This window comes from Ovis canadensis, chromosome 14 (assembly GCF_042477335.2).
Source record: "Ovis canadensis isolate MfBH-ARS-UI-01 breed Bighorn chromosome 14, ARS-UI_OviCan_v2, whole genome shotgun sequence".
NCBI lineage: Eukaryota > Metazoa > Chordata > Mammalia > Artiodactyla > Bovidae > Ovis > Ovis canadensis.
Genome location: NC_091258.1, coordinates 24,977,123 through 25,099,018, shown reverse-complemented (window position 1 = coordinate 25,099,018; position 121,896 = coordinate 24,977,123). Strand labels below are relative to the sequence as shown.

The 121,896-nt window shown below is 50.9% G+C and overlaps 1 protein-coding gene and 3 long non-coding RNA genes across 10 annotated transcripts; 2 read left to right on the top strand and 2 right to left on the bottom strand.

Annotated features, from left to right (window-relative positions):
- The first annotated feature begins 7,831 nt into the window (after positions 1-7,831).
- LOC138419721 (uncharacterized) lies at positions 7,832-16,054 on the top strand. The gene is made up of 3 exons (XR_011249043.1): positions 7,832-7,996; positions 15,063-15,194; positions 15,772-16,054. It is a non-coding gene; the product is annotated as an uncharacterized lncRNA (long non-coding RNA).
- Positions 12,514-14,275, bottom strand: LOC138419722 (uncharacterized). Its single transcript, XR_011249044.1, has 3 exons — positions 14,078-14,275; positions 12,916-13,029; positions 12,514-12,790 (listed from the first exon to the last, which is right to left on the bottom strand). It is a non-coding gene; the product is annotated as an uncharacterized lncRNA (long non-coding RNA).
- Positions 16,055-38,605: 22,551 nt separating the features above from the next.
- IRF8 (interferon regulatory factor 8) lies at positions 38,606-87,598 on the bottom strand. 7 transcript variants are annotated; one of them, XM_069552616.1, is made up of 11 exons: positions 87,304-87,557; positions 71,249-71,390; positions 71,076-71,143; positions 55,997-56,171; positions 50,067-50,250; positions 46,896-46,984; positions 45,773-45,878; positions 44,707-44,754; positions 40,796-41,182; positions 40,032-40,147; positions 38,606-39,601 (listed from the first exon to the last, which is right to left on the bottom strand). In XM_069552616.1, the coding sequence occupies exons 4-11, from the start codon at positions 56,168-56,170 to the stop codon at positions 39,425-39,427; spliced, it is 1,281 nt and encodes a 426-aa protein (XP_069408717.1). In that variant the 5' UTR covers position 56,171; positions 71,076-71,143; positions 71,249-71,390; positions 87,304-87,557; the 3' UTR covers positions 38,606-39,424. The 7 variants fall into 7 exon arrangements, with proteins under 7 accessions (XP_069408717.1, XP_069408712.1, XP_069408714.1 ...); XM_069552611.1 differs by lacking the exon at positions 71,249-71,390 and adding an exon at positions 59,967-60,395 and having other exon boundaries at positions 87,304-87,390; XM_069552613.1 differs by lacking the exon at positions 71,249-71,390 and having other exon boundaries at positions 87,304-87,586.
- Positions 60,176-69,479, top strand: LOC138419718 (uncharacterized). Its single transcript, XR_011249039.1, has 2 exons — positions 60,176-60,313; positions 68,776-69,479. It is a non-coding gene; the product is annotated as an uncharacterized lncRNA (long non-coding RNA).
- Positions 87,599-121,896: the final 34,298 nt, after the last annotated feature.

Here is a 121,896-nt window from a genome sequence, read left to right as displayed (position 1 = left end):
AGACAGTTAAAGGAAACAAAGAGTTCCACTGAATATTGTTCAAGGCCCAGCTGGATGGGCTGGGGCACCATTTAAGGTTGAAAGGAAAACTTCAGAGACCAGAGGCTCCTAGGAACAAAGATATAAAATCTGGGCTTCTGGGGCAAGGAATAAAAGAAGGAGATGGGACAGGGAGAGGATGCAGTGGTGAGGGGCTTTCCTGGTGTAAGGACATTGGTGGAACCGAAGCCAGAGCACCAGTGGGGCGGTGGGGGACTGTGCAGCACTGGCAAATCGCTGGGTGCAGCTCAGTACATCAGACGCCAGCCAAGGACTGTGTTAAAGGTCAGTCAGTAGCAGGAAACGAGGTGGGTTCTGAGAGCCTGAAATGCAGCTGCTCTGAGTCTGCTGTGTTGGGGGAGTTTGCTCTGTCCCTTTTAACACAGAAGAAAGGGAGACCTGGATTTCCAGGGGGAGAGCTCCACAGGGATCCTGCAATCATGGGCTTTTAGGCTGTAGTAGACATTGAGGCTGACACACTCAGCCTTCCCCCCGCCCCCTCCCCACTCTCCATCTTTGCTGCTGCTGCTGCTGCTGCTGCTAAGTCGCTTCAGTCGTGTCCGACTCTGTGCGACCCCATAGACGGCAGCCCACCAGGCTTCGCCATCCCTGGGATTCTCCAGGCAAGAACACTGGATTGGGTTGCCATTTCCTTCTCCAATGCATGAAAATGAAAAGCGAAAGTGAGGTCGCTCAGTCTTTAGTCTAACCCAATCATCAGTCCCACTCCTCCAGAGTGATTGGCTCAGGATGGGACACGTGACTAGTTCTAGCCAATGAACTGGAAGACAGTGACAGCCAGGGGCCTTCTGGGAGAATCTCCTGACTTCCAGGAGAGCACCACGGAAGAGATGGTCCTTCGTCTTCCGTGATGCCTGGAACCATGGCCGCCATCTTGTAACCAGCATGAGGATAAAACCAACGTCATGGTGGGCAAGACAGGGTGACAGGAAGGACCTGGCTCCTTGAGGACACCTCTGGGCCATGGACCAGCCAAGCCTGAAGCCTCCCTGTAACTTCCTGTTATGTGACATCATACAAATCTTTATTCTAGAATTCTGTCAACTTCCATGCCTGTTCCTGATACAAGACCAGGAAGCTGAAGCTGTGCTGGTGTGCATGGTGCTTTTGCCCGAGTCAGGGAAGCCGCACCTTCCCCAGCCTGTGGAGTGGGCAACAGTTGGCTTTCAACCCAAACTGGCCCCCACCTCCAGGAACCCCCACACAGTGGACAGACCGCACATCGGTCACAGAGAACATTTGGCAAAGTCCCCAGGTCCCCCCTGCCAGACTGGTACACCTGCAGAGACCGAGAGCTCCCTCCCTCCACTCCAGATAATTCTGGCCTCAGAGGAGTTCAGGTGGGGGCGGGGGTGCCAAGGGCTGAATGCAACCCCCCTCCACCCCAGCTCAGTCTGCCCTTGTGTGTGCTTTGTTTTGAACAATTCACATTTCCTCGAGTCTTACAAAGTGCTATTTCAGTGCAACTTCAAGCCCCAACCCACTTCCTTTCCAACCAGAGTGACCCCTGCATAGCTCTGATGGAACCCTGGAGCCGAAGCCGACGAGGCTGGGGCCTGAGCACCTCTGACCGTGCTCCCCCTCGCGTCTGCCCCACCCGGCCCGGGGCCGCTGCCCGCTCTCGGCTCAGCTGCGGACCTGACGGTGGGCGGATACAAGTTTCCCACGAAAGGTCCTCAGCCCCGCGCAGATGTTTCCAGGGAGGATCCAAGCCTGCTCTGCTAGCCTCCCCCGGGATTCGGGCCCCCTGACCCCGGAAGTGAGAAGGAGAGGGTGGGGCGGGACCAGGGGAGGTGGGGCCAGATGGAGTTCAAGGGCCAGGATGGTACTTTGGTCTTGACTCCTGGGGTTTCAAGCGAGAGGTGGCCAGGCCCTTGACATCTGTTTCTCACTTGAAGAGGAGACGGTTCAGCCTCCTCTCTCGACACAGAGCGAATCCCCTGGTGGGGCACGCTGGGTCGGGAAGATCCTGCCCAGGCTTCTGGAAGATGCGGGTGTGGACGGGGCGGCAAGGGTAGGGTGGGGGCGCCAACTAGATCGATATGGCTGCTTCAGCAAGCACAGTCACCGGCCACCTTCTCCAGCCATAAACCTTTGCTGTCCTTTAACCCGTTCCAGGAGCCAGGACACCATAAAGATGCAGCTGTGTGCAGTAGTCAGATAGGAGTTTGGAGTCAGTTGGGTACAAGCTTGGCCTGTTGTCAGCTGTGTGACTTTCAGCAAGTGACTTCACCTCTCTGGTCCTGTCTACTAAACAGGGATACAGTAGCTCCCTCCCGGGGCTTTTGGCAGAACTTAATATGCACAGAGCATTTGACACACTCCCTGGCACATAGGAAGCATCAGTAAACATGTCTGGTTATTGGTATGAGTTCTCAGCACTTCACAGTTTGCAAAGAACTTTCATGGCTGTTCTCTCATCACCCTGAAGAACTGTTGCTTTGGCTCAAAAAGCAAAGTAACCCATCCTGAGCCAGGAGTTCAGCCAACTCCCAGCCCCATTTCCCTCGCCCACTCGTTTCTTGCAGCCTCCACAGCCGCTGACCCCGCAACACAGCACCCCCAGGTTGAGTTTCAGTGTTGATTCTAACTCGCCAGATGACTAGAGGCCAATTGCTTCTTCCCCTTTCTGTTCCCAGTTTCTCCATCTGCAAAGTCAAAAGCTGGATCAACCCCAGAGTCCCGTTTCCTTCCACCTACTGAGATATCTACTAGACATCTGCTCTAATTATGTTTTGAATATTTATTATATGCCCTTCTCTGTCCCAGACACTATTATTCCATCAACATATGATTTCTAACCCTCACAGCAAACCTTGGGAGGTGAGCCATTTTATCCTCATTGCACAGATGGGGAAACCGAGGCTCGAAGAGGGGAAAGGACTTCCCAGTGTGAGGGTAGAGATGGGATTTGAACCCAGGTTGGTCAGATTGCAAACTAAACCTTTAGTCATAAGATTGCCTCCAGTTCAATCCCTCCACAGACCCATGAGCTTCTTGGTAAATGACCAGACTTCCCCTTGGTTGACCACCTTGGAACTGGGCGGTACTGGTGAGATCAGGAAGACCAGAATCCTGGATGGGGGAGCCCTCTGGGTACCCAGCCCCTGACTGTGGCATGAACATCCCCAGTGCACCTGTGTGGTGCCCGTCCTGGGCCAGGTGTGCAATTATGAGCAGACCAGAGGTGCCGAAAGTCACCAGGCAGCGGCCAAGCCACGTAATCAGAGCCTGGGAAAGTCCAGCAGGCTCTAGCCGCATCTTACTTTCTATCACACCCTCCTTGAGTCCCTCCTCAAGGCCGTGAGCACACCAGAGCCCCATCCCAAACACACATAACCCCCCAGGAGCATCCACGAATGCCTCTCTCACTCCCGCAGTGCCTGGAGTAACCAGCAAGGAGTCTGTGTTCAGCAAATACTGTCTCTATTAACTCGTGAATAAATGAGTCTGCAGAGGAGGGAATTTGTGGGTCTCACGCTTGAATCTAGAGCTCGTTGTTTCTTGTACATGCTGTATAGTTGTAGAGCCCCTGGTGTCATTTTATTCACAACGTCTTTATTCACTGCTTAGATCCTGGGACTCTGTGTGTAGACAAAGAACTCACCTGCCTGCAGGTTGGGAGCTGGGTTCTATTGGTGGCTTCATTACTAATTCCCTGAGGGATGTGTAAACAATTTTCCCATCTCTCCAGCCTCTCTAGACCTAAGATTTTAGTATTCCACAGAGAAATCAGGGTTCTGACCCTCAAGGTCTTTAGGGAGCTGCTCCCACCAGCAGCTCCCACCCTGCCTGTGAGTGCCAACTGTGCGTGTCCCTCCCCAGCCCCGTGCTTAGAGACATCACACCAGGAGCTTAAGGGTTTACACCATGGACATTGACAAAGGCCCTGTATGCTTCCCTGAAGAACCTGTTAAATCTCTACCAGCTTGTCACTTTAAAGGCACAGATATCTGATAAGCATCTGGTCTGATCTTTAAAATTACTGTGCGTTTTGCAATAACGTCACAAAACATAATTTTTCATTTTAATGAATCATTTTTAAATGGTTTTTATTGGCTGTGTGAGTCTTAGTTGCGGCACCGAGGTTCTTCGATCTTTGTTGCATCATATGGGCTCTTTAGTCCCTATGCAAACTTGCGGCACACAGGATCTGGTTTTCTGACCAAGAATGGAACCCAGGCCCCCTGCATTGGGAGCAGTCTTAGCCACTGGACCACCAGGAAGTCCCCATGAATCATTTTGAATGACCGGTTATATTCCTGTATCCCCTCCCCCAAATAGTCTATTGAAACATAGTCTGTCATGTGTGTCCTGGGCCTTAATACATCTGCCAGCTACTGGGTTTTCCAGCTTAAAAAGCAGAGTACTGGGGAGGGGATGATGAGCGGGTGGGGCAAAGAGGATTTTTAGGGCAGTAGAACTGTATGTGATGCTCTGACGGTGGATACGTGTCAATGTGTGTTTGACCAAGCCCATGGAATATACGCGATCAAGATTGAACCCAAACTTAGACCATAGAATTTGGATGCCAACCGTGTGTCAGTTGAGGTTCATCAAGTGTACAGAATGCACCTCTCTGGTGGGACATGGGGATGGCTGGGGGTCACTGTGGGGGCCCTGGCAAGGCAGGGGTATGTGGGAACCCTCTGTACTTTCCACTCAATCTTGCTCTGAACCCGCTCAAAAAATAAAGCCAATTTTCTAAAAAATCAAAATTCAAAAGGAAAAAACCTCGGGGCATTGCCTGATTTCTAAGTGCCCTTCCAGATCTAAGAGTCCCTAGGGTCTTGTCTCCCTTCTTTAATGAGCACCAGTGAAAGTAGGATTTCCTCGTATCGGTTGTGGGGGATGCGCCGCGGTGCTCACAGGTGCCGACCCACCACCATCAGATGTCTCTCCCCGTGTGGTCAGAGTTTGGGGAAGATGAGCAAGGGGAGGCTCGCTTCTTCCAGGGCTGTGGTTTCTCCAAGTACCGTTAGCTGCCTGCCTGGGCATCACCTGCTGAGTTTATCAAAACGCAGATCCCCAGCCCGTGGTGGTGGTGGTTGTTTAGTCGCTGAGTCATGTCTGACTCTTTGCAACTCCCCGGACTGAAGTCCGCCAGACTCCTCTGTCCACAGAACTCTCCAGGCAAGAATACTGGAGTGGATTGCCATTTCCTTCTCCAGATCTTCCCCACCCAGGGATCAAACCCACAACTCCTGCATTGGCAGGCGGGTTCTTTTTATCACTGAGCCACCAGGGAAGCCTCTGCAGGCCCTACTGAGACCTGTTTTGAGAATAAGCCTGGGAATAAGCAGTCCTCTGCTTGCAGAGGACCAGTGCACAGGCTGGAGATCTAGGCAAGCCAGGCGGAGTCGTCCCAAGCATGGCAGGACAGCTGGGCTGTGTGCACCTCAGCTAACGGAGAAGGGCCGCCTGACCCCACACCCCCCTCCACCACCTACCTTGTAAATGTTCCTCTCTCTGAGCCCCTGTGTCCTTAGCTGAAAAATGGGGCTGGGGGACTCCCTCCCCAGAGTCGTGGGGAGAATTAAACTGGACACTCATGATCAGAAAGCACTTGGCACAGGTGAGCCCTCTGAATGCGGGTGTGCTCCTGGAGACACACCGTGCTGCCCCCCAGGATGGAGACAGGGCAATGCCCCAGACACCATCCTCATGACACGTGCCATTAGCGGGAGGGCACTAGCCGAGGTCATGTCGCATGGTGACTGGTGCCCCCAGGAAAATAAAGCCAGACAATGCCAGGGAAAGTGAGCCCCCTCTCAGAAGGTGACATCTGAGCAGACTCCAGGACAAAGGAAGGGAAAAGCCACATGAAGGACTTGGAGAAATGTCCAGGGAGCAGCCGTGCAAAGGTCCTGAGGCAGGACCACGAATAACATGTTTGGGGCCAGCAAGGAGCCACATGCGGCCACAGAGGGGTGGGGATGGTGAGGGGGCGACTTGGAGAAGTGACCGGGGACTGGATCACATCGGCCACACAGTAACGCCACTCCTGGACATCACCTAAGAGAACAATTAGCAAAACCACACACCCACGGGCATTTGAGGTGTCCTCCCTAAGGATCACAAGCTTTCAAACTACCTGTCTGGCCACCTACATGGGGACAGTTTCAGAGGGTGACCAGCCCAGCAGGTGCTCCCCAAACTCCCCAGACAGTTGTGAAGATCTGTAGCAACAAGGACAGTGTGCATGATATAATATGCTTTTAAAAAAAAATAATAACAGTTCAAAATACATACTTGCGCCAGAATGAGACCAGGGGCTGAGAGGTTAGTGGTGGGCATGTGGGGGGTGGAGTGGAAAACAGTTCTTTTCTCCTTTTTCAAATTTTATATAATGCGGTTGCTGTACTATTTTTATAAATAAGGGGGAAAATGTGTTCAAACCAAACCAGTGGTGGGGTGAGGAGAGGGAACGGAGAGGCTAGTTTCCCTTCCTCATGATACCAAACCCCTCCACCGATGTTTTGGGTTTTCTCATCTCCATCATGTCTGGGACCCAGCCAGCCCAGGGAGTGCAGTGCTCAGCCCCCAAAGGGCTGCATGGATTCTTAGGAGCAGGAGAATCCTGCCCTACACTCCAAGAAACCAAAGCATCCAAAGTGATGTCCAAAGCATCACTAGGTGTTATGTCCAGAGCAGGTGTAGGGGGGGCAGGGAGGGTGTTCTTACAGGACAGCTGGGAAAGCCTCTCCCCCAAATACCCCTTGGCTTCTGCCTTACGTCCTGCCATCTGAGATGCACGTGGTCGTCACCTGATGGAGGCTGACCTCCTCTCCCTCACGGCCGCGTTCAAGGCAAGGCCAGCCCCAGCTTCGGCTGAGCTCTGGACTCACTGCCTCTGGCCCAGGGAGTTTAACAGCCTGCCGGCCCTCTTGGGCCACCGGTCCCTGGGCTCGCAGGCAGACCAGAGGCGGCAATGCCCCGAGTGCCTGCGCGCTGCCCTCGCAAGGGCCGAGAGGCCCAGAAGGACTCAGAAAGCTGAGCCCTGCTCCTGCTGCTGCTTCCGTCCCCTCTCCCAGGCTGCACCCCTCAGGGGAAAGCCAACCTGCTGGCTGCTGTTTTTCAGATTCACAAATCCAGGGAGGCAGCGGGGGCACTGTTAACAGCCCCCAGGGTGGGTCAGTGTCTGGGAATCCTGAGCTTCCACCTTTGTTTGCTTTTCAGCTCCTGACAGAATCTTGCTTTGTGTTGCTTTTTATTTCTGGGTCTTTGTTGCCACGGGTGGACTCTAGGGTACTCGGGCTTCCACAGTTGCCCGAGTACAGTAGCTGTGCTCAGTAGCTGAGGCACGTGGGCTTAGTTGCTCCATGGCACATGGACCAGGGACCAAACTCATGTCCCCTGCACTGGCAGGTGGATTCTTAATCACTGGAACACCAAGGAGTGGGAACTCCTGCCAGAATATCTAGAGGGGAGGCAAGGCCGCAGGAGAGGAGTCCAGGGGAGCGAGTAGAGGGGAGGCGTGAGCGGGAATTTGTGAGATGGGTTGGGAGCCTGTGTGGCCCATGACGAGCGGCCCTGCCCCAGGAGTCGGGTCTCACTTCACCACTCCCTGTCCGGGTGGCCTGGGTGGGCAGGATTCCAGGGGACCCAGTGTCCTTACCAACACACAGAGGTCTGTCAGTCTGTCTTTAAAGGGCCTTCGGGCCCTGAGCTCCTGCCCCGCGTGGTGTTGTCCCAATTCCTTCCACGTCAGGCCAACACATCACCTTTGGCAGAATCACCGCCTCACTGTGGACCTTGTTTCTAATTCCAGCGGCTCCCTCCAGATCGCACCACCATCCTGATGACTATGGACTCCGTAGCTTTCACTCCCAAAACCACCCCAAGGGGACCCACAGACGGAAAACCCATCATCAAAGAGGCTTCTACTGCGTGATTCTCCAAAACTAAACCTGCAGGGCTCCGAGGACCACTCCAGGTGAGGTCCAGAGTCTGAATGGTTTCATATTTTTATCACGCTCCCAGCTGCTCCCGACTCAACATGCGATGGGTCCGATTCGATGAACAGAAACTGGTTGGGAAGGGTGTGGCAGGGTGTCTGGTTGAAGCTCGTCTGTGCGACGAGGAGCTGGGAGAGGGGTGGGGAGTGAGGGCCCCCCTCCATGTCGCCTGTGGCTTCTGCAGCTGCCCCAGCCGCGGGGTGGGATGAGCCTCAGTGTCTAGGGGACAGCGATGCGGAAGTCCATAGCCCAAGGCAGGCCTGCAGAGGCTGGAGAGGACACCAGGCCCTGGCCTCCGCACGAGGGGCCCAGAGGTCCCACGGGAGCCCTCACCTGCCATGTGGCCATGCAACCAATCTGAGCCTCAGGGTCCCCATCTCCATGATGAGGACAAGGTGAACAGGGAATGGCACCCAGTGGGTCCCCCAGGTGGGTCCCACCCTCGTTCCCAGTGCCTGGAATAACTGTTGACAACGAGTTAACACAAGTTAATCAGCTGACTTAAAGACAGAGAAATTATTCCAGAGTGACCAAGGGGGGTCCATTGTCACCGTAAGGGTCCTTAGACATGGAACAGGCAGGTCGAGGAGGGGGTCAAGGTGCGAGGAGGACTCCACAGGTGGAGGGAGCCGGGGCCTCTCAGATCTGGAACAGGCTAAAGGGGGCTCCTCCCCGGCACCTCTTTACCCCAAGAGCGTGTCAGTCTTCATCTTGTTCTGCTTGGAGCTGCGGGGCGTGGCCACCCTCCACATGGGAACACTAGGGCGGGAGGGTGCCAGAAAGAGCCTGCTATGGGAGAGGGCTTTGGGCAGGCGGTTTGGGGAGGGTCTGAGGATGGGGGTTCACCCTGGACTGGCACTGTGGGAGAGGGGGCTGGTCCTCTGATAGGGTCGGACTCATGTATGGGAGAGGGGGCTGTAATGGATAGAGAAGCAGCAACTCCTTGTTTGAGCCAAGCAGAGACAAGGTTTGCTGGTGCGGGGGTGACCTGCCTCACTTTATCAGGACCTTGTGTGAGGCTGGAGTGCTCTCAGGTGGCTTATGCCCATCAGGAGGGCAACACAGCCCGGCTGGGAGCCAGGCTAGGGCCTGGGCGTCAGGAGGGGCCTTTGCTTCCTCCAGAGTCCTTTGAGACCCCATGATCTGTAGCCAGCCATGTTTCTCTGTCCATGGGATTTCCCAAGCAAGAATACTGGAGTGGGTTGCCATTCCCTTCTCCAGGAGAAATCTCCCTGACCCAGGGATAGAAGCCGGATCTCCTGCATTGCAGGCAGATTCTCTACCATATGAGCCACCAGGGAAGCCTCAATAAGAGGGAACCTTTTTGAAATACTCTATGATTCTTACATTTCACATTGGCCTCTTGAACTCTTCCTGGCTCCACACCACAGCTGGTCCATCTGCAGAACTGAGCTCTGTTTCCCAAGGCATTTTCCACGTAACACTAGTTTTCAGAGTGGTGGAATAAAAGGGTTCCCAGGATTACTGAGTTTGGAAAGCACCAAGTTCCTTGCTGCAGGACTCCTCAGAGCCTTTAAGATGTGCCTATTTGTTGTGAGATGCCTGGAAAAAAATGGGTACTCTCAAAACTTGTTTGGATAGAAAACTCTTGGGGGTTTTGTTTGGGTTTTTTTTTTCAAGGTGCAGTGACCTATGGAATAGAGTTTATAAAGTGCTGAAATAAAGGCGGTCTAAAAGCTGATGTCCACCCGGGAGGCCGTGGGCTCCTGAGGAGCTGGGGACACCGACAAGGGGTCCCCATCCCGCTGTTTCTCACACATATATATGTGACCCCTGGTTAGATGGACCAGAAGCTGCTGTGATTAATTAAGGACAAATCTGTTGGCCAAAGCATGTAACAGAATTCAGCACCTCATTGGGTACTGGTGGGGGTTCCCAGTGTGTGGAGATTTAATGTGAAGCCCCCTATGAGCCCCTGGTGGTCTGCTCTCACCCCGATGTCCGCAGGCCTCGGGTGACTCTCCAGCCGAGCTTCTTCTCTATGCAGGCTTCACCCTTGCCACCCCCTCTGTGAGGACGCCCCCAGCTCCACCTTGCCCACAGCAGCTGCCCCCCCTGCCTCTTGGCACGGCCAGGGCCCTGCTGCATTCTCCGGCTTCCCTTCCCCCGTTCTTCTCCAGCATCTCCCACACTGCGACCTGCATGGACTCCTCTCGCCCCTGGTGGTGTCTGTTTTGTTCGGTCGCAGCCACCAGGCTTGGCCCACAGTAGATGCTCAGTAACCACGTGTTGAGTGGATAAATGAATGGCCTCTGCAAGGGGTTTTAACACCGAAAAGGCTCTCTGAGACTCAAAACCTGTGGACGCCACCGATCAAAAGGATGAATTCAAGTAGTAACGGTTGAAAAATACATATGTGTGCATGCTCAGACACTTCAGTAGTGTCCAGTTGTTTGTGACCCCATGGACTGTAGCCCACCAGGCTCCTCTGTCCGTGGGATTTCCCAGGCAAGAACACTGGAGTGGGTTGCCATGCCCTTCTCCAGGGGATTTCCTCACCCAGGGATTAAACCCGAGTCTCGCGTCTCCCACATTGGCAAGCAGGTTCTTTACCACTAGCGCCACCTGGGAAGCCCTAAATACATAGGTGAGGCGTGGCAGCCGAGGAGTGAGGGGCTGCCTGGGGGAGGGAGCAATGAACTTGCTCTAAAATGGACTGTGGCGACGGTTGCACAACCTGGGGTACTCAAGGCCATGAAACGGCGCACTTGGCGGTGAGTGGATTGTAGGCCAGTGACTCAGATCTCAAAGCTGTTACACAGAAGAGCTGAATCTGGGTGAGAAAGTAGTAGAGTGTTCTTTGCACTATACCTAAAGCTCTTCTATACACTTCAGATTGTTCCCCCCCCCCCCAAAAAAAAATAATCTTCTAAACGGCTGTATCACATTCCTCTGTCTGGAGAGAGCAGGGCTTTAGGGACACCCCCCACCCACCCCCTCACCGCCACCTCCTTCAACAGGCACTGACTCTGCATTCAGGCTGTGCCTCGCATGTCACTGTGAGGAGGACTCTACATGGGTTCATTTGCTCCATCCTCAGCACCTCCCTGGGACCTAGACCTTATTCGCCGACCCATCGTATGATGAGTAAACTGAGGCCCCTGAGGAGAATAGCTGGGGAAATTGTCAGCACCCAGTAATGAGAGGAGGAAGACCCTGACCCAGGACGTCTAACCAAAGAGTCTGGACTCCTGCCTCCTGAGCCCCTGAAAGCAGGGTGGGTGTCAGTTACAGGCTGTGGGCCCAGAGACCAGCCCTGTGAAACATTAGGCAGGCTGCTCTGTTTCCAAGAGGGTCTAATTCGGTCTCTGGCACATGTCTTGCCCACAGCACCTGGGCCGCCTCTGACCAGAGGGGCCACAGAAACCTCAGGAGCCCGTGTCGCAAGAGCGCAGCCCTGTCACACAGCCATGCCAGCAGCCGCCCAGGAAGACACCACCGCGAATGGCCAGGCACAGGTGTCGCCAGGGGTCGGGCCACCCCAGCAATGCCTGGTGGGGATGCCAGATCTCCCCCGGGGACCCTCCCTGACCCCCCACCAGCCGGGAGGTGAGGTCCTGAAACCAAACCTCCCCGACCAGTTCCCCTTCCAAGGGCCTCGAAACATGGGACTTCCACCCAGGGCTCCTTTCAGGGAGGCACTTGTTCCTTCGGGCAGGACGTGGAGCGCTGGATTCAGGAAGTCACAGGGCGCCTACTTCACGTTTTCGCTTTTCTTATCAGAAAGGTGCGTGACTAATCCCAGGAGCCAGGCACCTTGGTGCTGTGGAACTACCTTGGTGTTTGGGGTCCTTGAAACTCCATTTGTTTCTCATGTATGCATGTCAAGGTAGGGGCCTGAGCCGAAACGAAATTCAGAATGAGAAGAGCCGAAATAGAAAGGAGAAGAGCGGGAGACGCCCCTGGAGCCAGTCACACGCTCCAAGCCTAAGCCACCACCAGGGTCTCTGCACGGGTGGGCACCCCACTCCCAGTGGCCTGGCTGAAAATCAGCATCGTCCCAGCAATAGCCAGCTCCTGAGCCCCCAGAAATCTGGGCTCCACCAATGGGCTGCTGCCCAACACACATAATCACTCTTCTCCTCCAAGCCTCAGTCTCCACATCTGAAAAATGGGCAACAGTTACACCCACCCACTGGGTTGCAGATCAAATTGACATGCCCATAAATTGGTATTATTAATTCTAACTGCTTTTAATTGTGGTTTATTCTATCCGACAGTGTGATCCAGCTTCAACTGTTCCACCCCTCATGCTCTAGATATCATGCTGAGTTGTCCCCTGTCCTTACACGACCATTAAAGCGATCTGGTGAGGAGGGCTCATTATTCCTAATTTTAGCAACTTACAACCAGAGGCATATTAATACATCTTTCATTACCTGAACATTATTGACCAGAGTGTGTCAATATTCCCTTACATAACAAATTGCTGGTCACAGGCATAAAGTTTCTGCAAAATCTCCCTGGGCAATAATGTGTTAAAATGAGGGAAGTGAGTTTATTAGGACCACGTGGCCTGTCCAGAGTGGATTGAGATTTGGGGCCTTAAACAACTTGTTGTTCAGTCACTCAGTTGTGTCTGACTCTTTGCGACCCCATGGGCTGCAGCATACCAGGCTTCCGTGTTCTTCACCGTCTCCCGGAGCTTCATGTCCATTGAGTCAGTGATGCCATCCAACCATCTCATCCTCTGTCGCCTCCTTCTCCTCCTGCCCTCAATCTTGCCCAGCATCGGGGCAATTTAGGATCCTCTTTAAGAGAAAGAAAACAATAAACGAATTGAGTTTTTAAATTTTTAAATAAAAAGAATCCAAAATTCAGCACCCAGTCCAGTAAAGGACCCATGGGGGAAAAAAAAAAAATAAGGAGCACTAACATGTCAGCTTCATGAGTCCTTTGGCACTGAACCAGCATCCCCCAAGGCTGGGCAAGCACAGACCTGGGCCTCAACCTTCTCCTCATGCAAGGAAAGTGCATGTCATCCTGGGCCCTGCGGGAGGAATAAGGAAGGGGTGTGGATGGAAGGCTGGCATGGAGCCATGGAGGTGCTGAGGGAACCAGAGGGCAGGGAGAGGCTGAGAGTGAGACACGAGGGAGGGAGGTGGGGAGGAGGTGGCCAGACAGGTGGATGAGGGCAGCCAGGAGCGTGAGCCATAGAGTGTGCTGCTACCACTGACGGTTAAGCAGGGTGGGACCTGGCCACTGACCCCTTGAGAGCCCCTAGGTCATTCTCCTTAGCTTCTGTGTGGATGAGGAAGCAGAGCAGGCAACCTGGAGACCTTTTGGGAGGCTGTCATGATTCAATTATAACTAACATAAATAGCTGCCTGGACCAGGAGTCACCATACTGGACAGCACAGCACCAAGTCATCATGGGGTTCAGGCTAGGGACTTGAGATGGCATCAGATGTGTGTGCCTCATGGCCAGATGTTGGCAGGAAAACAGTTACCCCACTACGGTAGTGGTCCAGGCAAGAGATGGTGGGGGCCTAGAGGGAGCCAGGTGGGAAGGGTGGCTCTCAGGTTTTTAGACTCTGCAGCTGTCCTTAACTGAGAAGCCAGGAGGGGAAGCAAGCTTTGGGGGTAAGAGCAGTGGTTGACGGGCTTCCCAGATGGCTCAGCGGTGAAGAACCTGCCTGCCAGTGCAAGAGATGCCAAGAGTCACGAGTTTGACTCCTGGGTTGGGAAAAGCCCCTGGAGGAGGAAATGGTGACACAATCCAGTATTCTTGCCTGGGAAATCCCATGGACTGAGGAACTTGACAGGCTACAATCCATAGGTCTCAGAGTCAGACACAACTGAGCGAGCACACACAGCAGTGGTTGATATATTCAGGAACTCAGGTTAAGATAATTTGAGTTTGAGGTGATGGTGGGCCATCTTGGCAGAGAAATCAAGGAGGGGTTCATTAGACAGTTAGGGAATCTATCACACTGGTGCTAAAGATGTGGATTTGGAAGTCATCAGCCAAGGGTGGTATATGTGAGCCAGTGATGGTACAACCCTAAGAGGTGCCAGATGAAGTAACTAATACCCACCTGGACACTTCAGTTACGACAGCAGCCAAAGGGCTTGCGTTTCCTTGACGGACGCCCATCAAGATAGCAACAGCCATGTGTGTCAAGCTCTGTCACTACCAAGCAGGCACTCTGTGTGAATTACACATCCCTGCTGCCCCACTGTGCGTTCAGGGCTGAGGTTGCCACTACACGGGAGGAAGCTTCTCTCTTTGCACACTAGAATCAGGATTTAAAAATAAAGAAAAATAAACCTTGGTTCAAAATTAGCACAAGACTCGCTACAAAGAACACAAGACACGGCTTCCTGTATGTTTTTTTCTTCAGTTTTTTTTAAGACTTCCAGAAAAGTTTCCTCTGCAAAGCTGAGACCAAAAGGGTAAAAAATGCAAATGTGATGGTCCAACTTGAACCATCATCTGTATGCACCCGGCCCAGCACAGTCACATAGAGACTAAAGAGAGAGGTGTCTGAGTCCTAAAGTCTGCAAACAGGAGCTGCCTGGAATTATGTGGGGCTGTGGGAGGGCTTCCCTGGTGACTCACTGGTACAGAATCTGCCTGCCAAAGCAGGTGACATGGATTCAATCCCTAGGTCGGGAAGGAGAAGGAAATGGCAACTCACTCCAGTATTCTTGCCTGCGAAATCCCTTGGACAGAGGAGCCTGATGTGTTACAGACCACAGGATCTCAAAGAGTCAGATACATGACTTAGCGACTAAACAAAAACCAAGACTGTGGGCTCCTTTGGGGCAGAGGCAACTCCTTTAACTATGTGTCCCAAGTTTGTCCTCACGTTTGGCTCAGTAGATGGATAACAGATGGATGGAAGGTGGACAGGTCGGTGGTGACCCATTGAGTGAATGAACAAACTGTTAACTCCATTACTTGAAACTCCTGAAAACTCCCTTATTTGATGGCTAACAAGCCCCAGTCAATCCCCTTCCACCCTGCACTCTGACACTAGTCATCGGCACAGCTGAACCATCATCTCCCTTTTCTCGTAGCCAGTCAACACAGATGCAATATGGAAGGGACACCCGCCCACCAAGCTGAAGTGGATATTCATTCATCCCTGACTTGGGTCACTCTGCCTCCAAAGCCCGGCAGCTGCCAGAGGAGTAACCCATTCTGCAGAGGTGAGGAGAAAATGCTAGTCCTCAGTTCCCAGCCTCTCTTGCAGCTGGGCACAGCCACGTGACCCAGCCTCACCAATCAAAAGCTAGTCCTCACTTCCCAGCCTTCCTTGCCGGTGGGAGCGGGTGACAGACATGTGACCCAGGCTCACCAATCAGACACTAGTACCCACTTCCCAGCCTCCCTTGCCGGTGGGAGCGGGTGGCAGACATGTGACCCAGGCTGACCAATCAGACACTAGTACTCACTTCCCAGCCTCCCTTGCAGGTGGGGGTGGTGGGGGTAGTGGCAATCATGTGACCCAAGTTCACCTATCAGATGCTGTTCCTCACTTCCCAGTCTCCCTTGATTGGGTAGCCTGTGACACAGGCTCCACAGGCAGACGTTCCCACCAGGTGAGTCTTACTTGGCTACCTGGCTGTGAGAAGTGAAGCGGCGGCCAACTTCCTAGCCTCCTGCCACTTATTCCACCTGTCTGGTGTCCTCTCAGCAAACTCCTTTCTGGCATAACTAACCCTAACTCGACGACAGTTGGCATCTGCTGTTTACAACTAACATTGCCCTGATTCCCACCTGTAGGGACTCACACAAGGTGGCTCTGCCCTCAGAGAGCCAGGACCTGGACCCGAACGGCTGCAACGCCATCCTTGGAGGAGGAGAGGAGCGGCGCCGCCCCATGCGGCCTGCTCCAGCCGCCCCCAGGAGGACGGGGAAAGGAGAGCCTGGCTGTACTGCTGGCTGTAATCAGCCGCCATGAGACCCACCCCGAGCACCAAGGAGAACTGGAAAGGGAGGCCTGTCCACAGAGGTGTGACTGCCCAGGGGGTGAGCACGTGTGTCAGTGGCAGAGAAGGAGCTACAGGTAAGTGGAGTGAAGGCTGGCGGTGTTCTGTCACGATGAAGGTTCTGCCTGTGCCTTACTTTGCCAGTGAGGCTTCATTTATGTTGTGGTCTGTGCACAGGTCTGGCCCAGCTGATCACAAACTTGGTTAATCTCTGTTTTTATAGCAGGGGAGCAAAGGGATGGGGTAGACATCTCACTGTCATCTGCTGATTAGGTGTAGTGTGCCTACTTAAACGGAGAAGCAAAAGAACAGGATAACCTTGTATCAGACAAAAAGGGACAAGACACGCTGCCACGGAAGTCTCAAAAATTCTGCAACATTTGCACCATGGCAGGAAGGGTGATAGGGTCTGGTGTGATCTGCTCCTGCATTCTGAGGCCCTTCGGGCTTATCTTGTTCTTTTGTCCTCTGGGCATCACAGCTTACACTCTGTGAAGTGGGCAGCACAGTAGAGGCCATTCTTTCCACTGAGCCAGGGGAGGGAGGTCCAGAGTGGTGATTTCTGTGAATGACTAGGCGGCGCCAAGAGCAGGACGCCAGCAGAGTCCTTGTGCTTTTCTAACAGGTAAGGGAAGGGAGGTCAAGAAGAGATGAGGAAGAGGAACCATCATTGAGGAGCCGTCATTGAGGTCCTACAGTTTAGGAGGCTTTGGGCAGCACGGAGCAGAAAACTCCAGGTTCAAGGGACTATTCGCCCTTGAAAACAAAAAATAACTAGACTGAGGCAGCCTGAGGCTGGCACTCCTCTGCCACACCCCGTCCAGGTGTCAGCATCACCCAAAAGCTGGCAGTAAGGTGCAGCGGCAGTACCACCCGTGCCCAGCAGAGAGGGACCTGCCCTCTCGTAGGAGTGAGGAGACTGCCGAGAAGCCCCTGCAGGAATTGTGCTCATGGCCCACCACCGACACTCAGCCCCCAGCTCCTTCCTAAACCCTCACTGTCAGAACCACTGTCTTAGGAATCAGGAATTCCAGCTGGCTCTGAGAATGGGACCCCTCTCCCTGAATCAGGCAGAGGAGGAGATGCCTGGATAAAACCTGGGCTCAGTGAGCAGGGAGGATGTGGGGAGAGGGACATCAGCCCTCAGACAGCCATCACCCTCGAGGCACGCTCTGGTCTGTCAGCCAGACCTGGGCAGTTTCCTCAATCTGTTTCTTCATCTGGATATTGGGAACGATGCTCCTGTAAGGTTGCCCACAAGAGGACAGATTCTCGACAGCTGCGCATTGCTTTCACTATTATGAAGATGCTTTGTTGTCAGTCTCCTGGTTTCCCTACACTCTAAACCCTCCTCTGAGCCTCTGGTCACCGGTGTCCTTCGTGAGCCAAAGCCTGGCTGGCTGTTTCCTCCAGACTCAGGAAGCTTGCTTCCACCTGGGCCACAAGGAAGTGCACTTCAGTCCCCATTAAGCAAGACTCAGGAACATTGGCTCCACCTGATAAACAGTTCAAACAGAGGCAGCGCTTGAGGGTCAACTCTGGAACGTCTCAGTTGCTTCAGAACGTACTGCTCCCCAGCTCACACGTTCACTCATTTGGTTGTTCATTCAACAAACATGCCCTGAGCACTGACTACATGCTGGGGAGTAAACTGGACACCTTGAACACTCAGCTGCTAGGCTGAGTCTTTTTTTTCAATTGGTAAAAAATCGTTTTACAATGTTGTGTTGGTTTCTGCCATACAACAATGTGAATCAGTTTTATATACATATACATGTATCCCCTCCCTCTTGAGCCTCCTTGCTCCCACATCCCATCCTACCCCTTTAGGTCATCACAGAGAGCCAGGCTGTGCTCCCTGTGTTACATAACAACTCCCCACTATCTATCTGTTTTACACACGATGGTGTATATATGTTGATGCTACTTTCTCCATTTGTCCCACTCTCTCCCTCCCGCCCTGTGTGCACAAGTCCATTCTCCATCCTTGCATCTCCATTCCATTCCTGCAAATAGGTTCATCGGTACCATCTTTCTCAATTTGTCCCACCCTCACCTTCCCCTGCTGAGTCCCCAAGTTCGATCTCTCCTAGGTTCATCAGTACCATTGTTCTAGATTCCATATACATGTGCTGATGGACTCGTTTTTCTTTTTCTGACTTACTTCACTCTGTGTAACAGGCACTAGGTTCATCCGCTCCGCTACAGCTGACTCCAGTTTGCTCCTTTTTGTGGCTGAGCAGTACTCCGTTGTATGTATGTACATCTTCTTTATACAGTCGTCTGTCATTGGACGTCGGGGTTGCTTCCGTGTGCTGGCTGTCGTAAATATTTCTGCAGTGAACGCTGGGCTATGTGTGCCCTGTGTCTTACAGTCTTACGGTTTTCTCAGGGTACATACTCAGTAGTGGGACTGCTAGGCCATATGGTAGATTTATTCCTCGTATTTTAAGGAATCTCCATGCTGTTGTCCATAGTGGCTCTATCCGTTTACATTCCCACCAGGAGTGCAGGAGTGTTTCCTTTTCTCCACATCCTCTCAAGCATTTATTGTGTGTAGATTTTTTTGATGATGGACATTCTGACCCGTGTGAGGTGACATCTCATTGCAGTTTTGATTGGTGTTTCTCTAATAATGAGCAGTGTTGAGCATCTTTTCATGTGTTTCTTGGCCATCTGTGTGTCCTCTCTGGAGAAGTGTCTGTTCAGGTCTGCCCATTTTTTGATTTGGTTGTTTCTCTGATATTGTAGGTTGAATCTTTATGGGAAGAACAGGCTTTTTTTTTTTTAATATCTTTGGCATTTTTGAAGCATTCCTGTCTTGAAATGAAACAGAAATTGTCTCATTTAGAAAATAATTCCTTTCCTCCCACACACCCTGAGACAAGGTGTCAGGTGATGTTCAGATTTTCCAAGTACAAATCACCTTTAGGTCAAAGCCCAGTAACTCAGTGGAAGTAAAGGGAAATTTCTTAGGGCTGTGCTTATAGTGGTTTTGAATGGAAACATCTTGACTGTAACAGCATCATGGTTTAATTTCACACTAGAGAAAGGAAGAGCCGCTGTTAACCTCAAAACGAGGAAGACCATAATAGTCACCAAAAGAGAAAAAAACAACAATAAAAAAACCCCAGTCCCCTAAACCAGAAGCCCCTGGTCACAGGCTGGCCTGGAAACATGTCAGGAATTTTTCCAAGGACAGATACCTGGAGTCTGACCCACCTCTCCTCACCCCAGGATGGCTGAGAGCTCGGCTTTCGGAGAACATGGGCTGAGTGGGAATGGGGCACGGGGAAATGCCAGCGAAGACGCTGGCAGAAGCAAGTCAGGAGGAAGTGGCTTTGTGAGTTGTCGACCTCACAGCAGGCCGAGCAGCAGAAACTGAACCATGCCGGGTACAGAGCTATTTTCAGCCTTGGGGTTTTCACCCCCTGTCCCCACCGTTCTGGGCAGTGTGGCTCCCATATGATACGGTCAGAGCCATGGACTCAGGACGGAAGACAAGGCAGGCCTGAGAAGCAGAGGCAGCAGGGTTGCCCCAGTGGCGCCTCCCCACCGTGAAACCTTGGGCTCCTGAGACCCACTTTCCAGGCTTCTGCTTCCTCCCCTGCTCACTAAGGACCTGAACCAGTGTCCTCCTGCTATAACACATGACCCCAAACTTAGCAGCTTAAAAGAGTACACACTGGGACTGCCCTGGTTGTCCACTGGCTAAGACTCCAGACTTCCAATGCAGGGGGACAGGTTCGATCCCTGGCCAGGGAACTAGATCCCACATGCCACAACTAAGACCTGGCACAGCCTAACAAGTAAATAAGTACAAACACACGCACACACACACACGCATTCTCTCATAGTTCTGGAGGGCAGGAGTCTGACACGGGCTCACCAGGCTAAAATGAAGGTATCTGCTGGGCTGGCTCCTCTTGGAGGCTGCAGGGAGAGCTTGTCTCCCTCCCTTTTCCAGCTTCTAGAGGTGCCACTATCTGTGCTGAGCCAGAAGGTGGCATCTTCTAGTCTCTGACTCTGACCCTCCCACCTACCCCTTTGAAGGACCCTTGTGAGGACATGGGGGACACCCAGGGAATCCATGACTATCTCCCCACCTGGAGGTCTGTATTGTATTCACATCTGCCAAGTCTCTTTGACCACGAAGGTCCCTGGGACGTAGACATGTCAGGTCATCTTCCTGCCTACCATGGGTTCCTTCCCTCTTGAACTTTCTAAGGCCTGGTAAGAGCTGCATCCTCCATGAAACCCACAGTTACAGTGGTGGCTGATGTTCACACAGGCCCTCCTCCCCAGCCCCTGGTTCCCGAGATGCCCCATGTAGTCCACAGCAACCCCCTAGAGTGAAGGCCTGTCCACATTCATGCAGAGGTGAGCAGCAGAGCTGGGAGCTGTGCCCCCTCCTGCCAGAGCCTGAGCTGTCGACCACATCTGTGACTGTCACCCAGTGTCACCTTGTTGAATCAACAGGAATCAGAAGTTCAGAGAACAAACTCAGCCCCGGGACTCATTGCTGGTGGGAATCAGAACACGCAGCCACCTTGAAGACGGGTGGGCGACTTTCTCACAAAGCCAGTCATAGACTTGACCGTGTGATCCCCCAGCTATTCTCCTAGGTGTTCACCCAGAGGAGCTGAGAGCGGGTGTCCACACAGACACCCGTGTGAAGGTGCCGCAGCAGCTTTATTGATAATTGCTGGGCAGGACTAGAGCTGGAGCAGGCGGGAGACGGGGGCAGACAGTGGTCACTGAGGTGCCGCCACTGACATCACAGTGCTGTCTGAGCTCCTGACTTAGGACGGAGTCCAGGGAGAAAGGCCCACACCTGTCACCTGGTGATGGACGCAGCCGCCTCTGACACCCTCTGGCTCAGCATCCCCACCCTTGCTGGTTCCCACACCCCACATTCATGTGCCCTGACCTCTGGCCTCGGCCATGCCCTCTCCCCACTCACCATCCTGACCCCTCTGTGTCCACTATAGCCAGGACAAAGCCCTCCATCCATCTCCCCTGTGCTCCAAGAGTGGATAAGTGGACCTCCTGGCAAGGGGCATCTCTCCATCTAGCTACTAGTCCACACCACTGTCATGGTTTCCTCTTCCTAGACAGTGAGCTGGAGGTGTCAGGGTGGGGGTGAGGGGGCCAACCAGTGACATGTCCCCAGCTGGCCCCAGGTCCTAGTGCCGAACCTGGGCTTCTAGAGCCCTCAGTGGACCGCTGGACAGCAGCTGGGTCCCTTCTCTGATCCGGCAGCCCCACACCATCTTGGGGCTTCCTGGACACACCCCAGCCCTTGCACGCCCGGCCTGACGTAGTGGCAGGCAGGTCCCCGAAAGCCCTGCTCTGAGAACCTGGGTGCGCCCGTCATCTCATCTCCACGGCAACCCTGGGAGAAAGGCTGCCACTGCTAAGTCGCTTCAGTCGTGTCTGACTGATCAAATCCACTCTGCAAGTGAGGTGCTGAGGATCGGAAAAGCTGGTGACTCGCACACCCTCGGAGCCAGAAAGCGTCAGGGCTGGGTCCATACTCACCTTGGTGCGTCCCACACCCTAATCATTGGCCTCTGATGGTGCCCATTGTCCATCCAGGGAGTCTGTCTAACCCTTAAACCTGGCATAGGGTGCCGCGCTGAGGCTCCGCCCCCTAGGTAGGCCTCGAGGCCACGCCCCCAGCTCTCTAGCCCCGCCCCCACGCCCCGAGCCCACCCAGCTGTTCTCCAGAGACCTTTCCTTGCTCCCTCTGGCAGGCCCCTCTGCTTTGTTGGAACTCAAGGCCCGGTCTAGGAGTCATGTGTTTCTGTGGAAACTCAGCTACCTCGCCTGAGACAGGGGCCTGTGACGTGGGCAGCAGACGAATTAGGGCTGCGGTTAAAGCCAAAGAGGGGGATGGTGGGAGGCCGAGCTTGGAGCCAACTGGACCCCTCGGTCCAGGGGGGCGACAACGGGTAGATGTGGTGAGGGGCCTAGGGCTGGGGTCCGGGGCGCCAGGAGACATGAAGACCTGGGAGAGGAGCCAGGATAAAGGCTAGAGCAGGGAAGTGTCCCTGGTGGTGCCCCCACACCCCACGTGGCACCTGCATCATTGGTGGCTTCAGACCTCCCGCTGGTGTTGCCACCGTTGGCATCTACCCAGGGCCCACCAGGGTGAGCAAGGGGCTAAAGAGATGTTTAGCATCCTTGATATCCCACCCGGCCCAGACACTCAGAGCCACTGCCAGGCGCACAGAACAGGTGCGGGTGCCCATGCAGAAACCGGGAGAAAAGACAGCTTGCAAAAATGGGCAAGAGCTCAGGTTAATGGCCCCTCACAAAGCGGCCGCCCTATAGTCAGATGACGAGCAGCCCAGTGCCAGGAGACTCAGAAAGGTGCCAGGTGACAGCAGGTGGAGATGAAAGGGCACCACCCAACTGTCCATGACACGAATGACTGGCAGTGCCAAGCATTGGTGGGGAGACAGCTTTGGGAACCCTCACACCCCAGCAGGAAGGCGGCCAAGCACGCCTGCATCACAGGAATCTGAGAGGGCCTGAGTACCACACCTGCGTGCAGGACCACCGAGGACGGCCCCAGACTGGGAACAGCCCAGCGCCCCGGCGGTGGGAGAAGGAAACACCATGACACCATCACTCACGGATGCGATGCCGCCTCGGCAAGGAGCGCTCAATAGCAAGTGACACTCCCCGCGTGATGCTAGGCGAGTGAAGCCAGGCCTGGAGGTTCGATCTCCAGGTCTGTTGTGGAACATCCCCAAAGAGGCGTATGTTGAGAGATGCGGGGAGAAGAAGCGTACGGAAAGGCAAGGACACGGTTACCCTGGAAGTCAGGACCATGCTGTCCTTCCACCCGTGTCCCCACGGGGAGAGGAGGGTGCTGACCAGCACCAGGTAGGCTCGGCCCAGCCATGAGGGCACATCTCCCCACATGCTCTGCAGCCTCCAAGGCCCTTCAACAAGACACGTCACTGTAGCTTCACACCCATTTGCTAGATGAGAAAACTGAGGGTCAGACATGACCGAGCACCCCCAGGCTGTTGCAGGGATCCTGGTGGCGCTCAGCAACGACCTCTGGTGCCAATATGTCCTCATGCCTGAAGAGGAGGGAAATGATCCCAGCTCACTCCACAATCAGGAAACGAAAGGCACAATTGAGAGAATCACCTTGAGTTTTGGCTGGCCAAATCCTATACCCTCGGCCAACACTTCCAGAAAGCAGGCTTGTGTCGAGTAAAGCTTACAGCTTGGCTGGGCCAGGCAGAAGAGCTGTCTGGAGTCTTCTGTTCCTCCCCTGGCCACACAAAGGCCCTGGTTTGCTTGCAGAGTCCCTCAGATGGGCCCCCATCCCCCACTACACTGAGCCCCAGGCCCCAGCCCAGGTGCCAGTCCACAGGCCACCCTGTCCTCCTCCTCTGTCGGGGTCCACTGAGCCCCTGCAGTCACCCTTTGTCTCCATCCTCTGAGCCCCACGGCGGAGTCCCATGCTGCACGACACACAGTGCCTTAGGTCTAGGTGGTACACGTCCATGTGAGGTCCTGCGGGGCTGTGTTTGCTGCTTCATCAGGAACTGTCTTCTGAGCACGTACCGTAGGCTGAAGATTTAATAGTGCACATTACAGCCGTGGTCCCTCCTTCCTGGACGCTCATGCCATCTCCTCCTGGGGCCCCACTAGCTGAGCTCGGCTGGAGGCCAGAGGGCAGGGAGCCTGTTGGTATCCACGGCAGCCAGCCTTCCAGAGAGCAAGCGGGTTGGACACCGGGTCCTGTCCAGCACGACGAGCTCAGAACACTGTGTCCACGTGGGTCCTCATGTAGACCTGCACCATCTCCATGGATGGGCCCTTCGGGAAGATCTCTCAGCTCCTCCTGTTTGATGCCACACACACTAAGCAGTGTCCCTAATTGCTGCCTACGCCATCTGCCCGTGAATCCTCACTTGGTGAACCCTCACAACAACCTCAACAATAAGGTCAGGGCAATGAATCCTCATGCGTCCAAGTGAAGTAGGAACAGTAGGTAATTTATAGTCAAGGACATCGAAATTCACAGAAGGGAAGCCATCTCCCCAGTGTCTCACAGCTAGTTGGCAACAGAGTCAGGCTTTGAACCCGGGCCTAACTGACCTCCCGGCCATGCTAGAGCTGGGGAGGAATTCAGGCACCGTTCCCAGCCTGTTTCCCCCTTTCCCTTTCTCCTCTGTGAACTCCACCCCCACTCTCCTCGAGGGAGGGCTTCTTTTGGACAACTGAGCCTGCCGCCCAGCAGTCAGCCACCAGGGCTCCCTGCCTCGGGCCTCAGGCCTGTGGCCCCGGCTGGCCCTGTGATGCAACAGCCCCCACCAGCCTTGCAGTTGAAACATTCTGAAATGTACAGTAGGCCCAGCCATCTGCTTCCTCCATCCACTGCCTTCTGCTCCGTCGGGACCTGGAGCAAATGTGCAGGGATGCCAAAAGCAACAGTCACTTTATTTCTGGGCTCAGGATTTCTAACTGGCCTGATTGCTCAACGTGTGTTTCAGACGGAGAAGCAGGGAGGTCAGGAGGAAGGCCCTACAGACGCAGCAGGAGGGGAAATGCTGATGGAGAGATAGCATCTCGGTCTGCTAAGTGCACTGTGATTTTTTTCCCCAAAAAGCTCTTTCAGAAAACGGTCAGACTCCCTTCCTCTTGTGTTTCTCCGAGAGATTTTTATTTTCAAGATTCTCTGTTCTTTTTAACACGCTTTTCGTGCATGCTCAGTTGCTCCATCGTGTCAGATTCTTTGCGACCCCATGGACTGCAGCCCACCAGGCTCCTCTGTCCGTGGAATTTCCCAGGCAAGAATACTGGAGTGGGTTGCCATTTCCTTCTCCAGGGGATCTTCCCAACCCAGGGATCGAACCTGGGTCTCTCGAGTCTCTTGTGTCTCCTGCTTTGGCAGGCGGATTCTTTACCACTGAGCCACCTGGGAAGACCCTAACACACCCTGGTCCTTACAGTGTAATACAAAGGTGAAGGAGGGGACACCTATAGGTACCAGACACTTGATGTGTGTGTATGTGACCCTTGAAGAGCCAGGAACAATAGGGCTCAATCTCAGAAATGTCACTCCACATTAGCTCACCTGCCCTGGTTTTGTGGATTGAGAACCATGAGGTCGACCCATGCCCTGAAAGGTGACGCCCTCATCTTACAAGAAAGGGCTACATTCAGAAGAAGGTACACAAGCCTGTCGTGCTCCCACGATGGAGTGAGGAAGAATCTACCTGCCTGGAATTCAAGGAGCCAGGGCTTCCAGGGCAAGGGCAGAAGATTTAAAACACAAACAACAGGTGTGTGAGCAGCAAAGGAGAAGTACTTCTGGGCTCCGAGTACAGTGACCTGTTCCTTGACACTTTTGTCATCAGGAGGTGGAGCTCTGCCCACTCCCCTGCATCCAGACAACCTTGTGACCACTTTAACCAAGAGAGGTGGCAGAAGTGATGCTAAAGGGTGTCTGAGGCTGGGTCATAAGCAGCCCTTCAGCTTCCTCTGTGTCCCCTGGGCCCCCTGGGGCCACCATGCTGTGAGGAAGCCCAAGCCACCCATGGAGACCACATTCCAGCGGCCAGTCCTGGCTGTGCCCAGCCTCCAGCACTCCCCACCACACACAGGACGTGGCTGAAAAGCCTCCGGATGCTGCCCCCAGCTTTCCAGCTCTTCCCAACCAAGACCCCAGGTGCTATGGATACCATCATACCCTGTCTCAATCCTGACCCGCAGAATCTGTGAGTGAAATAAAATTTCTTGATATAAGTCTGAAGGCAGTTTGCTGTCCAGCTCTTCCCAGCTAAGACCCCAGACGCTGTGGACACCATTGTACCCTGTCTCAATCCTGCCCCACAGAATCTGTGAGTGAAAGAAAATGTTCCTGGTACCAACAAGTCTGAGGGTTGTCTGTTACACTTAGATACGTGGAGCCAGCCCCACCCTGGACAGACGCTGTCTAGTCTGAAGGCAACCCAGCCAGAACAGGAAAGAAGACACACTTTCCTCTCAGCGCCGAGATCTTCAACCAGGCACTGCACCCCAGAGGCTCAGCCAGGTGTGACATCAGGGCAAATAAACAGAAGAAATACTGGATTGCGTGAGTTTCTCGCTGCGAGAGTGAGCTTTTGAAACCCCAGCGTACAGTGCTCATGTCCCAGAGGAACATGCTGCCTGGGAGTGGGCCAAGGCGCTTGCAGCTGCTCTCCCACTCTTGGAAAAAGAAGCAGACTTTCCACTGAGAAACCAGCTTCCCGACTCTCAGCCCACTGGGCTGTTAAAACTAGTCATTGGTTATAGATCAGTCTTCAGCGAGAATTTCTAGAGATCTCTGAGTAGTCAAGTTTCCAGAGGTCTCTGAGTAGTCAAGCTGTGACACTTTCTATCATGGAGAGTCTGAATCACTCACATGAACAGTGGCCTCCTGGTTCCCACAGTCATTTCCCGGTGGAGGGCAACTGTCCCCGGGCACACAGCCATGCCTGCCCAGGCTGTGCCTTTCAGGAGGACTCTCCCAGGTGTCCCTGGGCCAGCTGATCCTGTGGACGCTTATCCCAGGGGCTATTATTTTAAACCATTTGGACGTTACAAAGGAAAATAAAAATTTTGCATCCCAGAGGGATTTTGCAAGTTGGTATGCTAAGTGGCAATCACAAAGCAGTTGTTGAAATGTCCTAATTCTGTTAATGTCTTTAAAACAAAAAGAATGAAGGTTGCTGGTTTTCCAGAACATCTCATCAGCTCTTTCCCACGAGCTACCTTTCCAGATCCCAGAAGCTAACCATACAGAGGGACCAACATCTCAAAACTTAGTTCATATAAAGGACCTTAGCAACATGGTCTCAAAGCTCTGGTTTATACTGAGGCATCTTGTCCTGGAGTCCTGGCTCCAGCTCCGCACCTCGCCCACTGAGGTTGCTGCAAGGCTTAGTGGGAAACATTTGTCCACTGCATCAGGGTCTTGAACTCGCAAGAGTAGCAGACCTTATATGTGTCCACATCTGGCCCTAAATCCACAGGACAGAAAAGGGCTTACTTGTAAAAACAACCTTGAGTTGCCGCATGCGGGGACCTTGCAGCCCACTTCTGACCAAGCCAGCAACTCACCCGCCCACTGCCTTTCTCCGCTGTCGGCCGGCTGAAGAAGTGCACGGCCGGCTGTCCCCCCAGGTCAGCCAAGCACGGCCCGTGCCCTCATTGCCTCATCTGTAAGCTGAGGGTAAGAGCCGTCGCATCCCACTGGGCTCACCCACACTGGACAGAGAAGGCCCAGGACCTGTAGACAGTGTGTCCCATAGCTTGTCTCTGCCCTGCAAGCCATCTGTCTGTCCTGGGTGGTTCAGTGGGCATGCCCATGAAGCCATCTCCATGACGGCTGGACTGGGCCCCCCATGTCCCTGCCGTGTCCCCAGGACCCGGCATGGTGTGCATCTGCGAATGGGAGGAGGCACCCCATCATGCGTGGTTCTCTGACAGGTCATTTCCAGCAGCTTCTGGATGCTTCTCAGACCAGCTTCCTCCCTTCTTCACACGCTCACACCTGCCAGTCAGCTCACAGAAAGCCGAGCATGAAAAAACTCTCAAGTTTTATGAGAACATCACATGCCTCCCCATTTCCTCCAAGAAGTTCTGTAGGATCTTCAGGTCTCCAGCTGCTGTTGCCATTCAGTTACTCAGTCATGTCTGACTCTGACCCCGTGGACTGTAGCCCACCAGACTCCTCTGTTCTTGGAATTTTCTAGGCAAGAATACTGGAGGAGGTTGCCATTTCCTTCTCCACGGGATCTTCCCAACCCAGGGATCGAACCTGCAGCCCCTGCCACATCTCCTGCATTGGCAGGCAGGTTCTTTACTGCTGAGCCACGAGGGAAGCCCACATGTCTCCAGACCTTTCTGCTGTTGTCCTGAGGACGAGTAAAGAAAAAACCCCAAAATATCCTTAAAATCACAGTGCAATATTGTTTTGCAATTCCACCTTAAAAGAACCTAGAATCTAGTGAAAATGATAGAAGAGGTGACAATGATTTTAAAAAAAAAAAACAAAAACAGAACTCACATCAGCTTTAAAAAAAAAAACAGCACTTTATTTTAATAAGCAGTAAAAGAGATCAGTCATGGGTCATGGTGGAGAGTTCTGACAAAACGTGGTCCACTGGAAAAGGGAATGGCAAACCACTTCAGTATTCTTGCCTTGAGAGTCCCTTGAACAGTATGAAAAGGAAAAAAGATAGGACACTGAAAGATGAACCCCCCCACCCAGGTCGGTAGGTGCCCAATATGCTACTGGAGATCAGTAGAGAAATAACTACAGAAAGAATGAAGAGACGGAGTCAAAGCAAAAACAACACCCAGTTGTGGATGGGACTGGTGATGGAAGTAAAGTCTGATGATGTAAAGAGCAATATTGCATAGGAACCTGGAATGTTAGGTCCATGAATCAAGGCAAATTGGAAGTGCTCAAACAGGAGATGGCAAGAGTGAACATCAACATTTTAGGAATAAGTGAACTAAAATGGACTGGAATGGGTGAATTTAACTCAGATGACCATTTTATTTACTACTGTGGGCAAGAATCCCTTAGAAGAAATGGAGTAGCTGTCATAGTCAACAAAAGAGCCTGAAATGCAGTACTTGGATGCAATCTCAAAAACAACAGAATGATTTCTGTTCATTTCCAAGGCAAACCATTCAATATCACAGTAATCTAAGTCTATGCCCTGAACAATAATTCAGAAGAAGCTGAAATTGAATGGTTCTATGAAGACCTACAAGGCCTTTTAGAACTAACATCCAAAAAAGTCCTTTTCATTATAGGGGACTACAATGCAACAGTAGGAAGTCAAGAAATACCTGGAGTAATGGGAAAATTTGGCCTAACAGAGTTTTGCCAAGAGAACACACTAGTCATATCAAACACCCTCTTCCAACAACACAAGAGAAGACTCTACACATGGACATCACCAGATGGTCGACACTGAAATCAGATTGATTCTATTCTTTGCAGCCAAAGATGGAGAAGCTCTCTACAGTCAGCAAAAACAAGACCAGGAGCTGACTGTGGCTCAGATCATGAACTCCATATTGCCAAATTCATACTTAAATTGAAGAAAGTAAGGAAACCCACTAGACCATTCAGGTATGACCTAAATCAAATGCCTTACAACTATACAGTGGAAGTGACAAATAGATTCAAGGGGTTAGATCTGATAGACAGGCTGCCTGATGAACTATGGACGGAGGTTCTTGACATTGCACAGGAGGCAGTGATCAAGACCATCCCCAAGAACAAGAAATACAAAAAGGCAAAATGGTTGTCTGACAAGGCCTTAAAAATAGTTGAGAAAAGAAGAGAAGCTAAAGGCAAAAGAGAAAAGGAAAGATATATCCATTTGAATGCAGAGTTTCAAAGAATAGCAAGGAGAGATAAGAAAGCCTTCCTCAGTGATCAATGCAAAGAAATAGAGGAAAACAATAGAATGGGAAAGACTAGAGATCTCTTTAAGAAACTTAGAGATACCAGGGGAACATTTCATGCAAAGGTGGGCTCGATAAAGGACAGAAATGGGATGGACCTAACAGAAGCAGAAGATATTAAGAAGAGGTGGCAAGAATACACAGAAGAACTGTACAAAAAAGAGCTTCACGACTCGGATAACCATGATGGTGTGATCGCTCACCTAGAGCCAGACATCCTGGAATGTGAAGTCAAGTGGGCCTTAGAAAGCATCACTATGAACAAAGCTAGTGGAGGTGATGGAATTCCAGTTGAGCTATTTCAAATCCTAAAAGATGATGTTAAAGTGCTGCACTCAATATGCCAGCAAATTTGGAAAACTCAGCAGTGGCCACAGGACTGGAAAAGATCAGTTTTCACTCCAATCTCAAAGAAAGGCAATGCCAAAGAATGTTCAAATTACCACACAATTGCACTCATCTCACACGCTAGCAAAGTAATGCTCAAAATTCTCCAAGCCAGGCTTCAACAGTACGTGAACATGAACTTCCAGAAGTTCAAGCTGGATTCAGAAAAGGCAGCAAAACCAGAGATCAAATTACCAACATCCATTGGATCCCTGAAAAAGCAAGAGAGTTCCAGAAAAACATCTACTTCTGCTTTATTGACTATGCCAAAGCCTTTGTGTGGATCACAACAAACTCTGGAAAATTCTTAAAGAGATGAGAATACCAGACCACTTGACCTGCCTCCTCAGAAATCTGTATGAAGTCAAGAAGCAACAGTTAGAACCAGAGAGGGAACAACAGACTGGTTCCAAATACGGAAAGGAGTATGTCAATGCTGTATATTGTCACCCTGCTTCTTTAACTTCTATGCAGAGTACATCGTGAGAAATCCTGGGCTGGATGAAGCACAAGATGGAATCAAGACTGCTGGGAGAAATATCAATAACCTTAGATATGCAGATGGAGAAGGCAGTGGCACCCCACTCCAGTGCTCTTGCCTGGCAAATCCCAGGGACAGAGGAGCCTGGTGGGCTGCAGTCCATGGGGTCGCTAAGAGTCGGACACGACGGAGCGACTTCCCTTTCACTTTTCACCTTCATGCATTGGAGAAGGAAATGGCAACCCACTCCAGTGTTCTTGCCTAGAGAATCCCAGGGACGGGGGAGCCTGGTGGGCTGCCGTCTATGGCGTCACACAGAGTCAGACACGACTGAAGTGACTTAGCAGCAGCAGCAGATATGCAGATGACACCACCCTTATGGCAGAAAGTGAAGAGGAGCTAAAAAGCCTCTTGATGAAAGTGAAAGAGAACAGTGAAAAGTTGGCTTAAAACTCAGCATTCAGAAAACTAAGATCATGGCATCCAGTCCCACCATTTCATGGCAAATAGATGGGGAAACAGTGACACTTTATTTTGGGGGGGCTCCAAAAACACTGCAGATGGTGACTGCAGCCATGAAATTAAAAAATGCTTGCTCCTTGGAAGAAAAGTTATCACCAACCTAGATAGCATATTAAAAAGCAGAGGCAATATTTTGCCAACATAGTTCTGTCTAGTCAAAGCTATGATTTTTCCAGTAGTCATGTATGCATGAGAGAGTTAGACTATAAAGAAAGCTGAGCGCCGAAGAATTGATGCTTTTAAACTGTGGTGTTGGAGAAGACTCTTGAGAGTCTCTTGAGATAGCAAGGAGATCTAAGCAGTCCATCCTAAAAGAAATCAGTCCTGAATATTCATTGGAAGAACTGATGCTGAAGCTGAAATTCCAATACTTTAGCCACCTTATGTGTAGAACTGACTCATTTGAAAAGACCCTGATGCTGGGAAAGATTGAAGGCGGAAGGAGAAGGGGACAACAGATGATGAGATGGTTAGATGGCATCACTGACTCAATGGACATGAGTTTGAGTAAACTCTGGAAGTTGGTGATGGACAGAGAGGCCTGATGTGCTACAATCTATGCGGTCGCAAGGAGTCGGACATGACTGAGTGACTGAAGTGAACTGAAAAGAGATTAGTAAACTTTTCAATGAAATCAAAAATACTCTTTTAGCATATTAAAGATGTCTTCCTTGACAGTCATTGGAGCAGAGTCTAAAACCTATTTTTATCTGACTAAACTTCAGAAAACAGGTCTATTATCCTTAAAAATGGAGTTCTGGCTTTGTTGGCCCAAGTGGAGAAGCCAGTCCTCCCAGGGTTGTTCTGTGGGCTCCTGTGAATTTCAGCACATCCAGAACCTGTGTTAAATCTCACTCATAACCACACTTCCCTCACCCCTACACAATGGCCACAGGAAGGGTTAACAGGCATTCCCTGGCTTTTCAGATTTTAAATCAGAGACTCTTACAGTTGCAAGGCCACTAGATTGGCTGAGCTGGAGCAGTCCTATCCCCCAGCCCCAGTTGCTCTCACTTCTCAAAGCCAGGGTTCCCTTTTCCTCCTGAGATTCTTACTCAGTGAGGGGACCCAGGCTGGGAGAAAAAGAGTAGAGAGAGTAGAGAGAAAATTCTCCTCCCCACCGAGGAGAGTGAATGAGAAGCCAACAGACCCTCATCAATGCCCCTCCCCAAACCGCTTGGTGTCTACACCGACTGTGGGATTGGCTGTACCCTGGAGGCCCATAGTACATACCGTGTCTGTCCAGTCCTGCTGGCCCCTGGCTACACCGATCCAGCAAAATAGTGTTAGCTTCCTTGGAAAATTGTTCACATGCTTATTTACGTACATTTTATAATTATTATTGGAGCACAGTTGACTTACAGTGGTGTGTTAGCGTCAGGAGTACAGCAAAATGCTTCAGTCATAGAACGTTCACTCTTTTCCAGATTTTTTTCTCACATGGGTTATCACACAGTATTGAGTACAGCTCCCGGTGCTGTAGAGTCGGTCCTTATTAGTTCTATATTTTATTTGTATATTTTATAGAGCCTTCCTTGTGGCTCAAATGGTAAAGAATCTGCCCGCAGTGCAGCAGACCCGGGTTGGATCCCTGGGTCAGAAAGATCCCCTGGAGAAGGAAATGCCAACCCACTCCAGTATTCTTGCCTGGGAAATCCCATGGACAGAGGAGCCTGGCGGGCTATAGTCAATAGGGTTGCGAAGAGTCAGACACGACTGAGTGATTAACATGCCACAGTGTGTATATGTTAATCCCAATCTCCTAATGTATCACTTGCCCTAAGTTTCTCCTTTGGTAACCAGATCTTTGATTTTTATATCTGTGAGTCTGACTCAGTTTCATTGTTGTTGCTGTTCAGTCGCTTAGTCACGTATAACCCTTTGAGACCCCATGGATGGTAGCACACCAGGCTTCCTGTCCTTCACTGTCTCCCAGAGTTTGCTTAAACTCATGTCCATTGAGTCAGTGATGCAAGCTTCTTGTCCTCTGTTGCCCCCTTCTCTTCCTGCCCTCGATCTTGTCCAGCACCAGGGTCTTTTCCAATGAGTCAGTTCGTCACATCATGTGGCCAAAGTATTGGAGCTTCAGTTTCAGCATTGGAGCTTCCAATGAATATTCAGGGTTGATTTTGTTTAGGATTGACTGGTCTGATCTCCTTGCACTCCAAGGGGCTCTCGAGTCTTCTCCAGAACAGTTTGAAAGCATCAGTTCTTTGGCACTCAGTCTTCTTTATGGTCAAACTCTCACATCCATACATGACCACTGGAAAAATCATAGCTTTGACTGGACCAGCCTTTGTCAGCAAAGTAATGTCTCTGCTTTTTAATATGCTGTCTAGGTTTGTCAGGGCTTTTCTTCCAAGAAGCAAGCATCTTTTAGTTTCATTCATGGCTGCAGTCACCATCTGCAGTGTTTTGGAGTCCAAGAAAATAAAGTCTCTCACTGTTTCCTTTGTTTCCCTATCTATTTGCCATGAAGTGATGAGACTGGATGCCATGATCTTAGTCTTTTGAATGTTGAGTATTAAGGCAGTTTTTTTACTCTCCTCTTTCATTTTCATCAAGAGGCTCTTTAGTTCCCCTTCACTTTCTGCCATGAGCGTGGTGTCATCTGCATATCTGAGGTTATTGATATTTCTCCCGGCAATCTTGATTCCATCTTGTGCTTCATCCAGTCTGGCATTTCACATGATGTACTCTGCATGTAAGTTAAATAAGTAGGGTGACAATATACAGCCTTGATGTACTCCTTTCCCAATTTTGAACCAGTCCATTGTTCCATGTCCACTTCCAACTGTTGCTTCTTGATCTGCATACAGGTTTCTTAGGAAGCAGGTAAGCTGGTCTGGTATTCCCATTTCTTTCAGAATTTTCCACAGTTTGTTGTGATCCACACAGTCAAAGGCGTTAGCGTAGTCAATGAAGCAAAAGTAGATGTTCTTTTGGAATTTCCTTGCTTTTTCTATCATCCAACAGATGTTGGCAATTTGATCTCTGATTTCTCTGCCTTTTCTAAATCCAGCTTGTACATATGAAAGTTCTTGGTTCACATATTGTTGAAGCCTAGCTTGAAGGATTTTGAGCGTTGCCTTGCTAGCACATGAAATGAGTCCAATTGCACAGTAGTTTGAACATTCTTTTGCATTGCCCTTCTTTGGAATTGGAATGAAAACTGATCTTTTCCAGTCCTGTGGCCACTGATGAGTTTTCCAAATTTGCTGGCATATTGAGTGTGGTACTTTAACAGCATCATCTTTTAGGATTTGAAATGGCTCAGCTGGAATTCTGTCACCTCCACTACTTCTGTTCATAGTAAGGCTTCCTATGGCCCACTTGACTTCATATTCCACCATGTCTGGCTCTAGGTGAGTGACCACACCACTGTGGCTGTCTGGTTCATTGAAGATCTTTTTGTACAGTTCTTCTGTATATTCTGGCCACCTCTTCTTAATCTCTTCTCCTTCTGTTAGGTCTTTGACATTTCTATCCTTTATAGAGTCTATTTTGCATTAAATGTTTCTTTGGTATCTCTAATTTCCTTGAAGAGATCTCTAGTCTTTCCAATTCTATTGTTTTCTTCTATTTATTTGCATTGTTCACTTAAGAGGGCTTTCTTATCTCTCCTTGCTATTCTCTGGAACTCTACATTCAGATGGGTATATCTTTCCCCTTTTCTCCTTTGCCTTTCACTTTTCTTCTTTTCTCTGCTATTTGTAAGTGCTCCTCAGAAAGCCATTTTGCCTTCTTGCATTTCTTTTTCTTGGGGATGGTTTTGGTCACCAGCTCCTGTACAATAGTGCAAACCTCCATCCATAGTTCTTCAGGCACTCTGTCTACCAGATCTAGTCCCTTGAATCTATTCATCACCTCAACTGTATAATCATAAGAGATTTGATTTAGGTCATAACTGAGTGGCCTAGTGGTTTTCCCTTTTTTCAATTTGAGCCTGAATTTTTCAATAAGGAGCTGATGATCTGAGCCACAGTCAGCTCCAAATCTTGTTTTTCCTGACTCTTTAGAACTTCTCCATCTTTAGCTGCAAAGAATACAAACAATCTGATCTCGGTATTGACCATCTGGTGATGTCCAAATGTAGAATTGTTTCTTGTGTTGTTGGAAGATGGTGTTTGCTATGACCGGTGCATTCTCTTGGCAAAACTCTGTTAGCATTTGCCCTGCTTCATTTTGTATTCGCAGGCCAAATTTGCCTGTTACTCCATTTATCTCTTGACTTCCTAATTTTTCATTTCAGTCCTTTATGATGAAAAGGACATCTTTTTTGGTTAGTTCTAGGAGGTCTTGTAGGTCTACTTAGAACCATTCAACTTCAGTTTCTTTGGCATTAGTGGTTCAGGCACAGACTTGGATTACTGTGATACTGAATGGTTTGCCTTGGAAACAAACAGAATCATTCTGTCATTTTTGAGGTTGCACCCAAGTACTGCATTTAGGATCACAACAAACTCTGTGGATCACAAGAAACTGTGGAAAATTCCTAAAGAGATAGGAATACCAGACCCCCTGACCTGACTTGCCTCCTCAGAAATCTGTATGCAGGTCAGGAAGCAACCGTTAGAACTGGACATGGAACAACAGACTGGTTCCAAATACGGAAAGGAGCATGTAAAGACTATATATTGTCACCCTGCTTATTTAACCTATATGCAGAGGACATCGTGAGAAACACTGCACCGGATGAATCGCAAGCTGGAATCGAGATTGCCGGGAGAAATATCAATCACCTCAGATATGCAGATGACACCAGCCTTATGGCAGAAAATGAAGAGGAACTAAAAAGCCTGTTGAAAGTGAAAAAGTTGGCTTAAAGCTCAACATTCAGAAAACGAAGATCATGGCATCTGGTCCCATCACTTCATGGGAAATAGATGGGGAAACAATGGAAACAGTGTCAGACTTTATTTTTTGGGGCTCCAAAATCACTGCAGACGGTGACTGCAGCCACGAAATTAAAAGACGCTTTCTCCTTGGAAGAAAAGTTATGACCAACCTAGATAGTATATTCAAAAGCAGAGACATTACTTTGCCGACTAAGGTCCGTCTAGTCAAGGCTATGGTTTTTCCAGGGGTCATGTTGGACTGTGAAGAAGGCTGAGTGCCGAAGAATTGATGCCTTTGAACTGTGGTGTTGGAGAAGACTCTTGAGAGTCCCTTGGACTGCAAGGAGATCCAACCAGTCCATCCTAAAGGAGATCAGTCCTGGGTGTTCATTGGAAGGAGTGATGCTGAAGCTGAAACTCCAATACTTTGGTCACCTGATTTGAAGAGTTGACTCACTGGAAAAGACTGATGCTGGGAGGGATTGGGGGCAGGAGAAGGACGAGAGGATGAGATGGCTGGATGGCATGACCGACTCAATGGACGTGAGTCTGAGTGAACTCCAGGTGTTGGTGATGGACAGGGAGGCCTGGCGTGCTGCGATTCATGGGGTCGCAAAGAGTCGAACACGACTGAGCAACTGAACTGAATAATTAATGATGTTGAACACTTTTTCATGTGCTTTTTGGCCATATGTCTTTGGAGTAATGTCTATTTAGATCTTCTGTCCTTTTTCTGATTGGGATTTTGTGGTTGTTGCTTTTCTGATACTGGGCTGCATGAGCTCTTTGTAAATATTGGAGATTAATCCCTTGTCAGTCACTTCATTTGCAAACATGTTCTCCCACTTTGTCAGTTGTCCTTTCACTGTTTATGGTTTCCTTCACTCTGCAAAAGCTTTTAAGTTTAATTAGGCCCCATTTATTTTTGTTTTTATTTTCATAAATCTAGGAGGCGGATCAACAAAGACACTGCTGCGTATCAGAGTGTGTTACGCCTATTTTCCTCATTTTATGGTGTGTGGTCTTACATGCAGGCCTTTGAGCCATTTTGAGGTTTTGTGTATGCTGTTAGAGTGCTCTGCTTTCACGCTCTTACGTGCAGCTGTCCAGTTTCCCCAGCCCCACTTACTTTAACAGATTGCCTTTTCTCCAGTGTATATTCTTGCCTCCTTTGTCACAGATTAGTTACCCTAAGTACCTGGGGGGTCTATGTCTGGACTGTCTCTCCTGTTCCACTGACCTGTCCTTTTTGTACCAGGACCATATTGTTTTCATTACTGTAGCTCTGTATCGATAGTACAGTCAGAAGTGAGGGAGCCAGAGGAGGTGGGAGGGAGGTTCAGGAGGGAGGGGACGTATGTGTACCTATGACTGATTCGTGTTGATGAATGGCAGAAACCAATATTGGTTTGGGTTTTGGGGATATTTTGTGTTTCCATACAAATTTTAAAATGTTTTATTCTAGTTCTGTGAAGAATGCCATTGGTTATCGAGCACTTTCGAATCATGAAGGTGACTAAGTGGGTGCAGAGGCGTGTGCCATCCTGCACAGAGGAAGCCATGAGCCAAGCAAGCCGCTGTCTTCGGGCTTCTGCCTGGCTTGAGTGTCACAACTGAGGGTGGACACGCGGACACACTTCTGGGGGGTAGAGGCATGTTCTTTGCTAGTAAATAGGGTAAGTCCTCCCAGGACTAAAACTGGGACGTCTCCACTGAAATTATCCTGTGTTCAAGGGCAGAATTTGATGTGTAGTGGGGTTATCGTAAAAAGTTTCGTGTATTTTACCATAATTTTTCATTATTTTTTACTAGTGTATAGTTTTCTTTTTTATAATTTATTTTTAATTGGAGGATAATTATAATGTTGTATTGGTTTCTGCCATCCAGCAACATGAATCAGCCCCAGGTACAAACATGTCCCCTCCCTCTTAAACCTCCATCCCACCTCCCACCCCTCTAGCTGGTCACAGAGCACTGGATTTGAGCTTTCTGTGTCAAACAGCAAATTCCCATATGTAAAATAGATAGCTAGTGGGAATTTTTTTTAACTTATTAGCCAATGGGACATTTTCTTAAAATTTTGCTTATTTTTATTAAAAAGTATAGCTGACTGGCATGTTAATTTTTGCTATACAACAGAGTGATTCACTTATATGTATATTTCTTCATATTCTTGTTGAATATAGTTCATGTCATACAGCAGGACCTCGTTTATATATTCTGTATAAAAGTTTCCGTCCACTAACCGCAAACTCCATCCCTCCCTCGTCACTGCCGCCTTGGCAACCACAAGTCAGTGTGTCTGTGAGTCTCCTCCTGCTTCAGTGAGAAGTTCATTTGTGCCATATTTTAGATTTCACATATAAGTGGTATCATATGGCATTTATCTTTCTCTAACTCAGTGCAATAATCTCTAGGCCCATCCGTGTTGCTACAAATGGCCTTATTTCCTTCCTTTTCTATGACTCATGTCCCACTATGTGTGCATATATAAATGCATACATATATATCTCTCATCACACCTTCTTATCCATGCATCTGTTGGACACTTCGGTAGCTTCCATGTCTTGGCTGTTGTGAATACTGCCCTGACTATAGGGGTACGTGGATCTTTTCAAAGTATAGCTTTGTTTGCATACATGCCCAGGAGTGTTTTAAGGAACCTCCGCACTGTTCTCCCTAGTGGCCGCCCTAATGTATGTTCCCAACAGTGTAGGAGGGCTCCCTTCTCTCCATGCTGAGCAGGGTCATCTTTGACCCCCAAGGAGTACTAGGGTCAGGGGACCAGTGTCGTGGTGAGAAGCGGACACATCCTATCCAACGTCCCCGAGCCACCCCCACACGTCCCACACCCCCAGCCCACGAATGGGTAGACTGAATCAAAGGCACAATCAAAAAGTCTATTCCATCCACAGTTATTTGTGGTTTATATCTTGCCCACTTTATATAAAAAAGATTCAAGACAGTTTACAATAGGACCATTAATTTAAAAAAGATAATGAAAAGTACAAATATTTTTAAAATAGGTCAAAACCACTGAGAATGAAAGTCGTATGTTGGATGATTTAATTACAGAAATGAAAAATAAATTCAGCCCTAAGCTACCTGGCAACAAGGGCCCAAAAGGGGAGTTTCATCATCTGAAGATGGAAACACGAGCTCACCTGGGAGGGAGATGCGTGTCTGACACCAAATTCTAGGACGAACATGCCTTCTTCTAAAGAGCCAGGAGTTCTGCTTTCACTTATGAAAGGTAGGCTGGTATCCAAGTGTTTTTAAATCTTATCAACATGCTTAAAGGTAACAAGACACTTCACTGAATCAAGCACATGGAATCCTAACTCTAGCTCTAACCAAAGATAAAAACAAAAGTGGTCGTCTTTTCCAGGATTTCTCTCCTGGAAACAGCTACCTGCTAGTAAAACTGAATGCCATCAGGTAGCCCCAAAGGCTGAAAGTCATTAGCAACTAACGATGATCAGAGGGAAGCGCGGGAAAGAACGTCCTAACCGCAGGACACAGCTCAGCCTCCGGAGCGTCTGGTTGAGTGTCGATGCTTCTACCTGAGTGACAGAAGTGGGCACGGCGCTGTTCCCCGTCGGGTCCTCAGGACGCCCTTACCGAACGAAGAGCAGGGTGAAGCCCTCCACCCCCAGCCAGGGGCCTCCACATTCGACAGTAATTGTAATAATGAGATTCTAGCTGTGGGGGGTGGGTGGGGGCAGTGCCCTGGAGACTTAAACTGTGATCTGTTGGTTTTCTCTGAAGAAAGGTCTCTGATGGGAGGCACAGATCTCTGGAAACATCCGGAAGACCTGGTCTGGTGGGGGCTCCTCGGGGGCCTGCATCAAGGAGCCGGGGCCGCAGCCCTTCCCCGCTTCTTCCACCAGCTGCCGGACGTATAGCTGCTCCACCTGGGACATCAGCGCACAGGTCAGAGACGAAGCAGGGGTGGGGGCTCTCTGTGCACCCGGTCCAGAGCTGTCACCCAAAACCTCCGGGACCCCCAGAGAGCAGGCTACACCCTCCCAGCAGTGTCCCAGGCTGGTGAGCTGGGGCCCACAATTCCACCCATGGGGTTCACTTCTGACTAGAGCTCACCAGGGCTGGCAAAGCCCTCATCTATCCGCCTAGACCTTAAGAAAACTGGACTAGAAGACTCTGAAAAGGTGGTTTTGAGTTTTTAAAAAAACCAAGAGGGGAAACCATGTAGAATTTGAGAGTCCTAGAACCTAAGAATTTAGTTTAGAGGTGAAGAGTATCCTCTTGCCCACTTGGGGTCTTACCCAGGCCTGCTCACACGTGAGTCCCTGTCCCAGTGGCCCGGGCCTGCCCTGCTCTCACCTGGACAAGGATGAGCTTGGAGCGCAGCGGGGTTGTGTCTGGAAACTCCTCTCCGAAGCACAGCACCACCCTGCTGTCGGGCAGCCGGCTCTGGCTGTTGTAGAACTGCTGCAGCTCTGTGGATGCGGCAGGAGGTCGGGAGAGGCAAGGGGGTTTGGTGAAGCCCAGCCACGCACCCCCTTGGCCAGATGGAGTCAGGGCTCTTGCACCTACGCCCGCCCACCCTTCCAGGCCCCTTCTCTGGGAAGCCCCCTAGGAGGTGTCTGGCGGCTGCTGCTGCTACAGAGAGATGATCGAGGCTCTGGGGACTGGCCGGCAGCCTCAGGACCAGAGTGAGTGATCCTCCGACCTGAGCTTCCAGGAGGAGCTCCCGCAGTGGGAGCCTCACCACCCACCTCACAGGACAGCAGCAGCCCCGAGCAGCGGTCCCATGCTGTGTGCACAAGGTCAGCGTGTCTCAGGATGTAGACACAGCCCCTGGCGGCCTTGTTGCCAAGATGTGGGTTCTGACCCCACAGGCCAGAGGTGGGGCCTGAGACTGTTCCTCCCAGCTCCCCGGCGAGGGGCAGCCCACAGCAGCAGGCGAGGCTCTCAGTGCTGTGACTTGCCCTCAGCGGTGCCCCCTCCAGACGTAGGGGTCAAGAAGGAGGGGCCCGGGTGGCTCGGGGAGAACCGGCAGGGCTCAAAGGCAGGGGCACCCTGGCCCAGGCCCCTCAGCGGGCCACCCCTGGACGCGGACAGGAGGGAGGCACGTGGGCACTGACCTCGAAAGAACTGGCTGGTGTCAAAGACCCTGACCACCTCGTCACGCTCCAGCTTGTTGGGCCGGTCGCGGGCGGGCGCGGCGTTCCCGCTGTAGAAAACGCGTCCCTGGCACAGCCGCTTGACCAGCACGCCCTGCCTGCTGCTGTGCAGGAGGACGCCGCGCTCCAGGTGCCCGAACAGCTTCCGCGTCACCTGCCGCTGCCGCTCGCTGGGGATGGCGTCGGCTGGCGGGAAGCGCACCAGCTCCAGGCCCTCAGGCCCGTACAGCTTCCCGCCTGGCAGGCCAGGCTGGCCCAGCGACAGGCGGCAGCCCTCGGGGCACGTGGTGGTGGTCTGGCCCACCAGCTTGCCCCCGTAGTAGAAGCTGATGACCATCTGGGAGAAGGCTGTGGGGAGATGGGGACGGTCAGGGGCCGCGGCAGGGGGTGGGGCACCATTCCTGCTGTGCCCACCTGTCCTGAGCCTGCCTTCCCGAGAGGACAGGAGGGGGTGGCCCTCTGCACCTGGGGCCTCTTCACTTTCTGGGGAAGTTCACGCACCCCTTCTAGAAATAACGTTTTTATAAGCATGAATAAACACCAAGCATCACCAAGCAAGCTAGTGAGTCAAAGTAGTAATATTTACTATGGTGCCCCCCGACCCCCACTTGTCTCTTAACTACTGTAATTTACAAGTCGCAGCTGAGGGTCAACCATGTTGATTTCTTAGGGAAACAGCTCTGCCTCACAGGCACTGCTGCAGCATGGATCACCCCAGCACGCAGTGTTAGACTGCAACGGGTACACGTGTGTATACACATATATAAGTGTGCACATGTATGCACACACACAGCACTGCCCACACTCACAACGGAAGGGAACGCTAGACGTGATTTCCAGGCTGGGGAAAGCAAGGATGTAATCTGTTTCCTGACAAATTCACAGTTGCTTCGGGGTTGCCTGAATTTCCAGTTAAGAATCTCAAACCTTTCATCCAAACCTATTCTTGGGAACAAGTCTGAAAAGTACTCAAGGCCATGTTTCCCAAAATGTGCCACACATAAGATTACTGGGGTGGGTTTGTGGGGGAGGCGTGGAGACAGCATTTAATAAATGAAAAGATTATCCCACTTTCCACACTCTCTCAGTGTCTGGTCACCTCAGGAAGAAAACCCCAGTGTGGCGCTGATGAATCCTAACAATGCTGCCCCCCTCCCTCAGACAGAGGCCGTGAGCCATGGGGGCAGACACTGCAGGCTCTGGGCTCCGCTGAACCTGCTCTAGCCTCTGCCTTCCTACTTAAAGCAAGCAAGACTGGTTCTGTTTTACAGGCAACGATGGATGGTCTCCACTTAAGTTTAAATTGTAAAAGTGAGACTGACTGACAGAAAACACAAGACATTGTTAATAATCTAGGCAACACCCTGATGTGAAAACCGATGGCAAAGGTGGGGCCTCAAGTGACTAAGGCTGGGGCACCTCTGCAGTGGGAGTGAACAGAGCACCAGATCCTAGGGACCCCCCCCTCCCCAAAGGAACCTGCATGTTAAGACCCGTACTGTTATAATACACAGTAACACCCAGCATCTGCCACAAGAACCACACACACACTACCGACGGGCCTGGGGCCCCAGCCCCGCCGAGTGCCACCTGTGGAGCCACACCAGCCGTGAATGGCCCAACTCCACCGTGTCCCCGAATGTGTGCAGTGTACCAACCACCTGTCCCATTGTCGGGGGTGGCCCCGCAGGTGGCCACCTGCCAGGCCCGGGTGGACCCTTGCGCTGGGCTCTGCACAAGGAACCCCTGCTCAGATGGTGAGGCTGACTGCGACAGCTGCAGGCGCCATCTCCCACGCTGGAGCTCAGCAGGGACCCGGCTCACACACTGCTGGGGTCTTCGGGTGCCCTGGGCCACCTCACTTACTTGACTTTCGGGAACACTGAGCCCCCGGGGCTCTGCGCCTGCGTCCCCAGCCCACGTCTCATCCCCCTCCCCCCGCACCTCGTCTGCGTGCCCGACACTCCCTCCCTTCCAGAGCAGTGCTGACCTTTGTCCCAAGTGAACAGAACACTCCGGATCAACTGTCACCACTCTGCCCCTTGGCCTTGTTGTCACTGAGGCCTTATCGCACACCAGCGCCTCTGACCGTGTGAACATCTGCCACACAGGTGCTCCGGAGAGGCCAGGGCAGGGGAAAGGGGGTGGGGGGCCCACGAGGGCCTGAGCGAGGACATGCACCCGCCCCAGCCTTGCAGAGGGGGCCCCGAGGAGAAGCGCCTCAGCACGGCCCCCGGGGGGGGCCCACCACAGCCCGTCCCTGCTCCTGGAGGACGGCCCTGCTGGCGTCCCAGTCTGACCAGGGCGGCGGCCCAAAGACGCCAGGAGCAGGGACGCTGGGACCCGGCCACCTGACGCGGGGGCCCAGCCAGCGGTTGGGGCAGGGAGTCCCCTGCTCCGTGCCTCAGTCTCCCCGTCAGCAAAGTGGAGACAACGTCAGCGAAGTGAGAGTGTGTCTGTCTGGCACCAGTGAGCACCGTGTCAGCGGTGGCTCCATGAACTGGGATGACACGAAGCTGAGAGCCGAGTCCCATCACAGCCCTGCTCTCAGCTGCGCCAGGTGCCGTGCCCTGGCCTCACTCACCGAGTCCTCACCCTCACCCAGGACGAGGCCATCACGCCAGCCTCCAGGCGGGGGACGGGTGCAAGAGATGACGGGCTTGCCCTGACCACACGACTGCTAGATGGGGACACAGCCCCACCCTCCCTGGCAGGCCGCCCCGCGTCCGCCGCACTGTCCGCTCCAGACGTCGCCTGTGACCCCGGCCACTGCGTGGACACAGTGCACGCCGGCACACAGGCGCGTGTGGACCGCTGGTGGGGGTGGGGGTGGCCTGAACATGCATGTGCTGCCCACGTTTTGTATGGAAGGCTTCACACAGAAATCCAGACGCCTAGTCTCTAGAAAATGTGGGGGAAGCGAGCCCAGCTGTGTCTGTGTCTGCAGGGCCACCCAGAGGCGGGGGCCCCCACTCCCCACTGCGCCCTGCCCACCTCGCTCGCTGCCTCTCCCTGCAGGGCTGAGGACAGGGGACCCTTGACGACCTGTTTACCCAGCGGGGCGTGTGTGTGAACTGAGCGGAGGGACCAAAGTCCACCACCTCCGCAGGAGTGGCCGTGGGTCTCCCCGCATGCTGGACAGCTCCGGCACCAGCCGGGGCTCTTCCTCCCCAGGCTGTCTTCTCGCCCCCAGCCCTGTGCCTGTGACTCCCCGGCCCGGAAAGCACCAGTCAGCAGGCTACCCTGGACGCGGCCTCTGGTGGGCACAGATGCCCAGGTCTGAACCCCCAACCCTGCTTCCCCAGTTGTGGGACCCCTGGCAGAGGACTGAACCTCTAAGCCTGGTTCCTCCTGTGAAGCTGAGTGCTGACCACCCCCAGCTCGCAGGCCGCTGGAAACGGCGACGAGCTCTGAGGACAGGGGGTCATCTCCCTTACCCTCCTGCCTGGGGAGACCCAGCTCCACCCCCCCCACCACCAGCAACAGGGGCCAGCAAGCTGCAGTAACGCCATACCAGCCCTCGAGGCGCTGCTGAGGGGGCTGTCACGGCTGTTCCTACTTCACAGAGGAGGAGCCCAAGGCACCGACGCTTCGCTCAGTCCACCTGGGCTCACCGAGTCCCACACCCTTCCTCCTGCAGGATCCCACCTGTCGGGAGCTCTGTGGCTCCGTCCCAAGAAAAGGCCCTGAGACGTCAGCCGCTCACTCCCCAACAGTGAGGAGGAGGAGCCAGGCTCCCCACCTCCCACACCAGATCACGCTCATTCACAACCCTCGGGGTGCCCACTGATCCTGAGAGCTCTGTCTTCAAAGAACGCGCTGTCCCATCCCCCCATGCCCCCACCCTGCCCTGAACCCCCGATCCCCCCTACCTGAGTGGTGGGCGTCGTAGGTGCCGTACCCCGGCACCAGTGGCAGGCCTGCCGAAGAAAGAAAGCAGCATCAGAGGCAGCCCTGCATTCCTCCAGGTTTCTCTAAAGGCCCCGCGCGCTCCCCAGGCCCTGCCATAGGCCTCCACTGTGCTGAGTGTTCTCCCCTCCAGCACAGCGACCATGTTTCAGAAAACCAGACCTCAACCCAACTGGCGTGGAGGAAACTTCCTCTGTCCTGTGGGACTGTGGACCAGTGACACTGTGGGGCCACACTTCCTTCCCACCTGGGGGGGGTCTGCTCCTGAAACCACCCCTGGACTGCAGCCCCCCCCCCACCAGCCTGATCTCGGAGGGGAGCCTGGGGCTCAAGGGTTCCCCGGGCGTGTTGCTGCAGTCAGGGAGTCAGGGCAACACCAGGCCCTGAAGCCTGGCCACCTCTGAGGCCACTGGGCCAGCAGTCAACTCCCAGTCCACCACAGGGGACAGAAAGGTGAGGGAGGAAGCAGAGGGGCCCATGCCCGTGTGAGGAGGGTCATTTCAAGGAGCAGGACGGGGCATCAGGAGCTAACGAGAGGGCGGAGGCCTCAATCCATCCTCACAACCCAGCACATCCCCGGGTCCTGGTGTCTCCACTTTATATCCAGTAAAAGGGGGCTCGAGGCAGGAACACAGACCCCGGCACAGGCTCCAGGCTCCATGCTTCCTCCGTCTCAGACACGCTGGGTCATCCCTGACCCCGAGGCCTCAGTGTCACAGAGGCTGACCTGACAGACCTACAGCCCACGCGGCCTCCTGCCCCTCTGCCCACTCTCGCCAGGAGCCCAGTGGGGAGCACGACCTCCGACAGGAAGGACATATTGCCTTCAGGGGACGGTGGCAAGTGGGGCCTAGCTGTGGCCGGGCTCTGCCTGTGGGGTCGGAAGCCACCACAGTTCACTGGGCGCAGTCACCTTCAGGAAAATAGGAATCAGGGCTGCCCCGCTGCCCGCCCGCCCCCAGCAGCAAGGCATGAAGACCGATGGCCGTCAGGGCGCGTTGCTCCATGGCATGGGGCTCCCGCCCTCACCTGCGCTGGGCTGCTGCACCCACCAGTCCGGGAGGAGCTGGCTCCGGCAGGCCTCGGGCGGCGAGGGGCTCCTCTTCACCATCCCCATGTAGTCATCCCCGGGAGGCTGCGGGAGGAGAGCGCGGCCGTCACTGGCTTCCAGTCTCAACTAGACCCACACCATCACCTCCGTCACACGAGAGGAAGGGGAGACCCAAGACGATAAATCCACCAGGCTGAGCGATCACAGCACGTGACTGAACCACTAGCCTCTGCGGGGCCCTCACCTGTTCACTGGCCTTTTACAGGGAACTGCCTGCTGCAGCAGCCATGAGCCCAGTCACCCGATTGCCCTGACGCTCTGGGGGAGCCCGCAGCGATGCTGGGCAGTCTGCCACACTCCAGCCGCCCCCAGAGACGTGGTGGCTGTCACCTCCAGAGAGCAGGGCAGCCCAGAGGAGGCTGCACTCAGCTACCTGCATCCTCTGCCTTCAAGCTTCTCCAGAAGGTTCCATCACTGCCCTGCGGGTTCTGAGAACTGCTAGAGCACCTATACCACCTTCTACAAAAGCTGCGTGGGATTACTTTAGCTAGGCAGTGTCGGCCTTGCGATGGCCACAGCAAGAGAGCTAAGGAGCTAAAAGTAGCTACGATCAGTATTCAAAACCCATGCGTTTTGCCTAAGGAGACCCTAGGAAGCCTTTCCTTACTGTGAGCTTACAGACGATTCTAATAAGCCTGGTTAGATGGCTCTCCAGCTCCTTGAGGACTAGGAGCGGCACCCACAGGACAGGGACCAAGCCGCGTGAGTGCTGGTGGGTAATCCGTGTCATGAATCCAGCCCCTAGCAGCAACGGAAGTTGATGGTGTTTTTTTTTCCACTGCAGCCTGCCTAAAAAAGGCCAGGTGATATATGGTGCCATCCAAAATGTTCAAAACCTGACAAGTCTAGGGCTGGGGGGAACTCGGTGGATGCAGAGGCAGCTGGGCCCCAGCCCTCGGGACGAAGGACGGAATGTGAGGTGCAGGCGCTGACCCGTCCCATCCTGGCAGGAGTGACAGCCCGAGGCCCTCGGTGCCCCAGGCAAGGCACTTGGGAGGCACCGCTCTCCCCGTGACGCCCTGGACATGCCGCCCTGCTCACCTCCTTGATCAGCTCGTCGATCTCAGAGCGCCCACACTCCATCTCCACAGCCTCGCTCACACAGCCCGGGGCTGCCACACCTAATTTGCCTAGGGAAAAACAGACAAGCGCGTGACGGACAGCACCGAGGCGTCACAGCCGTCACCAAGGCCACAGGCAGCGGTTTTCTGAGGAAACAGAAGTCAGTCTGTGTCTTCCCTGGTTTGGGAAAGGCCGAGTGCTGGTCTCCCCATGCTGCTCATCATCTAACCAGCAAGGTCGAGGAGCAGCTAGCCGCTGCTGTGCCCAGCGCCCCGAGGGCCGAGGCAGGGCTTCGGTCTCTTCCTTCTGTCTGCCAAGGTCTAAAGTGAGCTCGTGTCTGCTTTGCTCCACACTCAGCAGGGCTCACAGTTACAAGCTGGGGCATCTGAAGACATGCAAAGATTTCCTGGCAAATGTGTGTGCCGGTTGGCGTCTTTTTTTAAAGTCAATGGGCAGGAAATCCCTTTTTGGCCTTTCCAAATATACACGTGTGCATCAGTGGGCACACACGCAGAGCACCATAGGCTCGAGGGTGCCCAGGCTGGAACCCGCCCACAGCAGGGACCGTCCACAGGCGCACCAGTGTTCCCATGACAACCACTCTGGACCTGGCTGGTTTCTCCCTCCATCACCAGGCCGCTTCCTGGGCCAGAAACTCGCCTCATTATACCTGTCCAACGTATTATGACCAACATACACTGGTTTGCTGGACTTCGTCAGTCCTCATCATCTGGAGAATCAACCCACCATTTCACCCGGGGTGAACTTTTTTGAGTCCATTTTGACAGATTCGGGAATTCGCCTGGAAGCTGCTGATGGGGAAAGCGGGGGGGGCGGGGGGGGGGGGGTTGGGGGGGCAGGTGGGGCGCCCCCAGGGCAGCCAGGAGAGGGCGCCCACCTGGACATTATGCAAACGCATGGCTCCCCAGCCCCCGGGAACCCTGCTTCTGCAACACCCACCCTGCAGGGGATGCTGGCTGCGCTCTGGGCTATAAACACAGCAGGGTCACCTGCCTGGTCAAGCCTGGCTGACCCTGGGGGCGGGGGATTAGAGAAACTTCCCTATTCCTTCAAGTCACAGTTTTCTCCGTGATGATGAGAAATGATACAAAACTGATAAGTAAACTGGGAAGAGAGCCTCCCAGAGTCTTCGCTGAGAGGCGTCCCCCTGAGGGGTGGCCAGCAGATCCCCCAGGGGAAGGCCAGTCTGTCTCACTGACTGCTGATTATCGATGAGGGTTCAGACTCAGTAGAGCTGGGTGTTAATTTACAGACAACTAAGCTACAAATTTTGGGGGCTCCAAAATCACTGCAGATGGTGACTGCAGCCATGAAATTAAAAGATGCTTACTCCTTGGAAGAAAAGTTATGACCAGCCTAGATAGCATATTGAAAAGCAGAGACATTACTTTGCCAACAAAGATCCATCTAATCAAGGCTATGGTTTTTCTAGTAGTCACGTGCGGATGTGAGAGTTGGACTGTGAAGAAAGTTGGGGCCGAAGAATTGATGCTTTTGAACTGTGGTGTTGGAGAAGACTCTTGAGAGTCCCTTGGACTGCAAGGAGATCCAACCAGTCCATTCTGAAGGAGATCAGCCCTGGGATTTCTTTGGAAGGAATGATGCTAAAGCTGAAACTCCAGTACTTTGACCACCTCATGCGAAGAGCTGACTCACTGGAAAAGACTGATGCTGGGAGGGATTGGGGGCAGGAGGAGAAGGGGATGACAGAGGATGAGATGGCTGGATGGCATCACTGACTCGATGGACATGAGTCTGAGTGAACTCCAGGAATTGGTGATGGACAGGGAGGCCTGGCGTGCTGCGATTCATGGGGTCGCAAAGAGTTGGACACAACTGAGCGACTGAACTGAAGTGAAGCTACAAATGATCAGTAGAAGAGATCACCCCCAACTGTGGCCCGGCAGGACAGGTGGTTTCAGCTCAGCCTCCTGCCACTGACTGTGGCCCGCAGCATTGCATGTTGTCCAGCAAGACTTCTGGCCACGCAGGCGCCCTCATTAACTGGCTCAGAACCTCCTCGACCCAGGCTCACCACATACTGGGTTGGCCAAAAAGTTCATTTGGGCTTTTCCATAGGATCTCGTAGGGAAACCCAAAAGAAATTTTTGCTCAAACCGGTGTTTGTGACAGTCCCAATTTTTAACTTTGCAAAAACTACACGTCAACATCATTTTCAACCTCCCTGCAGTGCTAAGAGCTCCCTCAGAAATTCTGAATTTCTGCCCAGCCCTAGGCAGTTTGAGAGTTCAACTTCTTCCCAGCTGGCATGACTGGACGACTAAGTGGCTAAGGACAAACGGATGCTGTGCGAAGACTAACTGCAATGTCAGAGGCAAAGAAAATCGGGATTAGAAGAAGATTTTAAACCCGGGATGGTAATGAGGCTTCATCCCGCTGGGCCGGCTCTGACCTGGAGCACCCACAGAGCACAGCACCGTGAAAACGACGGAGGCCAGACAGGAGAGCCACACCTGGATGGACTAGTGATGTCTGCCCAGGGCAGCGCGTGGGAAGCAGGACTGTGTTCTGAGGCTGGCTTCCGTTATTCTGCTGTAATCGCCTCACAGTTGCTTTCTTGGGGATTTACAGTGGGAGGAGACTGTGGGAATTATCACATCCTGCAGTTCCCAATTGGCCAGCAGGACCCAGCATCTAGAAGCCGATCCAGTCTCCAGCCCTGAAGTCAGCAGTGTGCCACACGCAAATTCATCCCAGAACCTTGCCCCCAACCCCTATCAGCCATCCCTTCTCTGTCCACCTTCCTCTCTCCTAGCCCGCTCTGCGGGCTGCTGGGGAACAGAAGGGATCCCTCATCCACACCATCGGGGGAGCCTTGCTCCCATCCAGGCTGGTTGCTGGGCCCCAGGGAGGCCCCAGCACGTGCTCCTGGTCCTACAGGCAGCGAGCCCCTCACCAGCGGCTGCCCCATCTCCCCGCCGCCTCTCACCCACCATGAGGCTGCCCCGTCAGTTGGCAGATGTTGGGTGAGGTCAGTGGAAAGAGACCTTGGCCTCTGCTAACACAAGAGGGAGAGCTTTGTTTAGCTGGACCCCGTGGGCGGCCACTCAGATCCCAGACCCAGGCGGCCTCTGTCGGGCCGAGTGCCCATAAAGAAAGTACACTTACATTTCTGCTCCTCCTCGGGGACGATGCGGTAAACTTTATACGGCTCAGAGATGTCCAGCTGGGACCGGTCTGTCACTTCCTCAAAATCTGGGCTCTTGTTCAAAGCGCAGCGTAGCCTCGTCTTCCACGTGGCTGGCTCGGCCTTGTCCCCTTCCTTAAACTTCCCTTTAAAAACGGCCCAGGCCTGAAGGAAGAAAAGAAACACATGAAGCAGGCAGCTGGCCCCAGGACGGCACACCCAGGACCACAGGCAGGACCTGCTCTGCCCACCCCCCCGGAGTCCTCCTTAGCCAGCCACGCTCAGCCCAGGAATTTCAGGGCTCAGAGACCCCAGTCGGACCGCTTGCTTTGACAGAAGTGAGAAGACACACACACACACGGCTTGGCTCTGCCTTCTGCACAGAAGTGAGGAGAGACACACACACACACGCAGCGTGGCCCTGCCTCCCGCGTACCCTCTCCCGGACCCAAGGGTAACAGCACACAGAGGAAGCTGCAGTTGCCTGGAGTTCCACTAGAATGTTCAAAACAAAAAAGAATTTAGTTGCTTTTTCAAATCACCCTTGAGCTCAAACTCAGCCTGAAAAGGGAACATCTGCCAAGAAGCCAGAATGTGCCCTGCTACTTGTGACAGAAATGTGGTTCTGCATTTTGGCCTTCGGTCTAAACCTCCCTGCCCCCTCTCTCTCCCCTTCCACTCCCCAGGGTACTGTTTAAGATGCAAAGAAGTGTTTTCCCTCTCTGTGGGTTTCTTCACAGCTCTGTCTTCTGACCTCTCCAAACCTTAGAATCTCAACTGAGACCAGAAATTTGAAGTTGGAAACTTTAAGTCAAAATGTAAACTGGAGCAGTATTTAAAAAAAAAAAAAAAATTAGCATGCGGATGGGCAAGTTTTCAGATCTCAAAATTGGAATACAAACACACTGGAAGCTCACTACTGTCAGGGGAAAGTAACACTTGGCGTCAGGCAAAATCAGACATCCTTCCCGCCTGAAGGGAGAGATCAGGGAGGACTCTCCGCTCCTACTCGGGAGAACATAATCCTGAGAGCTCGCTTTCCCAAGGTGATCCGGTCTGGAAACCAGCTGTTATGACTTCCAAGGAATTTCAAGCCAGCAAGCAGCAGGTGTTTCCGACCTCAATGCACACCCAGTTCCCGGGGAAACTCGTTCCGATGCGGATTCCGGGGCCTGCCCGTCCATAGTCTCCTTGGCTGTGTGGGTTACCTCTGGGAACCTGCATCTTTAGCCAGCGTCCCAGGGATTCTGACTTAGGCAGCTAGGAAGCCACACTTCCAGAAACCCCTTAGCACCCCTGAGTCACATCCTCATTTAAAACAGTCTTAGACTTTTCCCTTGTGGTCAGGGCCTGCACTGTCTCCCTGCTGATGCCCTGAGTGCGGGGTTTGCAGCCCTGCCCCTGGGGAGAGACCGAACGAGCACCCCGCATCCTACTAGAGAGCGTGAGCAGTCCCTCCCTCCTCTCAGACACACAGGACTCCCCTCTAGAAGCCTCTGTGAAAGTAAACGGTTTCCAATCCTTTATTAACTGGATCACAATGCACTGATTTTTTTTTTTCATGGAAATTGAAGAGTAAACTCTGCACATGCTGAACAGTAACTTCAAATTCATACTATGTCACGTCCGAGTTTCTCCACCTGGCACTACTGACATGGGATCACTCTTCATGGCGGGGTGTCCTGGGCTTGTGGGGACGTCCCGCAGCACCCCGGCCTCCTCCAAGCCAGCAGCAGCCCTGCTCCCCGCTGTGACACCCAAACGTCTCCAGACACTGCCGCGTGTCCCCAGGGAAATAACATTGCGCCTCACAGACGGCCTCATTTGAGAACCACTGAGCTGGTTAATCCACATCACAAATGGGGCTGGAAGAGCGTGGATTTGGGGACCATATCAGGACAGCTGGGGTGTATCCAGAGCAGCAGAGCCTGCAGGGCGCTGTGGTGGGCGCTCACCCCCATGGGAAATCCAGGACACCCACAGAGCAAAGCAGGGACCCCCGAGTCAGGACAAGCACTGGGCTGGCATCAGGTGCCAGCCTGTCCTGAGCCCTCTCTGCCTGCAAAGTGCCACCCACCTCAGCTGGGTGACCTCTCAGGACATGAGACAGAACAGTGATCTGAGGCCCGACAACAGCAGCCACGCAGCGGCTCAGCACTGAGGTCTGCGGAGCCGAGGTCTCCTCTCCTCCCTGTGCTCATCGGCAGCCAGCGCTAAACCCAGCACCACCAGTTCCCCCCAGTTTCACACACTGTCTCAGAGAACAGACGTGTGGGTGCCAAGGGGGACCAGACAGAGCGGGTGACTGGGAGGCTGGGCTGAGCAGACGCGAGCTACAACAGACAGGACGGATGAACAACAAGCTCCTCCCGTAGAGCACGGGGAACTCGACATCCTGAGACAAGCCTTAATGGGAGAGAATACGAAGAAGCACGTATATACACATGTAACTTAGTCACGCTGCTGCACAGTGGAAAGTGACAGAACACCGTGACTCGACTTCAGTAAGACTTAAAAGAAAAGCCACATCATGGTCTCGTCTCATCTTGTGCTATAAAAATCAAATATGATTGGTTTTTTTTTTTCTCAAAGGCCTACTGAATTTGAAACACCTGCTACTACGTGGGTTCTAACTTATGCAGGCCTGTCACAAAGCCTGGTCAATGGCAGAAGAATTAGTGAATCACAACCCTCAATTCTGGACATGAGAATTTGAGCACACTCCAGGAGGTGGTAAAGGACAGGGAGGCCCAGCATGCTGCAGTCCATGGGGTCGCAAAGACTCAGATGTGACTGAGCGACTAAACCACCACCACCCCCAGTTAACTAGATCTTCCCCCTCAACTTTATGAAAAGAAGGCAAAAATGCCTTCTTAAAAGTAAGTATGACCTGCCAGCAGGGCCTCATCGGTACAGTCAGGGATGGTGGAAAGTGAGCTGAGGCCGCTCACTCTCCCGTCTCTGGTCCACACCACGAGGCTGAGCTCAGAACGATACCGGGAGACAATGAGGGATCCTCTGGTATAAGTGGCTTCTTATGACCTGTGACTAAGACCAGAATGCAGGCTCATTTTTCCTCTTAACTCATAATAAATGTTTGAAACAAAAGGTTCTCTACTTAAGCAGATAACTCCCAGGATGGCTCAAGGCCTGACTGTTGGCTTCTTCCAACAGCAAAGTTCTGCTCGGGGACCTGGCAGAAAAGGCCCCTCAGAGGATGAACTGAACACAAGTCGGGGACGGGCCAGACAGGTCCCTCCACCATCTTGCACTCCCCAGCCTGGGCCATCACCCTCCAGGGGGCCGCCCGGCTCTGGGTGGGCACCCGGCTCCCTCCTGTCCCCATTCCGGCAGAGATTGTAGACTCATCTCAGATTGCCACACTGAGCGACTGCGTAATCAACGGAAACATTGGGAATCTTACACATTTTTCTCAACGCTGTTGAAACGGCTATGAAGAGCATTGCACAAGACGTATAAATCTGGGGCTAGATTTCATTACTCCCCGGAGCAGAGCTCACGCAGGGAGCAGGGTGAAGCCAGAGGCCTGCATCCCTGCAACAAGCCACAAGCTGGACTGTGCAGCCACTGGTCCCAGCCCCACTGGCTTCCCGAGGTGGTCTGACTGATGGTCAGCCAGCAACTGTGCCCTCAGCCCCCCATGCCTTCACTTCAACCTGTTTGTCCTGGTCTCAGTCAGCTCCTAGCAGGGTTCTCAATGGAGAGGGAGAGTATGCCCGCTGGGGGGGCACCTGGCAATGCCAGGGGCCTGTCTGGTTGTCATGGCGGGGTGGGGATGCTACTGGCATCTGGCCGGCGAAGGCCAGGGTGCTGCTGACCCCCTTAGGTGCACAAGACAGACCCACACAAGCAATGAACTAGCCCCAGGTGCCACGGTGCCAAAGCCCTGGCTCGTAGCCATCTGTGATTCAGAACTCCCACCCGACTGGCTGGACCAGGGACAGTGGGCAGTATTAAAATTCAGACGGTGCCATTCCCAAGGATGTTCACTGTGACACCAAAGCCAAAACCTTCTCTGAGAAAAGCACCCACACCACCACCAAGAAGACGCGAGGCAGGAGCAGCACCCAGGCTCCCAACCCGGGTCCCTGGGGGTCCAAACCTCCAGGGGCCCTGAAGGTGAGCGCACAGTGCCCACATGCGCCCACTTTTGTTGGAGGGGCCAGCAACTGGCATCAGACCACCAAAGAGCTCTGACCTGGAAGAGAACCGCTAAGACGCACAGCGCCCCCGCAGACACCAAGCGGAGCCATGAAGGACTGAAATGCCTCCTGAACCCGCGATGACCCACTGGTGCTCTGCTCTGGGCCCGAGGCGTGATCTCTTATTTTGGTTGTCAGGGACACTCATTCTCGGCAAGAGTCCAGGGCTGCCCTGGGGTCCTACAGGCCCTTTCTCCCGTCACCCACGCCCATGGGGGTCTGGCTCTGGCCCTCCCCGCTCCTCTGCACTCACTCACCCTCCCCTCCCCGACTGCCCCAAATGTCCACAGCCACACAGGGCAGCAGTCTATAACCTGGATTTTGAGTCGGTATAAGTCTGTCTGCAAACAGGGAGGCCTGGGTGCACCTTGGCCTGGGCTCCAAATCTCCTGGGGTTGGGGGAGAATGGAGCCTGCACTTCTGGATCCTCAGAGAAGCCCACGGGTGACCCTGACGACCTGGCTGGGCCTAGATCTAGGTGGATCTAGGCCTGGATCTAGGTGATGGATACGGCCGGGGCTTGGGAGTCTGGGTTCAAATGCTGGCTCCATCATCTAGGAGCGGGGAGGCCTTGGACAAGTCACTCCTCCTCGTGGAGCCTTCACAGAGCAAGCACAGGAACAGCGCCAAGCGCACAGGAGCATGTGACGGGAAACAGCACGTGAGCCACGCCTGGCGCAGGACGAAGGCTCAGCGCGGTGCTGCCGACACGTACCATGGAACTAACCAGCAGGTCACTCCAGGCTCAGGGGAACAGACGGTTCTCAAGGGAAGCGGGCTATTTTTAGACATCTGCTGCAGGTTCAGGACACCCACATGACCTGCCCCGGAAGTCAGGACAGATGGTGTCTCTCATCTAAGCTGACCCTCCACTGCCAAGCAGAAGTAGAAACTTCTTCGTGAAAGAATGAAGAATTAAACCTTTCCTAGAACTGTAAGTGGAGTTTAGGTGCCAGACCACGGGGGAAAGGTCTTAGTCTGAAAGAAGTACATCCCCTCTGAGTTTGCAAATCCTCATGCAAAAGTTTCCCTGGTGGCTCAATCAGTAAAGAACCCGCCTGCAGTTCGAGAGAGCCAGGTTCAATCCCCAGGTCAGGAAGCCCCTGGAGCGAGGAACAGCAACCCACTCCAGCATTCCTGCCTGGGAAATCTCATGGACGGAGAAGCCTGGTGGGCTACAGTCCATGGGGTTGCAAGAGTCAGACAGGACTTTAGCGACTAAATCACCATGCAAAAGCAATGGCAGCACAGAAAAAAGTGCCCTTGGTTTCTTATAGGAAAATGCCAGCTATAGAGAACTGACCTTGAAAGTGGTTAAATCATACAACAGACGTGAAGGCACCTACTACTGTGTTTTTTCTGAGACATGTTCAACACGCAATCAATTTTTGTTTTAAGAAACTGGAGCGGGACTTCCCTTGTGGTCCAATGGTTAAGAATCTGCCTTGCAATTAGGGGACATGGGTTTGATCCCTGGTCAGGGAACTAAGACCTCACCTGCTGCAGGGGCAAATAAGTCTGCACACCACAACCAGAGTGGGTGTGCCGCGATCAAAGACCTTGCCTGCTGCAACCTGATGCAGCCAAATAAATATCTTTAAAAAAAAAAAAAAAACTGGATTCATTTTCAAGGGAAACATCAATCGCTCGACAGCTCTGCCCCCAGCCCCCAGGGGCCAGGTCTCTACCTTGAAGATGGAGGCGTCCACTTCCTGGTTGTAGTCCTGCTTGCCAGCGTGTTTCCAGGGGATCCGGAACATGGTCTTCTCGTCATTCTCCCAGATCAGCCCCGGGTACATGGTGCTGTCGATCTGCTCAATCAGCCACTGCCGCAGCCGCCGGCCACCATTCCGGTCACACATCCTTGGGAAGAGAAAACACATCCTGTGAAACTTACAAGCACAGTCTCGTTATTCACAGCACTCCAGGTACTCAACTGCCAGGAGCCGCTAACAGTAAAGTCAAAGGATCTCAACACAGGTGGGGCTCGGGGAAACCCAAGGATCCAGGAACTCGGGCCACGACAACACGCCTGCCTCCAGGACCTCCGACCCCAGCGGAAACCGAAAGCTCCCTGGGAAGTCTGCAGCCGCGCCTTGGCCAGATGTGGGACCTAGCCAAGCTCCGGCTGCGCTCGCCCCGGCTCTCACCCTGCTCTGCTTCACGCAGACAGCTGTACCTGAGGGCATCACTCATCACTCCATCTTTAGCACATGGTGGGGGAAATCACTTTCACCTCTTCAGGCTCCCTCAGTGAGCAGTCCACCACTCTGAGAGCCAATTCTACTACTTAATGCTCGGCTGGAACAGCGTGCGTAAGCAAATGTCACATCTGTGCTCTTGGAGAAAGAGAAGTCCACAAGGGTGCCCGTCCCATCTAGAGTGCCCTTCACGGCTGCTCTGGGAAGGGGACAGGGCTGGGGTCCCATTTGAGTCCCACCACCTGTCAGCTGGGTGACCCTGAATCGTCACCAATGCTGATGCACGAGGTTAACCTCGGGCACCTGGCGTCACCGTAGTGGGGACTCAGGGGACCCGTGGACAGCCGCCCACACAGCACCTGGCCCTTAAACAAGTGTCACTTAACAGGACAGCTTGTATTACTGTCCCAACTTTCTTTCTTGGAACTCATGACCAACTGGGGCCTCGCCACCCAGGGCGCCCAGAGACGTGGTGGGGAGGAAGATTCCTGCAGAGTGGGCAGCTTCCTGATGGCACAGAGAGAGAGAGCAGCCCTGCCATGCCGACTCACAGCCCACAGTTACAAGAACAGGCTGGAAATCCCCCAGGCTGTTGGACAGACGCCCACCCAAAAAAAAAAAAAAAAAAGCCCAGCATTTCAATTCTTCCGATTAAAATGTGACCTCTTCGGGCCAAACAGTTTGAAATGATCAGCAGTGACAAAACATACTGTCTCTAAGAATACGGTCACATGGTCACATCCAGAGCCACTCGGGCCTGTAAAGCAAGAAATGTGTGTTTTGGACACTCCAGCCACCCCGCAGGTGGCTCTGCCGTTGGAGACTGGGTCCCGGGTAGGAGGGGGTGCAGGCCCGTGAGCGCCACCTGAAACCTTTTCATCCAGTAACTCCAGCTGCCTGCTTGTGGATTTACAGGAGTGAAGCGAGCGACATGGGAAGCGGACTTCAATTCTGAAACTCTAGACCCCAGCAAAGGCTCTTTTCTAACTAGACCTCAGGAAAGCCACTTGGCCGTCTATCTCTCTGAAGCTCTCCTCATCTGCAGAGACAATGGATCTCAAAGTCCCAGAATTTGAGGACAGCCCCTTGCACTTATAAGCAAAAAGGGAGAGACTTGGGAGGGACACCTGGTGAGAGAAACAAAAGGTCACCACCGAGCACCCCAGAAAATAACCTAGCCAGGCAGAGGTTCCCCAGAGTCTTCCCAGAAGAGAGACGGAACAGCTCCCCTAACCCCAGGAAGGAGCTGGGTGAAGGGCGAGAGGGGCCCAGACAAGAGAGAAGGCAGGGGTCTGTCTTAATTCGCTAATCTCTTGATTAAATGAGACGGTCCCGCTTGGCAGCATTTTGCTCACTTCCTTAGTACAAAGTTCATAAACTGGAGTCCATGCTCCAGGAGTCTCCTTAATAAAACGCAAAGCTTTTGTTTGTGCAGGCATTTTTCTAGAAAGTGGCTCAACACCTTCCCATCAAGATTTCTAATGGGTCCATAACTCCCAAAACTGCTAAGAACAAACTCGTGGTGATTTAGAGGAAAAAGAAAAAAGAAAGTAAAGAGAATAGCTTGAGAGAAAGAGTGAGTCACAAAACATCAAATACACTAGAAATCATCTAATCCAGCTCCCCTTCCTTCAAAGGAGGAAAAACTGAGGCCCAGGCCCCCAGACACCCCAGCAGGGTCTGGTTTCACTCACTTGGAGGCAAAAAACCATGGTTACAAGTGAGAACCTCAGCACATGGACAGCTCACCTCCCCACCCCCGCCCCAAGGTTAGAACCCTGCATTCAAAGCCTATGATTCTCTTACAGCGTGATCCATAACGATTTACTGAACACTAACCAATTAATTCCACCAAATGCAGAGCCAGGAAACATTTATAGGCGCAGTCACATGTCGATGACTTCCTCTTCCTTGATTTTTAGGTAATAATTCTCTTTACTACGGGCCAAGTCCTATCTGAAGCTAATCTGCATCTCTGCAAATCAGCCAGGGGCCAGGCTTCTCAGGCGGAGGTGATAAGAGGCTGCCCTGGGCCCACCCCACGTGGACTCCAGGAAGGGTCTGGAGGTGGTACAGGTGCAGAACACTTGCCTTCCCCAGGCCTCTCAGGGCGCCTGGTCTTTTGCCCTGGATGCCAGGAAGACCAAAACCATGAAAGCCATCTCTCCTTCTAGCCTCAGTCTTGCTGATGCCTGTGTGTGCATGTGTGCAGTCACCCAGTCGTGTCCTACTCTTTGAGACCCCATGGACTGTTGCCCGCCAGGCTTCTCTGTCCATGAGATTCTCCAGGCAAGAATACTGGAGTGGCTTACCATTCCCTTGTCCATGGGGTTCCCCACCCAGGGATCGAACACTGCGGACCTCCAGCACTGCAGGCAGATTCTTTACCATCTGAGCCACCGGGAAAGCCCACTGAAATGCCTAAGCTCCTCCAATGCAGGTGGGAACCTGACATAATCCAAAAGAACTGTCTCCAAAAAGTCTGGCTCCTAATCTGGGTTTCAAAAAAAGTGTTACATCCCTCATAAATTTGGGGGGTGAGGGTAGCTGAAAACTCTAGAAAATTCCGTTTCTAACTTCCATTCACGCTCTGAGCAAGGAGCACACCTCACCTTAAGAGAGCCTGCCCTTTGCCCTGCAGCTCAAATTACACCACAGAGCTCTTTCAGCTGTGACCCCTTAGCAGACTTTCTTGCTAGGAACGACTGGAATACGATGGAAGCAAAATACCTCCAGCCGCACTCATACATCTTAACTGTCATCAATCAGAATTTTAAACTCCTGTCCGCCCCGCTTCACACTCTAACCCAACTCGCGCGGCTGCTCGGGGCGGGGGGCAGTTTCACTGCCAGAACTCCAGCCCTGTTTCAAGACCAGGATTTGAGCGGGAAAAGGAGCAAGTCTTATGATAATGGGTCAATATTCCCCCTCTCTGTATGAGCCATTCTAAAGTTTTCCAAAATAAAACCAAATTTTAAGAAAAACGGGGTTATTTTAAAGCACCAGCCAATCTCTAAAAGCAGCCGCACCTGGACGGTCAGTTTGTATTCGGGAGAAAACAGGCCCGAGAGCACGGGCGCCGCCTCGCCGCCAGGTGCCATCCGCGCCCCGCGCCCGCCATCCACCTGCGCCGCCGGCCACGCTCCAGACCTCTGGCCTCCCGGGCCGCCGTCCGCGCCCCGCGCCCGCCACCCACTTGCGCCGCCGGCCGCTCTCCCGCGACTCCCGGCCGCCCGCTGCCGTCGATGCCCTGGGCCCCGCTCCCGAACCCCGGCCCCCGTGCCCGCCGCCCGCCCACGACCCCCGGCCGCCGGCCGCACCCCCAGCCCGCCAGCGCCGTCCGCGCCCCGGGCCCCCAGCAAGCAGCCCACCTGCGCCGCGGGCCGCACCCCCAGGCCGGAGCCCGCCAGCGGCGCCGACCCCGTCCGCGCCCCGGGTCCCCCTGCACGCAGCCCACCTGCGCCACGGGCTGCCGCCGCCGCGCGTTCCCACGTTTGCCGCGGAGCTCCGGAGATGCGCTTCTGCTCGCGCGGCGCCCGCGCAGATTTAAGGCCGGGGGCGGGCCCGGCGCGCGGAGCGACGGCCGCGACGGCCAACGGGCGCTGGAGGGCGGGACGGGCCGCCCCCGGGGCGCAGCGCGCCGGGCCCGCCTTCTTCGAAGCGCTCGGCTTTCCGAGAAATCACTTTGCGCGGAGGCGTCGGCGTGCCGTAGTCCTGTCGTCTTCCGCGGTTCGCTCCGGGGGTCCCGGGAGCGTCCGCAGAAATTCCCGAGGGCCGCGGGGGCGTCCGCCGGGCCAGGTCAAGGTCAGGGCGGGTGGTGGGTACCGGATGGCGGAAGTCAAGCCAGTTAGGACAGAGGCGGGAAGTCAGTTGGCGGAGGTCAGGGCTGTGGGGGGATGGAGGGAGGGTGTCAAATGGCGAGGTCGAGGCCGAAGTGGAGGTCAGATAGAGCCGGTCAAGGCTAGGGTGGCGGGGGTCCAGAGGTCAGTGCTGCAGACGGCCAGTGGCCCCCCAGAGCCCCCGCCCTGGCCGGGTTATCTCAGCAAGTGTGGCCAGAGCGTCTGGGGCTGCGTGGGAGGATCGCCCCCATCCTGACGAAGCCCCTCAGAATGTGTCCAGACAGTCATGACCGTCCACCTGAGATATGGTTGAGGAAAGAACCAGCGACTTACAGATCCGGTCCTAGAGAACCAGTCTCTCGCAATTCACTGGAGGTGTCAGAAAAGGGGAAAAAAAAAAAAATAGCCAGCTGAAGGCATGTCTGAAACCACTGCCTCTGAACATCGGAAGTAAAAGCGGCAGTGTCTAGTTGTTAATGCTACAATGTACGATTAGGGAAATTTTCATCATAAATTCTTTTCCCCAGAAAAGATCGGTCGAGAAGGATCCCTTGCATGTCTCTCCTGCGTGTCAGCTAGCACTTATTGTAAATATGGCGGGGGGCGGGAGGGAGGGGGGAACCGAAGTAAGAAAGTTCTGGAAACAAAAGGAAAAAAAAGAGGTATTTTTCCGTGTTCTGTCCTGGGGTAGCCTTAGAATAGAGAAAATGAGCTTTTCATTGACTTTTGCACCTCATTGACCAGTGATACACAAGCAGCAGTGTTCACTGGGCTATTTTATTCATTAGGCTTTTCAAGAACCTATGAAAAGATTTGGGACTGAAAAAAATTTTATTAGCCCCAAAATGCAAGAAAAAAAATACACTGCAAATTTGAAGTGAATAAATGTTCAAAGAAAGATTCCCAAAATATAACGTCAACTTCATAATTTATCTGTTGATAAACATGTCATTATTATTTGAAAACCACGTGTAAGAATTTCCTAACACCATGATTCCCAGGAAGTCACAGCAATCATAAATTAAGTGAGTTCCCCATTGCCAAACAATTTCCAGTGAAAACTATTTTAAAGCTTCAATTGTTTAACACTATTTAATGTGGGAGTATTTTAATATGTTTGTTATGATGTGGGATGAGTGTCCAGAACTCAGAGCGCCTAGGACTTTAGAAGTTCTTACAGCACCCTGTATGTGTGTTTATACTCACATCTTTTCACAAATGTGTCCCTTAAGCCTACCCAGGCTTACTTACCTATAAATGCTGTTCACTGCACAATGACGTGTGATCAAATTTCAGCTGAACACTGCACTTAAGTAAAAAGAGTGACAAATATAGAGAAGTTGGTGGAAGGGTCCCAGCCTATATAATTGGCAGTAGGTGTCACTATATACATGACAGGAATTGTTCACAGTGCACGGGCTTGCATCAAAGCTGCTCCCGAAACCCCGTATTTTCAGTGTGGTAATTCCTCGCTGCTAGGAACAATTGCTGGGCTTCCCTAGTGTCTCAGACGGTAAAGACTCGCCTGCAATACAGCAGATCTGGGTTCGATCTCTGGGTTGGGAAGATCTGGAGAAGGGCATGGCAACCCACTTCAGTCTTCTCGCCTGGAGAACCCCCGTTGTCAGAGGAGCCTGGCAGGCTACAGTCCATGGGGTGGCAAAGAGTCAGACACAACTGAGCAACTAAGCACCTTAGTTCTGCTCTTGTTTAATGAGCATTTATTGAGCAACTGCTATGCACTAGAGGTGGTGCCAAGGAATGAGACCCACAAAGCCTTTCTTCCCCGTAGATCACCTCCAGCGTCTCCCAGTCATGGTAAAGTTCACCCTGATCTCCATGGCAACTACCCGCCTTCCTGCCTCCATCGCTTGTCCCTGTTTATCCTACTCTCTGCTCCCCCAGCTTATGCCTTTCTGTCTACACTGGCTTCCCCGTGGCTGCCATGGCAGGTCCTGACATTCATCCTGGCATCTAAAAACTGTGCTCTTCCAACCTTCTCTCTCCCCAGCATCCAGCAGGAGCCCCTTCCGGAGACAGCAGCCTGTCACTGTGCCTAAAATGGCAGGATCTGGAGGCAAGCCCCTGTCAAGTCTGAGTTTGCTGGCTCACTCAATGTGTGGCCTTGAGCAAATGACTTGACCTTCCTAAACCTTAGTTTCCTCATCCGTGTAGTGGTATTGATGATATTACTATGTTAAATGATATGAGATTGTCTATTGGACTATTTTCCGATCTAAAGAAAGGATAGTTTCCTAGGGTTGAACCTAATCATTCCTGCCTCTAGGAATAGTGGGATCCAGTGGGCTAGGGTGGGTTGGGGAGGTTGGCCAGGAGATGAGGGAGAGAGATGGGAGCTAGGAGAGAGCGTTTCCATTTGTGAGTCCCTGCCTTCCCTGCACGTTTTCCAAGCCTGAGTGCAGGGAGGGGGTTTCAGGAGAGTTCTGAAGTGTGTTGCTGAGAGGACGGGTGTCAGTGCTCCTGAGAAAACCACAGTCACCAAGAGCAGCGTTCTGACTGCCCTAGAAATCTTCAGGACAAGGGAGGCGCTTGGCGGTGGCACCACAACCGTGCCCATGTGCCCTCTCCCACACTCAAGCCCCTGTGATTACACATCCCATCTGCACAGTCCCAGCACCTGCTCCCCACAAGGTCGGCTGATTAGCAACCTTGATTCCATCAGCAGCCGTGTTCCCCTTTGCCCTGCAAGGTGACATATTCCCAGGCCCCGAAGGTTAGGGCATGGGTGTCTCTGGGGCCACTGTTCCGCCAGCCACCCTGCCCTTAAGATCCACGTCAGGTCATCTGTTTCCTACCTTAGCCTTCAGTGACTATCATTTTAAAAACACGAGACACCACTTTCTGACATAACTTGGGACTTAGTGCATACATTTGTGAATTATTTCATTTCACTGAATGGTGCTTTAGATAAAGGGTAAAATCTCATTCTAGTTCAGTATCCCTGCTTAGCACAGCACTGAATGAGGGGCACCTTAAGTAGCAAGGGTAAGTTCATTGCAGGATCTCAGGGGAGCAACGGGAAAGGAGCGAGAAGCATAGCCATAGTCTCTGTGCTCCTGGACGTGAGCTGGGGGTCTCCAAGAACACGTCCAGGATCAGTGATTCACTGGAAGGAGGTGGGCACTCAGCCCAGAGCCGTCATCACAGCTGACCTATTACAGCAAGAGGATGCAGAGCAAGGTCAGGCCAGGGGCCGGGAGGTGGGTGGTGAAGTCCCGGGGACCAGCCTCCAGTGTTCCCTCCAGTGGAGGCGCACAGGACGCGCTCAGCTCCCCCAGCAGCGAGCCCAGGCGGCACGTGAGCAGTGCTGTCCAGCAGGGACTAACAAGACACTAACAATAAAAGATGACTCTAATGAAATTGATCCACTTCAACATATCATGTTAACTCTAAGTTGAATTTTCTGCTTAAGAACACAGTGACACAACGCAATGATGGCCTTCCTCCGATGGCCTTCCTCCAAGAAGTGAAGTGAAGTCGCTCAGTCGTATCCAACTCTTTGCGACCCCATGGACTGTAGCCTATCAGGCTCCTCCATCCATGGGATTTTCCAGGCAAGAGTGCTGGAGTGGACTGCCATTTCTTTCTCCAGGGGATCTTCCCGACCCAGGAATCGAACCCGGGTCTCCCGCATTGCAGGCAGACACTTAACCGTCTGAGCCACCAGGGAAGCCCTTCCTCCAAGAAGGGTGGCACCAAATCAGACAAATGATCACTCACTACGAGAGATGGCATTAGTGCTGGAACTGTGAACGGGCAGATCAAAGGACACCGGACGGGCAGGTCCAAGACACAGGAAGTGTGAGAGGTCCATCAGGCAACAGATAAGAGAGGCTTTGGTAAATATCCATGTGATGGTGTCAGGGCAGCTGATAGGTTGGGAATTCAGAGCAGATGAAACAGGATGTCTGCAGAGAAATAAGCTCACAGTCAAGAAAAGAGTTGGGCAAAGATTTCTAAACAGGACAGAGAAGGTACTGACCAGAAAAGAATAGCTAGATAGATTGGACTTCATTATGCTTAAGAGCTTGTGTTCAATGAAAGACAGCATGCAGATAGCAGAGGCAAGCCAAGGCCGGGAGGAAAAGACGCTAATATTTCCATCAAAAGCTTATACCCAGACATACAAAGAAATGCTAAGAATCAATAAGAAGAAAGTTTCCATCCTGAATTCTCAGGCAGAGGCTGTTTATGGCATGGATCTTTGCATATGATTTAACTTAGAAAACGCAACAGGGACCGTGGCTGTTACAGGATTGCACTTTGGTCAGTTGTATTTGAATAGCTGCAGTGTTTAATTATCCACTTGGTCATTATGGAAGAATTCTCAGCTGTGATTGGTGGCTGCGCCAGAATAGTATATTGCCTGTACACTTCTCTCTCCAGTGGATTTCTAATGGACCAAGTTTTCATAGTTTTGAGCCTGGGCAAGCGCTTACGCTTTTTAAAAGAGATGTGATTGAACTGCACAAAGTTGATCTGTTTTGAGAGATCCTTAATGTCCTTGAAGTGGTTTTTGTGGGTATAAAACAAATGGTAAATTTGAATTGGTCCCTCTTGTAAGAGTTTTGAAATCAAGTCTGCTGAACGAAGTTATGCCCTTGCTCTAATTTTATATACTTCTATCAATCAGTATTGTGATACCTGAATTTATAAAGAAAATAGATTGAATAGCCACTACACTAACCAAATAGCCAAGAAGCACATGAAAATATGATCAAAAAGATTAGTCAGGAAAACGCAAATTAAAAATAACAAGATATCACTAAGTACTACCAAAATGGCTAAAATTTAAAAGATTAGAGCATTCCTACACAGGTGGTGGCTAGTGGTAAAGAATCCACCCGCCAGTGCGGGAGCCCTAAGAGACAATGGTTTGATCCCTGAGTCAGAAAGATCCCTTGGAGGGCATGGCAACCCACTCCAGTATTCTTGCCTGGAGAATTCCATGGACAGAGGAGCCTGACGGGCTACAGTCCATGAGGTTGCAAAGAGTTGGACACGACTGCAGTGACTTAGCATGCACGCACACTGCTGGTGGGAATGAAAACTTATACAGTCACTTTGGAAAATGTCTATCCTAAGCCCAAGAGGAAGGAGGACGTGAGGTAAGCTAAAGACACCTACATGGAACTTAATTTTAGCTTTATTCCTAGTAAGTCCAAATAGCAATCAGCTGGAGACCAGGTAAGCCGACCGTGGTATATTCTACAAAGAAAGGCTACATAACAATTAGAACAAAGCATTGATCACGACACTCAGCAGCAAAGATGAAACTCACAGACATTATGCCGGGTGCAAGAAGCCAGGGCAAAAAATACTGGATACAAATTCAAAATCAGGCAAAACTAAGATGACAGAGGTCAGACAGGTCACTTCTGGGCAGGAGAGGAGGGTTGAGGGAATTGACTGGGATGAACCACCAGGGAGCCTTTCCGGGGGCTGGAACATTCCACATGTTGCTCTGGGGGTGGGGGCGGTGCACACATGGGAAATTCACCCCACTGTACAACTATGGTTTGTACAAAACACGAACACACTGGCAACTGACAACTTTAAGGCAAATGACGAAGATGTTGACTCGAGTGAAGATTCCTGATACACCTTCACTAGGTCAGGAGCCAGGCCCCAATTCCACACAGGGGCAGCCCTGGGCCCCCAGGTGCTAGAAGGCACATGATTCATCCAGGAAAACCAAGGAGTACTTGAAAGCTGGCAGTTTATCCTGGCAGATAAGAAAAAGATTCGTTTGTTAGTTTATCCAACGTAGAAAAAAGGCTACTGTGTATTGGGCAATTAAACATACAGGGGGGGTGTGTGTGCGCGCACGCGCGTGCACATGTGCCCATCCGTATATGTGTATGTGCACAAATGGTCCGATTTTTCATACAAGAGGCTATTCTCCAGTAAAAGTGGGATTTCTTCACGGTGGAGAATCAGAGCTGACTGAAGTGCCTTGGAAAGTGAAATACTCAGAAACTGGGTAAAACCTGCCTCCTCTGAAGATGAGACTCCCACTTGCTTAGGTGTAGTTTCTCGTTTAACTGAATCAGTCGCTTTTTTTGTTCAAGGTGGATTTATGGTAATTCATAGTTGCTAGGGTTTCCCTGATAGCTCAGTTGGTAAAGAATTTGCCTGCAATGCAGGAGACCCCGGTTTGATTCCTGGGTAGGGAAGATCCGCTGGAGAAGGGATAGGCTACCCTCTCCAGTATTCTTGGGCTTCCCTGGTGGCTTAGCCGGTAAAGCATCCGCCTGCAATGTCAGAGACCTGGGTTTGATCCCTGGGTTAGGAAGATCCCCTGGAGAATGGAAAGGCGACCCACTCCAGTATTCTGGCCTGGAGAATTCCTTGGTCACAAAGAGTCAGACACGACTGAGTGACTTTCACATTCACTTTATAGCTGCTAATACTGCCCCGATCTATTTCTTTACTCTGAAAGCATAATCTGAGATAAGTCTATGTTTGTTTATATCTTTAAATTCATTACTTTAAAAGGCACTGCGCATTCATTTATTGGATGCTTATCAAATTCCTGCTATGTGTTATGTATCTAATTCATAACCAAACTCCAAGGTGGGAGGGGGGTCAAAGCATATACAACTGTAATGTAAAAAGAAAGAATTATGTTACGTCTTTGATAACTTTTTTGCCTCTCAAATGTAAATTTTATTCACATTAATTACTAGCAAAAGAGATTGAAACCGTCTTGGAAAATAACAGCTCTTCAAAGTAAAAAGATATTAAGCGTAAGGAGTTTAAGCAAGTTCCAGGAGATGGTGAAGGACATGGAAGCCTGGCGTGCTGCAGTCCATGGGCTCACAAAGAGACGGACATGACTGAACGACTGAACAACAAAGCATAGTTCAAAAGTATCCATTGTTGTTTAGTCTCTCAGTTGTGTCTGACTCTGAAATCCCATGGACTGTAGCCCACCAGAATCTATTAATTAAATTCGGGTTATTGCCAGGAGATACTGGTTTACCAAAAATATACTTTATTTTTTTGGCTGCACCTTGTGAAATCTTAGTTCCCCAACCAGGAATTCAACCCAGGCCCTTGACAGTGAAAGTATGGAGTCCTAGCCACTGGACTGTAGGGAATTCTCAGATTTACCAAAAATATCAATTTTGACTTGTAGCATGTTGTTGTTGCTGTTTTAGTCACTAACTCATGTCTGACCCTTTGCAATCCCATGGACAGGAGCCTGGTGGGCTACAGACTGTATGTAGCCCATGATTAAAGCACAGCTTATTATTATTAAATTGTTGTGCTATTTTTACACTCTGTAGCCCACCAGGCTCTTCTGTCCATGGAATTCTCCAGGCAAGAATACTAGAGTGGGTAGCCATTTCCTCCTTCATGGAATCTTCCCGACCCAGGGATTGAACTCACATTTCCTGCATTGACAGGCGGATTCTTTACTGTTGAGCCTCCAGAAAAGCCCGACTTGCAGCATATATGAGTGTTTTTCAATTTTAATCTGCATACGTAACATGGGGCACTTAGTACATTTGGGGTAAATGTGTAATTGTTAGTCGCTCAGTCATGTCCAACTTTGCAACCCCATGGACTGTAGCCCACCAGGCTCCTCAGTCCATGGGTATCTCCAGGCAAGAACACTGATGTGGGTCGCCATGCCCTCCTCCAGGGGATCTTCCCAACCCAGGGATCGAATCCACGACTCTTACGTCTTCTGCATTGGCAGGCGAGTTCTTTATCACTAGCCCCACCTGAGAAGCCAAATAATCCAGATGAGCTTACCCATCTCCATCTCCATCTCCAGGTTACCCTCCCACACACGTAACAAACAGATCTCCAATAAATGCCTGGCTTAGCCACAGAGGAAAAAAACAGCATAAAAACAATGATTTACCTCAAAACAAGAATCACAAATTCTAAGAAACTTTTAAAATAGTGCACTAGAACTCTATCCTATGCTGTTTCCAAGGGATGAGACTGAAGACTGTAATGGGCTTTATTTGTAAACAGTCTTAACTTCAGACTTATGTGCCACGTGTGGCATTTCAGGCTTATGTGGCACGTGGCAATTGTGTGTCGGTGGGCAGAATTCCTCCCGTGTTCCCTCAGTCCACTTGATACTGAGCTGTGCTTTAGTCATCTTTCTAAAAATGGCACAAAGTGCCTGGAGAGGTGGGGACCCCCCCCTCCCTGGAAGCATGAAAGGCCAAGTGCTTGGTCACCTGTGAGCGATTTCTGCAGAACATGTTCCTGGGTTACTCGGGAGAGTGCACTGCTTAGCCCACAACGTCCAGTCCCTTTAAGATTCTGTGGTTCCAGTTCCACCTCTCTGTCACCTGCTGGGTCTTTGGTAAATAACTCCTGAACAGAGGCACTTAAACTCATCCCAGGCTGTGATTTCTTTCCCTGTCATCACATGGTCAGCTGTGACGTTCCCATAACCCGCTATGGAGGAAGGATGCAGCAAAGAGATCAAACGTGGCAGCGGCTCTCCAGGCCAAGGCGAGAAGCGAGACCCTTTGGTTCCTAGAACTGTGTTGCAGAACTCAGCAAAGAAGGCGAAGGGGAAGGACTAGTTAGCTGTGCGGACCTGGGTGAGACTAGCCATAGCAACGTCAACCTGCAGTTGCTTTCTCGTCTATAAAACAGTTGATCTCAAATTGTCTCATCTGGCTCTCGTAACAACCTGGAGGCCGGACACATATGACTGACCCCATTTGACAGATGGGGAAACCAAGGCCCGGGGAAGCTGAAGCCTCTCAACATCAAGCCTGAGCTTCCTTCCAGGCTTCCAAGCTGCTCTGCTCAGGGGATGGAGGTGCAGCTGAAGCAGAGGGGTGCAAGTTACACCTGTCTCCTCCTCTGGAAAGTTAAAGGGCTGAGCTAGACAGGTGCTTTTGTTTCTTTTAGACCTAAACGCCTCACTTCTCCAGGCAGGGTTGTGCCAAACCAGAAAACGAAACAACTGGGAAGCCTTGGTGGGAGAGGCACTGGGGAGAGGACGCCAACAGTCAAAATTTCTTTACAAGTTAGTCATTTCCTCCCGGACATCCTTCTTGTTCTGACCTCTTCATCTCTACCTCTGTCACCCACTCATGCCAATAAATGCGTCATCACCTGCAAATCCAGCTAGAGATGTGTACAAATAGCACTTCCTTTGTGTCCTGCTCCCAGGACAAGGATAAAAGTCATATTCATATGAGGGTCAGTTTGCATGAGGGTCACGTATGTTCACATCAAGCCTTGGAGGTATTCAGTTCTCTTTCCTCAGTCAGCTCCAGTTCTTTGGGGTGCCCTTAGGGCCGCCAAGAATTTGGGACCCTCCTTTTGTAGAGTAATAGCCGGAGACTCTCTTTCAGATTTGTCTGTTTCATCCCAAGATGCAGGATTCCAGATGCTGCTTCCAACCCCTGAAAACCCCCACAGTGAACAGGCAGAGTTACTCTTGCAAGCTACCCAAGTCAGACTTCTTTTCCCTAAAGACTATTCTTATGCTGTTATTTCCTCGTTTGTTGCTTCCATTATATTATTGTTTCTACACTTAAATTTCCCTGAACGATACTATGGTGTGAATGTTTGTGTCCTCCCGAAATCCATATGTTAAAATCTAGTGCCCAGTGCAATGCTTTTAGGAGGTGGGGCCTTTGAGAGGTGATTAGGCAAGAGAGTGGAGCCCTTATGAATGGGATTGGTGCCCTCCTACAAGGCAGACCATTTGCCCTCTCCACTATGTGGAGGTCACAGCTAGAAGGCACTGTCTACAAATGAGAAATCACCCTGTTACTGGATGTTACAAAAGAAAACGTGACCGAATAGAGACTATGCCATGTTCATGGGTTAGAAAATACATACCGTAGGCAAAAGGCAAGGCAAGCTGGAAGGACAATATGGAGGACTTACCCTCCCAGATGTCCAGTCTTATCATAAATGTGTTGGAACTAAGAGAATATGATAGTGACACAGGTTAGAGCCTGAAACTAGTGAATCCACAGGATCAATCCAGTAACTGTCTCCCTGTATATATGACTCGATATGTGATAAAGGGAGCCTTAGAAATCAATGGAGAAGGATGGAAAAAGAAAATGAAAGTGTCAGTTGCTCAGTCATGTCCGACTCTTTGCAACCCACCAGGCTCCTCTGTCCATGGGATTCTCCAGGCAAGCATACTGGAATGGATTACCATTCCCTTCTCCAGGGGATTTTCCCGACCCAGGGACAAAACCTGGGTCTCCCACATTGCAGGTAGATTCTTCACTATCTGAGCCAGCAGGGAAGCTCAATGAAAGGCAGGCTTACTAATAAATGGTGGAAGGACACTGACTATCCATAGGGAAATAAAAGAAAACTAGTTTTCATGTTGCACAACAAATATCCAACAAAATTCAGGCAGGTTAAAAGTCTAATTATAAAAGGCAACCTATAAAAACCCTTAGAAGAAGATATACGGAAATAACTTCATAGCCTCAGAGTAGGGAGGATTTTTCAGACCAGACACAAAGAAGCACAAACCATACAGGAAATAAATAATATATTTAGGTTTTCTACACCACCAACAAAGAAAAAGTGAATAAGACCACAGCCTGGAAGATATGTGCAACAAAGAATACAGAGACTTTTAGCCAGAAAGTATAAGAATTCCGACGAAACGGTGGCGGGGTGGGGAGGGGAGCAAGCAAACACTAAAAGAAAAATATTCAAAAGCTATAAGTAAAATATAGAATTACCATGTGACTCAGCAATTCCACTCATCAGTGTATATTCCACTCCTAGGCATGACCCAGCAATTCCACTCCTAGAAATGAAAACATACGTCCATACAAAACTTTATACACAAAAGTTCATAGCAGCCATCACTTGTAATAACCAGAAAAGTAGAAACAAACTAAATACCCCTTACCTGCTTGCTAAACAAAACGTGGCACATCCTTACAATGGACTATTATTGAATCTTGAAAGCATCATGCTGAGTAAAAGAATCAGCTGCAGAGGACCACATACTATACGATTCCATTTCTATGACAACTCCAGAATGAACCAATCTATAGACAGGAAGTGGACTGGCGGTTGGCAGGCGAGTTTGGAGGAGCGAGGGTAAGGGTTTCCTTTTACTCATGCTGTAAACTGATTGAGGTGATGTTTGCACAGTTCTGTGAATATGCTAAAAGCCACTGAATTGCACACTTTAAATGGGTGAATCGTATCTCAAAAAAGCTGCTCTTGGGGATCCCAGGTGTCTCAGTGGTAAAGAATCCGCTAGTCAGTGCAGGAGTTGCAGGAGATGGGGGTTAGGTTCCTGGGTGAGGAAGATCCCCTGGAGGACCAAATGGCAACCTACCGCAGTACTCTTGCCGGGATAATCAGAGGCGCGAGCCACACAGGCTACAGTCCATGGGGTCACAGAGAGCTGGACACAACTGATGCAACTGAGCACGCGTGCACACAAAGCTATTCTTGAATATTTCTTATCTAAATGGATAATTCACAGAAGAGAAAAATCCAATGAACACTTGAAAGATGGTCACCTGCAGCACTAATGAGGAAAAGGCAAGTGAAACAATGAGGCAGAATTTCGTGCTCATCGTACCAGCAAAAATCTCAAAGACTAGCAGTGCCAAGCATGGGCAAGAGAGTAGAGAAGCAGGGAGCTTCAAACACGCTGCTGGAGGGAAGTTGATGTCCCCTCATCAAAAAACTCTGGGGATGTCGAAAAAGGGTGAAGATGCTCACACTCTCCAAGTCAACAATCCCACTTGCAGACAGAGACCCTGGAGAGAGCCTCACGTGGAAGTTCCAGAAGACACAGCAAAAGGATCTGCGGCAAAGTCTGCTACCCTGAAATGTGGGGACACAGAAGTCAGTTCAGCGGTGGGCAGGTAAGCTGTGGCATGGGAATATGGGAGAGTACGGCACCACAGGTCCCGTGGCAAACCTCACAAATATGATCTTGAATCAAAAAGTTGCAGACTAAGCATGCACACTATCATGTCATTTATATAAAGTGTGAAAGTATGCACAGCAGAACTATGTGTCGTGTATGGAACCGTACATACATGACAATAAGATTAATCTCCTCTAAATTCATGTGAGTTGCTCCCTCTGAGAGGGAAGAAGTAAGAGGAGCTCCTGAGTGTCCAGCCAGGGCAGGCTGGATCTATTACGGTTTGTGCAATAGAAACAGGCTGGTGTGGGTATCATCTCATGTGAAGACGAGTCAAATTGGAGGTGGGTGATTACTGAGTTGTTCTCTACTATATCTTTCGAATCTTCAACATTTTTGAGAAAAAGCATTAGTATCCATTGCCGTCCTAAAGGAAATCAGTCCTGAATATTCATTGGAAGGACTGATGCTGAAACTCTAATATTTTGGCCACCTGATGCAAAGAACTGACTCATTTGAAAAGACCCTGATGCTGGGAAAGATTGAAGGTGGGAGGAGAAGGGGGCAGCAGAGGATGAGATGGTTGGATGGCATCACCGATTCAATGGACACGAATTTGAGTGAGCTCCAGGAGATGGTGATGGGCAGGGAAGCCTGGCTTGCTGCAGTCCATGGGGTCACAAGGAGTCAGACGCAACTGAGCGACTGAACTGAACTGATCCATTGCTACCCTGCAATGTTCCCATGAATACATATGTGTTAATGTGGAGACCCCCAGGCAGCTCCCTGTGGTGGGTGGTGTCCAGAGAGACCAGAAGCCTGGCTGCCAAAGACCAGGGTCCTGATGGGGTGAGGCAAGGGGTCAGGGAGAGTAGAAGTTGGGAACTCAGCAGTCAGAACAATGGATACCGGGCGCCCCAGAAGGTAGACCTCAGGTAGGAGCGGGTCAGGGAGCAACCACCAGTGGCCAGAAGGGCTTCAGCTAAAAGCAGAAATCAGAAAAAGGACACATCCAGAGATGAGCACCAGACAGAACAAGAGAGAGGCAGGCAAGAATCCGTGTGCTCACAGTGAAACACGGAGGATGAGGAGAGGGTTCTGGGCCTAAGACCACTGTTTAGAAAATGTACACACGCAGCGTATGCTGAGTAACCGGGAAGGACGGGCAAGAGGAACCACGTCTCCTCTCTCAGGAAGCCTGGGGCCTCTGCCTGGGGAGGATGGGCCAGGTGCACAGATCACAGTAATTCAAAGCAAAGTGTTCATGTAGTCGGAGGGCTCTGTGTGGAGCCCGAGAGACAAAGAGAGAATGCTGCAGTGACGTGGAGGCCACCATCACCCAGCAGGACCCGATGAGGCCTTCCCAGAACAGACCCCCGCTGCATCCTCTGCTGCCTTTTGTCTGTAGAAAAACTTCAGTCAAGGCATAAATTTAATCAGAGAAGTCAGAAAATGCAGGAAGAAAGGAAAACAGTCAAGCAAGATAAAAATACTTTATCCATTAAACAAAGTTCAGTTCAGTTCAGTCACTCAGTCGTGTCCGACTCTTTGAGACCCCATGAATCACAGCACGCCAGGCCTCCCTGTCCATCACCAACTCCCAGAGTTTACCCAAACTCATGTTCATCGAGTTGGTGATGCCATCCAGCCATCTCATCCTCTGTCATCCCCTTCTCCTCCTGCCCCCCATCCCTCCCAGCATCAGGGTCTTTTCCAATGAGTCAACTCTTCGCATGAGGTGGCCAAAGGATTGGAGTTTCAGCTTTAGAATCACTCCTTCCAATGAACACCCAGGACTGATCTCCTTTAGGATGGACTGGTTGGATCTCCTTGCAGTCCAAAGGACTCTCAAGAGTCTTCTCCAACACCACAGTTCAAAAGCATCAATTCTTCGGTGCTCAGCTTTCTTCACAGTCCAACTCTCACATCCATACATGACCACTGGAAAAACCATATCCTTGACTAGACGGACCTTTGTTGGCAAAGTAATGTCTCTGCTTTTGAATATGCTATCTAGGTGGGTCATAACCTTCCTTCCAAGGAATAAGCGTCTTCTAATATAATGGCTGCAGTCACCATCTGCAGTGATTTTGGAGCCCCCCCAAAATAAAGTCTATTTCCACTGTTTCCCCATCTATTTCCCATGAAGTGATGGGACCAGATGCCATGATCTTCGTTTTCGGAATGTTGAGCTTTAAGCCAACTTTTTCACTCTCCTCTTTCACTTTCATCAAGAGGCTTTTTAGTTCCTCTTCACTTTATGCCATAATGGTGGTGTCATCGGCATATCTGAGGTTATTGATATGTCTCCCGGCAATCTTGATTCTTCAGGGAAAACAGATAATATTCTGAGCCATGTCCTTTGAGCTGTTGATCAGGTACTGAAACCCCCACCAGGTGGGAGAAGTCAATTGCAAGCTGCCCACAAGCACGTTAGATGGGTTGAGAAGCACATCAGATGGGTTGGCAGCAGAAGGTTGATGATGCTGACACCCTATTACTTCACCACCGGCCAATCAGAAGAGTGCCACGAGCTGACCACGCCCCACTCCTTGACTCCGGGTGGGACACACGGTCTTGAGGGCATTTGCCTGCCAGGGCCGGCTTTGCCTGGCAAATTTCCACTTCGCCCAACTCTGTTTCCGAGATTTCATCCAGCACAGGTGAAGAAAGGCCAAATCTCGGCAACAACATCAAAAAAGTTCCTCCCCAGGCTGCTTGCCCAGCTTCCTGACCATTAGGGAAGGCAGACAGCTGCCCAGCAGCAGCCCGCCCCAATGAACACACGCAGAAACTAAGAGGCAGCGAGGCCCCAAGAGTCGACCAACCAGGAGTAGAGAAGGAGGAAACCTACATTCTCCGATGTGAAGGAAGGGGGCTTGCTCCCTGAATGGAATTCACCCCAGTCGGAACATTCAAGAAAGGCTTCCTGGGGGAAGCAGCATTTGGTGAAAAAGGCTTTTCACAGGCGGAGGAAGAGAAGACCAAAGCAGAAGAGATTCATGCCAGGGCCCCCTGGGGCGGGGGTGTGGAGACAGGGGGTAGAAAGCCCAGTTTCATTCTTGGAACCAACGGTGCCTCCTGCACATAAGAGCAGTGTCAGCACAAACACGCCGAGTGTGCCACAGGACAGGTGTGCCCCCATGGGTGGTGTCCAGGTTACAGCCTGGAGAGAAAGGGGCATCCTGGCGAGGGGTTGGAGGCCGTGCTGGGTCGACTCCTGAGTGGGTCTGGACATGGGCGAGGAGTCCCTTAGGAAGGTCCCCACAACGGATCACAGGGAGTCTCTGAGGTGTCTCCACGTCAGGTCGTCGATAGGATGAAAGGGTGCCTTGTGTCACTGAGAAGAGTTTTCTGTGGGTGCTGAGTCTCCCTGACCATGACCCTGGGGCTTTCCAGGGTGGCAGTTCTCCTTCCTGGACTCCCTCCTCCCACCCTTGTCTTGTCCCAAACACAACACACTCTGTGCAGAAAACATTAATTTTTCATATCCTCAATTTTTTAAATGTGATTTTAATTCTGTGTCCCTTAATAAACACTACGCAAATCCCATATTCAGAAAAAGTTTACAACTGTCTGCCTCTCCAATTGCCAAGCGTCCCAACACCACTCCGGTCTACCTTGTGGATGTGCTAAAATCCACTGGACTGCGCACTTTGAAACGGTGCATTTTTATGACGTGTGGAATCTAACTCAATAAAAAGAAACGAAGAGAAACCAGCATAAAACAGCTGTCATGGGTCTGCGAATGGAAGCGTTTCAAGCTGAGTATAACAGTCGATTTTTAGCTACTGTGCTATTTCAGAAAAATTATAAGTGAACATTCTAACTAAAATCGCCAAAATTTTATTCTACCTAAGCTGTCGAGCGACATGGTTTTCACCCAAGATTTCCCACTTCTCTCTTCTGGTTTTGACTGGAGGAAATTTAAAAATTATGTCATCCTGTGGCATTGAGGTTGCCCGTCTGCTCGCTGTGTAGATATCATCAGGAAAGAGCGATGGAAGAAAAAGCGAAGAGCAAACACAAGAGGCCTCGGGGCAGAGGGGGTGGTCAGGCAGCCTCAGGGGGTGGTGCTTAAGGTGGGACCCCAGAGAAGTCAGGTGGCTTCTGAAGTCGGGCGGGTGAGAGCGGTCTGGAAACGACAAGGCTCCCAGTCACCTCAGATCCAGAGGATGGAGGCTGCCAGTGTCTCAGAAGAAGTGGCAGGGAATGTGGGTGTTGAACTTGAGACTGAACTACATGAAACCGACCGCTGTCCCAGCCCCGCGGGAGTTTCCTCCTCCCAAAAAGCATTTAGGAAGTTTCACGCCATCGGAAGGATGGAGGTTTTGACTCATGTCCACTCAGTGCTTTCCCGATTAGATAATTTTGGGGAGTTTAAAGGAAAAAAAAGGTCAGTCCTCACCATAACTTAGTCCTGTTCGGAAGCTCTTTAACAAAGGGGTTGGGGTGGAGGGAGGTGGTAAACAGAATGAATCATTATTTTCAAATTGCAAGACAAAAATGCAGACCAGTTACGGCAGCAAAAACCAGGAAACTGAGATTTTTGTCAGGAAAAACTGGGAATCCTTTAGGAAGGTGGGGGGGCCTCTTAGCCTTTCTTTGTGCCGAGGGCTCCCTGGTGACGTCAGTGGTGAGCGCACAGATGGCCACGTGCAAAGCCCCAGGGCCTGGGAATGTGACCTTACTGGAAAGGGGGCCTTTGCAAATAAAATTAAGTTAAGGATCTCAAGGTGAGATCATCCTGGATTTAGGGTGTCCTTATAAAAAGACAGGACTCGGCCACATGCACAGGGAGGCAGAGATGGGAGTGAGGCAGCACAAGACAAAGACCACCAGGGTGGCCGGTGGCCACCAGAAAGCAAGCACAGAAGGTGCGGAGTGCATTCCCCTTCACGGCCGGCCAACACCTTGACTTCAGACTTCTGCCTCCAGAGCTGTGAAAAAACACACTTCTGTTGTCTTCAACCCGCCCCCCCTCCAGCTTTTAGCAATTCGTTACAGCATCCACAGGAAACTCCTTGTAGAGGTTCCATAGCAATCTGGTGAGGCTTAATGGGCCCCTTGTCAAGAAGGTCTCTGAAATGTGAATATAATAAAATGTACAGGATTGAGGAAACAAAAACAAAAACAGCTGCACTGAAGTACACGTCTCTCTCTGATAACGGAAGGCACCCCGGGGACCCTGATAACTGGTGACTTCCATGTATCAGAAACACTTAAGAATAGCCACTTGGCCAGGGGAGGGGGTCACCTGTCACTGGAGACTGTGTATGAATTCCGCCGTAAACACAGCGGGGTCCCGAGGCTTCCTCCCTGGGACGTTCAGACTAAAATGCAATGCCAAGCTTCGGTGCCAATGTGAAACCCCGAACAATGGCTTTGAACAGGCATAAAGGGATACAAACCATTTCTGTCAAACATCGTCTATTGAACTTCCTGGTGAAAGCCGCTAGGGCCTTGCACACCTTTACCTCTGGGAATGGGTGCACAGCTGACTCGTCAAGGGGCCCAGGGGCCTCCAACACAGGATCCGCTCAAGTCTTCGCTGTGCCCAGAGCATGGCCTGCTGTGGATCAGGGTTCCTCGCCCTGAAGTGGGATCCAATATTCATAACCAGGTGGGAAAAGGATTGTGATGACCAGCCTCTCAACAAATACTGTTTTGCATTCAAAATATTCAAGATACTCTTGCCCTAAAATCACCACCGCATTCAGAAACCCCAAAGGAGCAACAGTGTCAGCATCAAATCAGTGTCCCCTGGTCTGTGTACTCAGCAGGAAGACTGATCACCAGTTGGCTGTGGTCAAACACTTGGGAAGATGGTTAGCTTGGAGAAAAAGAGAGAACTCCCAGAAACAATCACCAGAATCAGCACGACATCAAACTACAGATGCCTTGGCCCCTGCAGCACTTCCCCTTCCCCTCCTCCAGGGAGCCACAGCCTCAGAACACCCCGTAAACCTTACTGTTACATCCAGACAGGTAGTGGGAGGGCCTGCCACACACTGAGCCTCACTTGTAGTAACAGGGTGAACAGAACCCAAAACTAGCCCGCAAGGTTTCCCATCCCGATCCCTGGATTATGAAGGGATGAGACACCACACCCTGACTTTGTTAACTTATGGGGCAGATGGAGTTCGGCAGGTATAATTAAGGTTACTCATCTGTTGCCCTTGAGTGAATCGAAAGGGAGATGATCTGGGTGAGCCTAATCAAATCACATGTGCCCTTAAAAGGCAGAGAATTTTCTCCAGCTGGTGGCAAAAGGGGAAGTCAAAGAGTCAAAGCATGAAGGGGCCCCGTGGAAAGCATGAGAAGGGATGTGCATGGCATCTGGGAGCAGAGACTGGTCCCGGATGACCTCCAGCAAGGAAACAGAGACCTTCCGTCCTACAGCCACAAGGACCCAAAGTCTGCCAACAAACTGGGTGAGCTTTCCCTATCCGAGCCTCCAGATGAGAATGCAGCCCAGTTGACACCTTGGCTGAAGCACGTGAGACCCTGAGCAGAGAACACATTTGGGTCCCTATGAACTTCTGACCTACAGAATCAAGATGACAAATGGGTGTTGCTGAAAGTGACTAAGTTTGTGGCAACTTGTTATCCAGCAGTAGGAAACAGACACAAGTAACATTCCATCAGGAGTATGCCAGCTGCTTGACCAGCTAGAACAGCTCAATTCATATAGGGAGGGTGCAGCAAGGAGTCCACACAGCACCTGTTACTGATGGTCCCATCTACTCCTTCTCCATCCAACAGGGCAGCCACCAGCCACATGTGGACATCACATATTTGAAACGTGACTGGTATACAATATACCAGATTTCGGAGACTCAGTATAAGAAAAAAGAATGTAAACTATCTCTTTAACACCATTTATATTGATTACATGTTGAATTGATAATATTATGATTCTACTGGGATAAATGAATCTATATTATTAATGTTGCTGTTGTTTAGTTAATAAGTCATGTCCAACTGTTTGCAACCTCATGGGCTACAACATGCCAGGCTTCCCTGTCCTTCCACTATTTCCCAGAGTTTGCTCAAACTTATGTCCATTGAATCAGTGATGCCATCCAGCCATTTCATCCTCTGTTGATCCCCTTCTCCTCCTGTCTTCAATCTTTCCCAGCATCAGGGTCTTTTCAAATGAGTCAGTTCTTTGCATCAGGTGGCCAAAATATTGGAGCTTCAGCTTCAGCATCAGTCTTTCCAATGAATATTCAGGGTTGATTTCCTTTAAGATAGACTGGTTTGATCTCCTTGCTTTCCAAGGACTCTCCAGAGTCTTCTCCAGCACCCCAGTTTGAAAGCATCAATTCTTCAGCACTCAGCCTTCTTTATGGTCCAACTCTAACATCCGTACATGACTACTGGAAAAACCATAGCTTTGACTAGATGGACCTTTGTTGACAAAGTGAAGTGTCTGCTTTTAAAAACACTGTATAGGTTTGTCAGAGCTTCTCTTCAAAGGAGCAAGTGTCTTTTAAAACCTGCCACTGTTTCCATTTTTCCCTCCTCATATGCCATGAAGTGATGGGACTGTATGCCATAGTTTTTTGAATGTTGAGTTTTAAGCCAGCTTTTTCATTCTCCTCTTTCACCTTCATCAAGAGGCACTTTAGTTCCTCTTCACTTTCTGCCGTTAGAGTAGTATCATCTGCATATCCAAGATTGTTGATATTTCTCTGGGCAATCTTGATTCCAGCTTGTGAATTATCCAACCTAGCATTTCGCATCATGTACTCTGCATATAAGTTAAATAAGCATGGTGACAATATACAGCCTTGATGTTATATAAACATTGATTTCACCTATTTGTTTTTAGTTTTTAAATGTGACTTCTAGAAAATGTTAACGTAGGCCTATGAGTCTAATATTTCCACTGGACAGAGATGATCTAGGTATCATCTCCTGTAATCTTCCTAGCTCCCCTGTGGGGTGGGTGCTACCCAGTGGTCCAGAGGAGAAAACTGAGACTTTACAGAGTGAACTGATCAACATCAGAGGGTGAGGGAGTGAACCGGAGACGGGAGCCAGGTTCACCAGAGCCCAAATCCCACTCTCTCCCAGGTTGGCAGGGGACCCTCTCAAATGACCGCAAAGGTCTGCATTCTCAACAAAGGCTGCTCATGCCTTAAATCAAACAAACGGCTGCAGATGGTGACAAAGCCACAAGCAGATCAACTTAGGGAAGTATTTTGGGGTCGGAGGAGACCTTCCACCACCCTTCAGATTTTACTCTAAGAACTCACTCTGATAAGCCCAAGGAAATAGATCTTAGAAATGAGAGCTGAAGCAGTCATTAGGAAAATTTGGGGGTTCTTGGTCTCCTTTTCTGTAATATCCAAGGACAAGTTATAAGAAAAGAAGGTTTAGGGAATTCCCTGGTGATCTAGTGATTAGGACTTCACACTTTCACTGCCAAGGGCACATGTTGGATTCTTAGTTGGGGAACTAAGATCCCACAAGCTGAGCAGCACAGCCAAAAATAATTTTTTCAATTAAAAACAAAAGGTAAGAAAGGTTATTGAATGTCCACTGCCAGATGAATAGATAATGAAGAGATAGTGCATATATACAATGGAACACTACTCAGCAATTAAAAAAAGAATGGAATAATGCCATCTGCAGCATGGATGCAGCTAGAGACTATCATACCCAGTGAAGTAAGACAGAAAGACAAACATCGTCTGATATCACTTTTACGTGGAATCTAAAATATGGCACAAATGAGCCTGTCTGCAAAGCAGAGACAGACTCAGAGACACAAGGGGACAGACTTGTGGTTTTCAAAGGGGAGGGAGGTCGGAGACAGAAGGACTCGTAGTTTGAGACTAGCAGAGACAAACTATTATATTGATATATAGGCTGGATAAACAACAAGCTCCTACTACAGAGCACGGGGAACTATATTCAACATCTTGTGATAAACCAGAATGGAAAAGAATGTGTACGTATAACTGAACCACTCTGCTGCACAGCAGAAGCTAACGCAGCCCAGCAAGTCAACCACTGTGTGTGTGTTAGTCGCTCAGTCTTGTCCAACTCTTGTCCATACGACCCCGTGGACAGTAGCCCCCTAGATTCCTCAGTCCATGGAGTTCTCCAGGCAAGAATACTGGAGTAGGTAGCCATTTCCTTCTCCAAGGAATCTTCCAAATCCAGGGATCAAACTGGGTCTTCTGCATTGCGGGCAGATTCTTTACCACCTGACCCACCAGGGAAGCCCAAGTCAACCACACTTCAATTGTACAAAAGAAAGAAAAGAGAGGTTATGATCCATCTTTATAAATGCCTTTCATAAGCCCTGCTGCTGCTGCTAAGTCACTTCAGTCGTGTCCAATTCTGTGCAACCCCATAGACGGCAGCCCACCAGGCTCCCCCATCCCTGGGATTCTCCAGGCAAGAGCACTGGAGTGGGTTGCCATTTCCTTCTCCAATGCATGAAAGTGAAAAGTGAAAGGGAAGTCGCTCAGTCATGTCCAACTCTTTGAAACCCCATGGACTGCAGCCTACCAAGCTCCTCTGTCCATGGGATTTTCCAGGCGAGAGTACTGGAGTGCAGTGCCATTGCCTTCTCTGTCATAAGCCCTAGCATTTCAATTACTAATATATGGGTAAATGTGTTGGTTATTTTGATGTAAGTTCCACCCAATATCGTTTCAATTACCCAAAACAAGGCTGCAGAGGAGCCAGCCCATTGGGCTCGTCCTGCTATGGACACAGTCTGGGAAAAGAACAGGCAGTGGTGGCCTGTGCCCAGCAGGACACAATCCCTCCACCTCTCTGAAGGCCAGCCCCTCAAGGGATCGGGGGCCAGGGTCACCCTTGACACCAGGAGAAACTGAGGGTTACTTTAGGAAGTGGTGGCTTACAGAGGTGGCTCCATCCCTCATAATCACTCACTGTTTATCTGTTTTCAGTCTATCTGTTGATCTTAGTAATATCTTACGCTGCTAGTGTCCCATTTCAATTCATATTCAATTTGCCCTGCTTCGTAGCAAATGTTGATCATTTACAATTCAGTGATCACTGTGTCAAGGATGCTGAGTTACAAACTCCTTTCTTAGAAAAGTTGTTACTGTGATTGCCATGCCTATCATCAAGGACTCAAAGATCTGCCAGGCATGCCACCTCCCAGGAGGCCTCCTGGAATTGTCCTTGGGGTGGAGGTCGGGGGAGGTGGGATGCTATTGGTAGGGGGATCTCCAGGGTCATGTTTTGAAATTTGCTGTAGACTTGTTTTTGCTAATAACATGTGATACTCTTGGTTACTTCTCAAAAAATCTTGCTTCAAAGATGCTGACCTTGCTCACATGGACTGTGGCTCCAGCAAGGAACTAGGGTCCTTCCTGCACATCCCGGGATAGGCTGAGCATGACCCTGGAGACTGTGCTTCCTTCTGAGTCACACGACCATGCCGGGGTGACTGTGGGTCGGGAAAGACAAACACCCAACTCAAGCCCCAAGAGCTCTACAAGCTGATCATCATTTACATTGGAGATGAACTGAAATTCTTTGTTTACAAAATTATGGCTCTGCCCTTGAGCCTTTGTATATTTTAATTTTTATCAAGGGTTTTAACCTGCTGGCATCTCATATGGGCTAACTTTGGGTGCATTAATCTGAGTCCATCCTCGGCTTAGAATTGGAAGGGGATGCTGGAATCCCCTAGATCCCCTCCTTCCCACAGTGGTCCACTGATTACCTGATTTATACACATATATTCTTAGAAGCAAGATTCCTAGTAACCAAAAGGCTGAAACCACCCAAATGTTCACTGATGGACAAAGGAATAAACAAACGCAGTCTGTCCATACAACTATTATTGCCTTAAAAAGGAAGGAAATGCTGATACACACTACATCATGGATGAGCCATAAGGACATTGTGCTAAATGAAAGGAACCAGACACAGAAGGACAAATACTGTGTGATTTTGCTTACATGAGGTATAATCAATAGGCAAATGCAGAGACACAGAAAGCAGGGCCCGGGGAGGAAGTAGGGGGAGTTGGTGTTTAACAGGGAGCATTTCAGTTCGGGAAGATGAGAAAGTTCTGGAGGTAGATGGTGGTAATGGTTGTACAACAACGTAAATGCACTTGATGCCACTCAACTGCATGCATAAATGTAGCTAAAATGATACGCTTTATGTTGTGTATATTTTACTACAATTTTTAAAATTTTAATACTTCAGCAACAGGAAAACAGGTCAGATGTAATCTTCAACTGATAGATGTTAACCTTATGAGAATGAACACTTTCCAATTCTGAAATGCTGAACCAGTAGCTAGCCAGGGAATGCAGCACGGTGGGGAAAAAAATGAAATCGCTATTTTCTTGATCTTGAGTAGGAGAAAAACACTGGATATAAATACATATTTTGGATGTAAAAATATATTTTAAAATATGTGAAAAATTTTTGAGGAGTTGAAAGAGAATATAAAGATCAATTTCCATGTGAGTCTGTAAACTGCTTGTTTTCACTTTCCAGTTCTTTTGCTTCCCTGTTCTTCACTGTGGATCTCACTTAGGGCAATCCCCTACTAAAATGGTTTTATTTTTTTTATAAAGATACTTCTAGGAAATTTCCACACTGTAGAAAAGCATAGGAAAAAAATTAAAATTCCCCCAAGTTAAATCACTCAATATAAACACCATCAACATTTGGATAACATTGTTCCAAATCCCTAGCTGGTCTAAGGGTTGGAGGTAGGCATTAGTTGGATAGATTAGTAGGCTAGACAAATGATTGATAGGTGGGTGGATAGATAGATAATGGATAGATGATAGAGTGATGATGATAAACAGATAAAATTTACATAAATAGAATCATTATATTTATTTTCTCAGAGAAACACTGTATAGATCATTCCATGTTAAAGTATATATATCTATCTTCAGAATATATGATGATAAAATTCACCAAGAAGATGAAACAATCTAAATGTGTAGGCACCTAGCAACACAGAATCAAAATAAGTGAAAAAATAAATTGAAATGAAAGGAGAAATAGTCAGATTCTAAAACTATACTTTAGGGAATTCCCTGGCAGTCCACTGGTTAGGACTTGGCATTCTCCCTGCCAGAGCCCAGGTTCGCCGATCCCTGGTTGGGGAACTAAGATCCCAAAAGCTGTGTGGCACAACAAAAATAAATAAATTATACTTGGAGTCAGGACTATAAAAGAGCTGAACAGCATAGTAACCAACTTAACCTAACCAACACATACAGAACAGCCCATCCAGCAAAAGAAAACTCTAAAGATGGACCATGGCCTCAGCCACACAACAAACCTTAACAAATTTAGAATAACTGAAATCACACAAAGGAGGTTCTCTGACCACAGTAGAATTAAACTACAAATTAATGACAAAAAAAAAATGCTTAGAACCCTCCCCACAGAAAAAATATGTGGAAATTAAACACACACCTAAATAATCCCTGGGTCAAAAAGTAAGTCACAAGGGAAATTATAAAATGTTTGGAATGGAATAAAAATGAAAATACAAAATATCAAAATCTGCAGGATGCCAGTAAAGCAGTGCTTAGAGGAAAGAATAGAGACATCAGATGCTTATATTATAAAAGAAGGTAGTTTTCAAATAAGTAATCTAAGCCTAAGAAATGAGGAAAAAGGAGAAGAACAAATTAAACCCAACCAAGCAAAATGAGAGAAAAAAATAAAGACAGGAACAAGTGTGAATTAAATTAAAAAAGAAAAACAGAAGATAAAATCAATAAAACCAGAAGTTGTTTCTTTGAAAAGATCAAGAAAATTGAGAAACCTCTAGCCAGACTGCCCAAGAAAAAAAGAGGAAAGACAAACATCACCAAAATAAGGAATACCATGTTATCTCAGTGATGTTAGACAAAGAGCAAAGCAATGCTATAAACAACTCTGTAAGCAATTTGACAACTTGGATGGACTTGACCAATTTCCTTCAAGAATGCAGACTATCAAAACTCACTCAAGAAGTAGATATTCTAACTAGTCCTGTATTGAAAGAAATCGAGTTAAAAATAATCTTCCAAGAAAGAAATCCCAAGCCCTTTTCCAAACATTCAATAAAGGAAAAATACAAATTCTACAGTCTTTTCCAGAAAAATAAAAGATGGGAAAATTCCCATCTCATTCTGTGCAGCCCAAACCAGAGGAATAATACACAAGAAAGGTAAACGATAGCCCAATATCCCTCATGAATATAGGCACTAAAGTCCTCATCGAAATATTAGCAAATCACAGCCATTCATGAGAAAAACACACATCAACACCAAGTAGAATCTAGCCTGGAATTCTAGGCTGGATCAACATGAGAAAATCAAGCAATTAGCAGATTAAAGAATAAAAACCACCTCAGTATCTGGATAGATACACAAAATGCATTTGATTAAATTTAACATCCACTCATGACATAAAAAAAAAAAAACAGCAAATTAAGAATACAGGGAAACTTCTCTAACCTGATAGAGGACACTTACAGAATCCCGACAGCTAACATTATACTTACTATTTAAAAAACTGAATGCTTTCCCCCTAAATTCAGGAATAAATTCAAGCAAGTCCACCCTCTCCCTACAGAACTGAAAACATGTCTTTCCAAAAATCAGTACACAAAACTTACAGCTTTGGCTTTGCTCATAATTTCTCAAAAACAAAGATATGGAAATCCTTCAGTGGATGAATAGATAATGACATTGTGATGTGTTTCCACGTAGTGGTATAGTACACCGTACATTTCCACTTGACAGAATGTTGTTTAGTTGCTAAGTTGTGTCAGACTCTTTTGCGACCCCATGGACAGAAGTCTGCCAGGCTCGTCTGTCCATGGAATTTCCCAGGCAAGAATGTTAGAGTGGGTTGTCCAACCAGAGGTCCATGGTTGCCTTGGATTAGGGACAGAGGGGGAGTTCAGACTACAAAGGGGCAGCCTGAAGATCGGAGGGGGTGGCGGGGGCGCACTGTCTCCTGGTCTGGTGTGGCTGCAGAGCCTCACATAGTTATGAAAACATACAGACTTGTATCTCAAAAAAAGTGAAACTCACTACATGCGTGCGTGTGTGCCAAGTCGCTTCAGGCATGTCTGACTCTGTGTGATTCTATGGACTGAGGCCCCCTAGGTTCCTCTGTCCCTGGGATTCTCCATGCCCGCCTCCAGGGCATCTTCCCAGCCCAGGTCTCCTGCATCTCCTGCACTGGCTGGTGGGTTCTTTACCACTAGCGCCACCTGGGAAGCCTGAAACTTAGTTAAATTTTAACATCTTATAGAAGCTAGACACACACACACACACACACACACACACACACACTTCTATTTTCTAGCCATCCTCCCAGCTGCATTCTTACAGATAAACTTTAGATTAATTGTGGGGTTTTTTTTTTTAAGCTCACACATAATTTGCTTTGAACTGTACTGAATTACAGCTAATTCATGAGAAACAGACATATTTTCAAGAGTAGGTCTTTCTATCCAAGAACATCCGGATCGCCTTTTACACTCTTTAACAGAGTCTTCAGTCTTTTTCACTTTGGATCCTACGCATTTTTGTGACAATTTTCCTAGGTTTTTAATGCATTTTGTTGTTACTGTGAATGAAATCATTTTTTTACCTTACAATCTCTAAATGATCATTATGGGCTTAAAAGGAAAATATAGGTTTCTGAATAGCTATTCTATAACTGGCCGTCTCAACTGACCTCCTAGTTGGTATTAATTTCAGTCATTAATTAATATGATGACACTTATGCTTGCATCACCCACAAACATTGGCTGCTCTTGGCCACCATGTCTATGCCTGACTTCCCTTTTCTCACTGTGATGACTAATGCTTTGAAAACAATGTCAAGTAATTCCACTTTTATTTTCTAAGTTCCACCCACAAGGAGGCCAAGCAGCTCTCCAGCCTCTTGGGCTCAGGCATCATTTTTCTAAACTCAAAGACAAAAGAGTGGAGCCTATATACACATCTCTATTTCTCACAATGTTCCATCCATTAAAAACTAATGACTCGGCAATATTGGAAGATTTAAAGGAAGAAGGCAGACTGTTGCTCCCTTACCACCCCAGCCAGCCGCCGTCCGCCGTGTGTGCTCATCCTGTGTGACTGGCACTCCATTGTTGTCGGAACATAGGAAGTGTCATTTCAGAGGCTGAAAGCACTTCCTGGATTCTGCACGCAGACTCCTAGCCCCAGACGGGCATGTGTGCACACTGCCACCTCCCCATCAGAAACGGGGGTAAAAGAGTGGAGCACAGAAAACAGAGAGAGACAGCTCCTCTAGGGACCACGGTGAGATGACAGGAGGGGAAGGAACTGGGCGTGGAGGCACCCAGAGGGCAACAGAGCTGGAGAGGAAGAGGGCAGCTGGCGTGGCTGAGCCGTCAGGCTGGACCGGCCAATCTAGAGACTGGAAAGCCTGAGAGAGCTGTTTCTGCCCTGGCCACCGGCTGTCTGGGTGACACGAACAACTCCCCTTAGTAAAGAGAACAAACTGAATTTCCAAGGACACGTTCAGCCCCGAGTTCACGTATCTGTTTCCTAGGGGAAGCGAGGCACCTGGGATGAAGGCTGGGCTGTCAGAGCGAGACAACTGAGAAGCAATCCCAGGTTTTTCCAGATCATGAGGTCATCCGCTCTTTGTGTTGGAAAGGACCGGATGGCTGACCTAACATAATTCCCCCGCTTCAGGAATCCCCTCTCGAACACCCTTGACATCCTGAGACTGATTCTGGCCCTGTGTCCTTCCCAGGGGTCTGAATGGCAGTTCTCAGATTCTGGTACAGGAACAATGCCAGTCCGAGGCAGTCTTCATCACTGGCAGCTCAAATATCCTTTCTTTCATGAATGATAACACTGACATATGGTAGGTAGTTTTTTAAGTACCTTACTACAAAATCAAGGCATCAACTCCCCAACACACCCAGGTGTTCCTTCTGACTAGGGTTTGAAAGAATCCACCTTCAATGGGGGAGACCTGGGTTTGATCCCTGGATTGGGAAGCCGCCCTGGAGAAGGGAAAGGCTTGACTCCAGTATTCTGGCCTGGAGAGTTCCAGGGGTCACAAAGAGTCAGATGCGACTGAGCAGCTTTCACTTTCACTTTCAGAGTTTGAAACGCAAGAGAGTAAGAAGCCTTAGAGACATCGTATATGAGCAAACGTGTCCTAAATGAAAGCAGGACACCATACGAGAGTGGCCGTGTGTTTCTGTGCAGATGATGAGGACAGACACAAACACGCGGCTTACAGCGGAGAGGAATTTCTAAGTACTTTTTCACCTTTCTTCCCCCTCTCACCCTGCATGGTGAGTGTCCAGCACCACCAGATGGGAATGTGGGAACACACGTATTATCTAACACTTACTTGTCTACAACTGATGACCTTGCCTATTAATTACTGAGCAAGAGAACAGAAGTTTGCCTTGGTAGTCTTATGTCTGACATTTGAATAAGCAGCAAAGGTTTAAGACGGTCTTTGAAACTGGGAAACATCACCAAGGTGTGGTGAGATGGGGACCTCCTAGGTGTGAGGCAGGGCTTCTCTTGAACACTCACCAACCTGGGAGTTGTGTATGGTTTAAAAAAATGCAGGAGGAGGGGAAGGTGTATATTTCAGGTATAAGGTGTGTGACCATTGTTCCCACTGTAACATGAGTTACAGTATTTAAATTGCGTCCAGCTAAAAATGCTTTTGACCAGAGTATACTACAAACTTGCACAAAAAAATAGACTATATTCTTCACAGGCAATAGAAATATTATAATAAAAATGCTATTGGATAAAGTATGAATAGGCTTTCACGAGAGGTACTGTGCTTTAATCTTACTTTTTCTGGAAAAATCAGAACAGAACAGAGCCTACATCCACTTAGAAGAAATAGATCCAGTTAGAAGTGGCCAACTGATTTTCTACCAGTTAAAGGTAGAAAAGTGCCAAGGCAATTTAAAAGAGAAACAATAATCTCTTTAACCAATGGCACCCCACTCCAGTACTTTTGCCTGGAAAATCCCATGGACGGAGGAGCCTGGTAGGCTGCAGTCCATGGGGTCGCTAAGAGTTGGACACGACTGAGTGACTTCACTTTCACTTTTCGCTTTCATGCATTGGAGAAGGAAATGGCAACCCACTCCAGTGTTCTTGCCTGGAGAATCCCAGGGATGGGGGAGCCTGGTGGGCTGCCATCTATGAGGTCGAACAGAGTTGGACACGACTGAAGTGACTTAGCAGCAGCAGCAGCAGCAGTCCCAATAGCTGAACAACTGGGCACTCGTAAAAGAGAAAAAAAAGAACAATGACTCATATCATATGCAAAAATGAACTCAAAATAAGTCTGAGATATAAATGTAAGAGCTAAAACTATAAAACTTCTAGAAGAAAACATAAGGTCACATAAGTGACCTTGAGTTGGGCAAAGATTTCTTAAACAGGACACAAAAAAGTACAAACTAAAAAAGAAATCTTTGATAAATTGGACCTAATGAAAAATTGTTAAGTTTTGCTCTTAAGTGACACTGTTAAGAAAATGAAAAGGCAAACCATAAAAAACAGGTGCAAACATATACCTGACAAAAGACTCGTGTTTAGAATATAAAGAACTCTTGCAACTCAATAATAAGAAAACAAACAACTCAGTTTTTTAAAAAAAAACAGTCAAATGATCTGAACAGACATTTCATCAAAGAAGATAAATAGATGGCAAATAAGCAAGCAAAAACATCATTGGTCATTAAACCACAAGTTAAAGTGATACCCCTATATGCTCATCCAGTTCAGTTCAGTCACTCCGTCGTGTCCAGCTCTTTGTGACCCCATGAACCGCAGCACGCCAGGCCTCCCCTCCTTGTCCATCACCAACTCCCAGAGTTCACCCAGACTCATGTCCATTGAGTCGATGATGCCATCCAACCATCTCATCCTCTGTCATCCCCTTCTCCTCCCACCCTCAATCTTTCCCAGCATCAGGGTCTTTTCCAATGAGTCAGCTCTTCGCATCAGGTGGCCAAAGGATTGGAGTTTCAGCTTCAACATCAGTCTTTCCAGTGAACACCCAGGACTGATCTCCTTTAGGATGGACTGGTTGGATCTCCTTGCAGTCCAAGGGACTCTCAAGAGTCTTCTCCAACACCACAGTTCAAAAGCATCAATTCTTCTGCGCTCATCTTTCTTTATATTCCAACACTCACATCCGTATATGACCACTGGAAAAACCATAGCCTTGACTAGATGGACCTTTGTTGGCAAAGTAATGTCTCTGCTTTTGAATATACTATCTAGGTTGGTCATAACTTTCCTTCCAAGGAGGAAGCGTCGTTTTAATTTCATGGCTGCAGTCACCATCTGCAGTGATTTTGGAGTCCAAAAAAATAAAGTCTGCCACTGTTTCCACTGTTTCCCCATTTATCTGCCATGAAGTGATGGGACCAGATGCCATGATCTTCATTTTCTGAATGTTGAGCTTTAAGCCAACTATTTCACTCTCCTCTTTCACTTTCATCAAGAGGTTCTTTAGTTCTTCTTCACTTTCTGCCGTAGGGTGGTGTCATCTGCATATCTGAGGTTATTGATATTTCTCTTGGCAATCTTGATTCCAGCTTTTGCTTTATCCAGCCCAGCATTTCTCATGATGTACTCTGCATGTAAGTTAAATAAGCAGGATGACAATATACAGCCTTGACGTACTCCTTTCCCTATTTGGAACCAGTCTGTTGTTCCATGTCCAGTTCTAACTGTTGCTTCCTGACCTGCATACAGGTTTCTCAAGAGGCAGGTCAGGTGCTCTGGTATTCCCATTTCTTTCAGAATTTTCCAGAGTTTATTGTGATCCACACAGTCAAGGGCTTTGGCATAGTCAATAAAGCAGAAATAGATGTTTTTCTGAAACTCTCTTGCTTTTCTGATGATCCAGCAGACATTGGTAATTTGCTCATTAGAAGAGTTAAAATTAAAACACTAACACCACCAAGTGCTGGCGCAGCTGTGGAGCAATGGGAACTTTCTGCGCTGCTGGAGGGAATGTGAAATGGTACAGCCACTTTGGAAAACATAAACCTATCACATGATCCACAATTCCACTCATAGGTGTTTGCCACAAACACAGAAAAACGTATGCTCACATTAATATCTATAAACAAATGCATGTAGCAGCATCACTCAAGGCTCCAAAAATTGGAAACAACCCAAGTGTCCATGAACTGGTGAATGGATAAACATACTGGTGTCTCCAGGTCATGGAGTAGCACACACCATCACGGGTGAATTGTAAGAGTGTGACATCAAGTTTAAAAAGCCAAACGTAAAGACTACCTACTCTAAGATTCCATGTACGTCCAATTATCTTAAAAGACCAAACCACAGCTCAGCTGGTAAAGAATCCGCCTGCAAGGCAGAAGACCCCAGTTTGATCCTTGGGTCAGGAAGATCCGCTGGAGAAGGGATAAGCTACCCACTCCACTATTCTTGGGCTTCCCTGGTGGCTCTGCTGGTAGAGAATCCGCCTGTAATGTGGGAGACCTGGGTTCGCTCCCTGGGTTGGGAAGGGAACAGTACCCACTCCAGTACTCTGGCCTGGAAAATTCCATGGACTGTATAGTCCACGGGGTCGCAAGGAGTCGGATGTGACCAAGCAACTTTCACTTTCACAGTGAGAGAGCAGGGAGAGGAAGGAGGAGACTGGCTACAGGAGACGAGGGACCTCCGGGGACGATGGGAACGTTTTACCTCGTCACTGCAGGGGTTACACTACTGTGCGCATTTGTCAAAACTCATCAAATCGTACACTTAACACTGGTGAGTTGTGCTGTACATAAATTACACACTAGCAGAGCTGAACCCCCAAAGCGTCCTGAGTCCATGACCAAGAACAAGTCCAGCACTGCAGTCACCACAGTGGGGAAGTAAGACTTCAGTTTCATTCTGCCAGAGGATTCCTCTAAATCTAGGTGAGTGAAAGCAAAACACTGCAGACTTTCAGGCTTTCCCTGACGCCTCCCCCGCACCGGCCCCTCGCCCAGCTGCATGGCTCTCTGGGCACATGGCCCAAGACTCTTGGTTTCTCTTCTTTTTAGACGGCTTTGACCTCGTGCCCAGAGGGGTTTTGGTTCTCAGCTGCCCTGTCAGCGTGGACTTTCCATGTTGCGTTCCCCAGTCGATGTCCCAGATCGGGAATCCGGGTCATCTGCAAGTGCTCACCCTCACCCTTGCCCTTCATTTTCTGTGACACTTGGGGAACATTTGCACCAAGGGCAATCCTGAAGAGAAGGGTCTGCAGGAGAGGAGAGGTGGGCCTGGGATCCGCCTGGAAAGGCATGAGTCAGATAAGGCAGAGAGGTCCGCTAGCCCTCTGGGCCCACCTCCAAGACAGCCTGCACAGGGCTGAGCCTTCAAAGGGAAAGTCCTGGCCATCCTACGTGGCAAGGGTCCCAAGGAGAGGATGCTGGCTTCTAGGATGACTGAGCATGGTCCCTCGAGCAGTGCCGGCCCCGCAGGGAGCAGCCTTGACCTGTCTGGTAGGCCAGCACCCAGATTTCCTTACCCTGGGCGAGGGGGCGTTCCGGCTTGAGGACACCCACCCCTGCCCGTCAGTGAATTCCTAGGAAGGGCTTTCCCTAACCCATCTTCAAGCATCAGAGTAACAGGATTCAAGAGAAACTGATGTGAAAGGAAACTGACTGGTCGGGCACCACTTCCCATCAGCGGGACGACCACAGCAGGAAGTGGGGGAGTCCCTGGGGCTGCCTGAGGCACAGACGTGGCCTATAAAAGGCGCCCAGAATACACCTGTCAGGAGCCGCCCACCACACAGGCAGAAACCTGGCCTTCAGCCCTCCTGGCCCCTGGGCTTTCCTCCCACTGCCTGGCTCAGGGGCAAATTCAAGCCAGGCTGGGTCGTAATTCCCAGGCGTGAATGAGAAATAACTTGTGAGCTGGTTAAATGTCATCTATAACTGTGTTCTGGTGTCAGGTGATCTCTCACAACCAGCATGTGAGTTTCCTGAGGATTTACACTTCTGTGCCTCCCACCTGTTGGGCATGGTGGCCGCTCAAGTTTGAAAATGATGGGGATGGTTGAAGTCAGCCCTCAGGGTGACCTTTCCGTGGTAAGCTCTCTGTTCAGACAACAGTCCCTAGTAGGGGCATCAGGGCCCGGGGCTCCCCTCTTGCCACGTGTTCATTAGATCAAAGTTAAGAGCTGGGATTTCCCTGATGGTCCAGTGGCTCAGACTCCAAGCTCCCAATGCAGGGGGCCCGGGTTCAATCCCTGGTCAGAGAACTAGATTCCCCATCTCAAAACTAAGATCAAAGATTCCACTTTGCCACAACTAAGACCTGGCAGAGACAAATAAATAAAAATAAAATTTGTTTTTAAAATCACAGAATTAAGGGCGTCCTTGGAGGAAAGTCTACCAGGTCTACCCGGTTCTGAGGGGTGCGTCCTCCTGGCTGTTCCAGGTGTCTGTGAGCGCCACTCCCACCTCCAGACCTGCCCTCTGTCCCAGTGGGAGGTCCTACCTGCTCTGTACACACAGAGTGTCACCCACTTGGCCAACACCAAGCCTGGCTAAACACCACCCTTTCTCCACACCTGCGCCCCGCAGCGGGGCACAGCTGCAGGAGAGCGCGCACTGGCCGGCTGCCTCCCTCTGGTCCCGACTTTTGTCCTCAGTGCGCCTTTCTGCTGCTGGACCCATCTCTCTCTCCTGCTCCCCCCAGAAACCATTGCATGCTTTCTCCTCAGTCTCCAGCACCCCCTTGATCTGGTTCCTATTTCACTGAGAAAAAAAATGTAAGCAACCAGAAGGAAAAGAGACAGGAGCCAAGGTCTTCCTTTAATCAGGGTCTTCGTGGAGGGTTTACTTCCCAGAACCCAGTTTCCCAAGTCTGGCACTGCCCACAGCCCCAGGCCACTTAAGGAGGCCGTGGTGCTTGCCTGTGTGTGCCCTGACACTGGCTGGAAGCCCTGCGGTTACAGTACCGGTTTGGGGTTCATCCTCCCTTATTGCACAAACACATAGCTTGCGAGTGGACAGGAGTGGACCAAAGGAGGAAATTTCAATTCAAAGATCATTCAACCAGCATATTCCTTTCTCAGTCCTGGGAACAAAACTGTGCATAAGACAGAGTTTCTAGAACAGCGGGAGAGACAGCGCTGAAACATACACACACCGAATCACGATGTGTGCAGATCCTGTGAAGGGGAGGGAGTGGGGATGGTGGGGTGCAGCAATGGGACAGAGAAGAGACGTGGTTAAGGGTCTTGAAATGGGGGGGAGGGTACCCTGCCTCATCCAAGTGTGTCTAGAGTCAGCACCGGAGGTCTTACAAGAAGACCGAGAGTCAGAGTCAGGGAAAGAGATGTGAGGATAGAAACGGAGACAGAAAGGAAGAGAAATTTGAAGCTGTTATGCTGCCGACGTTAAAGAGGAGGACAAGGTCCCCAAGCCAAGGAATGTGGGAGACTCTGGTAGGTGGCAAGGGCAAGGACATGGCCCTCCTCTGGAGCCCTCGGGAGGGGCACAGCCCTGCGACACCGGACTGCTGACTCCAGGACTGTGGGGAAACAAGCCTGCATGCATTTTAAAATTGAGGCAGAAGAGACATACCACAGTGCAAGGATTCAATATCTGCATATACTGTGGAATGATCACCACAGTAGGTGTAACATCTGTCACCAGATGGAATTACAGAGTTTTCTTCTTGTGATGAGAACCTTTAAGGTCTACTCTCTTAGCAAATTTCAAACATGTGCAGTTTTGTTAACTAGAGTCGCCGTGCCATACATCATATCCCTAGCACTTAAAGCTGTCTTGTTTTAGGCCACTGAGTTGGTGGTGATTTGTTTTAGCAGTGAGAGGAAACTACATGATCTTAAATGTCACCTGCTAATATCTATTCCTTAAATAATGAAAAAACAAAAAAAGCAATTCAGGTAACATGACAAGGCAGCAAGCATCGACGACAGCCAGGTTACTTCAGTCGTGTCTGATTCTGTGGGACAGTACTGACTGCAGCCCTCCAGGCTTCTCCATGGGATTCTCCAGGAAAGAACACTGGAGTGGGTTGCCATGCCTTCCTCCAGGGGGTCTTCCTGACCCAGGGATCAAACCCACGTGTCTTACGTCTCCTGTACTGGCAGACAGGTTCTTTACCACTAGCACAACCTGGGAAGCCCCAAGGTAACGTGTCAGTTCAGTTCAGTCACTTGGTTGTGCCTGACTCTTTGCAACCCCATGGACTGCAGCACACCAAGCCTCCCTGTCCATCACCAACTCCCAGAGTTTACCCAAACTCATGTCCATTGAGTTGGTGATGTCATCCAACCATCTAATCCTCTGTCATCTGCTTCTTCTCCCACCCTCAATCTTTCCCAGCATCAGGGTCTTTTCCAATGAGTCAGCTCTTCGCATCAGGTGGCCAAAGGATTGGAGTTTCAGCTTCAGCATCACTCCTCCCATTGAATATTCAGGACTGATTTCCTCTAGGATAGACTGGTTGGATCTCCTTGCAGTCCAAGGGACTCTCAAGAGTCTTCTCCAACACCACAGTTCAGAAGCATCAATTCTTCAGTGCTCAGCTTTCTTTATAGTCCAACACTCACATCCATATGTGACCACTGGAAAAATCATAGCCTTGACTAGATGGACCTTTGTTGGCAAAGTAATGTCTCTGCTTTTGAATATGCTGTCTAGGTTGGTCATAACTTTCCTTTCAAGGAGGAAGTGTCTTTCAATTTCATGGCTGCAATCACCATCTGCAGTGATTTTGGAGTCCAAAAAAATAAAGTCTGCCACTGTTTCCACTGTTTCCCCATTTATTTGCCATGAAGTGATGGGATCAGATGCCACGATCTTCGTTTTCTGAATGTTGAGCTTTAAGTCAACTTTTCAGTCTCCTCTTTCACTTTCATTAAGAGGCTCTTTAGTTCTTTGCTTTCTGCCACATCTGTGGTGCCATCTGCATATCTGAGGTTATTAATATTTCTCCTGGCAATCTTGATTCCAACTTTTGCTTCATCCAGCCCAGCATTTTTCATGATGTACTCTGCATAGAAGTTAAATAAGCAGGGTGACAATATACAGCCTTGATGTACTCCTTTCCCTATTTGGAACCAGTCTGTTTTCCCATGTCCAGTTCTAACTGTTGCTTTCTGACCTGCATACAGATTTCTCAAGAGGCAGGTCAGGTGCTCTGGTATTCCCATTTCTTTCAGAATTTTCCAGAGTTTATTGTGATCCACACAGTCAAAAGCTTTGGCATAGTCAATAAAGCAGAAACAGATGTTTTCTTGGAACTCTCTTGCTTTTTTGATGATCCAGCAAATGTTGGCAATTTGATCTCTGGTTCCTCTGCCTTTTCTAAAACCAGCTTGAACATCTGAAAGCTCACGGTTCAAGTATTGTTGAACCCTGGCTTGGAGAATTTTGAGCATTACTTTACTAGCGTGTGAGATGACTGCAATTGTGTGGTAGTTTGAGCTCTCTTTGGCATTGCCTTTCTTTGGGATTGAAATGAAAACTGACCTTTTCCAGTCCTATGGTCACTGCTGAGTTTTCCAAATTTGCTGGCATATTGAGTGCAGCACTTTCACAGCATCATCTCTTAGGATTTGAAATATCTCAACTGGAATTCCATCACCTCCACCAGCTTTGTTGGTAGTGATGCTTCCTAAGACCCACTCGACTTCACATTCCAGGATGTCTGGCTCTAGGTGAGTGATCACACCAAGGCAATGAGTACTAGTCACCAAATCAAATATACACCTAGTAAGCACATCGACAGTTGAGAGGCTTTCTAACTCCTGGAAAGAACTCGCAAGAATCATCTTGGGCTGCTGAGAACAGCTTCTTGAACAAAGACTCTCCTGCCCTCAAAGTGAGACACCTTGTGATCATTATGTTCAATAGCCCCTCACAGAAAGATGGAGCCTGGGGGACAGTCAGGTGCTCAAGTGTAACAGCTCTGGTTTAGCAGGCATCACCCTTGATGCCTCCTGGAATTGTTACTTCATCACTGATTCTCCCGGCCACTCACCCTGAGGAGTGCTATGCACTAGGAAGCAAGTCAACTTAACCACGAAAGAGTTTGAGGTCCTATGACCTTCTAACCAGGCCCTGCACAGATCCGAGTCTGTCACGCAGCACACTGAGCACATGGCCTGCCTGCAGCACACCAGCTGTGTGCTCCTGCCCCAAAGTCCCTTTGAACTGCCCTGAGCCTGTGTCCTCCTTTGCAAATGGCAGAGAGAAGTTTCCACCTCAAAGAGCTGTTGTGGGAGGTTTCCCTGGGGATTCAGTGATTAAGAATCTGCCTTGCAATGCAGGGGACGTGGGTTCGATCCCTGGTCAGGGAACTAAGATCCCACATGCCACAACTAAGCCTCCGCATCGCAACTACAAAGTCCATGCACCTCAACTCCAGAGTCTGCACCCTGGAGCCCATGGGCCACAGCTAGAGAGACCATGCGCTGCAACAAAGATCCTCTGTGCTACAAATAGGACCTGACACAGCAAAATAAATAAGTAAATTAAAGAGAGAGAGAGAAAGAGAGCTGCGTGAAGATGAAATGAGACACGAGAAGCAGCTGACCCCCAGTAGGCAGTGAGGACAGCAGTTGTCATCTGCATCCATACTTTGACACAGAAGAAGCGGAGAAGAGAGAACGGTGGTCGGAAGTGAAGGACAGAAAGTCAAAGGATTTCAATCATGCCTATAACTTAAATGATTAGGACTTTTTTGTGGGGGTGGGGGACACACCGCGTGGCTTGTGAGATCTTAGTTCCCCAACCAGAGACTGAACCAGGGCCCTCGGCAATTAGAGTGGGGCATCCTAACCACTGGACTGCCAGGGAATTCGGATTAGTCCTTTGAAGCGCAGCCGGGCTGGATGCAAACTCCACGAAGCTCAGAGGTCTGACTGACGGGAAACTGGGGGAAGCCCTCACTTGATTTATAAGGACAAGGGTGAACACTGAAATGAGTGGCTAACACAAGATGTCAGCGGTGGCTGCACATTCCTCAGGCATAACCTAGGGACCCCGGGCTCCTCATTGTGTGAAAGGGTAGTTTTAAGAGCCGCAGTCCTCTCAGAACCGCTCCCCCAGGTGATTCTGAGATGCACTCGGGTTGGAGAACCACTGCTCCAGGTAAAGTATTTTATTGCTTCCATGAGAGCAGTGCCCCTCAAGATAGGATCCAAGATCTTTCAATTGCTAGTTCCATAAACATGCATCTGAACTTGTACAGTTAACACTGATGAATTACAGGAGGTTGAATGAATTATAGGAGCTCAAATCAGTCAACCCTAAAGGAAATCAGTCCTGAATATTCAATGGAAGGACTGATGCTGAAGCTGAAACTCCAATACTTTGGCCACCTGATGTGAAGAACTGACTCATTGGAAAAGACCCTGATGCTGGGGAAGACTGAGGTCAGGAGGATTAGGGGTTGACAGAGGATAAGATGGTTGCATGGTATCACTGAGTCAATGGACATGAGTTTGAGCAAACTCCGGGTGATGGTGAAGGACAGAGAAGCGTGGAGTGCTGCGGTCCATAGGGTCACAAAGAGTCGGACACATTTAGCAACTGAACAACAAAGGAGATAGATGCAAAAGAAATTGACATTTGACAGGATTTTCCAAAATAATTATATGAACAAACAGAAATGGAGCAGCAGTCCGGGTCACTGGGACCTCCCAGTGGTTGGGTCATTCTATTTTTTCCTTGTCCTTCCCTAAACTCTTAACTTCCTCATTGCAGCCCTCATTGAGTTGACCTCTCACTCCAGGCTCATTTCCAGAAGTGTTTAGACTCTCTGCTCTGAAAGTCTCTTTCTCTAAAGGCAGTATTTCATGATCCCTCAGATCCTTACTTTCCCTGACTGCCCAAGGGGATCCACAGAAACCCTAAGCGTCTTCTGTTACCCTGTGACTACCAAAGAGCAGCTGCCATTGACAGCGTGAAGCCCCCCTCACCCCACCTAAACTCATGCCTGTTGTGAAATCTAGGGTGTAGAGGGATGTTCAGAAAATAGCTTCTTCCTTCCTGTGGCCAATTTCATGTAGACATGTCAGAATTGCAGGGGGAAAATGAGAGGTTAAAAAAATACACTGGATTTGCTGAAAAAGTTATTTCTTGTAAAAGTTTCTCCCTTCCATTTAGGGACGACATGAACAAGCAGATTACTCTGTTTCCTTTATCTGCGAAGGTAGAGAAAACCCTGTTTCAGCAAGGGCTCTGTGCCTAAGCCAGATACTGTCTCCAGCTGTAGGGTGAAAATAACATTGAGGGTCCATCAAACCAAACCCCAGTGGGTTCTGTTTGAACATTTCTTCAGTCAGTCAGTAAGTTCAGTCACTCAGTCATGTCTGACTCTTTGCGACCCCATGGACTACAGCACGGCAGGCCTCCCTGTCCATCACCATCTCCCAGAGTTTACCCAAACTCATGTCCATTGAGTCAGTGATGCCATCCAACCATCTCATCCTCTGTCGTCCCCTTTTCCTCCCGCCTTCAATCTTTCCCAGCATCAGGGTCTTTTCAAATGGGTTAGCTCTTTGTATCAGGTGGCCAAAGTACTGGAGTTTCAGCTTCAGCATCAGTCCTTCCAAGGAATATTCAGGGTTGATTTCCCTTAGGATGGACTGGTTGGATCTCCTTGCAGTCCAAGGGACTCTTAAGAGTCTTCTCCAACACCACAGTTCAAAAACATCAATTCTTCAGCACTCAGCTTTCTTTATAGTCCAACTCTCACATCCATACATGACTACTGGAAAAACCTTGGCTGGATGGACCTTTGTTGGCAACGTAATGTCTTGGAGAATTTTGAGCATTTCTTTACTAGTGTGTGAGATGAGTGCAATTGTGCGGTAGTTTGGGCATGCTTTGGCATTTGAACATTTCTTATGACCTCAAAAATAAGCTATGGAATGGGGTCCCTGCAGAACCAGGCTGAGATGTGGGTAGATCTTGTATCCAGTCACTCCAGTCCTGCCTACAGTCTTTAAAAGGTCCTTTGTTTCAGGTCACTAGTGGTAACCTGAAATGTCTTCACCTGAAATGTCTTTGTGTCACAATCCCCCTTGAGTGATGGTTTAGATTCTAGCTTGACAGATACTCTTGCTCATCTCTTTGAAGATATTATTCTATTATGTTCCACTTTATTTAAACATTCCAGGATAACTGGGCATCTGTATGGGAAAAAAAGAAATTGGACCCTTACCTCACACCATACATAAAACTCAATTCTATGTGAATTATAGACCTGCATGTGAAGGCAATAATACACAGTCTTTAAAATTAATATTAAAAATCGCTCTGCATGAATCTGGAATAGGTAAGTTTTCCTTAAGACAAAAACAAGTCATTAACCTCAAGGGAAAGATTGATAATACAACTCTATTGAAATTTAATATAGAAAATGTCATTAAAAATGCACAGATGAGAGAAGATATTTATAATACACGTACCAAACTGGTTCTTATCCAGAATATATAAAGCTCTTCTCAGAACCATAAGAAAATGAAACACCATAATTGAAAAACTGGAGGAAACTTTTTACCAGAAAGCAAGAAGGCCAATAAATATATGAAAGTATGCTCAACCTCATTAGTAATAAGATAAATACAAATTAAAATAACAACAAGTTACAACTATATACCCTATGACACACAATTCCACATTTAGTATATGTCCAGTAAAAATGCAAACACCAGAATACACGTGAATATATACACACACACACACACATGTGTGTGTCTGTGTGTATGTGTATGTATATATATTAATTTCCAAAGCCTAGGGGGGAAAATGTCCATCAACTTTAGAATGGGAAAAAAAACCACATTAGAATGGATAAATAAAGTGTGTATATTTGTGCCAATGAATAATATACAGCAATGAAGATAAATGGCCTAGGGCTACACACAGCATGGATGAACCTTAACATGGTGTTGAGTAAAAGGAGCCAATCCCACCCCTCACAAAAAGATGCACATGATATGCTTCCATTGATATCAATTTGGAAATAAACAAAAATGGAACACGTCAGGATGAATACACAAGCAATGGATGCAGAAGGCAAAGTAGGGGTCTGATGACCATGGGGACAGTGGGACCTCCGGGGAAAGAGGGCCTGCTGGGAGGCGCAGCTTCTCGGGAACGCGTCAGTGGCACATTTATATTTTATGCACTTTTCTGTGAAACATAGCACAGCAAAAAGGAGACGTTAAGGGTTCCTAAAATAATAGGAACAAAATCCATATCTTCCAAACTAGTGAATTAGAAAACCTGGGGAAAGGGGTGCAGAGGGGAAAATGACAAGACCAACAAAACTTAAAGCACAACGTTGGAGACGGGAATAAAACCAAAAGGAGAGTGGACAGCACAATATGCCAGTGAGAGGAGGTTCAGACGTGTGCGTGCTCACTCATGTCTGACCCTTTGAGACCCCGTGTGCTGTACCCTGCCAGGCTCCTCTGTCCATGGGGTTCTCCAGGCAAGAACACTAGAATGGGCTGCCATTTCCTTCTCCATGGGATCTTCTTAACCCAGGGATCGAACCCATGTCTCCTGCATTGCAGGCGGATTATTTACCGCTGTGCCACCTGGGAAGTGAATTAGGGGCATCTGCCCGCTGGGTGACTCCCCCCTCAATGCCCACTGCACGCCACTGAGAGGAAACAGAGTTCCCACACAGAGGCACCGTTACACTCTGTCTTTGTTTAAAATAAACACACCTTCATACAGTTACACGTACGCATCTACAAGTTCTAAGGGACCGGTCAGCAAAATGTTCGTTATCTCTGTGTGATGGAACCATGGGTCGCTTTTTATTTCTATTTCTAATATTTCTATAGGTAGGCTGTGTCCCTTAGATTTTTTTAAGACTTTATTTTTTTTGTAGAGCAGTTGTAGGTTCACAGCAAAATTGAGAGGAAGGCAGAGAGAGTTCCAATATATGCCCATCCCTGTTCCTACACACACAGCCTCCCCCATATCAACATCCCCACTAGAGCGGCCCATTCATCATACCTTGTGGGTCTACACTGACAGGTCATCTCCCAAGTCTACTGCCTACGCTGGGGCTCACTCTTGGCACTGCACACTCTTGCTGGACAGATCTATAAGGTCATGTAGCCCCCAAGACAGAGTCACACAGAGTATTTTCACTGCTCTTAAACTGTGTTCCAGTTACTCATCCCTCCCTCCCCCTAACTTCTAGCATCTTCAGACCTTTTCATTCTTTCCATCGTTTTGCCTTTTACAGAATGTCACAGAGCTGGAATCATATAGTATGTAGCTTTTTCAGATGGACTTCCTTTACTTAGTATTAATAATATGCATTTAAAGTTCCATCTAGGGCTTCCCAGGTGGTGCCAGTGGTAAAGAACCCGCCTGCTAATGCAGGAGACATAGAGACAAGGGTTCGATCCCTGGGTCAGGAAGATCCCCTGGAGGAGGGAATGGCAACCCACTCCAGTATTCTTGCCTGGAGAATCCCATAGACATAGGAGCCTGGTGGGCTACAGTTCATAGGATTGCGCAGAGTCGGACACAACTGAAGCGACTTAGCATGCACACAGGGTTCCTCGGTGTCTTTTCATGTTTTAACAGCTCCTTTCTTTTTAGTACTGATGCTCCTTGGAAGAAAAGCTGTGATAAACCTAGACGGTGTATTAAAAAGCAGAGATACCACTTTGCCAACAAAGGTCTGGATAGTGAGAGGTTTTTCCAGTAGTCATGTACAGATGTGAGAGTTGGACCATTAAGAAAGCTGAGCACCAAAGAATTGATGCTTTCAAACTGGGGTGCTGGAGAAGACTCTGGAGAGTTCCTTGGACTGCAAGAATATCGAATCAGTCAATCATAAAGGAAATCAACCCTGAATATTCATTGGAAGGACTGGTGCTGAAGCTGAAACTCCAATACTCTGGCCACCTGATGCGAAGAGCCGACTCACTGGAAAAGACCCTGATGCTGGGAAAGACGGAGGGCAGGAGGAGAAGGGGGCGACTGAGGATGAGATGGTTGGATGGCATCACCAACTCAATGGATATGAGTTTGAGCAAACTCCAGGAAGTGGTGAAGGACAGGGAAGCCTGGCGTGCTGTAGTCCATGGGGTCACAATTGGACATGACTTAGCAACTGAACGATAAGAAGCATTCCATTGTTTGGGCATACCATAGTTTAATCACTCACCTACCTAAAAGATATCTCGGTGCTTCCAAAATTCGGCACAATTGCTTTTTAAGTAATGGGAGTGACATGGTAGCCGAGCTGAAGCCATGGTATGGAGATCCTCATGGACCAGGCTAAGTTTAGACACCATACATCATACAGGAGCGACTGAAGAATCTGGAGCAGACACTCAATGGGACAGGAGCCAGGCCTGGGGAGGATCCATTCACTGAAGAATTGTGGTGTGGAGGAAGGGGGGTGTCAGAGGAAGCGCTGAGCCAGAAGGCGCTGCAATTGGCCCAAAGGACAGTGGGAGGGCAGGGATGATGCCCAAAGGCCAGGGAGGAGAAGAGGGAGTGAGGCTTTCAATTCTTTGAGGACATTTTGGAGGAAAGAAATAATAGAGCACGGTGGGTTTCAGGTGGCTGAGTGGGACCCCGGGCGAGGGAGTAGTCAGGAATATGACGCCCAGCCTTGGGAACCAGGAGCGGAGCCTTAATTTAAGTCAGTTGGGGTTAACCTCAAGTGCTCCCCAAATGTGTAAGATGACGCCGCAGGAAAGCCAGGTGCAGTTAGAGCATCTCCGAGGGACGGAGAGAGGCCAATGAGGAAGCGCACTGGCCAGAGGGCAACTCGCCGGTCAGCTCTGGCGCCTCCCTCTGGCCCGACCGCAATCCTGCGAGGGGGGAAGTGTGAGCCTCCCTGTTCTGCAGATGAGGACGGCTCCTCCCAGAGAGATGAGCCCACGTGTCCAAGGCCATGAGCAGCGGAGGATGTGACTACGGTGTGAACTTGCCTCTCCTGTGGGCAAATCCCACTCTGCTCTCCGATAAACCGCTCCCATAGAGACGGTCCCGTCTGTGGAGCTGAGGAGCAGAGAAGGGGGCAAAGGATCCCATAAGTGTGTGGCAGGTGCAGCCTGCACCGTCTGGGGACCTGGCCTCCAGGTATGGTGATGAGTGGACAAAGACGCACAACTGGCCTCGTAGAAGAGACCTCTGTGTGTGTGAGTGACAGGGGCGTGGGCACCGCATCCCCAGTCCTGGGGGCGGGGGGCGATTCACACACACTGCTCTTCCCCTTCTCGTCAGAGCTCATGCTCAGGACTGCTGTCTTTCCTCCCTGTTACAACTGAGGAGTCAGAGACCCCAAGGGGTTCACAAGTCCCAAGACGTACTACAGCACAGGCTTTGAGCACAGGCTTGGATCAAGGGCACAGGCTTTGGGTGTGACTCTCTTGCTTCCCAGTCTCAGGCTCCCCATCTGTGAGATCGCAACCTCGCAGACAGCTGTTACTCGCTAAAGCATGTGAGCTAGTATGACGACTGCGGCTAGGACTTCGTCATAAGAACTAGCAGTTGCACTGAAGTGATGGCTTGTATTGATCAAGCACTTCCCACATTTCATAGCTCTGAGCTCAGTTGTTTTTTTTTTTTTAAACTCTAGATCAAGCATGCTTTCTGCAATATTATGCCGTTTTGTTGGAAGAAACAGTCTGTGGAAAGGAAGAAAACGTAGATGCTCGAAAATAAGGTTTTGGCTGAGCAGGAAAGGCAGGAAGTCTCCCCTTGTTAGGCCTTCCTGAGACCTTGGCTGGGGGGTCGTGTCCTCCTTCTGCTGATACATCCGGAGGTCAGTGAGGGTGTCGTTTACTTCCGGTTGTTTTGTGAGCTCTAGGTAATTGGGCCCAGTGTGTCTCACCCATAGAAGGGTTTTGATAAATATTTATGGGAGGAGGGAAGGCAAGGACAGGGAGAGCAAGACAGCAACCTGGATGCGAGACCTCTGAAGACCAAGACCTCCTGTGCAGAGTGATTGTCTTGCCAATGTATAAATATGGGAGTTCCGAGATTGTACAATTATATTTTTCCCCTCAGAACTGACACACTGCCTACGGGAATGAGTTCAGTGTGGATGACCTGGGCAGACAGGCCTCCTTCAACTTGAAAAGCAGCGTCCTGTGCTAAAAATGACCCGAGACGTGGAGAACCTGGCCCGGCTGGGAGAACAAGTCGGTGCCTCCCCATCTGTCAGCAACACGGGCATTCAAACAGCTGTTCTCGACCGCTGGCCGCGAACCTCTCTCGACCCGTGAAGGGTCCTACGGGGCTTTAGTGGGATTTAGCTCCAGGGTCTGCCTTTTTCAGTGAGGTGAGGCCCCTCCCCGTCCTTCCAGCACACTCCGAAATTAAGAAGTGGAAACTTCTGGAAGCCACAGCGCAAGGTGAACGTTCATCCTGCTGGACGAGGTCAGGGGCTAAGCACGCGCCCGCTGCACATGCAGAGTCCAGCGCCCTGTGCAAGTGGACAGCTTACACTGCGCTTGACCTTCACACACCCACAGGCTCATAAACAGTGCGAGGGAAGACAGCCGGGAGGGATCCGCTCTGCAGGGGGAAGTGGCCGTGTCGCTGAAGTAGAGCACGTTAGTCACTAAGCTCGGCCTGGTTTCCTTCCAACAGCTGCCTTTTGCTACATTATTAGATCTGGAAACATTCAAGCAAAGAGAGCAATAAAGGGGGTCAAAACAATGTAACACTCGGGAACAGACAGGCAGAGACCCCGAGAGACAGCGCTTCTGGGACAGGCTTGCACGACACTCACAGGTGAGTCTTACCACACCACTGTCAGAGCCGGAGGACCTAAAAACTGCAGAGGCTGAAATGCTACAGAGAAATCTACTGACTTCTAAAGGATCTGGAGTCAGGAGTTCTGTTTGTAAAAGCCCAAGTTGAAACGCTGACGTGGATAAAGAATCAATCCCGCACTGACGGGTCTGGGAGATGCAAAGCTGCAACGGTTTTGCCACGTAGGAGAAAAGAGTGGTGAGAACTCAGACGCAGAGGGCTTCCCTGGCGGCTCAGCGGCAAAAACTCATCTGCCGATGCAGGAGGCACATTTTCGATCCCTCGTCTGGGAAGATCCCACATGCCGCAGAGCAACTAGGCCCGTATGCCGCAGCTACTGAGGCCCCCAGGCCCCGGAGCCTGGGCTCCACAGCAAGAGAAGCCACCGCAATGAGACGCTTGCACACCGCAAATAGAGAGAAGACCCCCCACACACCACAACTAGAGGAAAGCCTGGGCTCCACAACAAGAGAAGCCACCGCAATGAGGCGCTTGCACACCACGACTAGAGAGAAGACCCCCATGCACCACAACTAGAGGAAAGCCTGTGCAGCGGTGAAGACCCAGCCCAGCCAGAAACAAACAAAGTTTAAAAAGAAAACACGGAGTCGCGGGGCGTGGGCGCTGGGAGGTGGGGGTGAGGCACAGGCATCTCCTTCACAAGGACTTTGGGGCCAAAAGCAGAGTGTGGGGTGGGGGGGGAGGTGCTGGGATTCTGAGGAGGGGTCGGGGGGTTCATATATCTATACCCTGAGGGCTGTGTCATGAGGCCAGGGAGCAGCGGAGGGACTGGGGGCAATGTCAGTGTGTTAACACAGAAACCTGAGACGGGGTCTCCAGGAAGGACTGCTTCCAAGGTGGGCCCTCGGCTGGCGTCTGGGAGCTAGGACCTGGGGAGGCCCTGGGGAGGGGTCCCCCCACCACCGACCCCCAGGAGTGGCCAGCAGCTCCCTGTCCTAAACCGTGTGTGCAGACAGCGGGGCCGGCACTGGGCGCCTGCTGTCCTCCTGCGAGTCCGAGGTGAGGGTGGGTGTCAGGCAGAGGGTGCTCGTGGGACCGGCCCCCCAGTAAAAACCCTGGGCGCTGACTCTGACGCGTCCCTGCTGGACAGCCCTGCGCACGTGCCGCCTGGGCTCGCTGCTGCAGGAGCTGAGCGCGTCCTGTGCGACTCCACTGGAGAGGACGCCAGATGCTGGTCCCCGGGACTTCACCACCCACCTCCCGGCCCCTTCGCAGTGGCAAAACCAGTCCCAGAACCCAGCTGGGCATCCTCGGTGTGGATGGTAAAGAAGAGAACTGTGTTCTTAAGCGTCCAGTCACACGGAGGCTGACACGAGGCCACACACAGACAAACGACGCCTGAAGACCCGAAGCAGGCCATGAATTACCATGGGAATGGTTAAAAACAATTAAAGAGATAAAATAAGCCATGTTCTGCTTTCAGATGGGACTTCCAAAATCACTGCGTCCTGAACGTAAGGCAGATTGATCATCAAACAAAATAAAACAAAAAACTCAGGATTCAGTTTTCCTTGTTGTGGGTTGAATTGTCTCCCAAAAAGACACACAGAACCCCTAACCTCTGGTACCGGTGAGTGCGGCCTCACGTGAAGGTAGGTATGGTCTCTGCAGGTGTGATCTGGTTAAGACGGAGTCAGACTGGGCTGGGGGCCCTCGCGCAGTGAGCGGTGCCCTACGAAGAAGAGACACAGCTGGGGGTGGGAGAGAGCATGGGGGAGGGCCGTGTGAGAAAACCCAGGATGTCAGGGGCCACCAGTCAAGAGAGCGGCAAGGAAGGAGCCTTTCTGAGAGCCTTGAGGGGTTTGGTGGCAGGGCCCCACCCTCAATTTCAGGCTCTGGCCCCCACCACTGTGAGAGAACACACCTCTGCTGCTTTAAGTCATCTGGAGATCAGTATTTGGTTATTGCCACCCCAGAAGCTAACATACCCCCCTGGCTAACTAAGTAGGGTGAGCGAGCGGAAGGCACCTTGTATGGTCCAATGTCAGAGCCACAGTTTGACCCGCCCGGGAGGCATTCCATACACACATGACACGTTTTCGCCCTGTGTGACAGAGAACCCACCGACCTCAGTAACCTGAAAGGCCTGAGTGCCAGCTTTAAAATCAATCTGTCGATCAGCGTCTTCTGCTCTGAAGAGGCGGCCTCTAACACTCAGCTTCCCAATCAAAGGCACACGACTCACATCAGGTCCCAGTCGGCAGCGAAAGGACACCCTTCCCTCACAGAGGGCCTTGGCTCGCTCACCAGGGGCCGAGGGGAGCCCCTCAGGATGCAGGCTTGCTGTCACTGGGAGGATCAACCACACGCTGCCCTGCGCCTTGAAGGGGGCTGATCATGCCTGGGGAAAAATGCTTTCAAATTCTATGTGCGCGAATTGAAAGATAAAAGTCTTCACCTTCAAAGCATTTGTCAAGCTCAAATGAAAAGTTCAAAGTTCAAAGACACACTGGAAAAGGAAATGGCTACTCCAATGTTCTTGCCTGGAGAATCCCATGGACAGAGGAGCCTGGCGGGCTACAGTTCATGGGGTCACACAGAGTCGGACACAACTGAGCAACTGAACAACAAATTTCAAGTTCAAAGACACACTTGGCAATCATGATACCACAGAGTAATTTGGTTTTTTTTTCTTTTTTTTGGCTGCACTGGGTCTTGGTTCCTGCTCGCAGGCTTTCTCTATTTGGGGAGAGTAGGGGCTACCCTCTGTTGGGGTGTACGGGCTTCTCATTGCAGTGGCCTCTCTTGTTGCAGAGTACAGGCTCTAGGGAATGTGGCTCAGTAGTTGCGGTGCATATTCTTAAGCACTGGACCACCAGGGAAGACCCCACAGAGTGGATTCTAAAATAAGTGGATTCTAAAATAAATCACATCCGTGCCAGGAACACCAAAAGGCCACGACAGGGTCCCTGAGCTGGGGCCAGCTGGACGTGGACATGGACAAGTGGATGGAGGGCTCACACCCCAGCAAATCGTCAACACCGAAGAGGCTGTAAGAAATACTTTCTCTCTGCTCTGCTAAGTCGCTTCAGTCGTGTCCGACTCTGTGCAACCCCATAGACGGCAGCCCACCAGGCTCCCCATCCCTGGGATTCTCCAGGCAAGAACACTGGAGTGGGTTGCCATTTCCTTCTCCAATGCAGGATAGTGAAAAGTGAAAGTGAAGTCGCTCAGTCATGCCCAACCCTCAGCGACCCCATGGACTGCAGCCTTCCAGGCTCCTCCGTCCATGGGATTTTCAGGCAAGAGTGCTGGAGTGGGGTGCCATTGCCTTCTCACATGGTGTCAAAGCCCCTCACAACACACCTGAGAGTCAAAAGCACCTTCCAGAAGGGACCTTCCAGTTTAGAGTCTCTAATTCCCACATTGGAAGGGGTAGGAAATTCCATGCCCGGGGAAACAGCCACTCCCCTGGTTATCCAGAGAAGGGGGACAGGTTGGGCCAGTTTGGGGGCTCTGACTTGTGCACTCCCGGCACAGCCCCACCCCCCACCCCCACTGATGGCAGAGGAGTAGTTGAGAAAAAGCTTTGTGAAAGGCTGTCCTTGAGCTCTGAGGGTGCAGCGTCTGTGTCTGGGCTGGGAGTGGAGGGTACCCCCTGAACGGGAAGAGAGAAGGGAAGATAGGCAGGCCCAAGACTGAGCCCTGTCCTGGTCCCTGTGGAGCAGAGCATGGGGGGGAAGGGGCACGTGAGGGGCCCTTCAACACGGGGGCCCCCAACTGTCATCCTGGGGGAGAGTGAGAACCCTGAGGCTACAAGAGGGCACCCGTGTGAGGCATCAGCCTTCACCTGGGCCCCTGGGCCCCTGTCTCTAGGACCCCTGTGAGGATGCGGGGAGGCTCCTTGAACTCCAAACGCCCTAGTAGAGGCTGCCTGTCCCCGCCCCCTCCTGGGGACCCTGAGGGATCCTGACCAGCCTGTGCCTGTGGGAGGTCATCCCTGCCATGCCCCCTCTGCCCACGTGGGGATGGGCTCCGGGTCTCTGGACTCCACACTACCAGGTGCCGGGAGGTGCACATGCCAGCCTGCACAGGGGGCTTCCGGAAGTGGATCTCAGGAGAACAGCAAGAGAGCTTTGTCCCTGGGACCCAGGACTGCTTCTTGCTCCCGGCTTGTGGGTAAAAGCAGTGGCCCAGAGTGCGTGCTGCAAGGTGCTTTGGGCTTTGAATGCCATGAGTTTGAGCATCCCCCTAGTTTTGGAGGTGGGCTGTGTGGCTGCGACTGATCCTTTGCAGGTGGGGATGGGAAGGTGCAGAAAGACTCCACTAAAAGGTGTCCCCTCGCCCCAGGCCACCCCTCTCATGGGGACTCACCAGGGATCCCTTCATCCAGCAAATGTGGGGAGTGTGCCCTGTACCCTGGGTCGAGGGCTCTGTGTCTGCAGAGAGGAGGATGGGCCGGGCTAAGGGGACCTGCACCACTGACCCTGTAGGAAAAAGGAGGGGCCGTTCTGGACATGGGGAGAAATGTGCGGTGTCCCACACAGAGAAAGAAGGAGCCAGGTTGGAGGCGCCAGAAGGTCCTGAGAGGGGCGTCCGGAAGGAAGGCGTCCACCTGCTGCCTTCAATCCCCCCAGGGACCCTGTGCTGGTGATTTTATAGCCCGAGTTTATAAAGGGGCTCTGAGGGGTTGGTGCCTTGCCCAGTGACAACAGCACTGGGCTCAGGACAGGTAGCTGGGGACCCCGCTTTCCCCTGAAACCCCGCGGTCCTCTGAGAGCCACTCAGGACCAGACGGGCCACGCCCATGTCTCCATCCAGGCCGAGACGGCGGTGGCACGCAGAGCCCCCCTCATAGCTGCCGCGCCAGCCGCAGGACAGGGACCACAGCCCCGCGGCCAGGCTTCCAGCTGCGCTGGGCGACACCGGCCCTGGGAACGAGGGCTGATGGGGAACCGAAAGAGCGCAGCCTAGCCCAGCTGGAGCACGGAGTCCAGTTCCCAGGGACCTGGCGAGGGCAAGGTCAAGACCACACTGGTGTTTGTGCATTGCTCATTTCTGGAGCACCATCAGCCTTGCCCTGCTGGTGCCCCTACCTGCCCCATCCTTGGGAACCACCCAGGGCCTGGTCACAGCTAACAGCAGGCCACCCTCATCCCCTGACCCTCCCTGCGGAGCTGGGGCGAGACAGCTCCAAGACGGAGATGGAGGTGCTGAAGGGGCCGTCGCCTGAAGAGGGCAGCGGGTGGGCAGGGCCATGCAGGGCCCATCCGGAGACCCCCACTCGGGGGCAGTCCAGTGACTCCCTCCTCCTGCCCCACCAAGTCTGCAGGCACACCCTGAGTGCCGGGAGCCCGGGCCGCCCAGGAGATCCTCAGCCTGCTCCCACCCGAGGCCCTGAGCGCACACCCAGCCTCCCGAGCCCTGCGTCACCTGGGCCCCTGCACCTGAGGTGTGCACTGAATCACACCTTCCCCTCTCTCCTGGGACGCGCATCAGTGCCCACCCTCCACTTCATCAGTGAGGAACCCTCCACCCCGTCTCAGTGGCACACCTGGCTCTAGGCCACTGCTTTCTAAGGTCCCCAGCTCTGGCTGGGCCACCCCTGGCTGCATAGAATGGGGAGGGACAGCACTGGAGCCCCCGAGCAGCTGAAGGATCTCAGTCTGTCCCCCACCTGACTCTGGGTTTCATCTGTCCTGGCCTCTCTCCTCTAGCGAGCCACACAGCTCCCTGCCTGAGAACACAGTTCAGTGGGCTCCGAGTGTCCAGAGCCTGGAAAGGTGGCCACTAACCTCCGGGAGGGACCCCCAGGCCATGTTAAACACCTGCATCCAGCCTGTGGTTTGTTAGTGGTCACCTGGGAGTGGCTGAGCTGTGGGGCTGCAGCCTGAGGCCTCACCCTGGGGAGGGGAGGGGAGAGAAGGCCTGGGAGTCTCTGGTGCAGAGAGCAATGACGCTCACTCACACAAGCACGTGACATTTCCTTCCCAAAACTGAGGGCTCCTAAGGCCCTGAGGCACTTCCACCTCCAGAAGTTAAGGGTGTCTGAGTTAGGTGGGGTGGACCCACACCAGCTCCAGGATGGCCCCCGGAAGCTGAGGTTCCTTCGGTCATTTCTAACACCTAACAGCATCAACATTTCTTATAAATTTTGCCTCTTTCTCTGAAAGATGGAATTTTTAAAATTCCCTTATTCGATGCTTTACTTCATGTCGAATTCTCAGAACAGCGTTCACTCCCACTTCTCAAAGTGACCTAGACTCCAAAGGCGGACACAGAAGCGCTATTGACTTTGTCACTATTTTACTCTGAGGTTTGGCAAGAAGCTCAGCTGACCTCAAAAGGCAGAACCTGTTTTTGCATGTGACTTCACGGTGTAAGTCTCTGACTGTTACTGGGGCAGCTGTCTGCCTGACTATAATAGCGACATTTTAAATCATCTGAAATGCTCAGAGTTTCACCGCCATTTGATTCCATTTGATTCTCCCAACAGTTCCAAGCTGGGGGTTATGATCTTCATGACAACTGAGCTGGCTGAGACTCAGTGACCACGGCTTCCACACCCTCTGCAGTGTCCTAGGGGTTGAGCTCACATCATCACATCATGGGCTCTTCCAGCCCACCGTACCCACTGATATTTCTAAGGCCCAGGTTTTGACAGCAGAGTGCCATCTGTAGTAGCTTCAAAGCCCTCGATCCACAGAGCTGTGGTTCTCTACTCTTGGTGGCCCACTTCTTATATTGAACTCTTGCCCTGCTCACAGAAAACCTGAGAAGACTCCAAAGTGGTCAACAAGATTGCAACCATGTAAGGAGGCTCCCAGGGCACAGCAGGTCCCCAGAGCTGCCCTGCTGCCCCACGGCTCCCCCACGGCATGCGCTGCCCTTACTGGGCTCCCCTGGGAGCCGCGTGTCCTCAGGCGAGGCGTCGTTGCCAGCTTCAAGAGACACCTTTGAAACTTTTCAGACGACTCTTGTTTATGGCTTCCCTGGAACAGGGGGTAACTCTGGCGTCCTCCTGTACACAAAGGGCAAGTGACCTTCACCCAAGCTGGTCAGGGTTCCGGGCCCACAAAGAGCATGTCTTTCCAACTCCATGCTTGGCGACTCCACGTGAGTCTCGAGCTTGGCCTCGGTGACAGCATTTCCACGGTGATGGGCCGGCACCAAGGAATCAGGGCTCTCCCCCAGGCCAGCTGGTTGCTAATCTACCAGCAGCCATGGAGGAAGGAACCAGAGTAAGCACGGGGCTGGTGTCCAGTGAGGGGCTGGACTGGGAGCTCCACAAGCCTTTCTGGCTTCAGAACCAATGTTCTCCAACACACGGCACAAAGGGACTCGGCGGCAGGGCCCAGAAGCCCGGAGCTGCCCCCAGGGCTTCTGTGAGAACCGCACCCCCCTCCTCTGCAGGCAGCACCAGTGCCCATGCGTGCGCAGGAGTGCTGGCTGCTTGGTGTCTGTGAGGCTGCAGCCAGGCCCCCGAGACAGAGGGCCTCACCCCGCCGTGACTCCCTGGGCTGAGCACTACAATACTTCCCACTCATCTTCTCTGAATGACAAGAATAACCATGTCCTGCTTCCAGAAGGGGCTTCCACCCCAGGACCCCGAGCCCTGTCCTGATACCTCTGCCACTGCAGAGGTGGATCTGGAATGCGGACCTCAGGGTGGCTGGGGAGGCCAGGTGGCATTCGTCCCCTTGTCCCATTAATCCTGCTGCTCCGGGGCCTGCCAGCCTCAGAGACGTGGAACAAGTGCAGACTCCAGCTCGCCAGACTCGCTTGGGAAACCAGGAGGCCGCCGTGTGGACCGTCACTGTGACCCTGGTGTGTCGGGGGCTGGAAGGCGCCTGTCGGCGTTACCTGCGTAGCCTCTGCCTCTAGACACATCTGCACGGGAAGCCGGGCCATAAACAGGCAGTGTCTCGGCAGGCTCAGGGCCAGACTGCAGGGGCTGCCTGGAGCAGATGAACTGCAGCCTTGGATAAAAGGTCTGGATCCTCCGTCCTGCGGAGGACAGGCACCCACAGCTAGCAGGCCCCAGGATGCTGCTGGGCAGAATTGATCCAGACCGCGCTGGGCACCGCCTGGAAGGACAGTGGCCTCTGGGACCCTCCCTTCTCCAGACACTCACGGCGGTCTGAGTCCCTCTCTCCACTGAGGAAGCTGGTCTTCCTTCTGCTACGCTGACATCCTCCACAGGGCCATTCAGTCTGCATGGGGTGGAGACCACGCCCGCCTGCCTCTCCGCTCAGTCTGGCCTGGCCCCATGTTTGTGCTGTCGTCTGTGGACATGGGGAAGGTGGCAGATCGCCACCCAGCTCCATGTGCTGGGCTGCAGACACTGAGGTGTGAGGCCTGGTCAAGCCCAGGGCTCCTGTGATGGCGCCTGGCACGCGTGGTCACACGGCACGAGGGTTCCAGCTCCGGCTTCACTTCCCTCCCTTGCCAGCTCTCCACACGCAAATGTAATTCCGACGCTCAGGCCGACGGTTTCCATTTCACAAGTAAAGCAGATGAAGCGGGAAAATAAACCGAGTGGAGCGGCTGCTCCACCTGCTCTGTCGGCGAGCACCGTCCATCGGAAGAGCAGCTCTTTCCGACAGGCCCTGAGCTGAGCAGCAGCAGAAGCCAGCCCCGCAGGGCGGACACACTGCACAGGTGGCTCTGGAGGACGGGGGGCCTGGTGGCCCGGCTCAGCCAGGACCTCGGGCTCAGTGCCGGCCTCCCGGGACACTTGCTGAGCGCAGAGGGCCTCACTCGCTCACCGGCCAGGCTCACCGGCTGGCTCGTTGTGACAGGAGCGCAGCCCGCCAGGCACGGAGCTGGGCGCCTCCACGACACAGACAGCACGTGGTTGAAGGAGGGGGAGGAGAGGAGGGGCGAGCTGAGACCCCTGGTCTAGAGCCCACCTGCGAGCAGCCCCCTGGCTCCGTCTCGGACCTCGGGCCACCCGCTAGACCTCTGTGCCAGAATCTTCCACCCTCCGTCCTGTCCTCTGCCTGTGCAGCTCGGGAATAGGGTGGAGGTCAGCTAATGGGGAGCCCTCTGGGAGCCTGGAGGAGGGGGAAGGGCACTGTTGGGCATCTACCTGCCGGGCACACCCCCACTCCCACCACTGGCCGTGTCCCTTCACCACAGGCCCCTGCTCCTCTCACGGAGGCTGAGTCACAGCACTTTCTCCTTCTGGTTCCAAAAACTTCTCCCCCACCACCCCTTCTGGCCTGGGGTTGGGGCAGCTCCTCCCCTGCTACCAGCCTGGGGCCCCAAACCTCCCCTTAAGGGTCTGCTCACAGCCGCCCAAAGGGCCCCTGCACTCTAATCTGAGGAGGGCTCTGTGCGGGGGACTGGCTAACCCCCGCCCCATAAACGTGGATAGTCACTTCTGTTTCCAGGGCTGCAGGGAGAATTCAGTTGAGGGTGCCAATAAAAAGCTTGCGTCACCTCGCCCTACAGACCTGGCCACACTGATCCGGCTGGGTCAGCAGTAACTTGAGGCACCAAATGTAAGCGGCAGCAACTGGCAGTCAGACCTGGAGTCCGAAAGCAAGGAGGCCTGGGGCCCCGGTGGTCAGGCCACGGGGAGGCCTGTGCTCACTGCGGACTCACTCCTGCAGACGGGCTGTGCTGAGAGCGGTGGTGGCAAGGGCTGGGCGGCCAGGGCGGCAGGGGAGCTGGAAGGGACACGGCCGGCACCTGGAAACAGGAAGCTGTGGGGGACCCGGGAGCTTCCTCGCCAGTTTCTGTGACCCTTGGGGGGGCAAGCACTTAGCTGTAGAGCCCATGGCTCCTGCCAGCAGGACTGAGTGGATGGAAGCTGCAGTGAGGCGGGTTTGGTTCAAAAGGAAGAAGAAATTTCTAGTAACTGGTGCTTTCTAAAATAGAATGCCTCCCACAGGGAACAAGGTTCCTGCAGTGTTGTTGGGGGAAGTGGAGACAGATAAAGGGACCGTCGATGGAACTGCCATGTCACGGAACAACGAGGCCATGCTCAGACAGAAGGTGGCGGTCATAGGTCCTGCTGCAGGACAAGCCCTGTTGTAGACGGCTCAGTACAAAAGCGGCTTTCAGAAATGCGTCGGTTGGACGTCCCTGGGGGCACAGTGGGCAAGAATCTGGCTGCCAAAGCAGGGGTCACGGTGCTGATCTCAGGTATGGGAAGAGCCCACATGCCGAGGAGCAACTAAGCTCGAAGGCCACACTCCTGAGCCTGTGTGCCTGGAGCCTGTGCCCCATGAGACTAGGTCCCGCTGTCTCAGCTAGAGAAAACCCACGCAGAGCAACAAAGACCCAGCACAGCCAGCGATAAATACAGAAGGAAAAGAGGTGCATGGGTAATGAGGATGAAAGCAAACATCAGTTGTAACAGGGTCTGGCCTTGAATAAACAGGAATCCAGGAATGCACATTGACGTCAGTGGATAAACACGGACAGCTTTCCATTGTGCACTGTCCCACCCCTAAACACAGAACCCCTGAGAAGAACTTAGCATTGTTTCTGTGATTTTCCAGACAAAATGCATAATTTGCATCTCACTGTGAGGAAACATCAGACAAACCCAAATCGAGAGGCATCTGAGAAAAGACTGGACTGTTCAAACATGTCCAGGCCGTGAACGCCAAGGAGACACTCAGAACAGATCCAGGCAGAAAACAGGTCATCCCGTGATCCTGAATGGGGTCCCACCGCGAGAGCAGGCTGGAGCCCTGGGTCCCAGCTGTCAGGAAACCCGAGTGGGGTCTCAGGGCGAAGGGTACACAGGAATGCTCTGAGATACTCTTATGCACCTACAAGTCCAAAACCGTTTCAAAATAGAGTAACAAGAAATGTAAAGGAGGAAAAACAAACAAGCCATACAGTGATGGTGCTAACTGCCACCCTCCTGCTCCATGCAAGGTCACAGGAAGGACACGGTGCCCTCTGAGGCAGGTAAGCTCGAGCTGGGCCCAGCCTGGGGGACACAGGGACACACGGAGACACACGATCCACGTCAGCCTGTGAGACATCCACCCACACAACAACCAAGTCTCCTCAGCGAACAAACGGCCAGACAGAGAAGAGAGGAATACAGGAGACTCACAGGCACAGCAGCCTTTCCTGGATCCTAATTCAAGCAAACCGACTTCAGGGAAACGTTCATGAGAGACCTGGAGCGACGTGGCCCCTGCCTGGCTATCCGATGATACACGTGAATTACTGCTAAGTTGTCTGCATGGAATCATGTTATGACTGTGATGCTTTAAAGAAAAAAAAAAAAGTCCTCATCTTTAAGAGCACTTTGACATATCCGTGGATAAAACACGATGATGTCTGGAGTCTTCTCAGACAATTGTGCAAATGTGCATTGATGGATGGATAGACAGAATGCGGGACAGATGTATGAGAGTGTTTATTATTCAGTCTTGGGAAGGAATGAAGTGCTGACACCTGCTACAACTCCAGTGAATTGTGAAAACATTATGTGCTAAGTGAAAGCCAGACATGAAAGGCCAAACAATTTTATTCCACTTATATGAGGCACCTAGATAGTCAAATTCATAAACACAGAAAGTAGAAAAGAGGTTCCCAGAGCTGGGGGTGGGGGAAACAGTGGGAGTTAGTGTCTAATGGAGACAGAGTTTCTGTTCGGAATGATGGAAATTTTCTGGAGATGGTGGTGGTGATGACTGCGGGAAAATGTGAATGTGCTTCGTGACTCTAAACGGAAAATGGCAAACTTTATTATGTATATCCTACCACCTTAAAAAAAAAATACCAGAGGGGTGACGCACAAGCAGGTAATTGCTAAAACTGGGTGACGAGAACCTGGAGATTGCTTTTATGATTCACTCTCTTTTCATGCATGTTTCAAATGCTTCCACACTGAAATGCATTCTTAAAACCTTATAGACAAAACAATGGTCCAAACACCCAGGGTTGATGAGCACAGCTATGAAAACCACTGCAGCTTGGAAAAATATTCATGAGATTATGTTGGGTCTGGCTCTCCAATTCTGTCTATACCATGTGGGAATCACATGCCAAAACATGAATTAAGGAAAAAAGTCTGGAAGGAAACATACCAAATTTACAACAGCCCGTAGTGTTCTGACGGTTGGATCGTGGGTAGATTTTCTTTTCTTCTTCTAAACTTTCTCTAACAGAGGTACTTGTATAGGTTTTGGAAATAAGTTACGTATCCCCCAGGGCAGTCACAGGAGAGAGGCTGTTAGCAAGCGATGAGACTTCTCTGGTGGCACCGTGGGTGGGAATCTACCTGCCAGAGCAGGGGCCATGAGTTTGATCCCTGGGCCAGGAAGACTCCACATGCCGCGGAGAGACTAAGCCCGTGCCCTGCTGAGCCTGTGCTCTGGAGCCCATCGGGCGCAGCTACGGGGCCCACGTGACACAGCTGCGGACGCCTGCGTGCTCCAGAGCCCGTGCTCCACAAGAGGAGCCATCGCGACGAGAAGCCCGGGCACCGCAATCAAGAGCAGTCTCTGCTCGCCACGACCTCAGAAAGCTGGCTCACAGCAATAGAGACCCAGCACAGCCAGGGAAACGACCCAGCACAGCCAGGGAAACGACCCAGCACAGCCGGGGAAACGACCCAGCACAGCCGCTGTGCTGTGCTCAGTCGTGTCTGGCTCTTCAGTGGACTGTGGCCCGCCAGGCTCCTCTGTCCATGGGATTCTCCAGGCAAGAATACTGGAGTGGGATGCCATTTCCTTCTCCAGGGGATCTTTCCAACCCAGGAACTGAACCTGCATCTCCCGCATTGGCAGACAGGTTCCTTACCACTGTGACACCTGGGAAGCCCTGAATAAATATTTAGAAAACAACAACACACGAGCTATGAGAAGGCAGCAATCCATCTGGAGAGTTCCGGGCTGCCTGGCCTGAGGATTTGGGGACAGCTGCCAGCCCAGGGCAAGGGGTGGGCAGCCTCTGCTCCTTCCTCTGGGGTGGGAAGAGGGTCTCCCCCAGGGCTGTCCCCTCCCTGGAGTGCAGTGGGTGCAGAACAGTGCAGCCAGGCCTGACCCCAGGCCCCCACACACAAAAGGGCCCCCAAGAGTCGGGCTGGGGGCGCTTCCTGTGCAAACGCCCGGCGGCTGCGGCGTCCAGGGCTGTGGTCGGCTGGCCCCAATCTGGGCTGGCGTTGCTCAACCCGCCCTGCTTTTCCTGTTCCCCTTTCCCGACGGCGCAGCCGGGCTGCAGGTCCGGGGGCTCTGTGGGCTCACCACATGGTGGACGCCCCCCCCTGCCCAGGAGCTGTTTCCATGTCTCTGATTGTTTTCCCTCCCTGGATTGCTAAACAGCTTATGAAGAAACCCCCTCTTTTGCTTTTGTATCCTGGGGAAGGAGCCCAGCACTGTTTGCCAAGAGGCCGTGCCGTCCGATCCCGCCACAGCCAGGTGGGGCGGCTCCCCCAGAGGTGGGTCCAAACCGGCCCCCAGGTTGCACAGTGGCAACAGCTGACACTTACAGGGTGGGGGAGCTGTCCTCCTGACAGCCGTCCCGAGGGGGCCCGCCGTGACCCCGGGGTCTCGAGGAGGGGGCTGCAGCGTCACAGGGAGGTGACACGGTTGACCCAGGTCGGGTGGGAGGGGGTTGACCAGAACCAGGACGCAGCGCTCGCCCTCGCAGGTGCCCCTGCAGCGTCCCGCGTGCCCAAGTGCCCCCAGGGCCCCACGGAGGCTGCAGGTACAGGAGCCTCGGAGGTCCTTTGGAAGAGTGAACACTCACTCCTGAGGTCACCGCTTTGGAAGAGGTGGAGAAAAACGCCCATGGGGAGAAACATCTGTGCCAAGGAGAGTGTCGCCTCTGGGGGATGACTGAGAAGGGGTCCCGGGGAATGTTCTGTTTCATGAACCACATGACGGGTTCGTGGAGTGCTCGGTGGTATCGTGCATATGGTTTTCTATGTCCAGAATATTTCACCATAATTTTAAAACAAAAAACCAAACAAATAAACCCGACTGACTGCACAGGCCTCCTTGACCCTGAGTTGGTACTCCGAAGAAAATCAGCCAGTGGCTGAGTCTCAGCGGGAGACGCTGAGCTCCACTGTTTATCCCAAGACACACCCTCAGGATTGGAGCCCCTAGCACACAGGACGAGAGCAGAGTAAGGCCTCCCCCACCACCAACTATGGAATCATGGTTTTGATGAGGGCCACACACAGCCCCCTCAGGCTGTGAGGGAGGCCCCCTGACCCAGCCCCTGTGAGAGGCCTCCCCGGGGCCATCCGTCCCCCGCTTCACCAGAACCCCCAGGGAGACGACCAACCGCGCTAACACAGCAACCCAGCCTCCGAGGAACCTGTGGTATTTTTCAAGCCCAAGGAAAGAAAAATTCCGGCTGCTCAGACATCTGAAACAAACACTGGCTTTTCTGATTCTGAGACCCACGGGGATCTTTATTACGTAAACTTCTGAAGGATCTGTTCTGTGCAGATGGACAAAAATACATAATTCACTTACAACATAAATAGCTTAGCGTTCCACTGCTCCAGGCCCTGGTTATATATTATCATTTCAAAAAACCTGTGGAGGGTTTTGTGGCCAGTGACCGAGGCTCAGTCACCATGAGCAGAAGTCTGGTCACGATAGGCTCTGTGTGGAGTAAACGTGGGTGAGCCTGGACACGGGTCCCCCAGGATCTGGCCTCGGGCTCCCTTTTGTGCTGATGGTATTGGGGTGGGGCCGCACGCTGAGGTTCTGTTTTTCAGGATTACTTCAAGATGAAGACACTTCTGTGGGCATAACTGGCAGATACTGTAGACTCGGTTCCAGTCCTCGAAATAAAATGAGTCTCGAATGCTTCTCTTCTCGGGGCCCATGAAGGTTCTCTTTATACTCTACTGAGCCTGCTCAGAGTGCAGTAGCACTACGGCTGAAAAGTCTGCATGCTGTGCTGTGCTTAGCCGCTCGGTCGCACCTGACTCTTTGAGACTCAAAGGACTTCAGTCAGCCAGGCTCCTCAGTCCATGGGGTTCTCCAGGCAGGAACACTGGCTGCTGCTGCTGAGTCGCTTCAGTCGTGTCCGACTCTGTGCGACCCTGTAGACAGCAGCCCACCAGGCTCCCCCGTCCCTGGGATTCTCCAGGCAAGAGCACTGGAGTGGGTTGCCATTTCCTTCTCCAATGCGTGAAAGTGAAAAGTGAAAGGGAAGTTGGCTCAGTCGTGTCCGACTCTTAGTGACCCCATGGACTGGAGCCTACCAGGCTCCTCCATCCATGGGATATTCCAGGCAAGAGTACTGGAGTAGGGTGCCATTGCCTTCTCTGAACAACACTGGAGTGAGCTGCTATTCCAGGGGATCTTCCCGACTCAGAGATCAAACCCAGGTCTCCAGCATTGCAGGTGGATTCTTTACCATCTGAGCCACCAGGGAAGCTCAAAAAATGTGCATACTTTAATCTAAAAAAAACAAAAACAATGACAACAGTAACTTCTAAGATCACTGATCACAAATAATAAAGTAAAGGTTTGAAATATTGGGAGAATTATCGAAACGTGACACACAGAAACAGAATGAGCAAATATTCGCTGTTGGAAAGCGGCAACAATAAACGCAGGGTAGCCCCACACTCTCAACTTGTAAAGAAAAGGGAAAGGCACTGTCTGCGAAGCCCAATAAAGCAAAGCGCAATGAGACCAGGTACACATGTGCAGGGGGCGGGCGAGGGTCTACACCTCCACAGTTCACCCCTCTGAATATGAGCTTTTCATCTGTGGCCCGGGAGGGTGTGGGGACCAGACCTACAGTTAAAATGTCTCCTCTGATCTCAGATGCCTAGGGCAGGCTTCCAGGAACTTTTCAGCAATTTTTTCAGATCTGTTTCTTCCCAACTCTTGGTACCTAGAAGACCCATGAAAGGCGTCCACTGAGCCTACATGCTCGCACACAC

Bases quoted from the DNA above. Each gene is read 5' to 3' on its own strand.
- IRF8 (XM_069552615.1), bottom strand. From the start codon at position 56,170: ATGTGTGACCGGAATGGTGGCCGGCGGCTGCGGCAGTGGCTGATTGAG. The intron at 44,755-45,772 runs GTGAGGGCGGGA...TTTCTTCGGCAG, and splicing joins GGTGCAGCAGCCCAGCGCAG to GCCTGCCACTGGTGCCGGGG. The intron at 41,183-44,706 runs GTAGGGGGGATC...ATCTCCCCACAG, and splicing joins CTACGACGCCCACCACTCAG to CCTTCTCCCAGATGGTCATC.